Source organism: Bufo bufo, chromosome 9 (assembly GCF_905171765.1).
Source record: "Bufo bufo chromosome 9, aBufBuf1.1, whole genome shotgun sequence".
Classification (NCBI taxonomy): Eukaryota; Metazoa; Chordata; class Amphibia; order Anura; family Bufonidae; genus Bufo; species Bufo bufo.
Window position 1 is genome coordinate 217,222,659 of NC_053397.1, and position 137,695 is coordinate 217,360,353.

General features: G+C 43.5%; 1 protein-coding gene across 7 annotated transcripts; it reads right to left on the reverse strand.

Moving 5' to 3' along the window:
- Nucleotides 1-1,395: 1,395 nt before the first annotated feature.
- LEPR (leptin receptor) lies at nt 1,396-81,130 on the reverse strand. 7 transcript variants are annotated; one of them, XM_040407798.1, is made up of 19 exons: nt 81,053-81,130; nt 50,852-50,909; nt 42,467-42,778; nt 40,445-40,568; nt 36,705-36,880; nt 31,840-31,988; nt 30,782-30,926; nt 28,075-28,368; nt 27,494-27,611; nt 20,709-20,908; nt 19,620-19,780; nt 18,301-18,454; nt 18,127-18,209; nt 11,876-12,092; nt 9,628-9,807; nt 7,720-7,815; nt 4,961-5,066; nt 3,580-3,655; nt 1,396-3,375 (listed from the first exon to the last, which is right to left on the reverse strand). In XM_040407798.1, exons 1-19 carry the CDS (start codon nt 81,080-81,082, stop codon nt 2,581-2,583), a joined length of 3,474 nt encoding a protein of 1,157 aa, XP_040263732.1. In that variant the 5' UTR covers nt 81,083-81,130; the 3' UTR covers nt 1,396-2,580. The 7 variants fall into 7 exon arrangements, with proteins under 7 accessions (XP_040263732.1, XP_040263734.1, XP_040263736.1 ...); XM_040407800.1 differs by lacking the exon at nt 81,053-81,130 and adding an exon at nt 65,859-65,928; XM_040407802.1 differs by lacking the exon at nt 81,053-81,130 and adding an exon at nt 65,353-65,426.
- Nucleotides 81,131-137,695: the final 56,565 nt, after the last annotated feature.

A 137,695-nucleotide genomic window follows, 5' to 3' on the forward strand; every position in this document is an offset into this window, starting at 1 on the left:
GGTTGGGCAAAACTATAAAGCGTATAATAACTAGAGCAGCAAGGAAACTGGTGTAGATTTATAATATATTTGCCAGCTATGATTGGTCCCATACCACCCACTTCACCCCGCTCCTCCCACTTTTGCAAAAAGCCCCCCAAAAAGTCTCACAATTTTGCACAAGCAGGGTGTGTGCACCAAACCTGTGACTTTCTGACGTACAGGGGAAGATAAATATCCCCCTATGTGTATCCGTTGTTTTAATATGATTGTTATCCTTTTCTTCATAGTGCCGCCAATTTTCTGGCATTTGGTAATTAGCACATGAGGCCCATTGCACATTAATGTGTTACTGGTTCCTACTACATAGATTGGCCTTAGTTTTATGCTTGCTCTGGGGTTGCCATAGTAACAAAACAGACTCTGCATGGACATCCTGTCATGTGATCTCCATTCCCAAGAAAGCATTCAAGAGTGAAGATCACCTGACAGGAAGTCCAGAATATTAGTTTGCTTATTGATGTTGCCATGGCAGCAGTTGTAACCAGTGAAGGTTTACTGGGACTGTAATACCCATCAGTATCTGATCATAGGGGGCTGACTTCCCTCAGTCCACCTCAGCTGAATGAAGTGAGTGCTCCATCCTCATTGTATACCCCAGGTACAGCGCTATATATATGGTTGTGGCTGAGGCTGGTACTGCAGCTCAGCTCCATTCATTTAAATGAGACTGAGTTATTGGCGCTGTGCAAGGGGTAAACAATGAAGGGGATGCAGCACAATCTGGGGCTCAGCGACCCCTTTATTTAGCTGATCATCAGGGGTGCTGGGAATCAGATACTGATGGCCTATTTTAAGGATAGGTCATGGATATTACAGTCCAACACCCCTTTTTATATCATTGCTTAAGCTTCACACCCAGAGCTGCAATCATAATTCTTGCTTTCCCTAGAAACAAACGTTGTGCTATCCGCACTCCATGGTCAGGTGTGTGACCTTACAGCGTCGATGTTTGTAACGGTCATCTCCCACAATGCACTGCACAATGGTAACAGGAAGTCAGCAGAATTTTGAATGCAGCTCTTGATGCGAATAGAAGGTAATGTCTAATGAAATATCAGAAAAGATTTAAAGGGGTTCTTTAAACAATAGCTCACATTTTAAAGAGGTTCTGTTATTTTTTCTTTTAAATGTAGCTTAATGATTCACACGTTTCTCTCCACCTCTGCTGCAGTATGGTACAGACTACCTATCCTGTGTATGGACTTCCTGTCACATGTCTCACTCTTATAAATCTGTTGATATGAATGGAGGTCACATGACAGGAAGTCCAAGCACTGAAGTCTGTTAAAGGGGTTGTCACATCTAAAACATTGGTGGTATATCTAGGATATGCTACCAATGTCAAATCGGTGTGGGCCCCACCTGTCTCTAGAATGTGGCCCCAAAGTGAACAAGAGCAAACTGTGCAAGCGAAGCCACCCTCTATTCACTTTTATAAGAGTTCTGAAAATAGTCAAGCGCTGGTTCGGCTATTTCTGTGAATCCCATAGCCGGGCATGTGCGGTGCGCTTTCCATTCACTTCCATGGAGCTTCTGAAAATAGCTGAGCATGCTCTCTTGGCTATTTTAGGAACTCCCATAGAAGTGATTGGAGAGCAGCCATGCATGCGCGGTGTGCTCTCGTTCACTTTAGGGACCCAATTCTAGAGTGGTGAGACCCACACCTATCTGACATTGGTGGTATATCCTAGAGGTATGCCACCAATGCCTAAGATAACACAACCCTTTTAATATTACCATGGCAATGCCAGAGCAAGCAGAACAACATTACCATGGCAATGTCAGAGCAAGCAGAATAACATTACCATAGTAATCCCCAGAGCAAGCAGAATAACATTACCATGGCAATGTCAGAGCAAGCAGAATAACATTACCATAGTAATCCCCAGAGGAAGCAGAATAACATTACCATAGTAATCCCCAGAGGAAGCAGAATAACATTACCATAGTAATCCCCAGAGGAAGCACAGTATTCCTATCACTGCAGCAGAGGCTAAGTGCTGATGAAAAGGAAAAAGGTTATGTTCAATATAAAATCTATTGTGCTAAATTTTTTAAAGGAACATAACCCTTTTAAGCTGTAAGCTACCGTTAAAAACGTGGTGTGTGTTTTAATGTATTTCAAGCACGGTTTGGAAACCCGAGATAAGGTACATTGAGACCCCTACGATGCACGGAACATGCAATTTGTTCCATGTAGAATATGCTTCATAACAGAATAATGTCTCTGCTTCCCACAAATGCATCACATGTCCTGTACTGGCTGCAGCTGGACCCCCAGGCAAGGATTGGTGATGTCACAACCAAGATGCAGTGACATCACATTCAACCAATTGGCCAACTGTAAGTAACGTACATAGTAATCTGCTCCTCTAAAAATTATGGATCCACCACTAGGTTTCACCACCCAAGTGAAGCTCGAGGGAAGGCCAATCGGGCTTATGCTCCTCTGGGGCGTAACCCAAGCACTTACTCCACCCCTATTAAATGGTCATTTTTTCACATTCTGATTGTGTTCAATGGATTATAGACAATGTATCACGTACACATATCAAACACTTCTGTGTCATCTGAAGACTGGATCTGAAACTGTGGCACATAGGGACGCAACGTTCTCTTCAGAAAACCTGGATGCCCATAGTCATTTTCTATGAGCTTGGAAGACTTCTCTCTCCTAAAGTCCAGCTCCTGATAGGATATGTTTTCCTGGATGTGGTAGGTCACCAAGGGATTTTTTGAGAAATAATTGTCCCGTTCGTTATTTTGGTTGGAATCCAGACCCAAGTAATAGAGATTTCTCTCAGGGCTGTCAACTTCAAAACTTTCCTCCTGGTCAGTAGGCTCGGAAAATCCTTCAGATGATACGGTAGAGTTTGAAGACGTCATGTTGGGCTCCTTTATATGTAATCCGGCCATGATGAGCAATGCCTGTTTCTTGTCTTCTAGATTCCCGATAACGATAGAATTGTTTCTCAAGATACATCCATCTCCGGAGCTGAGGCTAATTTTCCTGTCATTGGTGCATTGCTTGCTTTGTTGAGGGTTGCCGATTATGGTTGCATATTTTACACTGGATTGGCACGAGCTGTCTCCGTAGATGGAAATATCAGGTTCAACCGCATATGTGAAGCTGCTGCCGCAATGGCTGGTGGTGCAGGCAGAATCGTGGTCGTCCGTCAGCCGGTCAACTATCAAGACATTGTCAATGTTTCCTTTCTCCCATCCTTTATCGATATTCAGGTTTTCAAAAATAGCCTCTGGTTCTAAGATAAATGAGAAATTGTGCGCCAGGTGTTGTCGATGCTTCATGAAAAGGTTTTCTAATGTATCTGGCTGGACAAAAACGCAATGACTTATTCTTAGTAAAGCTTGCACTTGCCAGGAAACACAAATAAATGCTGTACAGTAACTAGATTAGGGGAAGGCCCATGTCACTGATGGATGATTTATGTTCAGTACCCTAATATGATTTTTCGGAAGACTTTCAATTTGTAAAGGCTCCGACAAAAGCAACTCAACTGATGCAGACAAACTAACCTTTTGAAAATTGACTCCTTGAGCCCAGGAGCAGTACTTGGGGTTGGGCACCTCCTTCCAGAACAATCGCTTCATTCTGAAATACAACAGATAGAAGTTGTATTAAAAATAACATATAGTGATACATAAGGAGTCATCGTTTTCTATTTAAAGGGGTTACCCATCATTTAATGGGATCAGAAAATCAGACATATAGCAGATCATTTACTAATCTGAAATATGCCTAAATTAGGCGTATTTCAGGTACAGACGGCGGGCAAAGGTTAGTTGTGCCGCTATCTGCGACTTTGCCCCACTCACGCCAGGTCTAAAATTGTGGTTGTGGTATGGGCGGGGAAGTGGACCGGTCGGCCGCCTGTTTTAGGCGTAGAAAATGGTCTAAATGTAAGACAGCAAGGAAGCCGTACATTGTATGGTGGCCGTGCGTGGTGTCGCAGCTCAGCCCCATTCACTCCAATAGGGCTGAGCTGCGCCTAGTCCATGTGGCCGATGAATGTGACATCACATCGCCTAGGGAAGCTGCGAGAAGGCTGCGGTGGTACTGCGAGCGTTAGTGCCTTCTCAAACAGCTGATTGCGTGGTCTCCTGCTCAAGAGGTTCCTGGGTGTCGGACCTCCACTGCTCAGACGATAGGTCCTCAGTGAAAAGATCTCAGAAAACCTCAGGAGCCTGCAGGAGCTCTCTGGATCTGGCATTGATGGATGTTACTGCAATGACCGCTGGCCTCATTTTTCTCAGCAATGCAGGCACATATAAATATGGGACCAACACAGATGCCTTCAGCTGCCAAGTGCACATGTAACAGGTCAGCCAGTGTCATAGGTACAAAACTGCTGACAGATGCACTTTAAATGCACCAATAATAACACTAAATATACTGTCTCTCTTTGGACTTACTATTATATAATATTGTAGGCTTAAGTGAGTCCAAAGAGAGGCAGTATATTTAGTGTTAGGGACCCATCTGCGGAAGCCACCTTGACGCCTGGTAGATGGGCCCTACACTTGTTTGAGCAAATATGTGCGCTAAGAGCTTCCATTAACTCATTTATAGTCGGTATTGTACCACTTTTATCTAGAATGACCCCCATTTCTAAGCTCTATTGTTTGTATGTATAATGGTGTGCAGCCATTTAGTTTTTTATAATTATGTTTGCTTCATGGATATGCACCTGTGATTCTGAAGGTTCTAGTCTAAATTCTCTTGCGGTATATATATATATATATATCGCTTGAGGAAGGCTCTAGCACTGAGCCGAAACTTGCATTGCCTTATGGGTGAATACATTTTCTTTTTACTTTATTTTCTGGAGTGCTGCCCGCTTTTTTGTTTTTATATATAGTACATGAAATATTTGCTTTTTAATTATTAGAAAAATACCTTTGATGTGATATTGCAAAAGTTATCACCAGCAGAAAAGATGTTGCGGTAATCACGGGTAAAATAATGTAGAAGCCTGTATTATTCTTCATTTCATCAATGTCCTCTGGAATGAATAGAAAGTAGGTCAAATCTGCAACAATCTAAACATCTCCAAACAGCATAATTTATTATAATTTGTTTGGTAAAACATCAGGAGAAAATCAGAAACAACAGTAGACTGATTCTCAGAGGAAGAATTATTGTAGTTATATTCTTGTACATAGGAGGCAGTATTATAGTAGTTATATTCTTGTACATAGGAGCAGTATTATAGTAGTTATATTCTTGTACATAGGAGCAGTATTATAGTAGTTATATTCTTGTACATAGGAGGCAGTATTATAGTAGTTATATTCTTGTACATAGAAGGCAGTATTATAGTAGTTATATTCTTGTACATAGGAGCAGTATTATAGTAGTTATATTCTTGTACATAGGAGGCAGTATTATAGTAGTTATAGTCTTGTACATAGGAGCAGTATTATAGTAGTTATATTGTACATAGGAGCAGTATTATAGTAGTTATATTGTTGTACATAGGAGCAGTATTATAGTAGTTATATACTTGTACATAGGAGGCAGTATTATAGTAGTTATATTCTTGTATATAGGAGGCAGTATTATAGTAGTTATATTCTTGTACATAGGAGCAGTATTATAGTAGATATATTCTTGTACATAGGAGCAGTATTATAGTAGTTATATTCCTGTACATAGGAGGCAGTATTATAGTAGTTATATTCTTGTACATAGGAGCAGTATTATAGTAGGTGTATTCTTGTACATAGGAGCAGTATTATAGTAGTTATATTCTAGTACACAGGAGCAGTATTATAGTAGGTGTATTCTTGTACATAGGAGCAGTATTATAGTAGTTATATTCTTGTACATAGGAGCAGTATTATAGTAGTTGTATTCTTGTACATAGGAGCAGTATTATAGTAGTTATATTCCTGTACATAGGAGGCAGTATTATAGTAGTTATATCCTTGTACATAGGAGGCAGTATTATAGTAGTTATATTCCTGTACATAGGAGCAGTATTATAGTAGTTATATTCTTGTATATAGGAGGCAGTATTATAGTAGTTATAATCTTGTACATAGGAGCAGTATTATAGTAGTTATATTCTTGTATATAGGAGGCAGTATTATAGTAGTTGTATTCTTGTACATAGGAGCAGTATTATAGTAGTTATATTCTTGTACATAGGAGGTAGTATTATGGTAGTTATATTCTTGTACATAGGAGGCAGTATTATAGTAGTTCTATTCTTGTACATAGGAGCAGTATTATAGTAGTTATATTCCTGTACATAGGAGCAGTATTATAGTAGTTATATTCTTGTACATAGGAGGCAGTATTATAGTAGCTATATTCTTGTACATAGGAGGCAGTATTATAGTAGTTATATTCTTGTACATAGGAGCAGTATTATAGTAGTTATATTCTTGTACATAGGAGCAGTATTATGGTAGTTATATTCTTGTACATAGGAGGCAGTATTATAGTAGTTACAGTATATTGTATATAGGAGGCAGTATTATAGTAGTTATATTCTTGTACATAGGAGCTGTATTATAGTAGTTATATTCTTGTACATAGGGGCATTATTATAGTAGTTATATTCTTGTACATAGGAGCAGTATTATAGTAGTTATATTCTTGTACATAGGAGCAGTATTATAGTAGTTATATTCTTGTACATAGGAGGCAGTATTATAGTAGTTAGATTCTTGTACATAGGAGGCAGTATTATAGTAGTTATATTCTTGTACATAGGAGCAGTATTATAGTAGTTCTATTCTTGTACATAGGAGCAGTATTATAGTAGTTCTATTCTTGTACATAGGAGCAGTATTATAGTAGTTATATTCTTGTACATAGGAGCAGTATTATAGTAGTTATATTCTTGTACATAGGAGCAGTATTATAGTAGTTATATTCTTGTACATAGGAGGCAGTATTATAGTAGTTATATTCTTGTACATTGGAGCAGGGGCGTAGCTATAGGGGGTGCAGAGGTAGCAGTCGCTACCGGGCCCAGGAGCCTGAGGGGGGCCAAAGACCCTTGTGGTGCATAAGAAGACACCAGTATTATAGAAAGTCCATGCTGGTCAAGTTACACCTCTGGCTGCAGGGAAGGGGGTTAAATCAAGAATTTGGCATGGGGGCGGGGGTGCCGTTTCAATTTTAGCCTCGGGCAGCACGAAGGCTATGCGCTTCCTGCCCCTGGCCACAAAGCACTGAGAGAAGGGGGGCCCCCAAGCTGAACTCTTGCACCAGGGCCCATGAGCCATTAGCTACGCCCCTGCATAGGAGACAGTATTATAGTCGTTATATTCTTGTACATAGGAGGCAGTATTATAGTAGTTATATTCTTGTACATAGGAGCAGTATTATAGTCGTTATATTCTTATATATAGGAGGCAGTATTATGGTAAATCTATTCTTGTACTGTACATAGGGTGCAGTGTCATATTAAAGTGTCCTTTTGAGAAATCCTGTCCAAAAAGAATACTAACACAAAACTTGCTACTAGCACTTTAATTTTTTTTTTCACTTGAGGAGGGTTATATTTGCCTGTCTTTGTTCAGTTTCTGTCTTGTGTTGACAGCCTATCAGAAATTCTTGATCTGTGATTGAATTACCTGCATGTTACTGTACTTTGTGGTTTAGCAGAAATTATGCATCAGTTTGTACAAAAACAAATTTACCTTTGGAAAATTCATATGTGATGTGAGGGCTGCCGACACCTTCTGAAAAGACTGGAGTCAGGATAAACTGGTATTTCTCTATAGTATAGAATTGGTCTGTAAAACACAAATAACAGCATGATCCAATTTCACTAAATTACTGCATATACAGTTTCTTGCAAAAGTATTCACCCCCTTGACTTTTTTTGTGTTTTGTTACATTACAGCTTTAAGTTCAATGTTTTATTAATCTGAGTTTTACGTGATGGATCAGAACACAATAGTCTAAGTTGGTGAAGTGAAATGCTAAAAATATATAAATAAAACTATTGTTTAGAAATAGAAAATTGGCATGTACGTGTGAATTCACCGCCTTTGTTAGGAAGCCTATAAAAAACTCTGATGCAACCAATTACTTTCAGAAGTCACATAATTAGTGAAATGATGTCCACCTGTGTGCAATCTAAGTGTCACATCATCTGTCATTACACATACACACCTTTTTTGCAAGAGGCATCACTAACCAAACACTGCCATGAAGACCAAGGAACTCTCCAAACAAGTAAGGGACTATGTTGTTAAGTACAAGTCAGGGTTAGGTTATAAAAAAATATCCCAATTTTTGATGATTCCCCAGGAGCACCATCAAATCTATCATGACCAAATGGAAAGAACATGGCACAACAGCAAACCTGCCAAGAGACGGCCGCCCACCAAAACTCACGGACCGGGAAAGGAGGGCATTATTTACAGAGACCTAAGGTAACCCTGGAGGAGCTGCAGAGTTCCACAGCAGAGACTGGAGGATCTGTCCATAGGACGACAATAAGCCGTACGCTCCATAGAGTTGGGCTTTATGGCAGAGTGGCCGGAAGAAAGCCATTACTTTCAGCTAAAAACAAAAAGGCGCGTTTGTGAGTTTGCAAAAAGGCCTGTGGGAGACTCCCAAAATGTATGGAGAAAGGCGCTCCGGTCTGATGAGACGGAAATTTAACTTTTCGGCCATCAAAGAAAACGTTATGTCTGGTGCAAACCCAACACATCACATCACCCAAAGAACGCCATCCCCACAGTGAGACATGGTGGTGGCAGCATCATGCTGGGGGAATGGAACTGGGGAAACTGGTCAGGGTGGAGGTGAAGATGGATGGTGCTAAATACAGGGATATTCTTGAGCAAAACCTGCCCCACTCTGTGCGTGATCTGAGGCTAGGACGGAGGTTCACCCTACAGCAGGACAATGACCCCAAACACACGGCTAAAGCAACACTTGAGGGGTTTACGGGGAAACATGTAAATGTGTTGGAATGGCCGAGTCACAGCCCAGATCTCAATCCAATAGGAAATCTGTGGTCAGATGTAAATATTGCTGTTCACAAGCGCAAACATCCAACCTGAAGGAGCTGGAGCAGTTCTACAAGGTGGAACGGGCAGAAATCCCAGTGGTAAGATGTGGCAACTGCTCATAGTAGAGACTTATCCCAAGCGACTTGGAGCTGTAATTGTATTGACTCTAGGGGGGTGAATATTTATGCATATTGAAGTTTTCTGTTATTTTGTCCCATTTGTTGTTTGCTTCACAATAAAAATAAAAAAAAAACATCTTCAAAGTTGTCGGCATGTTCTGTAAATTACACGATGCAAATCCTCAAACAATCCATGTTAATTCCAGGTTGTGAGGCAGCAAAACACAAAAAAAAGTCAAGAGGGTGAATACTTTTGCAAGGCACTGTATGGCTGTGGATTAATATATAAAGCGTTTTAGTTAATTGGTATGGTTTTCTAAGACATTCCGTTTTGGCTGACTTTCCCCTGCTGACACAGCTGATGGTTTGCTACAATGTGTCAAGCTAGGTAATCCCATATTACACATAGCAGTACAGATGTCTGGTCTACAGAGATTGTCTAAAACGTTATGCTTCCACATACCATCGATGTAATATCTGCTGGCATTGGGAGGAATGTAAGTCCAGCGCATTGGTGATCTTCCTCGGAGGTTCCTCCATTCCAGAACAAACCCTAGAAGATCATACGACACTGGAGACATTTTCCACACTGCAAGTACAGTGCTGTTCAGGGCGTACATGTTCAATGACTGCACTGCCTTCACTTAAAGGGGAAAAAGACATGTAATGAAAGTATAACATACCCAATAGACTTATAATATCAGATTAATAATATATATGTGGTAGACTGATAATAGGCATAAAAAGCTGACTAATTATGTAATACCCTAATAATAAGAGACTGATAACACATACCATATGACATTCTAAGAATATACATATAAATAAACAGTAATAATCAGACTAATAATACACATAATAAGAGACTGAGTATAAGCATATAATAACAGATCAATAATATCTATCTCTCTATCATATATTTATCAACTTAAAATAACATACTAATAATACACATACAATAACTGAAATACGGTACATCTATCTATTATCTATCTATCTAATTATCTATCTAATAAATGTATTAGAAACTAATAGTATACATATTACATAGTCATGTATTATTTACAGTTGAAAAGAAAGTTAAATATCCATCAGGTCAACCACGGAATAGGAGAGGACGTGGATGAAGACACAATGTGTGGGGAACAAGAAAAATCTGTATTTTCACAATCACTAATGTTATTTTTTCTTAAAGGATCTGAGCCTATATCACTAATAATAAACACACTGATAATATATATATAATAGACTTACAATAGCAAACTAATCATATACATATAGGCGTATGTTCACAAGGTGGATTTTTACCTAACCCTCAGATTTGCGCCACGGACTTTCAGTTGCACTTGCTGCAGATCTACCCACGGATTTCGCCCCATTCAGCGTGGAAAGGACAATAAAGGACGCGCTTATTCTTTTGTTTCCATAACATGGATTTCAAATCTGTGCAAGGAAACATCTGTGGCCTTTAATCTACAGCAGGGATCAGCAACCTCCGGCGCTCCAGCTGTTCAGAAAAGACAACTCTGAGTTTTGCACCCGCGTGAGAAAAATCGGCATGTTTGGTACCCAAACCGGAACTTCTTCACAGAAGTTCGGGTTTGGATCAGGTGTTCTGTACATTGTATTATTTTCCCTTATAACATGGTTATAAGGGAAAATAATAGCATAGAACAGAAGGACTGGAGGAGTTACATTTAAAAAAATATATATTTAACTCACCTTAATCCACTTGATTGCGCAGCCCGGCTTCTCTTCTGTCTTCATCTTTGAGGAATAGGACCTTTTATGACGTCACGGCGCTCATCACATGGTCCATCACATGATCTTTTACCATGGTGATGGATCATGTGGCGGACCATGTGATGAGCGCAGTGACGTCATCACAGGTCCTTTTCCTGTGCACAGCAAAAATGAAGACAGAAGAGATGCCGGCTGCGCGAGCAAGTGGATTAAGGTGAGTTAAATTTATATATATTTTTTTTAACCCCTCCAGCCCTATTGTACTATGCATTCTGTATTAAGAATGCTATTATTTTCCCTTATAAGCATGTTATAAGGGAAAATAATGATCGGGTCCCATCCCGATCGTCTCCTAGCAACCGTGCGTGAAAATCGCACCGCATCCGCACTTGCTTGCGGATGCTTGCGATTTTCACGCAGCCCCATTCACTTCAATGGGTCCTGCGTTGCGTGGAAAACGCACAAAGAGGAGCATGCTGCGATTTTCACGCAACGCACAAGTGATGCGTGAAAATCACAGCTCATGTGCACAGCCCTATAGAAATGAATGGGTCCGGATTCAGTGCGGGTGCAATGCGTTCAACTCAGGCATTGCACCCGCGCGGAAATCTCGCCCGTGTGAAAGGGGCCTTAGAATAACAGCCGAGCGTGCTTGCATGCTGGGAGTTGTAGTTTCACAGCAGCTGGAGGAGTGCCGAAGGTTGCTGGTCTTTCTCTAATCTACAGCATGGGTTCCCTTTGGACCATGGTTTCTGAGTGTCATACGCTCTAAATCCACATGGAAAATGCGCTGTGTGAAACACACCCTTAAACACTAATAATGATTAACATGTAACTTTTCATGTGTTTCGTTAGACACTTTTTACTCCTTCTATATTTAAAAAAAAAAAAATAGACATTCGCCGTTTTCACCCAATTACAAACGTCTCCCTCCCGCAGCAGTATGACTGAAGTGTCACGCGGGTTACCTGTGCTCACGTCCTCTGACAGCGTTAAGTTGTGGTTCTTTTTCGATGGCCCGATAGAGTTGAGCGCCCGGATGGACAGAGTGACCGCGCTGTGCTGCAGGATCAGGGTGTAGTTTGTCACATCGCCCATATACGTGGTGCAGCTGATGACACTGGACACCTGTTGTACAAGTTCGTACCCCCGGACGCTGCACAGGGACTCCTTCTTTTGTAATGGCTGCAGAGAAAGAAGACAAAAGAAAGGCAAACCGTGCTCCTCTGCTCAGTGTCTGGCGGTATTAATAAAGCTTGTAACTCTCCACATTTAAAGGGAGGCTCCTTGTAAAACTGATGCCTAGTGCAGGGTATGAGGGGTTGGGGCATGAGAAATGATTCCCTTTGTCATGCTCCTCCCCTGCACCAAGCAGAACACAGTGTATCAGCTTTGCCCAGAGTGTTACTTTAACCCCTTAAGGACACAGCCTTTTTACACCTTAGGACCAGGCCATTTTTTGAAAATCTGACCAGAGTCCCTTTAAGTGCTGATAACTTTAAAACGCTTTGACTTATCCAGGCCGTTCTGAGATTGTTTTTTCGTCACATATTGTACTTCATGACACTGGTAAAATGAAGTCAAAAAAATTATTTTTTTTGCACCAAAAAATACCTAATTTAACAAAAAATTTGGAAAAATTTGCAAATTTCAAAGTTTCAGTTTCTCTACTTCTGTAATACATAGTAATACCCCAAAAAATTGTGATGACTTTACATTCCCCATATGTCTACTTCTTGTTAGAATTGATTTGGGAATGATATTTTATTTTTTGGGGATGTTATAAGGCTTAGAAGTTTAGAAGCAAATCTTGAAATTTTTCAGAAATTTACAAAAACTCAATTTTTAGGGACCAGTTCAGGTCTCAAGTCACTTTGCGAGGCTTACATTATAGAAACCACCCAAAAATGACCCCATCTAAGAAACTACACCCCTCAAGGTATTCAAAACAGATTTTGCATACGTTGTTAACCCTTTAGGTGTTGCACAAGAGTTATTGGCAAATGGGGAGGAAATTTGAGAATTTCATTTTTTTGTCTAATTTTTCATTTTAACCCATTTTTTCCACTAACAAATCAAGGGTTAACAGCCAAACAAGACTGTATCTTTATTGCCCTGACTCTGCCGTTTACAGAAACACCCAATATGTGGCCGTAAACTACTGTACGGCCACACAGCGGGGTGTAGAGTGAAAGGTGCGCCGTATGGTTTTTGGAGGGCTGATTTTTATGGACTGGTTTATTTACACCATGTCCCATTTGAAGCCCCCTGATGCACCCCTAGAGGAGAAACTCCCTAAAAGTGACCCCATCTAAGAAACTACACCCCTCAAGCTATTCAAAACTGATTTTACATACATCGTTAACCCTTTAGGTGTTGCACAGGAGTTATTGGCAAATGGCGATGAAATTTGAGAATTTCATTTTTTTGCCTAATTTTCCATTTTAACCCATTTTTTCCACTAACAAAGCAAGGGTTAACAGCCAAACAAGACTGTATCTTTATTGCCCTGACTCTGCTGTTTACAGAAACACCCCATATGTGGCCGTAAACTACTGTACGGGCACACAGCGGGGCGTAGAGTGAAAGGTGCGCCGTTTGGTTTTTGGAGGGCTGATTTTGCTGGACTGTTTTTTTGGCACCATGTCCCATTTGAAGCCCCCCTGATGCACCCCTGGAGTAGAAACTCCATAAAAGTGACCCCATCTAAGAAACTACACCCCTCAAGGTATTCAAAACTGATTTTACAAACTTTGTTAACCCTTTAGGTGTTGCACAAGATTTAATGGAAAATAGAGATACAATTTCAAAATTTCACTTTTTTGGCAGATTTTCCATTTTAATATTTTTTTTCCAGTTACAAAGCAAGGGTTAACAGCCAAACAAAACTCATTATTTATGGCCCTGATTCTGTAGTTTACAGAAACACCCCATATGTGGTCGTAAACTGCTGTACGGGCACACGGCAGGGCGCAGAAGGAAAGGAACGCCATGCGGTTTTTGGAAGGCAGATTTTGCTGCACAGTTTTTTTTTACACCATGTCCCATTTGAAGCCCCCCTGATGCACCCCTAGAGTAGAAACTCCAAAAAAGTGACCCCATTTTAGAAACTACGGGATAGGGTGGCAGTTTTGTTGGTACTAGTTTAGGGTACATATGATTTTTGGTTGCTCTATATTACACTTTTTGTGCGGCAAGGTAACAAGAAATAGATTTTTTGGCACGTTTTTATTTTTTGTTATTGACAACATTCATCTGACAGGTTAGATCATGTGGTAATTTTATAGAGCAGGTTGTCACGGACGTGGCGATACCTAATATGTATACTATTTTTTTTATTTATGTAAGTTTTACACAATGATTTCATTTTTAAAACAAAAAAAATGTTTTAGTGTCTCCATAGTCTAAGAGCCATAGTTTTTTCAGTTTTTGGGCGATTATCTTAAGTAGGGTCTCATTTTTTGCGGGATGAAATGACGGTTTGATTGGCATCTATTTTGGGGTGCATATGACTTTTTGATTGCTTGCTATTACACTTTTTGTGACGTAAGATGACAAAAAATGGCTTTTTTTACACCGTTTTTATTTTAATTTTTTTACGGTGGTCATCTGAGGGGTTAGATCATGTGATATTTTTATAGAGCCGGTCGATACGGACGCGGCGATACCTAATATGTATACTTTTTTTTTATTTATGTAAGTTTTACACAATGATTTCATTTTTGAAACAAAAAAAATCATGTTTTAGTGTTTCCATAGTCTAAGAGCCATAGTTTTTTCAGTTTTTGGGCGATTATCTTGGGTAGGGTATGATTTTTGCGGGATGAGATGACGGTTTGATTGGTACTATTTTGGCGTACATGCGACTTTTTTGATCACTTTTATTACCTTTTTTGGGAAGTAAGGTGGGCAAAATTTCAATTTCATCCTAGTTTTTTATTTTTTATTTTTATGGCGTTCACCGTTCGGGTAAAGTAACATAACCGTTTTATAGATCAGGTCGTTACGGACGCGGCGATACCAAACATGTGTAGGGAATTTTATTTTTTTCATTTTTAATCAGTGATAAATGTGTTTTTTGATTTTAACTTTTTTTTCACTTTTTTTCACTTTTTTTTTGACCCAGACCCACTTGGTTCTTGAAGATCCAGTGGGTCTGATGTCTGTATAATACAGTACAGTACAATATATATTGTTCTGTACTGTATTTTACTTACACTGAACAGATCTATGCTTTTTAGCACAGATCTGTTCAGCACCATGGACAGCAGGACGCCTGAGAGGCGTCCTGTTGCCATGGGAACCTTCCCCGTCTGCTCAGAACTGCGCAGACGGGGAAGGGTAAGCACAGGGCTGAGGGGGGCTCTCTGGGGGCTCTCTCCCTCTCCCATCGGGGGGCTGCAAAGGCACAGCAGCCCCCCGATGGGAGAGGGAGGGAGCTCCCTGCGCTGTTAACCTTTTCCATACAGCGGTCCGTACGGACCGCTGTATGGAAAGGGTTAACGGCTGACATCGCATCGCAGATGTCAGCCGTTTATACCAGGGTGCCAGCAATGTGCTGGCACCCTGGTATCCCCACTAGAAACCAACGATCATTCAAGGGGAGGCGGGCGGGGGATCGCGATCCCGCCTGCCGCACCGCCCGCCTCCCGCACCGCCCACACCGCCCGCAACCCTCCCCCTGCACCTCCCACCGGGCTAAAATCACTCGGGGGGTGCAGGGGGAGGGATACAGATCTATTTTAGGAATACTAAAGTTTCTGATCCCCGCGGTCAGGGACCGCAGGGATCAGAAACTGCAGAAATCGCAGCAAACCGCAGGTCTGAATTGACCTGCGGTTTGCCGCGATCGCCGACATGGGGGGGTCACGGGACCCCCCCGCGCATTTAGCCTAGGTGCCTGCTCGATGATTTGAGCAGGCACCGGGTTCCGATCACTGCCGGCCGGGCGGCAGTGATCGGAACAACACATGACGTACCGGTACGTCATGTGTCCTTAAGTACCAGGACATCATGACGTACCGGTACGTCATGTGTCCTTAAGAGGTTAAAGCAGGGTTCCAATTAATAAGGCTCAGTTGCCTTAGGCGAGTCCAATGCTTCTGATGATTATTTGCCTGTAGTTTATAATTGTTTCACCCTTTATGTGCTGACTTCGTGCAGAGCTTATGTGTCACGGCGGACAGGATATCAAATACATAGAAAAATAAACAAACAAGTTTCTAGGCGAGAAGCTGGGGATCAAGGTCACCTCCTGACAAAATCCCTACCAGCTCTCCCTATACTGCTATGTTCAGACCCTTAAGGTGGGAATAACGTGTCCTCGTACCGGAGCTGAAAATACCCTAAAATCCCTGAGAGGGTGAAAGGGGAATAGAGGCAGCCTGCTCCCTCAGAACCTGGAGGGGCAGGCGTCTCTCTAACAGCCTAGACAGCAAAACCACAAGAGAACAGAAAAACCACTTATCTTTTCTGAGCAGGAAAAGCCAATCCTTCCTTCCTTACTTCCACAGAGCCAGACAGAAGCTATAACCCGCAAGGAACACTGGGAGTGGGTGTGATTTAAACTGAAACCAACGACCCCACCCAGTGCACCTGAAGGAAGGCGGATCTAACTTGACTCCAAAACAAAAGACTAGACACTAGGGCTGCACGATATGGGAATTTTGTGCGATTGCGATTAGGGCCCTAAAAATTGCGATAACGATATGCAATGCGATATTTTAAGAGAATTGTGCTAGAGGTCTATTTGCTTGGATTTTCCCATATGAGCCGCTGACGCGGCTGGGTATGACATAGTTATAGGGGATCTGTGGATGGCACTGTTATGGGGGATCTGTGGAGGACGCTGTTATGGGGGATCTGTGGAGGACGCTGTTATGGGGGATCTGTGGAGGACGCTGTTATGGGGGATCTGTGGAGGACGCTGTTATGGGGGATCTGTGGAGGACGCTGTTATGGGGGATCTGTGGAGGATGCTGTTATGGGGGATCTGTGGAGGACGCTGTTATGGGGTGGATCTGTAGAGGACGCTGTTATGGGGCATCTGTGGAGGACGCTGTTATGGGGATCTGTGGAGGACGCTGTTACGGTGGATCTGTGGAGGACGCTGTTATGTGTAGGATCTGTGGAGGATGCTGTTATGTGGGGGATCTGTGGAGGATGCTGTTATGTGGGGGATCTGTGGAGGACGCTGTTATGGTGGATCTGTGGAGGACGCTGTTATGTGTAGGATCTGTGGAGGATGCTGTTATGTGGGGGATCTGTGGAGGATGCTGTTATGGGGGATCTGTGGAGGACGCTGTTATGGGGGATCTGTGGAGGACGCTGTTATGGGGGATCTGTGGATGACGCTGTTATAAGGGGATGTGTGCTATGACACATAGGGCCATGAGGGGGGGCAGCATAAGACATATAGCATCTTATGCTGGTCCCCCTCATGGCCCTATGTGTCCCCTCATGTGTCCTAAACTGCGCACATAACTGGCTTTGTGTGTAAAGTTTTTTACTAGTGTGTAAAACAATCTCTCTCCTATTGATAACAGGTCCGGCCTCTGTACTCACTGTCACTATGAATGCACTACAGCGAGCTGGAGCGAGCAGGAAGCAGGAGCGTTACTAAGTGACGTCAGTCACGCGCCGGCCGGCCCGCTCGCTGCCGTTCGCTGCAGTGCATTCATCGTGAAAGTGATTACAGAGGCTGCCATGTTATCAATAGGAGAGAGATTGTTTCACACACTAGTAAAATACTTTACACACAAAGCCAGCTATGTGCGCGGGGCCCCTTCATATATAATCGCGGCATTTTTGGGTCGGCCAAATCGCCATATCGTATTTGCCGATTATCGCGATTCGATTATTTTTTCGATTTATCGTGCAGCCCTACTAGACACGTGCTGCTAATCTGGCAGACCTCCGCACATAGCCTGAGCAGGGCATGACATTATGCTAATGCACAGCAGCCAATCTGAACAAGCAGTGTTTTAACAAGAGGGAACAGTCAGAGCTACATCCTGAGCCTCTGATGAGACAGGAGGTGGATTTCGGACTACCACAGACGACCAATAGACAATGCAGTGAGTCACCGATCCCTACTACAGCTATAATTCACACCGACTACCTGTGATATCTCAACAAGGTTCCTGAAAGACAAACTCGGCTTTGCTACATCTGCAATAAAATGCATTTTTTAGACACATGTCGCTCATATGTTACATACCTTCCAAACCAGTGTAATTTTGTCTCCTTTCTGGATGTTATTTTTGGTCATAATTCTCCAGAACTCTGGTCCTCTCAAAGGTTCTAGAAAATATATAAGAATGAGATCTGACATCGCCGTTCATTCCCCGGGCATTTGGCTGTCATCAAGGAAATATCAAGGAAATATTCCAACCTTTGACGTCTTTGAGGACAGTGTGAATGGCATTGGTCCAGTCACTCCAGATGTCTGAAAAGTTCACCAGTTGGCATCGGACTTGGATGGTATAAACTTGACAGACGTCCACATTGAAGAATTTTGCTGACTTATTCTTGTAAAGGTCTACAACCTGAGAGGGGTGCAAGGGTTAGAGACAAGACTGGTTATTATACACCGCTCCTAAAATATTATTCAATACATATAAATATGTATAAATTGTCAGTTATAACAAGAACCTTAACCCCTTAAAGGATGTGTCCTATGAATAATATTCTACAGTTTGCAAACCAGCACCTGAATTGGAATACCTTTGTAACTGCATGTAATTATCTGTATAGCGCCACCTGCTGTTTGCTCTTTTACTAATTTCTCTGTCCTGCTCACTGAGATGGAAGCACAAGCTCATCTCCATCCTTCAACTGCCGCTAGCTGCAGCAGACAGGGAACGCCCTCTAAGAAAGGATACGCCCCCCGAGCTGCCAGCTTGAAATAAATCATGCAGAATAATTGGAGCAATGAATGTGGAGATCTCTGGATCCATGCGCAGTACAGGACTGGTTCTAGGGTTGTCATGTACTATATTATGTATGATTTTCATTTTTTACATAACAAGATTATGTAATCATGGGATTACCCCCTTTAAGGGCTAAATTTATGACCTTAAAGGGGTTGTCCATCTTTTAGATATTGATATCCTCCAGGTCAGCTGTTTGCAGTGGATAAAGCAAGGCCACATATACTACTGTATGCCTATACAGTGGCATATGTCAGAGCCTTCTGTTGACGGCATAAGTTGCGAAATCCTTCCATACACCTACAATGGAAGGGTTAGATTCAATTTGAGCAGAACCTTAGGAACTTACTGCATATACAGAGCACCCATTGAACTCAATAATAAATTTGTATGCTGGGAGCTCCCCCTAGTGGTGACTGCAGTCAGGCAGACTTTATATCATTTACACAGGGATTGGAGCTCCACAACATGTAAATATAAGTTATTATATCCATAGAGTACTCAAGAATATTCAGGCAATATTAGATGTTACATAAATAAACATATATGATATAAATACAAAATCATTATCTAGTTAAATTGAATTATTTACACAGGATGGTATCAGATTAAAAGGCCAGTCTACTGTAATTGCTGGGTTAATAAATTCTGAATTAAAATAATTTTCACAGATGTTAATATTTCTGCTTTTAGCTGATTTCTGACTCCAGTCCTGTACTTTTCATAAGAGCATGTCTATCATGAAGGTACAAGAGCTGCTTCTTTTTCATGGACTGAGTACCTGCCATTCCACCTCCTGTCCTTGTACCCGATAGCGGAGCTGGTAAAAGACGTCTTCCACAACAAATCTTGGCCGGTTCCAGGTCACGTTTAAATATTGCATGTCCTTTTTACTGTCCACCGTCATCTCAGCCTGTACCATCCCTGGAGCAAAGGGCTTCACTGTACACAGGAGAGATGAGACAAGCTATACAGGGCTATGTTCTGTAATGGAACATTTAGAGAAAAGTAATATGGTGGAGAAAAGTCAATAATCCTACAGTGTTGATCCAGAAGATGGGAAACAACCCTTATAAGATAAGCACCAACTACCAAAACTCTGCAAAGCTGAGGTGTGTATTATGACGTTCTGCAGCAGCTGAGGTGTGTATTGTGAGGTTCTGCAGCAGCTGAGGTGTGTATTATGAGGTTCTGCAGCAGCTGATGTGTGTATTATGAGGTTCAGCAGCAGTTGAGGATTGTATTATGAGGTTCTGCAGCAGCTGAGGTGTGTATTATGAGGTTCTGCAGCAGCTGATGCATGTATTATGAGGTTCTGCAGCAGCTGATGCATGTATTATGAGGTTCTGCAGCAGCTGAGGCATGTATTATGAGGTTCTGCAGCAGCTGAGGTGTGTATAAGGGCGTTATGCAGCAGCTGAGGTGTTATGAGTTTCTGCAGCAGATTATGGAACATCTCTTTGGCAGCACTCTTCCACCATTATTACACAATACATTCCTTTGATCTAGACTGACCAAAACCTCATTGGGTGAAATTCTGCCCTCTACCTGCAGGTGGCGACAAATGGTCATGAATACGTGGTTCTTATGGTTCAGGTGCACAGAGCATTATTAAAGTTCGCTATAGAGAACATGAAGAGCAATAAGTCGTCCTGTTCGTCTGAACGATGTCCTATGTGTAGGAAATAAGCTACACTTCCACATCACCTATGTAGGTACAGAGACCAGGTATATGACTTTGGATTCATGGCCTAAACCCACAATACTGAAATACCCATCTATTGTTCAGGGCGCTTTGAAACATAATATAATCTGAGGGTCTCTGCATTATACAGGTGAAGGTGACTATGTGATTGAGCATGCTTCTTACCAACGTCCCTGGGCCTCAGAGACACTGGCGGAGATCGCAGCGTGCCGGATGGGTGTTGTATTTCTACCCACATGTAGTAACTGGACATGGTCTTCAGCTGATTGAAAATGCATTGATAGGAGCCGCCCGGCTGGAGCTCACATTTCTTCTCTGTAGCAGCGTCGTATTTTATATTGGTTTCAAATGAATAGTTTATCTCCCTTGAAGAAATAACATAATGCAATTTAGAGTCAGGGAAGTAGTAGTATCAGCTGCAGCACAGATGTTAGGAGGAGTAGTAGTATCCGGGTTAGACCTCCTGTACACAAGCTTATTACACCCATTCAGAACTGTGATACAGAGGTGTTTTCCAGATAGGAAAAAAAGGTGTCTGAAATTGCACAGTTCGCCCCTGGAGTATCCAGACCAATGGGATGCGGGGGGCATCAGCCTCCTCGGGACCCCGGGCTCCTCCGTGGTGTTCGTGTCCCCGGTAGCAGTAGTGTCAGTGATACTAGAAGTAGTGGTCTAAGTATTAGTGCAGAAAGTATAAACTATAGTACTAGTAGTGGTATTATTATTATTATTATTAGTAGTAGTAGTAGTAGCAGCTGTGATAGTAATAGTGGTATTTTTAGTAGTAGCTATGGTAGTAGTAGTGGTATTAGTAGTAGCTGTAGTGTTAGTAGTGGTATTAGTAGTAGTAGCTGTGGTAGTAGTAGTAGTAGTAGTAGTATCTGTGGTAGTAGTAGTGGTACTAGTAGTAGAAGCTGTGGTAGTAGTAGTGTTAGTAGTGGTATTAGTAGTAGTAGCAGCTGTGGTAGTAGTAGCTGTGGTAGTAGTAGTAGCTGTGGTGGTAGTAGTAGTGGTATTAGTAGTAGTAGTAGTGGTATTAGTGGTATGGGTAGTAGTAGCTGTGGTAGTAGTAGTGGTATTAGTGGTATGAGCAGTAGTAATGGTAGTAGTAGTAGTAGCTGTGGTAGTAGTAGTTGTATTAGTAGTAGTAGTAGTAGTGGTATTAGTGGTATGAGTAGTAGTGGTAGTAGTAGCTGTGGTAGTAGTAGTGGTATTAGTAGTAGTAGTAGTAGTGGTATTAGTTGTATGAGCAGTAATAGTGGTAGTAGTAGCTGTGGTAGTATTAGTGGTATGAGCAGTAGTAGTAGTGGTATTAGTAGTATTAGTGGTATGAGCAGTAGTAGTGGTAGTAGTAGCTGTGGTAGTAGTATGGTATGAGCAGTAGTAGTAGTGGTGGTAGTAGTAGCTGTGGTAGTAGTAGTAGTAGTGGTATTAGTGGTATGAGCAGTGGTAGTAGTAGTAGTGGTATGAGCAGTAGTAGTGGTAGTAGTAGCTGTGGTGGTAGTAGTAGTGGTATTAGTAGTAGTGATATTAGTTGTATGAGCAGTAGTAGTGGTGGTATTAGTGGTATGAGCAGTAGTAGTGGTAGTAGTAGCTGTGGTAGTAGTGGTATTAGTGGTATGTGCAGTGGTGGTAGTAGTAGTAGCAGCTGTGGTAGTAGTAGTGGTATTAGTGGTATGAGCAGTAGTAGTAGTAGTAGCTGTGGTAGTATTAGTGGTATGAGCAGTAGTAGTGGTAGTAGTAGCTGTGGTAGTGGTATGAGCAGTAGTAGTGGTAGTAGTAGCTGTGGTAGTATTTGTGGTATGAGCAGTAGTAGTAGCTGTGGTAGTGGTAGTAGTAGTAGTAGCTGTGGTAGTAGTAGTGGTATTATTGGTATGAGCAGTAGTAGTGGTAGTAGTAGCTGTGGTAGTAGTAGTGGTATTATTGGTATGAGCAGTAGTAGTGGTAGTAGTAGCTGTGGCAGTAGTAGTGGTATTAGTGGTATGAACAGTAGTAGTAGTAGTAGTAGTAGCTGTGGTAGTAGTAGTTATATTAGTAGCAGTAGTAGTGGTATTAGTGCAATGAGTAGTAGTGGTAGTAGTAGCTGTGGTAGTAGTAGTGGTATTAGTAGTAGTAGTGGTATTAGTTGTATGAGCAGTAATAGTGGTAGTAGTAGCTGTGGTGGTAGTAGTAGTGGTATTAGTGGTATGAGCAGTAGTAGTAGTGGTGGTAGTAGTAGTAGCTGTGGTAGTAGTAGTAGTAGTGGTATTAGTGGTATGAGCAGTGGTAGTAGTAGTGGTAGTAGTAGTGGTATTAGTGGTATGAGCAGTAGTAGTGGTGGTATTAGTAGTAGTAGTAGTGATATTAGTTGTATGAGCAGTAGTAGTGGTATTAGTGGTATGAGCAGTAGTAGTGGTAGTAGTAGCTGTGGTAGTAGTAGTGGTATTAGTGGTATGAGCAGTAGTAGTGGTGGTAGTAGTAGTAGTAGCAGCAGCTGTGGTAGTAGTAGTGGTATTAGTGGTATGAGCAGTAGTAGTAGTAGCTGTGGTAGTAGTAGTGGTATTAGTGGTATGAGCAGTAGTAGTGGTAGTAGTAGCTCTGGTAGTGGTATGAGCAGTAGTAGTGGTAGTAGTAGCTGTGGCAGTAGTAGTGGTATTATTGGTATGAGCAGTAGTAGTGGTAGTAGTAGCTGTGGTAGTAGTAGTGGTATTATTGGTATGAGCAGTAGTAGTGGTAGTAGTAGCTGTGGCAGTAGTAGTGGTATTATTGGTATGAGCAGTAGTAGTGGTAGTAGTAGCTGTGGCAGTAGTAGTGGTATTATTGGTATGAGCAGTAGTAGTGGTAGTAGTAGCTGTGGTAGTAGTGGTATTATTGGTATGAGCAGTAGTAGTGGTAGTAGTAGCTGTGGTAGTGGTATGAGCAGTAGTAGTAGTAGTGGTATTATTGGTAGGAGCAGTAGTAGTGGTAGTAGTAGCTGTGGTAGTAGTAGTGGTATTATTGGTATGAGCAGTAGTAGTGGTAGTAGTAGTGGTAGTAGTAGCTGTGGTAGTAGTAGCTGTGGTAGTGGTATGAGCAGTAGTAGTAGTAGTGGTATTATTGGTAGGAGCAGTAGTAGTGGTAGTAGTAGCTGTGGTAGTAGTAGCTGTGGTAGTGGTATGAGCAGTAGTAGTAGTAGTGGTATTATTGGTATGAGCAGTAGCAGTGGTAGTAGTAGCTGTGGCAGTAATAGTGGTATTATTGGTATGAGCAGTAGCAGTGGAAGAACTTGAACAGTAACGCCTCATTCACACATCCGTGTCAGTGATGCCTCTGTGAAGATGCCCATGAAGGATCCGTGTTGGGTCCACGTGTCTGGGTTTTGCTGTCCGTGTCTCATCTATTTGACATTATGCAGCTGAAAAATAATTTTCAAAGCATCTCTTCTAGTGTTGAGCGAAGTGAGCTTCAGATGCTTCATCCAAAGTCGATTCGTTCAAAACTTCGGAATAATACTGTACGGAGATTCGTCTCCGTACAGTATTAGAATGTATGGGCTCCCATGAGATAAAGTTAGGCCCCTTTCACACGAGCGAGTTTTCCGCGCGGGTGCAATGCGTGACGTGAACGCATAGCACCCGCACTGAATCCTGACCCCTTCATTTCAAAGGGTCTGTGTACATGAGCGTTGTTTTTCACGCATCAGTTCTGCATTGCGTGAAAATCGCAGCATGTTCTATATTCTGCGTTTTTCACGCAGCCCTGGCTCCATAGAAGAGAATGGGGCTGCGTGAAAAACGCATTGCATCCGCAAGCAAGTGCGGGTGCGATGCGTTTTTTACTGATGGTTGCTAAGAGATGTTGTTTGTAAACCTTCAGTTTTTTATCACGCGCGTGAAAAACGCATCAAAACGCATTGCACCCGCGCAGAAAAAACTGAACAACTGAACGCAATCGCAGACAAAACTGACTGAACTTGCTTGCAAAATAGTGCGAGTTTCACTGAACGCACCCTGAGCGCATCTGGACCTAATCCGTCACGCTCGTGTGAAAGGGGCCTTAGTTATTCACAAAGTCGCGCGTGACTTTGTTGAATAACTTCGGTAGTTGATTTTTAAAGTGGAAAAACACTTTAAAACTTGAAACTGAACGCGGCTTCGGTTGCGACTAAGGCTGGTTTCAGACCTGAGCGTCTTTGATATGCGCGTTTAACGTGCGTTTTTGACGCGCGTTTTTGACGAGCGTTTTTTGCAATAGTAAACGCGCGTTTGACGCGCGTTTGTGTGATTGACTGCAATGTCCTATGGCCACAAACGCGCGTCAAAACGCCCCAAAGAAGCTCAAGTACTTGTTTGAGCGTAGGGCGTTTTACAGCGCATTTTTCAGCGCTGTAAAACGCTCAAGTGAGAACCAGGGCCATAGGGAGGCATTGGTTTTCATGTGTTGAGCGTTTTACAGCGCGTTTGAACGCGCTGTAAAACGCTCAAGTGTGAACCCAGCCTAATACCTCGGAACCGAAGCCGAGTTTGGTTTCAAGTTTTAAAGTAAAGCATCCGAAGCTCGCTTCGCTCAATACTAATCTCTTCCTAATGATCCGTGAAGAACAGATGAAATACGGATGGCATCTGTGGTTTTCATGGACCCAGAGACTATAATGGGCGTGCTGGATCAGTGAACAAGGACAAAAAAGAGCGTGCATCTGTGCTAAAGCCACGGACCGTGGTAAAAAAACGGATGTGTGAATACACACATTAAAATGAATGGAAACGTGCATTGTCCGTGGAGAACATGTACAGCACACGTATGTGGAACACTGACGTGTGAATGAGGCTTATTAGCTGTGGTAGTAATAGCAAAAATAGTAGTAGTAGTAGTTGTGGTAGCAGTAGTGGTATTAGTAGTAGTAGTGGAAGAATTAGAACAGTATAAAACAGTAAGTAGTAGCTGTGGTAGTAGTAGTGGTAATAATAGTAGCTGTGGTAGTAGTAGTGGTAATAATAGTAGCTGTGGTGTTAGTATTATAAGTAGTAGTAGCTGTGGTAATAATAGTAGCTGTGGCGTTAGTATTATAAGTAGTAGTAGCTGTGGCAGTAGTAGTGGTAATAATAGTAGCTGTGGTAGTAGTAGTGATAATAATAGTAGCTGTGGTAGTAGTAGTGGTAATAATAGTAGCTGTGGTAGTAGTAGTGGTAATAATAGTAGCTGTGGCGTTAGTATTATAAGTAGTAGTAGCTGTGGCAGTAGTAGTGGTAATAATAGTAGCTGTGGTAGTAGTAGTGGTAATAATAGTAGCTGTGGTAGTAGTAGTGGTAATAATAGTAGCTGTGGCATTAGTATTATAAGTAGTAGTAGCTGTGGCAGTAGTAGTGGTAATAATAGTAGCTGTGGCGTTAGTATTATAAGTAGTAGTAGCTGTGGCAGTAGTAGTGGTCATGGTAATAAATAATAGTAGCTGTGGTAGCTGTATTACCATTGTTAGTAGTAGTATTAGGGTGGGTTCACATCACGTTTTTGCCATCCATTTGACGTATATGTTGTAAAAAAAAAAATGGGATACAAAGCGTAACACACCACGCTTTTCCATCCTGCAGAGTCTGGAAAAAAACTAAAAACGCATACGTTAGCGTATACTTTTTTTTTTTTTTAACAATGGAACTCTATGGTGGACGGATGCCCCTGTACGGCATCAGTCTGAAGCATCCATTATGTATACCTTTTTTGTATACATTAAACGAATGGCAAAAACGTGATGTGAACCCATCCTTAGTGACATCAGTAGTTCTATTATTGGGTTGATGTTTGCTAAAACGGGAGGGCATATCTGAAACATGAACAGTTATGATGTCTAGCAGTTTATTAATTGTATCCCTGGTACCTGGCGGTTTAATGCTTGTATCCTACTGTCTACAGACTTGTATCCCTGGTGTCTATTGACTTACTGCTGGTATCCCTGGTGTCCAATGGTTTGATACTTGTATCCCTGGTGTCTAGCGGTTTAATGCTTGTATCCCTGATATCTGGTCGTTTAATACTTGTATCCCTGGTGTCTGGTGGTTTGATACTTGTATCCCCGATATCTGGTTGTTTAATACTTGTATCCCTGGTGTCTGCTGGTTTGATACTTGTATCCCTGGTGTCTGGTGGTTTGATACTTGTATCCCTGATATCTGGTCGTTTAATACTTGTATCCCTGGTGTCTTGTGGTTTAATACTTGTATCCCTGGTGTCTGGTCGTTTAATACTTGTATCCCTGATATCTGGTTGTTTAATACTTGTATCCCTGGTGTCTGGTCGTTTAATACTTGTATCCCTGGTGTCTGGTGGTTTGATACTTGTATCCCCGATATCTGGTTGTTTAATACTTGTATCCCTGGTGTCTGGTGGTTTGATACTTGTATCCCTGGTGTCTGGTGGTTTGATACTTGTATCCCTGATATCTGGTCGTTTAATACTTGTATCCCTGGTGTCTTGTGGTTTAATACTTGTATCCCTGGTGTCTGGTGGTTTAATACTTGTATCCCTGATATCTGGTCGTTTAATACTTGTATCCCTGGTGTCTGGTCGTTTAATACTTGTATCCCTGGTGTCTGGTGGTTTGATACTTGTATCCCTGATATCTGGTTGTTTAATACTTGTGTCCCTGGTGTCTAGAGGTTTAATACTTGTTTCCATGGTGTCTAATGGTGTAATGCTTGTATCCCTGCTGTCTAGTACATTATTATGTGTATGTCTAGTGTCTACTGACTCACTAGTGACAGCAGTGACCCCCCGAGTCAGCGATTGCCTGAGAGTAGAGGAGACCGGAGCATATTCAGAGTGTCACTAGCAAAAAATCGGTGAGGTGAGTAACGCTTATTTATTTTTATTTTTAACCCTTTCTGGAAAAACTGTATCCCCCTGGAAAACCCCTCTAAAATAGTTCTTTCTGATTTCTCCTCTTGCGGATTGATTTAGTGCCCGCTTCGTGTACCCATAGACTAACTGCTTGTACTCACTCATAATATCGGAAGGTTAGGGAGATGTCTTTAAGGGGAGGGATTTGTTTAGGGGTCCATCTGCAGGTCATAACCGTCAAATCGCCGTTGGTTTCACAGCAAATGTTGATATTAGTGTCTGAAATGAAGACAAGTAAAATAAATAAAATTACATTAATGGAGGTGCAGCAATAGGGGGTTGCAGGGGTAACAGCTGCATCCAGGTGCTCAATCTAACTGTGGGACGGTGGGTGCCTTTTGGCCATGGACCCTTGAGCAGTGCCCAGATGCTCAAATGGTCGGTCCAACCGAACTGGCATATAGTTTGTCACATTTGCAAGACTGGGAAAGGTCCCATGACAAACCTTCCTGGAGCCCCGATTATTTACCTAGGAATCCATAAGGGCTGGTTTTCGAGAGGTAGGTGGCTCACAGTTTCTGGCTCCGATGACCAATTTCACAGGGCGCCTTTTCTACCCCACCGTCATGTGCCATTTATAATACAGAAGGGTCCACTTTGACACTAGGCTCCTACCTCTGCTCCCCCCTATGACTATACCCCTGCTCATGGAGTACTCAAAAACGGCAAACAATATTCTTACCTATGACATAGATTTCTGCATATCGGGGCTGGCACTCAATGCCATGGATGCAGCAGTACAAAGCGTCAAACTGGAACTTTCCCTTCGGTGTTGTCGTATTCATATTGTCGATCGTGACTTTTCCTACGTAATCGCTCACTGCTGTATAGTGCTGGGAGGGGATCTGCTTGGCCAGGTCCAGACCCCAGGTTATGGCCTTGGATGGTATTTTCTTGTTTTTGTAACAAAATGTGCAAAAGACCGAAGCGCTGGATCCAGTACTGACCACAACTCTCTGGGGGAAATAATAACCATCTGTAGAGAGGCAAATAGTAATATTGTACATAGGAGCAGTATTATAGTAGTTATATTCTTGTAAATAGGAGCAGTATTATAGTAGTTATATTCTTGTACATAGGAGCAGTATTATAGTAGTTATATTCTTGTACATAGGAGCAGTATTATAGTAGTTATATTCTTGTATATAGAAGCAGTATTATAGTAGTTGTATTCTTGTACATAGGAGGCAGTATTATAGTAGTTATATTCTTGTACATAGGAGCAGTATTATAGTAGTTATATTCTTGTACATAGGAGGCAGTATTATAGTAGTTATATTCTTGTACATAGGAGCAGTATTATAGTAGTTATATTCTTGTACATAGGAGCAGTATTATAGTAGTTATATTCTTGTACATAGGAGCAGTATTATAGTAGTTATATTCTTGTACATAGGAGCAGTATTATAGTAGTTATATTCTTGTACATAAGAGCAGTATTATAGTAGTTATATTCTTGTACATAGGAGCAGTATTATAGTAGTTATATTCTTGTACATAGGAGCAGTATTATAGTAGTTATATTCCTGTACATAGGAGCAGTATTATAGTAGATATATTCTTGTACATAGGAGCAGTATTATAGTAGTAATAATCTTGTACATAGGAGCAGAATTATAGTAGTTATATTCTTGTACATAGGAGCAGTATTATAGTAGTTATATTCTTGTACATAGGAGGCAGTATTATAGTAGTTTTATTATTGTACATAGGAGCAGTATTATAGTAGGTATATTCTTGTACATAGGAGGCAGTATTATAGTAGTTATATTATTGTACATAGGAGCAGTATTATAGCAGTTATATACTTGTACATAGGAGCAGTATTATAGTAGTTATATTTTTGTACATAGGAGGCAGTATTATAGTAGTAATATTCTTGTACATAGGAGCTATATTATTGTACATAAGAGCAGTATTATAGTAGTTATATTCTTGTACATAGGAGCAGTATTATAGTAGTTATATTCTTGTACATAGGAGGCAGTATTATAGTAGTTATATTATTGTACATAGGAGCAGTATTATAGTAGGTATATTCTTGTACATAGGAGGCAGTATTATAGTAGTTATATTATTGTACATAGGAGCAGTATTATAGTACTTATATACTTGTACATAGGAGCAGTATTATAGTAGTTATATTTTTGTACATAGGAGGCAGTATTATAGTAGTTATCTTCTTGTACATAGGAGGCAGTATTATAGTAGTAATAATCTTGTACATAGGAGCTATATTATTGTACATAAGAGCAGTATTATAGTAGTTATATTCTTGTGCATAGGAGCAGTATTATAGTAGTTATATTATTGTAGATAGGAGCAGTATTATAGTAGGTATATTCTTGTACATAGGAGGCAGTATTATAGTAGTTATATTATTGTACATAGGAGCAGTATCATAGCAGTTATATACTTGTACATAGGAGCAGTATTATAGTAGTTATATTTTTGTACATAGGAGGCAGTATTATAGTAGTAATATTCTTGTACATAGGAGCAGTATTATAGTAGTTATATTCATGTACATAGGAGGCAGTATTATAGTAGTTATATTTTTGTACATAGGAGGCAGTATTATAGTAGTAATAATCTTGTACATAGGAGCAGTATTATAGTAGTTATATTCTTGTACATAGGAGGCAGTATTATAGTAGTTATATTCTTGTACATAGGAGCAGTATTATAGTAGTTATATTCTTGTAGATAGGAGCAGTATTATAGTAGTTATATTCTTGTACATAGGAGCAGTATTATAGTAGTTCTATTCTTGTATATAGGAGCAGTATTATAGTAGTTATATTCTTGTAGATAGGAGCAGTATTATAGTAGTTATATTCTTGTACATAGTCGGCAGTATTATAGTAGTTATATTCTTGTACATAGGAGCAGTATTATAGTAGTTATATTCTTGTACATAGGAGGCAGTATTATAGTAGTAATATTCTTGTACATAGGAGCAGTATTATAGTAGTTATATTCTTGTACATAGGAGACAGTATTATAGTAGTTATATTCTTGTACATAGGAGGCAGTATTATTGTATTTATATTCTTGTACATAGGAGCAGTATTATAGTAGTTATATTCTTGTACATAGGAGGTCATATATTAGTTATATTAGTTATAGTAGTATAGCATTTACATATATATGCTTGAATTTGGAGGGCACGGATCCACCTTAGTGTTTGCTAAAAATATCCAGATTTTAGTCTCAGAATAACAACCACTGTTCGGAGCCGCAAAATTGCCATGCCCCTTCTTCTTCTCCTCTTGGCAACTCCACCAGTAGCACAAAAGTATTAAAGGAGATCACTGTTTTGCTGTTGTAGAAGGCAAGTTAGATTCCTTACAGCCATTTCCTTCTGTTGATTTTATATACATAGCTACCTTGGGACTTAAGGACCATGGGAGGACTCCAGGTACTCCAAACACCAAGTGCAGGGAATCTTCTGCATCGCACTTGAAATACCAGTGGTGAGCAGGATTCTGGGACATCAAGGATGACATAGGTCTCCGTCACAATGATATAAGTCTGCAGGGAGACGGAGAGTTAGTTTCTGATAATGTCAAGAGATTTAGAGAGCCTCCTTGATCTGCTGATGAACATTGTAAAATGGCCTCATTATAGTAAATCAGAAGTTAGAGCTCAAATTTAGAATTCTGTGTTTTTTCTTACATAGTGCATCAAATCCCCAGCTTTATAGCTAAATGATATAATTCTGGCTGCTTGCAATAAACACCAGGGGGAGCTCACTGCATCCAGATTTCTACAGCTAACATTGATTTAAGAATCCATTTATAGAGAGCTCCCCCAAGTGGCGGTAGCAAGTAGTCTGAATTTTAGTGCAGTAAGTGCACAGTACCACCGCAATACACCGCAACAGTTTCACACTTTGTTGCCACATGTACCGTATGTACCCTTGATAGAAATAAGTTAAACCACCAACAGCATACAATAACTATATGGTGCCACATGCTACAATTAGGGTGACACTATCAACAAACTTACAGGGAGGAATCTAGTCAGCGCGGGTTCTCCTTCTTTTCTACTAGTCTGAATTTTACCATTTTGCTATGTAACTAATATAATTACTGAAAAAACTATCTGCTGCAACCACTAGGCAATGGTAAAATTTTACACCACCCTGGGGTCTAAAACTTGCCTAAAGACCCCTCAGCCACATAACAGAACAGCAGTACTATAGGTGCTCAGTGACAACTATGCGGTTGGGACCTGGGAGCTTCCTCCTACATTGTATAGTATGAAGTAGGCATATAATTTACGTTACCACATTATAAACCTCACAAGTCGCCTTTTCACGTCCTCCAGCTCATAACACTGAGGCTACTGATTGCCCATCGAGCACAGTCACTCAATTAAGTTCTGCAATAACATAATACCGGAGCCTCGCTGAAGCGTGAAATGCAGTTGTTGTTTTTTTTACCGGAGGTGAGGTTTTCTCTGTTGTGCTGAGATAATGTTTCACTTGACACTGAAGCCTGCGGGGTGTGGATGCAGCGCTGGACCATAGAACCTTCAACTTTCCATCACTGGTTATCTCTGCTCGCAAGTCACTCGGGGGGACCGGCTGTACTGTGGACAATAAGAATATCATCAATGACTTGCTGCAATACAGATAGGAAAGTTGTGATTATGATATATAAGACTCCCATCCCATCAATGCTCGCCCCAGTTTTAAGGTCTTAGGCTAGGACAAGGAGTACATGATGATGTTTGGACACCCTCAAGTAGTGGTAAATTCATTGCACTATGATGAGACCACATATGTTCCTATAATAAGCAGAGTAGTGGACAACCTCTGAAAACTGGATGCAAATCCGACCAGGTAGGACTTTTTGCAATAGTCGTTAGGTCTCCCAAGACTGATGGTAACACATGTTGACGCACAAAATCCACTGAGTTGCATGCAGTGGTGTATCTTGGTTTTGTGCTGCCCTAGGCGAGACTAAACTCGGGCACCCCCCTAATATACATTTGGCCCACCCCTTCCTGTCAAGGCCAAACCCCCTTTCTCTCTAAACCCCACCCCTTCCTGTCAAGGCCACACCCCTTTCTCTCTAAACCCCACCCCTTCCTATGTGCCATCCACAGATCCCCCTCCCCTAAACAGTGCCATCCACAGATCCCCCTCCCCTAAACAGTGCCATCCACAGATCCCCCTCCCCTAAACAGTGCCATCCACAGATCCCCCTCCCCTAAACAGTGCCATCCACAGATCCCCCTCCACTAAATAGTGCCATCCACAGATCCCCCTCCCCTAAATAGTGCCATCCACAGATCTCCCCCCTAAACAGTGCCATCCACAGATCCCCCTCCCCTAAACGGTGCCATCCACAGATCCCCCTCCCCTAAACAGTGCCATCCACAGATCCCCCTCCCCAACGCTCACAGGATAACATTTATAAACTAATCATTAACTTTAATCATTGCTGATCTCTTTACTCGATATTTTACTCTGTCTTGACTCTTAGCTCTGGTAACAGCAGGCAGTGCGGGCGGCGCTCACTCACTGACGTCACGTGCCAGCTCCTCCCACTAGGCGGCGCAGGCGCGTGACGTCAGTGAGTGAGCGCCGCCCCCCGTACTGCCTGCTGTTACCAGAGCTAAGAGTCAAGACAGAGTAATGATTAAAGTTAATGATTAGTTTATAAATGTTCTCCTGTGAGCGGCGTGGCCCTGTATATTCTAACCCCCAGGCAAGCGTCCCCGTCACCATGGGAACGCCTGGGGGTTAGAATATACCATCGGATCTTCTGAGTATACCGGCGGCAACATATAAGACGGATGGGACAGGGGCAAACAAGGCATTTTGCCGCCCCATTGGCAAGTGCCGCCCTAGGCAAATGCCTTGTTTGCCTCGTGATAGATACGCCACTGGTTGCATGAATCATTTGCTGCAGATATCGCCCTATGCATGAAATCCCTATGATCTGATTAAATCTCATTCCCTTTTGCAGCTATTGTAAAGTCATCTTCACATGGCAAATTTTTTCTGGGCTCAAATCCGGACAGAATCAGCTCTCAATCCACCTCAATCACCTAGAATGCTCATATGGGTGAGGTAAAAGAATCCAGGAAAGCTGGGTGGTTTCAACAAAATGTAGTTTAGGGTTTATGCCGTATTTTTGCCTGAGGCAACCCAGGTGTAGCTGCTAGGCTCATCACTGTGGGGATAAATACGGGGTTGAAAGCCTCATTCAGTGTCAGTTCCTGGAAGCTGCATGACCTGCAGGCTGAGGATAGCCTGATCCCCCGGTTTGTATTGAAATGCCTAGGTGAGGTGAACTCCTATATGGTTAGCATCCAGACGGGCAAGGTATTTTGTTTTGTTGTTTATGTATTATTTTGGTGCAGTGGAATCACTCAAAGAGACTGCTGAACTTTGATACCATTGTGTCAGTTTCGACCAAAATATAGCAAAGTTTGTTCAGACTTTTAGGGTCCTCTGCTGCCGCCCTGTTCTGCTATATACATGAAGAGAGCTTTAAATTCGGCATTGATCTGTGTCCAGTGGGCGAGATATAAGAAATATGTCCTCCGAGCGATAACTCATTACATGAAGCGCATCAGGATTCCAGAGAAGTGTCTTTCCAAGGGGTGAGACAGTCTGGAGAGACAGCCGGCAATTATCCCTAATGATAATATATAGCAAAGTCTGGAGGAGCGAACACCATGAATTGAAGACAACAACACAATTACCAGGAATGTAATTTCCAAACCACTCAGGGGGCGAAAAGGTGTGAATTTATGTATGGCTTAAGGTTGTGTTCCCATGTAGTTAATATTTTCTCATTAATAATAGGAACTTAAAGAGAACCGGCCACATTGTGCATTCAGTCTCATCTACTGGCAGCAGGTTAAAGAGCAGGAGGAGCTGAGCAGATTGATGTATAAGTAGTTCTGTGGGAAAAGTTACTCTCTTCAATAAAATCCCTGTAGAAGTCCAGTGGGCGGTCCTATCCTAGTATAAGTGTGCATATAGAGATAGCTGTCAATCACTAATAGGACCACCCACAGGACTCCTGAGAGGGAAATATATGGATCAATATGCAAGAGATAAATATATGATGCATTAGATAGATAGATAGATAGGTAAGATAGATAATAGATAGATAGTAGATAAATAGATATGGATATGTAAGATAGATAGTAGATACATTAGACAAATATATTGATGATAGTAGATACATAAGAGATAGATACATAGATAGATGGATACAACAAATAGAAGTAAGAACCAGCAATCCAGTTAAAGTGAAAAAAGTGGACTTCTTTATTCACCCATGTTTCTGCTCAACTTGACAAAGGCTCCATTTTGTTGAGCTGAAACGTTGCAAAAGCATGGGTGAATAAAGAAGTCCACTCTTTTCACTTTAACTGGATTGCTGGTTCTTACTTCTATTTGTTGAGTTGCCGGATCAAAGCCTGTGATCTCTAGAGGGATTACACCTGGTACCCTGTCTAAGTGCGCTGCTTATCTTTTTCCTAGATAGATAGTAGATAGATAGTAGATATGTAATTGTATAGACAGATAGTGGATATGTTAAGATAGATACAAAAATAGCAAAAAAGCCAGAACTCTCCAGTAGAGTGCTGCCCTTTTTGCATTTCCGGGTTATTGTCTTGTCCCATTGGGCTTGCACTTCAATTTGTGCTTAGCCATCTTGTGCTGCCATTTTCCTCTCTTAGAGAGATAGATTAGATGGACACCGTATTTTTTGCCTTATAAGACGGAGGACAATAAGAAAAAAATATTTTCCATTACACCTCAGATCAGACCTCAGCTAACAGCCCCAATCAGACCCCCAATGTTAATAGGACCCCAACAAGTCATGTGAATGACCCCCAATCAGACCTCATATCAGCCCCCAGCAGCCCCTATTTGCTCATATCAGCCCTCTGTAGCCCCCCATTGCCTCTCATATTGCCCCCATTGCCTCTTATATTGTCCCCATTGGCTCTCATATTGCCCCCATTGCCTCTCATATTGCCCCCATTGCCTCTCATATTGCCCCCATTGCCTCTCATATTGCCCCCATTGGCTCTCATATTGCCCCCATTGGCTCTCATATTGCCCCCATTGGCTCTCATATTGCCCCATTGCCTCTCCTATTGCCCCCATTGCCTCTCATATTGCCCCCATTGCCTCTCATATTGCCCCCATTGCCTCTCATATTGCCCCCATTGCCTCTCATATTGCCCCCATTGCCTCTCATATTGCCCCCATTGCCTCTCATATTGCCCCCATTGGCTCTCATATTGCCCCCATTGGCTCTCATATTGCCCCCATTGCCTCTCATATTGCCCCCATTGGCTCTCATATTGCCCCCATTGGCTCTCATATTGCCCCCATTGCCTCTCATATTGCCCCCATTGCCTCTCATATTGCCCCCATTGGCTCTCATATTGCCCCCATTGGCTCTCATATTGCCCCCATTGGCTCTCATATTGCCCCCATTGGCTCTCATATTGCCCCATTGCCTCTCCTATTGCCCCCATTGCCTCTCCTATTGCCCCCATTGCCTCTCCTATTGCCCCCATTGCCTCTCATATTGCCCCCATTGCCTCTCATATTGCCCCCATTGCCTCTCCTATTGCCCCCATTGGCTCTCCTATTGCCCCCATTGCCTCTCATATTGCCCCCATTGCCTCTCATATTGCCCCCATTGGCTCTCATATTGCCCCCATTGGCTCTCATATTGCCCCCATTGCCTCTCATGTTGCCCCCATTGCCTCTTAAATTGCCCCCATTGCCTCTTATATTGCCCCCAGCGCCTCATGTTTAATAAAATAAATAAACCACGTACCTCTCCTGCTCCTGGACGCCGCCGCACCTCTCCTCCAGTGCGCTCTGTCTTCCAGCTGTCAGTCACGCTGTGCGCAGCCTTCACAGCCGACAGCCGAGGACCAGGATGCGATGAGTACAGAGCCTTCACAGCTTCCCGGTCCTCTGGTACTAATGAGCGCTTACATAATGGAAGTGCTCATTAGTATTCACCCCATAAGACGCAGGGGGGGTGGGGGAAATGCGTCTTATGGGGCGCAAAATATGGTAGATAGATAGAATGGGGGATATACACTTAGATGGAGTCAATTAATAGCTAATGTTTCCCTTTAAAAGAATTAGAATTTCTGGGTAATCTGCCATTAGTGACATGTATATAGTGATGTGTATATGGTTCCTATAATATGCTCTGGGATCATGTATCTGTCATTCTATACGTAACACTTAAATTCTGTACATTAAATCATTTCTGTTCAGATATAGCATTGAGAGGTGTCACTTACTGATGGCAGCAGCTCGGAGCAGCATTGGAGGGGAGCGCAGAGATGTGGCAGGGCCGACGATTTCCATCCACAGGATATAGGACTCATTGTATAGGGCAGGAGAGAAGTGGCACTCGCACCGCTCATGTCTGTGGCATCTGCAGTCAGCCTCGTTTATGTCTTCATCCTTGTCATTCCTACCAAAATGTAAAGGAAATTTGGGAATGTGCTATAAACGCAAGAAAGTTTGATTAGTGAGACATCACGGCCGCACTTAAATATGAGGCCCATTAACATAATTGACCTCTTCATGAGCCCCCTCCATGCTGAGCACTGGAAAGCTGGTGCCACTCATAAATCACAGATAAATTATGTCTTATACTCCATTCACATCCAAAGCTGCATTTAAAATTCTGCTGCATTCTCGTAAACACTCAGGTTGCAAGGCATTTGCGCAAACATTAAAATTTTGAGCCTGCACAGATCTTATAAGTTCCAAATAGGAAAAATATAGAAATTAGAGAATCCCCTTTTATACTCCAGTTTCAACCCAGGCTGCACTTAGAATTCAACTTTTTTTCTTTTCAGTTTTTGGGCTAATCTAGGACCCCTGAATAAAGAGGCTGCGGTGCTTCTAAGTTTTCTAAGTGCTCCTTGCTGTTCTAGGAATAAACATAAGTGAATTTTGTCTTCTACTCCAATCACAACCACAGCTGCATTTAAAGTTCTGCAAGATTATTGCTAGTGCTGCAGCAGTAATGTGTCACTCACTCAACATAACACAGAGAGAGGGCTAAGTATTTTGCCGAATACTTTTGCATATTTCCTTGCAGCTTTAGTTTTGCTTTTTGTGGCAGTTTTTGATGCAGTTTTTTGAGCCAAAGCTAGAAGTGGAGATGAGGAAAGCTACCTACTATTTCTCACACAGCTGAGGGTTTGTTACAATTGTATCCGGTCTAAACAATCCTCGGTGAGCTAAACACATCAGTGGTACAAATCTCTCTACTGCCCTCATCGTTTCTTACAATGTATCGGTGCAGGTTAAAAAAAATATTGCATCTAGTAAAATAATTGTATCCAGTGTAGAGCATTGTCTAGACTGGAAACAATAGTAGCAAATGCTGAGCTGCGACACATACTGTATAAGGTGTCTGTAGGTTATAGTGGTCACGCTCACTGACAGCAAGCAGAAATGTGTCCATGCATGTGTCCATCATTGTAGAATGAAAAGTGAACAGATCGAACTTGATCAACGTGCTTGTCTTTCTGTTAATCAACTAAACACGTCAGTAAGGGATGTGCAAATTTTTGCAACCAACTTGTTTTTGGCCTTTGAAATAAAATGGTTGCGAAAGTTGACAAGCCCTTTAAATTGCATTTAAGAAGAGAGGGGGGAAAAAGACTCAGTGCGGAGCTCTCAGGCAGAGATTCCCCTCTGCCGCACATATGGAACAGGACATCGTATTTTCTTAGAAATATTCTGGAATCTTGGCATGTTGAATATGAATCGTTTGCAGGCGAGCGCGTAAAATGGACAATGCTCTGTTTTAAATCTTTCTTAATCCCCCGCAAGGATACACGATGTTCCTTTTGGCTAGCCTCTAGTGTTTCTGTGTTCATGTGGCCAACAGATTGAATCTATTCTCCTCGCATCTCAGTAATTGTTTTCAAGTGCTCGCAATCAAAAATGACAAACAAAAACAAAATGGCAAAGGATTTAACAATTAGACGCCACATTGTTGCTATAAGGATCACACAAAAAGAATAAAGTCTAAAGTCTTTTATGTTTGCATTTTACTCATTTTGAGCTAAAATCTTTTTTTCAATTGGTCTTTATTAAGAAATTTCAGCAATTTTTGTTCTACAGGGTTAACTTCTTGTCACGGTACCTCCTGTGACAGAGGTTAGAAGATCTGAGAGACTGGCTGCACGCGGAGTTAACTGACAGTCTCTTGATTCTCAGTGTTGTTGCTTGGTAATGACCACACCTCTTGTCAGGTGCAGCCCGTGGTCATTACTGCATTCCCTATTTAGTTTGGTCTCACACTTCATACCATGTGGTTGATATTCTCTGCTTGGATTTGGAAGAGTTTGGTGTGTGGACCTTTCCTGTGTTCCTGCTCATCCATTTTCTTTAAGTTAAGTTGTACTGCTCTTTGTATTTGGTTGTTCCCTTGTTCTTGTTGTTACTAGGCCTCAGGGAGACGCTGGTTCGTTCACCTGGGAAGGAACCGGTTGTCTCATTCCCTTTCACTACCTCGAGGGCATTTCAGGGCTCCTAGGGTCTAGGTTACGGCGTATGTATTTTCCACCCTTCGGGGTCTATACATACTGACAGGAGTCAGGGCCAGGTTTAGGGGTTTCCTAGGAGGTGACCTTTCCCCTCTCCCTAGCCTTGAGGCCTAGTTCTGTGTCCCTCCCCTCCCCTTTATTCGTGACACTTTTAGCCTAGTTGCAGAGTATCTTAAAGTCAATTTTACACTGAGTCCCTTTGTGTTGCTGTTGTGACCGCTGCATGTAGAGCCCTTATCTCCTGATAGTTCCTAAACACTCATTTTATCAGTTTGATATCAATTTAGCTATAATGAGTGTTTATAAGCTGTCAGAAGTTCAGAGATAAGGGCTCTCCATCCAGCCGTCAGAACAGCAACATGTCGGGACTCAGTATGAAACTGGAAGTAAGATACTCTGCGGGAAGGCTAAAAGTTTACCCTGTAGGGCAAAAACTGCTGAAAATTATTAATAAAGACCAATTGTAAAAAATATTTTTTAGCCCAAAATGAGTAAAATTCAATCATAAAAAATTACCCCCAAAGGTGTTCTTAACCTTTTCGACTGGATACATTTAAACTGTTCAATTCTTAATTTCCGCAATTGCGGACAAGAATAGGACATGCTCTATCTTTTTTTGTGGGGCCGCGGAATGTAACTATGTGTGCTGTCCGTATCTTTTACAGCCCCATTAAAATGAATGGGTCTGCACCCGTTTCGCAAAATTGCGGAACCGATGTGGACCCAGAACAACGGACGTGTGAATGGACCCTAAACATTTTACAATGGCACTTGCTTCAATGCAAGCAATGTCAGGATAGAAGAAGGGACAACTGCCACCCCCCCCCCCCCCCCCCACCAAAAAAAGGGGGCATTTTAGGTGGTGGTGGGGTTAACACATATTATATGCTCATACACATCAGAATATAAACATGATTGAATAAGACCAGTTTTATAGAAAATGAGGCCCTGGTCCTCTACACTATACAGATACATAAGCACATCTACTGACATACCATACCAAATAATGCTGCCATACAATACTGACATTCAATGCCAAAATAATATCTCCATATAGTATATAAATAATACTACTATATATAGTGCCCATATAACATTACCATATATCTGCCATTTAGTGACCAAATAATTATCACCGCATACAATTCCTAAATAATGAAGGAGTTAATAGTGAAGACCCTGGTGGGCTAGGTAATGGAAGGGGTTCATTTTAAAGTCCCAGGTGGTTCAGGGCAGGGTTGACATGCTCTCAGGTTGCAGCTGGGTACCCAGTCTTTAGAAAACAGAGACCTTAGGCAACTGTCCAGTTTGCTTCTATCTACGACTGTTGAGCATACTGTATACTGCAAGGTTCAGCAGGGGTGTCCCTCCTTCAAAGGCATGTTGATAAATGAGTCTCAGTGCCCCCCATCCCCCATTAATCAGACGATTATAATATTACATAGTATACACTGTACATATACACTCACCTTTTGTAATATAGATGAGGCATAAACTCTGTGTTCATGGATGTCTCCTGCGTCACATATTGTATCGTGCAGGTAATCTGGGTCGTGTTTTCTCCCATAGCGCACTGCAACTGCCACGTGTGATCTGTCATGTGAAGAAATACACGTATGTACAGGCCAATTTGTATGAGCAGTACAGATCCCAGTGCACACTGGGCTCTCTGGTTCAGAACTCTCGCTTCATGCTCAGATTTGCAGACCGCCACCTACCATGGGCCTCTATGACACTGGTACCGTACGCACCTTCTCAGGCTCCAGGTCCGACTGCTACCCCTACATCCCCTATAGCTAGAACCATTATCAAGCACTGTGTTATGGATAGATGAGTTAGTTGAGAAGTCACTCGTTCGGGATCTTTATTAACCAGAGTGTATGTGATAAGGTCCTAACCTGTCTACACATTACATACATCTCGTCATGCTTCTTCTTCCCTGTGGTGGCCCTTCAGGAAGATTAAATACTTGCTGATCCCTAGAGGAACCGGCAGGGCAATGTGTCATCCTCACTTTATCATATTTGTTTTACAAGAACCTCCCAATATATTTACTAAAGAAATTCTGTAAATACATTATTAAGGGCCCATTCACACGACCGTATGTTTGAGTCCGCATCCGCTCCGCAGGAATGGATATGGACACATTCATTCCAATGGGGCCGCAAAAAATGAGGACACCCCACTGTGTGCTGTCCGCATCCGTACTTCTATTCCGCGGACACAGAACATGTCCTATTCTTGTCCGCAATTGCAGAAAAGAATAGGCATTGCTAACATAGGGCTGGCGGTTCCGATCCCCAAATGTGGAATGCATACGACCGGTATCTGTCTTTTGTGTATCCGCAATTTATCAGAATGAGCCCTTATCCTGTACTGATCCCGAGCTACATAGTGTATTATACTCCAGAGCTGCACTCACTATTCTGCTGGTGGAGTCACTGTGTACATACATTTCTTATCCTGTACTGATCCTGAGTTACATCCTGTATTATACTCCAGAGCTGCACTCACTATTCTGCTGGTGCAGTCACTGTGTACATACATTACATTACTTATCCTGTACTGATCCTGAGTTACATCCTGTATTATACTCCAGAGCTGCACTCACTATTCTGCTGGTGCAGTCACTGTGTACATACATTACTTATCCTGTACTGATCCTGAGTTACATCCTGTATTATACTCCAGAGCTGCACTCACTATTCTGATGGTGGAGTCACTTTATACATACATTACATTACTTATCCTGTACTGATCCTGAGTTACATCCTGGAGTATAATACAGGATGTAACTCAGGATCAGTACAGGATAAGTAATGTATGTACACAGTGACTCCACCAGCAGAATAGTGAGTGCAGCTCTGGAGTATAATACAGGATGTAACTCAGGATCAGTACAGGATAAGTAATGTATGTACACAGTGACTGCACCATCAGAATAGTGAGTGCAGCTCTGGGGTATAATACAGGATGTAACTCAGGATCAGTACAGGATAAGTAATGTATGTACACAGTGACTGCACCAGCAGAATAGTGAGTGCAGCTCTGGAGTATAATACAGGATGTAACTCAGGATCAGTACAGGATAAGTAATGTATGTACACAGTGACTGCACCAGCAGAATAGTGAGTGCAGCTCTGGAGTATAATACAGGATGTAACTCAGGATCAGTACAGGATAAGTAATGTATGTACACAGTGACTCCACCAGCAGAATAGTGAGTGCAGCTCTGGAGTATAATACAGATGTAACTCAGGATCAGTACAGGATAAGTAATGTAATGTATGTACACAGTGACTGTACCAGCAGAATAGTGAGTGCAGCTCTGGAGTATAATACAGGATGTAACTCAGGATCAGTACAGGATAAGTAATGTATGTACACAGTGACTCCACCTGCAGACTAGTGAGTGCAGCTCTGGAGTATAATACAGGATGTAACTCAGGATCATATAATGTGCATTGCTCTGCTGTACATTACCCACATACCTACTAGATGTGAATCTGAAGGGAACATAATCCTCTTGAGTTCCACATAGTCCTCAGCAGTAATTTCAGCATCATGTCCTGTCCCATTCCAGAGGCAGAAGACACCATAGTCTGCGGTTCTGCTGTATTCTACACCGATACATGAGACATCTTTCTGCTGTAAAGCTTCCTGCTGCACTGTGACCACTTCTGGTACCATACCTTCCAGCGGTGGAAAATATAAAGATGTATTGGTGAACAGGTAGGAGAGATAGACTCCTGGAGAAGGAAGTATGTGCACCTCAGGTGATACTATGGATGTTGTGAGACATTCTAGAAAACAAAAAGCATTAGCATTACCATCAGATGAATCTATGGCAGAGGCCTCTAACCTGTGGCTCTCCAGCTGCTGCAAAACTACAACTGCCAGCATTCTCTGACAGCCTCAGGCAATGCTGAGAGTTGTAGCCTTGCAATTGCAAAATATTCCCCTTTCATACTGTGTAGCGCTACCTTGCTGTGCAAAAGTATTCAACCCCTTCTACTACTGGTTTTGCAACCATGTTTCCATTGATCCAATGTATCTACCATAAAAAATGAAGCAACTTTACAAACAGTCTTCATTAAAAATCCCCCACTGTTTTGGGTACAGATTAAGTAATGTATGGTTTATTTATGGGTAAGTTTGCATTGAGCCTGTGTCTGAATCTGCGGCATCTTCTATATGTCCCTTCTTCTGCTTGCAGGGGACAGAGGCAGCAGTAATGGTTGACTGCTGGATCAGGATTCTTTCTAGTCTGTAACCATCAAGATACATAGGTTTGAATAGGAGCTGTATACACAGAACAGTAGGAGATTTTTCGAGACTATTAACAATGATGCTTTAATTTTTATTTAGTTTTGTGCTGAATGTGACCTATATTGTATACTCCATTCACATCCAAAGCTGCATCTAGAATTCTGGCTGAGAGATCTACCAGTGGAGCAGTCGTCTCCAAACTAACAAAGCAATGTACTTTGGTAACAGGAAAATAACAGCTTTGGATGGGATCAGAGTAGAAAATAGACTAAATTAGACTCAAAGCTCCAGCGTCTTCTCCCCATGTAGAAAGGGGACTATGGTGCATGACTCTCCTAACAATCACCATACATTAGAACATGAAGGTCTACTGATTACATGATCAGCATCAGACAAGTTTCTTATGGATTTCTGATGGACAGTGAGAATGTGAAATATGTGATTGAGAAATCCTCTTCTCTTCTGCATCCTGACACACTGTGACGCCCCCACCCCCCATGAGATATCCCTGGACAATCAATATATAGATAAAAGAGATTTAGGAGTGTGATGTATGGAGAGCGGATACTGTTTATATGACATGATTATTACATAATAGCTTCGCAAATCACACACGTTACACAAAATGATGGCTGACAATCTACGGCCGCGCCAATAGATCAGCACCAATTCATCCATTAGGAACAGGTCAGATCACAATGGCGTCAATATCATGACCTGCTGTCAGTAATAACTGCTGTCAGTAATAGCCACTGTCAGTAATAGCCACTGTCAGTAATATCTGCTGTCAGTAATATCTGTTGTCAGTAATAGCCGCTGTCAGTAATAGCCGCTGTCAGTAATAGCCGCTGTCAGTAATATCTGCTGTCAGTAATATCTGCTGTCAGTAATATCTGCTGTCAATAATAGCCGCTGTCAGTAATATCTGCTGTCAGTAATATCTGCTGTCAATAATAGCCGCTGTCAGTAATATCTGCTGTCAGTAATATCTGCTGTCAGTAATATCTGCTGTCAGTAATAGCCGCTGTCAGTAATATCTGCTGTCAGTGATAGCCGCTGTCAGTGATAGCCGCTGTCAGTAATATCTGCTGTCAGTAATATCTGCTGTCAGTGATAGCCGCTGTCAGTAATATCTGCTGTCAGTAATATCCGCTGTCAGTAATATCCGCTGTCAGTAATATCCGCTGTCAGTAATACCGGCTGTCAGTAATACCGGCTGTCAGTAATACCGGCTGTCAGTAATACCGGCTGTCAGTAATACCGGCTGTCAGTAATACCGGCCGTCAGTAATATCTGCTGTCAGTAATATCTGCTGTCAGTGATACCCGCTGTCAGTAAAACCCACTGTCAGTAACACATGCTGTCAGTAACACCTGCCATCAGTAGTACCCGCTGTCAGTAATACCCACTGTCAGTAGTATTCAAGTCTTGGGGTATATCTTTTAACATCTTTTTAAGTTAAAAGATATACTATAACTCATTACTACTTGACTTCCCCACCACCAGACTCTCCCCTATCCAATCTAAACTGAATGCACATGCCAAGCTCATCTATCTGTCTAACCACTACTCCGATACCTCCACCCTGTACCAGTCATTACTCCGATACCTCCACCCTGTGCCAGTCACTACTCCGATACCTCCACCCTGTGCCAGTCACTACTCCGATCAGGGCTGCATCGCCAATAAGGCGAGGTGAGGCGATCGCCTCAGGCGGCACGGCCCTGGTGACTAGTGGATGGCTGCAGGGCACAGGGAGATGAGAGCTTCCATTGTGGAAGCGCTCATCTCTATAGTCATCTGTGTCGCCGTCCTCAGGACAGTGATGCAGATGGATGCTGTGGGGCAGGGGAGAGGCATCTCCCTTCCCCGTTCCTCTGATAGGCTGCAAGCACTAGGCTGGTGCAAGCGGTGTGATGACGTCATCACGCCTCCTGAGCCGTACAGCGCGGGACACAGGCCGGAAGAGGCCTGCATCGCATCGCTGACGCCTGATAGAGGTAAGTATGTGAGTTTATTTTTTATCTTTTTTGTACAATACAGGAGAGGTGCGCTGTGGGGGCACTTGTTACTGGCACATGATTGGGGGGGCATCTATGGGGGGGCACTTCTTACTGGCATATGATTGGGGGGGCATCTATGGGAGGGCACTTCTTACTGGCATATGATTGGGGGGGCATCTATGGGGGCACTTCTTACTGGCACATGATTGGGGGGCATCTATGTGGGTACTTCTTACTGGCACATGATTGGGGGGTCATCTATGGGGGCACTTCTTACTGGCACATTATTGGCGGGCACTGTGGGGGCATCTAAGGGGGCACTTCTTACTGGCACATTATTGTAGGGCACTATGGGGGCACTTCTTACTGGCACATTATTGGGTGGAACTATGGGGGCATCTACTGAGGCCAAAAGAAGGGGTATTTTATACAGGGGGCACTATGGAAGAAGGGGGGAGAGGAACACTATGGGGGCATCTACTGAGGCCACACAAAAAAGGGGTATTTTATATGGGGGGCTCTGTATAGGGGCATTTTATACTGGGACACATTATGGTGGGTACTATGGGAACGGGGGGAGAGGAGTACTATGGGGTCATCTACGGGAGGCACTAAGAATGGGTATTTTATACTTGCAAATTATGGGGGACACTGAGGGCATCTACTGGGGCATTTTATACTGGTACATTATGGGGGGCACTAGGAGGAAGAGGAGCACTATGGGGGCATTTACTAGGGGCACTATATAGGGGTATTTTATACTACCACATTATGGGGGCACTAGGGGCACATTAGCTCAACTGGGGGCATTATAAGGGGGTATTTTTTGTACTGTCACATTATAAGGTGAATTATTACTACTGGGGGAATTATGATGGGCTTTATTACTACTGGGGGTCTATGGGGAACATGATTACTAGTATGGGCACTATGAGAGCATTATTACTTCAGGGGCACTATTTGTGGGCACAGTTATTTTAGGACACTGTTTGCCAATAATTATTGAAGGGCACTATCTGCATGGTACTAGTATTTTCAGGGGGTTTATCTGTTTCTGCAGTATAGTATTGGGGAGCACAGCAGCACAGTGTTGGGGGTGGTAGGATGATTTGTCCAGAAGATGGGAGGATGATGGAAAAGTAGTAAACTAAGATTTTCTTTAAAATGGTGGTCTTGTCTGAAGGTCTGAAAGAAAGAGAACATCCACATCAAAGGAGACTGGATGTAAGAGGTATGGGGCGCTGTATTACCCTGTATGTTCTGTAGTGATATACGTAATGTTAGGAGGGAAGGGGTTAGGTTGAGAATTTGGTATGGGGGGCGCTTTTTTAATTTTTCACCTCAGGCAGCAGAAAGGCTAGGTGCTCCCCTGACTCCAATGCTTCTGCTCGGTGCCAGTTACTACTCCGATGCCTCCGCCCTGTGTCAGTCACTACTCCGATGCCTCCGCCCTGTGTCAGTCACTACTCCGATGCCTCCGCCCTGTGTCAGTCACTACTCCGATGCCTCCGCCCTGTGTCAGTCACTACTCCGATGCCTCCGCCCTGTGTCAGTCACTACTCCGATGCCTCCGCCCTGTGTCAGTCACTACTCCGATGCCTCCGCCCTGTGTCAGTCACTACTCCGATGCCTCCGCCCTGTGTCAGTCACTACTCCGATGCCTCCGCCCTGTGTCAGTCACTACTCCGATGCCTCTGCCCTGTGTCAGTCACTACTCCGATGCCTCTGTCCTGTGTCAGTCACTACTCCGATGCCTCCGCCCTGTGTCAGTCACTACTCCGATGCCTCCGCCCTGTGTCAGTCACTACTCCGATGCCTCCGCCCTGTGTCAGTCACTACTCCGATGCCTCCGCCCTGTGTCAGTCACTACTCCGATGCCTCCGCCCTGTGTCAGTCACTACTCCGATGCCTCCGCCCTGTGTCAGTCACTACTCCGATGCCTCCGCCCTGTGTCAGTCACTACTCCGATGCCTCCGCCCTGTGTCAGTCACTACTCCGATGCCTCCGCCCATAGGCGTGCGCACGGGGTGTGCCGGGTGTGCCTGGGCACACCCTAATAGTCACCTCTGTGCTCACTGCCCCCCGCTGATTCCCCTGTCTGTTATGCTGGCTGCCGCCGCCCGCCGCACTGTAATTTAATTTACAATACCTGGCTGTGGGGGGGGTGGCGGCGGCTAGTATTCACATAGGGGGAGGCAGAGAGGGAGCCGTACGGTGCGTGCTGTGCGGCGCAGGCGGAGTTGACGTGACGTAACGTCACGTCACCCTACATCTGTGTGTACCTAGCGCGCCTGCAAGTTAGTAAGGTGAGGTGGGGGTGAGGGCTGAGGGCATATAAAAAAAGTAGTATGTACCTTTGTAACCCCCTGTTCCACAGTGCTACGCCTCCTCTGTTGTCCCCTGTATTACCCTGATACCCCTCAGTTATATAATATATCTGAGGGGTATCAGGGTATATTATACAGGGGGTAATATAACTAGGGGTATCAGGGTACATCAGGGGTAATATAACTGAGGAGGGCTAGGCTACTATCAGACATTATACAGGGGTAATATAACTTATCTTACCCCTCACCCCTGTATTATGTCCCTGATGGCCCTCCTCAGTTATATTACCCCTGTATAATGTACCCTGATACCCCTCAGTTATATAATATAACTGAGGGGTTTCAGATTAAAAATTATACAGGGCGGCGTAATATGACTAAGGGGTATCAGTGTATATTATTATACAGGGTAATATAACTAAGGGGGTATCAAGGGACATTATTATACAGGGGTAATATAACTAAGGGGTATCAGGGGACATTATTATACAGGGGTAATATAACTAAGGGGTATTAGGGGACATTATTATACAGGGGTAACATAACTGAGGAGGGCTATCAGGGGACATTATACAGGGGTAATATAACTTATATCACCCGTGTATAATGTCCTTGATAGCCCTCCTCAGTTATATTACCCCTGTATAATGTACCCTGATACTCCTTGGTTATATTACCCCCTGTATAATATCCCCTGATAGCCCTTCCTCAGTCATATGTAATCCACAGGTCCCCTATAACAGTGTGTCATCCACAGATGCCCCCATAACAGTGTGTCATCCACAGGTGCCCCCATAACAGTGTGTCATCCACAGATGCCCCCATAACAGTGTGTCATCCACAGATGCCCTAATACCAGTGTGTCATCCACAGATGCCCCCATAACAGTGTGTCATCCACAGATGCCCCCATACCAGTGTGTCATCCACAGATGCCCCCATGACAGTGTGTCATCCACAGGTGCCCCCATAACAGTGTGTCATCCACAGGTGCCCCCATAACAGTGTGTCATCCACAGATGCCCCCATAACAGTGTGTCATCCACAGATGCCCCCATGACAGTGTGTCATCCACAGGTGCCCCCATAACAGTGTGTCATCCACAGGTGCCCCCATAACAGTGTGTCATCCACAGGTGCCCCCATAACAGTGTGTCATCCACAGGTGCCCCCATAACAGTGTGTCATCCACAGGTGCCCCCATAACAGTGTGTCATCCACAGGTGCCCCCATAACAGTGTGTCATCCACAGGTGCCCCCATAACAGTGTGTCATCCACAGGTGCCCCCATAACAGTGTGTCATCCACAGATGCCCCCATAACAGTGTGTCATCCACAGATGCCCCCATACCAGTGTGTCATCCACAGATGCCCCCATACCAGTGTGTCATCCACAGATGCCCCCATAACAGTGTGTCATCCACAGGTGCCCCCATGACAGTGTGTCATCCACAGGTGCCCCCATAACAGTGTGTCATCCACAGGTGCCCCCATAACAGTGTGTCATCCACAGGTGCCCCCATAACAGTGTGTCATCCACAGGTGCCCCCATAACAGTGTGTCATCCACAGGTGCCCCCATAACAGTGTGTCATCCACAGATGCCCCCATAACAGTGTGTCATCCACAGATGCCCCCATAACAGTGTGTCATCCACAGATCCTCCATAACAGTGCACCTGCGCACTGAGGAGAGACTGAAAGCAGAGGAAGATCCGCGGAAGCAAGCAGAGGACGTCACAGCAGACGACTGAATAGCTTCTTTTGTAAGTAAATTATTTTATTATAGTGCTGAAACTGCTTTAAACTCTAAAGAAAAGTTTTCGAGAGTGTTTCTTTCTTTCTCAGGTCTGAAGCAATACCGAGGAAGAAAGGAAAACTCTTGAAAGCTTGTCTTAAGTATTAGGATAGTACAATAAAAAGGTATCCCTGCGTACCGCAATACTCTCGTATTTTGTAATCTTATTTATATATACTTATTTTGTTTTTTTCAGTAGTATGATTAAGTGGTGAAAATTATTAGTGCCCCCCAATTTTTGACTGTGGTATCTTATGTGCACCCCCTATATATTGTTCCTAGGCGCAGAGGCGGAGTCACGCCAACGCTAGGGTGAGGCCCGGCCTGTGTGTATGTATATAATATATATATATATATATACATACACACGTGCGCGGGGCGTGTGTGTTTGTGCTTTAGGGTGCACACCCTAATGCAATAGGCTGCGCACGCCTATGCCTCCGCCCTGTGTCAGTCACTACTCCGATGCCTCTGTCCTGTGTCAGTCACTACTCCGATGCCTCCGCCCTGTGTCAGTCACTACTCCGATGCCTCCGCCCTGTGTCAGTCACTACTCCGATGCCTCCGCCCTGTGTCAGTCACTACTCCGATGCCTCCGCCCTGTGTCAGTCACTACTCCGATGCCTCCGCCCTGTGTCAGTCACTACTCCGATGCCTCCGCCCTGTGTCAGTCACTACTCCGATGCCTCCGCCCTGTGTCAGTCACTACTCCGATGCCTCCGCCCTGTGTCAGTCACTACTCCGATGCCTCCGTCCTGTGTCAGTCACTACTCCGATGCCTCCGTCCTGTGTCAGTCACTACTCCGATGCCTCCGTCCTGTGTCAGTCACTACTCCGATACCTCCACCCTGTGTCAGTCACTACTCCGATACCTCCGTCCTGTGTCAGTCACTACTCCGATGCCTCCGCCCTGTGTCAGTCACTACTCCGATACCTCCATCCTGTGTCAGTCACTACTCCGATGCCTCCGCCCTGTGTCAGTCACTACTCCGATGCCTCCGCCCTGTATCTATCCCCTATTGTGTTAAGATGGCCGAACCATTGTACAAATCAAGCACTTGTTACCTTTTGTCTCACCCCTATCTCCTCATAGATTGTAAGCTCTTGAGAGCAGCGCCCTCATTCCCCTAGTATTAATTGTTGACCTGTTTGCTGCTATGTTATTTATAACTCTGTTTGTACATAAAACCCCTGATTGTAAAGCGCTGCGGAATATGCTGGCGCTATATAAATATTATTATTATTATTATTATTATTATTATTATTATTATTATAATATTACGTTCTGTGATTGGTATGAGATAGATAGATAGGAGATATTAGATAGATACAAGATAGATAGATAGGAGATATTAGATAGATAGATAGATAGATAGGAGATATTAGATAGATAGATAGATAGATAGATAATAGATAGATAGGAGATATTAGATAGATAGATAGATAGATATGAGATAGATAGATAATAGATCTTTTTTCTTACCCTGCAGTAGTGCTGCCAGTATCCATCCCAGGACCATGTCTTCTACTTGAGGACAAACCTGAAATACAATTGTTTTCTCCTTATTACAGAAGAGCAGCGACTTCCTCCGCACAATCCATCAGCATTCCCCCCATCACACAAGGTTTATGGATTGATCTATTCCCTGTCAGAAAGATCCATATTAACCATTTGTGAATGACCCCTGCACCCCCGTCTAATTATCATTCTAATTCAGGTGAGTTATGTTTTCTGCAGGTTTCCTTTAGTTTTTTTGGGTTGGGGATGTTATTTGTATGCATTGAAAACATCTATGGTAAATGAGAAATGAAAATGCGAGGTCAGACACACTGCACACGATGACTGACGGGCGCCTACAGAGGCTTAATTGGAAAGAACCTTGTGACAATACAGGGCACAGGAGACGTATGCACAGAAATAAAGAAAAATCCCGTTTGCTGTCCCAGTGTGCACTACATAGCACGTGCATAAGAATTTCCTCTTTAAAAAGTCTATTTCGTCAAATCTGTCTATGGGAAAGCTGGGTGACATCTAATATTATCTACAAATAGATTCCAAAGAGATCAGACGATGAGGAGAAAGCATAACTGCAAGATCAGACTGCAGAGTGTTTGTTTGTAGTCTGTTACCATGGAGACACATACGTTTGCCTAGATGCTGTATACACAAAATGAAATTTGCTGTATTATAACGGAATATAATATAACACTTACTTCCAGAGTCGCTTCTATGATACAAAAACCACAGCGCTCAGGACTGTCTGCAAATTTACCAAGTTATTTAATTAACTCATCCAGAATCTCACAGTTTACCAGGCCGATGCTTTGGTCCAATCCTGGGACCTTGATCACAGCCTATAGTAGGGAGAGCTGTAGAAGAAACATGGCGACCGCGCTGCTGGATGGAGTCATACGCAGCAACTAACTCCATCCAACAGCGTGATCGTCAAGTTTCTTCTACAGCTCTCCCTACTATAGGCTGTGATAAAGGTCCCGGGATTGGACCGAAACGTTGGCCTGGTAAACTGTGAGATGCTGGATGAATTGATAAGATACATTTTCATACAATCCTGAGCGCTGCAGATATTGTATCATAAATCTAGAGGAACCTATCCAAGAACGTCAGAGTGCCAACCAGAAAATTTAGGGTCCAGTCATTTCCAGCTACGCGACTGTAGATATGAGATAAATATATAGACAGACATAGATAGATATAGATATGAGATAGATAGATAGATAGATAGATAGATAGATACAGGGGTCTTGTTAGGGTCTCAAAAGATCCGGAGCCCAAGCCCCAATGCATATGGCCCAATTCTCAACATTCAGTCCCATGTAACATAATATCATTCGCTCCCACAACCGCCTTCATATAGTCCCATGTAAATAACATCACCCCCTCAACTTTCAGTCCCATGTAAATAAAATCACTCCACCCCACTGTCCCATGTTATTAACCCCTTAGTGACCACCCATACGTGTTTTTACGGCAGTCACTAAGGGGCCTTAGGCTGGGCCGCCGCTTTTTTACGGAGGCGCAGTCTAAACGCTGCACGGGTCCCCCGTGCAGCGGGGACCCGGATCTAACAGCCTGGAATGGCAGGAGTGCCGATGCAGGCTGTTTAACACTTTACATGCCGCGGGCAATGGCGCCCGCCGCATGTAAAGTGCTGACAGAGGGAGCGGACTGCCTCTGTCTCCCATCGGCACCCCGCAAATGCGATCGCGGGGTGCCGATGTGTTTGAAAGCTGGAAGGGGTCTGTTGTAGGCCCCAGACGAGCCTTCAATAATTTCCAGCCGTCTGCACCTCTTTGGCGCAGCTTGCTGGTCAATGCTAGAATAGCATTGCTATTAAAATGCAATTCACTATAGGGATAGTGAATTGCATTTTGAAAACAATCAAAATACTGTCTCTTATAGTCCCTTTGGGAGACTATTAAGTGGTAAAAAAAACGGGAAAAAAAACCATTTATTAAATAAAAAAAATTATTTTTCCATTGAAAATACGCTTTTCCATTAAAAAAATTGCAACAAAAAAATCTCCCCCATCTGTTTGGTATTGCCACGTCCGTAACGACCCGGACTACATAAATATCACATAAATTATCCCCTACGGTGAACGCCTTTAAAAAAAAAAAAAAAAAGACAGAATTGCTAATTTATTCTTAGTTGCCACCAAAAAAACTTAATAACAAGCGATCAAAAAGGCCATTCACTCCAAAATACCAATGAAAAATAAGTCGTCCCGCAAAAATCAAGCCCTCACACAACTCCTTAGAAATAAAAAAAAAAAAGTTATGGGTCTTGAGAAGCGGCAATGAAAAATAAATTAATTCTTTAACCCCTTCAGGACACAGCCTTATTTCACCTTAAGGACCAGGCCATTTTTTGCAAATCTGACCAGTGTCACTGTAAGTGCTGATAACTTTAAAACGCTTTGACTTATCCAGGCCATTCTAAGATTGTTTTTTCATCACATATTGTACTTTATGACACTGTTAAAATGAAGTAAAAAAAATAAATAAATTTTTATTTATAAATAAAATACCAAATTTACTAAAAATTTGTAAAAAAATTGCAAATTTCCAAGTTTCAATTTCTCTACTTCTATAATACATAGTAATACCTCCAAAAATAGTTATTACTTTACATTCCCCATAGGTCTACTTCATATTTGGATCATTTTGGCAATGATATTTTATTTTTTGGGGCTGTTAGGCCTCTTTCACACGGGCGTTGCTGAAAAATGCGTGGGTGCGTTGCGGGAACACCCGCGATTTTTCCGCGCGAGTGCAATACATTGTAATGCGTTTTGCACTCGCGTGAGAAAAATCGTGCGTGTTTGGTACCCAAACCCGAACTTCTTCACAGAAGTTCGGGCTTGGGATCAGTGTTCTGTGGATTGTATTATTTTCCCTTATAACATGGTTATAAGGGAAAATAATAGCATTCTGAATACAGAATGAAAAGTAAAATAGCACTGGAGGGGTTAAAAAAAATAAAAAATAATTTAACTCACCTTAATCCACTTGATAGCGCAGCCGGCATCTCTTCTGTATTCTTTTCTTTAGGACCTGGCTAAAGGACCTTCGATGACGTCACTCCAGTCATCACATGGTACGTCACATGATCTTTTACCATGGTGAATCACCATGGTAAAAGATCATGTGACGTACCATGTGATGACCGGAGTGACGTCATCCCAGGTCCTTAAACTATAGTTAATGCTCTCCACAGGTCCTATACAGTAAATGAGTCAGACGGAGATGCCGGGCATCGCGAGCAAGTGGATTAAGGTGAGTTAAATGATTTTTTTTTTTTTTTAACCCCTCCAGCCCTATTGTACTATGCATTCTGTATTCAGAATGCTATTATTTTCCCTTATAACCATGTTATAAGGGAAAATAATAAGGTTCGGGTCTCCATCCCGATCGTCTCCTAGCAACCGTGCGTGAAAATCGCACCGCATCCGCACTTGCTTGCGGATGCTTGCGATTTTCACGCAACCCCATTCATTTCTATGGGGCCTGCGTTACGTGAAAAACGCACAAAGAGGAGCATGCTGCGATTTTCACGCAACGCAAAAGTGATGCGTGAAAATCACTGCTCGTGTGCACAGCCCCATAGAAATGAATGGGTCGGTATTCAGTGCGGGTGCAATGCGTTCGCCTCCCGCATCGCATCCGCGCGGAATACTCGCTCGTGTGAAAGGGGCCTTACAAGGCTTAGAAGTTTAGAAGCAAATCTTTAAATTTTTCATAAATCTTCAAAAACCCAATTTTTAGGGACCAGTTCAGGTCTGAAGTCACTTTGTTAGGCTTAGATAATAGAAACCACCCAAAAATGACCCCATTCTATAAACTACACCCCTCAAGGTATTCAAAACTGATTTTACAAACTTTGTTAACCCTTTAGGTGTTCCACAAGAATTAATGGAAAATAGAGATGCAATTTAAAAATGTCACTTTTTTGGCAGATTTTCCATTTTAATAATTTTTTTACAGTTACAAACAAGGGTTAACAGCCAAACCAAACTCAATATTTATGTCCCTGATTCTGTAGTTTACAGAAACACCCCATATGTGGTCATAACCGCTGTACGGGCACACGGCAGGGCGCAGAAGGAAAGGAATGCCATACGGTTTTTGGAAGGCAGGTTTTGCTGGACTGTTTTTTTTTACACCATGTCCCATTTGAAGCCCCCCTGATGCACCCCTAGAGTAGAAACTCCATAAAAATGACCCCATTCTAGAAACTACACCCCTTAAGGTATTCAAAAATGATTTTACAAACATCGTTAACCCTTTTAGGTGTTCCACAAGAATTAATAGAAAATATAGATACAATTTAAAAATTTCACTTTTATGGCAGATTTTCCATTTTAATAATTTTTTTCCAGTTACAAAGCAAGGGTTAACAGCCAAACCAAACTCAATATTTATGTCCCTGAATCTGTAGTTTACAGAAACACCCCATATGTGGTCATAAACTGCTGTACGGGCACACGGCAGGGCGCAGAAGGAAAAGAATGCCATACGGTTTTTGGAAGGCAGATTTTGCCGGACTGTTTTTTTTGACACCATGTCCCATTTGAAGCCCCCCTGATGCACCCCTAGAGTAGAAACTCCATAAAAGTGACCCCATCTAAGAAACTACACCCCTTAAGGTATTCAAAAATGATTTTACAAACATCGTTAACCCTTTAGGTGTTCCACAAGAATTAATGGAAAATATAGATACAATTTCAAAATTTCACTTTTATGGCAGATTTTCTATTTTAATAATTTTTTTCCAGTTACAAAGCAAGGGTTAACAGCCAAACCAAACTCAATATTTATGGCCCTGATTCTGTAGTTTACAGAAACACTCCATATGTGGTCGTAAACCGCTGTACGGGCACATGGCAGGGCGCTGAAGGAAAGGAATGCCATACGGTTTTTGGAAGGCAGGTTTTGCTGGACTGTTTTTTTTTACACCATGTCCCATTTGAAGCCCCCCTGATGCACCCCTAGAGTAGAAACTCCATAAAATTGACCCCATTTAAGAAACTGCACCCCTCAAAGGTATTCAAAACTGATTTTACAAACGTCGTTAACTCTTTAGGTGTTCCACAAGAGTTATTGGCAAAGGGAGATGAAATTTCAGAATTTCAATTTTTGGGCAAATTTTCCATTTTAATCAATTTTCCCCAGTAACAAAGCAAGGGTTAACAGCCAAACAAAACTCAATATTTATGGCCCTGATTCTGTAGTTTACAGAAACACCCCATATGTGGTTGTAAACTGCTGTACGGGCACACGGCAGGGCGCAGAAGTAAAGGAATGCCATACGGTTTTTGGAAGGCAGATTTTGCTGGACTGTTTTTTTTTACACCATGTCCCATTTGAAGCCCCCCTGATGCACCCCTAGAGTAGAAACTCCAAGATGTGACCCCATTTTAGAAACTACGGGACAGGGTGGCAGTATTGTTGGTACTAGTTTAGGGTACATATGATTTTTGATTGCTCTATATTACACTTTTTGTGAGGCAAGGTAACAAGAAATAGCTGTTTTGGCACCGTTTTTATTTTTTGTTATTTACAACATTCATCTGACAGGTTAGATCATGTAATATTTTTATAGACTAGGTTGTCACGGATGCGGCGATACCTAATATGTATACTTTTTTTTTATTTATGTAAGTTTTACACAATGATTTCTTTTTTAAAACAAAAAAAATCATGTTTTAGTGTTTCCATAGTCTGAGAGACATAATTTTTTCAGTTTTTGGGTGATTACCTTGGGTAGGGTATGATTTTTGCGGGATGAGATAACGGTTTTATTGGCACTATTTTGGGGTGCGTGTTACTTTTTGATCGCTTGCTATTACACTTTTTGTGATGTAAGGTGACAAAAAATTGCTTTTTTTACACCGTTTTTTTTTTTTTACGGTATTCACCTGAGGGGTTAGGTCATGTGATATTTTTATAGAGCAAGTTATTACGGACGCTGCGATACCTAATATGTATACTTTCTTTTTGCGGTATTTATGTAAGTTTTACACAATGATTTCTTTTTTAAAACAAAATAAATCATGTTTTAGTGTTTCCATAGTCTGAGAGCCATAATTTTTTCAGTTTTTGGGCGATTACCGTGGGTAGGGTTTGATTTTTGCGGGATGAGATATGACTTTTTGATCGCTTGCGATTACACTTTTTGTGATGTTAGGTGACAAAAAATGGTTTATTTAGCACAGTTTTTATTTTTTACGGTGTTCATCTGAGGGGTTAGGTCATGTGATATTTTTATAGAGCCGGTCGATGCGGACGCGGAGATACCTAATATGTATACTTTTTTTTATTTATGTAAGTTTTACACAATAACAGCTTTTTTAAAACAAAAAAAATGATGTTTTAGTGTCTCCATATTCTGAGCCATAGTTTTTTTTTTTTGGGGGATTGTCTCAGGTAGGGGCTCATTTTTTGCGGGATGAGGTGACGGTTAGATTGGTACTATTTTGGTGGGCAAACGCCTTTTTGATCGCTTGCTGTTGTACTTTTTGTGATGTAAGGTGACAAAAAAATTGTTTATTTAGCAGAGTTTTTATTTTTATTTTTTTACGGTGTTCATCTGACGGGTTAGGTCATGTGATATGTTTATAGAGCCGTCGATACGGATGCGGCGATACCTAATATGTATACTTTTTTTTTCCCTTTAAACTTTTCATTTTTTGGGGGGAAAACTTTATTTTTTCTACTTTTTTTTTTTTTACCCTTTTATTTTTTGTCCCACTTTGGGACTTGAACTTTTGGGGGTCTAATCCTTTACAATGCATTCCAATACTTCTGTATTGTAATGCATTGGCTGTATGAGTAATACTGTGTGTATTACTCATACAGCTTCCGGCCTGTGAGATCCAGGGGGCTGGATCTCACAGGCTCATCACCGGAAGGCAGTGCGATGCCTTCCTTAGGTATCACGCTGCCTTCCATGCCATCGGGTCCCCTCTATAGGAGGGACCCGATGGCACCGCCGATCGCCGCCGCAAAAAGCAGGTCTGAATTGACCTGCGGTTTTCGGTGATCGCCGACATAGGGGGGGTCACGGGACCCCCCCGCGCATTAAGCCAAGGTACCTGCTCAATGATTTGAGCAGGCACCAGGTTCCGATCACCGCCCGCCGGGCGGCGGTGATCGGAAATACACAGGACTTACCCGTACGCCCTGTGTCCTTAAGTACCAGGACATCAGGGCGTACCTGTACGCCCTGTGTCCTGAAGAGGTTAAAAAAAAATAAAGTTTAATTGCAAAAAAGTTGTAAAATGTAAAAAAAAAAAATATATCTATTTGGTATTACTGTTATCGTACTGTCCCAGAAAATAAAGATATTACGTTATTTATACCGAAAAATGAACGCCGTAAAATTTATCACGTAAAAACGTAGTGGCAGTATTGCTGTTTTTCCCATCTCCCTCCCAGAAAGAGTTAATAAAAGTTCATCAGAAAGTTATGTGTAGCCCAAAATGGTGCCACTACAACTTGTCCCGCAAAAAAACCCTCATAAAGCTATATAGACGGAAAAATAAAAAAGTTATAGCTCTTGGAACGCGAAGATGAAAAATGAAGAAAAATGCTTGGTCAGTAAGGCCCAAAACAGGCTGGTCACTAAGGGGTTAATTTCCCTCCCTTCAGCTCTAATATACAGTCCCAGTTAAATAACTACAACTCCCAACATTACTCTGCCTCTCACACAGAGTAATCTACCCCTTCACTTACCTCTCCTCATGTAGCAGACGTCACATCAGCTTCTTCTCACGACTTCTCTTCATTGCTGAGCCGTCCTCTCCTGCACTGGTCACATGATGGTGACATCATCACAGGTCCTTTTCAGCTACTGCATTTAGAACTGATCACATAGACTGTGAGGTCATCACAGGTCCTTCAGCTCTTGCAGGGCATTAGATTCAATTGCATTGCCGTCCTGAGGAGAGCGATACAGTTATATCTAACAGGCAGGAAGGACATTCCGGGCCTGGGACAAACCATCACGGGCCCAGGCCCCGAATGTTCTAACCTAGCATTGCCCCTGGATAGATAGATAGATAGATAGACTCTATGGGGCCTGTAGCATCTGCTATGGTTGCTTTTGATGCAGTTATGCCCCTGATCTAGACCCCTGTGGCCCTTGCCTCTGATGGTAAACATAACCTCGCAGCTCTCAAGGTTTGAGTCAGAGACACAGACACATTTATGTACAAATCTGGATCTATAAGCAACATCTGAGGATCTGCGTGATGGACAACTCAACCAATCCCTTCTTCCTGCTGTCCCCCCTCCCCTGGTGGTGACTTCTTCTCCCGACGGTTGACAAGTTCCGGAAACCTTCACGATGTATCCGTCCACATAACAGGAATGGATTTCATATTCTGAGGATTAGTTTGATGGAACCATCAAGCCGTAGCTCCCAAGTTGCAGACGTTCGATCTCCTCATCTGTGTCGTAATAATAAAGCTTTTCCGGATGGAACAATAATTCAATGTTTCGAGCTAAGTCTAATCTATACAAAATACAAAAAGCCAATTAAAGGGCCGGTGAACAGTTACTGATGTAATCATTGTCATCATCTCATTATACCCGTTCAGGCAAAATAAGAGACGCGATGTTCTGTCCTCGCCGAGCAGTGAAATGTGACGGGGACGACTTCTTGTTGTAGAATAGAGGTTCAATAAGGCAACAATAATAATACATGTAGCCTGCACTCCGGAGTGATGTAATGCTTCATTTCTCCTGTGGTGGCGCTGCAGGGATATTGAGCAGTTCCTGTCAGGATCCTCCACAGATTACAGTTTATTGTTGAAGGGGGAGGGGGTCCCACATCTTATGATCACTGAAGAACCCCTTCCACCAAAGAGGGATTGTCCACAGCGGAGATCTTCTTTAAAAGTACCAGTTATTTAAAAAGCATGCAGTCCAATCTGCAGGCATCATGTTATAGAGCAGGAGGAGCTGAGCAGATTGATATATAGTTTTATGGGAAAAGATTCAGTACAAGGGCTCATGCACACGGCCGTGTCTGTATTGTGGCCCGCAAACAGCAGGTCTGCCATATATACGGACACTGGCCATGTGTGCACCGTTTAGCGGATGAGGAGCCACTGAATGGGTCCACAATCCGGAAGATGTGGAGTGGAGGCACGGAGCGGAAGGCTACGGAAGCACTATGAAGCGCTTCCATGGCATTTCTGTCCGTGACTCCGCACTGCAAATAAAATAGAACATGCTCTATTTTTTTGTGGTGCGAACAGATCGCGACCCATTCAAGTTGAATGGGTCCGCATCCGTCAGCACCAGCCACACAGACGGTGCACGGCACGGGCGGCACACGTTCATGTGCATGAGCCCTAACGTAATTTATTCCATTAACTCATTGAGAGTCCAGTGGGTGGTCCTACTGCCCGTTGGACTCCTAAGACCTGCTTCACATTTGCGGTAAATAGATCTGGCACGCGTTTCCAGCCAGCAACGGCCTATCGGATCCATCCCTGCCGGACGCAGCCGGCATTCCGTCCGGCCCCATTCACTGGCGGAGATCCAGCCACAACCGGCAAATATGCCGACGAACGGCCGGACAAATATCACTGTGTGCAGCGGTATTGGTCTGGCCGATCCTTGGCACGTTGGCCGGGTTGCAGCCGTCTCTCCACCGGTTCCTGTTGTAGTGAAACAAGTCTAAGTCCAGAATCAGCAGATATGTAAATATATAAAATTCCAGTTATACTGAACCTTTTCCCACAAAACTATATAAATCGATCTGCTCAGCTCCTCCTGCTCTATAACAAGCTGCACTGCACCTTTAACGGCAACCTGTCCCCATGAGAATACAAAGTAATCTGCAGGCAACATGTTGTGGAGCAGGAGGAGCTGAGCAGATTGATATATAGTTTTATTGGAAAATATTCAGTATAACTTGTATTTCATTCATTTAAATTCATGCTAAGTCCTGGAGGCGGTCCTATCGGTGATTGACAGCTATCTGTGTATGCACAATCATAGAGGGAAGTCTGTCAATCACTAATAGGACCGCCTCCTGGACTTCAAAGCCCAGAATGAGCAGGAATTTAAATCAATAAATTACAAGATTTGCTGAATATTTTCCCATAAAATGATACATTAATCTGCTCAGCTCCTCCTGCTCTATGACGTACTGCCTTCAGCTCAGACACCACGTTCAATGTGACAGGTTTCCTTTAAATGCTGACATTTTTTTTCTGCCTGCTGCTGCCACTAGGGGGAGCTCTCAATCAGTGCAAAGAAAAATTGTGGTTCCACTTTAAAACAGAGACCAGATATACATCTTTTTAGACAGAGCATTACTGGGGAGTGATCCTGAGCCCTTACATCCAACTGTTCACTTTCCTCCTCTCGGGATAGTGCTGCTGCGCACCCAGCCGGTGTCTCCATGGAGGTAATGTGCAATGTTTTCGGGGATAGATTAATCTTCAGTGACAGACGGCCACCATGGTCACCCAATCTCACACCTCCAGATTATGTTCTGTGGGGAGCTATGGAAGGCGCCGGATCCAAAACAACTTATAACGACCTAGACTACTTCAAACATGTAAATGTGACGAAACGCGTGGGCCCGCTTCCGACTCCACCTCTAACAGGTCCACCTAGAGGTTTTGCATTTGTACTGTGATTTATTTTCTCATTTTGTGTACTGCGCTCATGCTGCCTTCCTATAAATGACTGGCTTGCAAGCCCTAATGCATGACTCCCAGAAGGGACTCCGGCGCCGCGCACATTGCGTCCTGTTCCAATTCCACTTTTTAAAGCCAGGTTGCTTGTACAGCAAAGTCATTATTTGGCACAAGTAGAATGTAGCGTTCACATCTATAATGAGAGAGTTCAGGCGTAAACAGGTAAGAGTCAAAATTACGCGGCGCTCATTACCGGTTGGTCCTGTCAACGCCACGCTGAGCCTCTCCTGCAGGTGAAGCAATTAACCCATTGTTAATAAATCTGTCCCAGCGTCTCCTAAAAGCTTTGTAATATTGAACCTGAGCAAATAGCAGACCTTTCCATGTCAATTAATATTCTACTGAGGGCGAGGTAAACAGGGGGAGTAAGAGTTCCGGGTCCTTTCTCCTGTCACTTTACAGAGTATCCATCGTGACAATGTTTTTCCCCGAGAAACGAGCTGCATGTAGGGTTTGGAGCATTTTTCTAATAAACTTGAAAAGGCTCTGTTGCCTCTTGTCGCCACTAGGGGGCAATTCTCCTGAGAATCCTATTTAAGTCGTGAAAGCCATTATAGCAATAAAGAGATCTGCCCCCTAGTGGTGACAATTAATAGAACATCAGAGCCTTATCTCATATATTAAGAAAAATTAAGTATTCCAGCACAAAAAAAAGAGCTTTCCCTAGGCTGCACATGCTGTAAAAATATATATATATTCCCCTACCCCATCCTCAACCGCTGTAGTTCCACCTCCATTCCTCCTCTATCGGCACGGCAGGAAATTGCTGAGATTGCTAATCACTAGCTGAGACGAATCATCATGTCAAGATGGGAGCGAGAAATGGAGCGCAGCAGGGACCTCGGGACTGTCCGGGGCGGGAGGGATGGGCGAAGGGAGTATAATTTCTGTTATTTTTATTTTATTTACACTTGCAATCTGGGAGTATTTTTTTTTTTTTTACACTTGCATTTGGACAACCTGCCACCACCATTAGGGGAGCATAGGAGTTTACTGCATACAGATTTATTATTGAGTTCAATGCACTGGTAGTATGCAGTACGCTCTTATGTTCCCCCTAGTGGTGACTGCATGGCAGTGACAAACCACTGACCTCTATGGAGGGAGCATTTTTGAGGACAGTGTTTCTTGAGTTTGCATTGCCATCATTTGCACCAAATCTATCAAACGACAGTTTTTAATAAATGTGGTGCATCTTAAGACATAACACTTTTGTCTAGAACTGTTACTCAAGTTTTTGTATGTCACCAAGAACTATTGAAGTCAGATTCTGCTTCTTTTTTGTTTTGCAACTTTTGAAAAAGTTGCAGTTGCTAAAGCAAAGGTGCACCAAATTAGCCTAGTTAACTGTGCCCACTTCCCCACCCATTTTTTTTTAAGTGCAGAGAGTGGCGTAAAATCAGAAAAAGTTGCAAAAATGTTGAAAATGTTAAAATTTTCAACTTTATTCCCACAGAAATTTGGTAGAATAGGAATTACTCAGCAAAGAGTTTTGTACTTAACAACAGTGATGGCCGGTTCGCATTGTTCGCCCGCGAACATATGCGAGCTGCCATCTTTTTTCACAAGTCCGGCGAGGCACAGGTAAGCCCTGTGCGCGAGCTGGTCTGAAAACAAGTTCGGTCAGCGGGAGCAGGCAGTTCCGAGAACAGCCATCGGGGGCCTTCATCGGGCTGTTCTCGGAACTGCCTGCTCCCGGTGACCGCATTTGTTTTCAGACCGGCTCCCGGCACAGGCACAGGTAAGGGCTTACCTGTGCCTCGCCGGACTTGTGAAAAAAGATGGCAGCCATCACTGCTTAACAATATGGTGCTCAAGGGAAGACATTGGGGCCCACTTGCAATTTATAATTTCTACCTGTGCAGCCCCTATGTACCTGACATGGTTAGCTAATCTTGGCGATTTCATCTTATTTTGTGTCATGATGATGTCATTGTCTATGAATACATAGTGATCTACTAATGACATCATCACATGCAAATGAAGAAACCCCTGGAAATCCTCCAAGTGGTTGTGCTGCCGTCTGGCTGAGCCATTGTGAAGAAATCACGGCGGGCTCGTAACCTGATTCTCCTTGTCTTCCAGGAAGCGTCAATATCCAGGCAAATCGCTGGATGAATACTCATTATTTCACATGCAGGTGCCGGTCCATAAAACTCTTCTCAGTTATCAGAGCTCATTAACATCTCCCTAACGAACCGTCATGTAAATGACTGGATCAAAGATGAGGAAGTCACCATGGCACACACAGGGACTCCGGATTTAAAGGGGAAATGCCAACATAAAGTGTCGAGTGCCGTATAGTCACCACATTTTATTGACCTCCTTGCTGACTGATTCCACTCAACAGGAACTTAAAGGAGTATCAGAAACTACAATTATCAACCACTAAATTTTGCGCAAGGTCTCAAATGTTTCTGATAATTGACAGACATTGCCATGAGCAAACACTGACAGTCAGCCCATGCACTTACACTGCACATACGGTCATGTTGTCAGTGGGAAAAAGATGGATACCATACAAGGCTGGCAGGTGACAGTCATCACATATACATTCACACTGATAGTTGACAGTGATTCATACTTTTATATTGACTATGGCCACAAGATATAAAAGTGCTTATACCGTAGTAGGATGCTGGCAGATGACAATGACGCGTGTACACTGTATATACAGGATATGTATATAGCATGGCACTGACAAATGACAATAACAATATGTAGGATAGTGGACAAGATATATGCCTATAGAATGACAGGTGACAATAATTCAATAATGATATATGCGTATATACTGACAGTAAAAGCTGATATTAGATAGATGAGACAGATGAGCAGTATGATATATGTCCGTAGCATGACTCTGAAAAATGACAATGACAATATGTAAGATAGTTGACAAGATGTATGCTTGTAGCATGACAGGTGACAATGATTCAATAATAAAAATATGCGTATATACTGACACCGATAGCTGATATTACATAGATGAGACAAATGAATAGAATGATACATGTCCATAGCATGAATCTGAGAGCTGACAATAGTGATATAAGCTACAACACTGTTAGTTGACAATTATGATATATGCATATACTGTATACTGACACTGAAAGCTATTACATAGGTGAGACGGATTAGTATAATTCTATGGCATGACTTTGACAGTTGACAATAATGCAATTTAATATATGCATCTATAATGACTGATAGCTATCACTTATATGAGACCGTTTAGTAAATGGTTATAGTATGACTCTGATAGTTGACGATTCGGATATAAGCTACTAAACTGATACTTGACAATAATCAACTGACATATCCATATATACTGACACGGACAGCTGATACAACATAGATGAGACGGTTGAATAAAATGATCTATGTCCATAGCATAACTCTGACGTTTGACAATAGTAATATAAACTATAATACTGATAGACATAGGCACATAAAATCAATCTGCTCTCTTTCAGATTTCCTTATCAACTCTTGCTAAAGTATTATTATTATAAGAAAGTCAAGGCACAAACAAATGCAGCAAAAGCTGTATTTGTCATTTCTCTCTTTAGGGCTGCAGATGGCATAGAAGGTTTACCTGCAAAACAACAGATAACACCTTAAAATATATCACCATGACTTGTGCCAAATCACAAACTCGACTCTGCCACATCCGACAAACTCATTTCTGTGTCAAATAAGAAGAGTAGAAAATAAGTGACAAGTAGCATAGGGTATACTGTACCTTACCAGTGCAGCAGCAGTGTTGTGTCAGTGGGAAGCACTTGCAGGCTCTTCTAGCTTTGTGTGCAGTTGCAGATCCTGATGTGGGTATGTGAGGTATCACACCCCCTACAAGAGCCAGCCCAGCTCCCACACATACACAGGGGAGGGTAGAGGGGTTGACATATGCTGAGGACTGCAAAGCTGAATCACAGAGATGCTCATTGATGGGTGAAGAGAGCGGGCAGAGATGCCATCGGGACACCAGGGACAACTGCATCCATCAGGATCTCTCATTCATCAGGAGGCCACATGGGAGCATGCAAGTACAAATCTTATCAAAGTAATTACCAGCCGCTGCAATGTGGCAATCACACACCGTGGAGGAGATAAAGCATGTCATAGGATGTGTATAGGCACCCTGTAAATGGCCCTATGTTATATATGAGATAACGCTTTCCTTAAATCCTGTATACAAGGAGTATGTAGTGGAAAGCAAACCAGACGGCAATGTACAGCACTACTTACCTTAGCAATTCTGTGAGTAGACTGCATATGACCCCTTCAGCACACCCAAAACCAATACAGATCCTAGACTCTGGCACAAACCCCCAAAATAAATTCAGACTCCAGACCAGACCCCTAATTGTATTCAGACCCCAAACTTGCTTATATGGACTTAGTTGTGAATGCTGTAGTTTATTAATATTGTAATCCATAGGGCAAAAAATATACATAGGGCAGAATATACAGCCCATGAAAGAGCACAAGAGACAGCAAAAAAAAGAACACAGGATATATCACAAAGATGCAGACTAAGGGGCAGGAGCAGCACAGGAAGCAATAGAAGGAGCAGCCAAGGAAACAGCATAAAGAGCAGCCCAGGAACAATACAAGGAGCAACAAAGGAAGCAATACAAGAAGCGGCACAAGAAACAACAGTAGAAGCAGCACAGGAAGCAACACAATGAGCAGCACATGAAACAACACAAGGAGCAGGAAAAGAAGAAACACAAGAAGCAGCACAAGAAACAGCACAATGAACAGAATAGGAAACAGCACAGAAACAACACAAGTAGCAGCACAGGAAGCAATACAATAAGCAGTGAGGGAAACAGCTTAAGGAGCAGTGCAGGAAACAATAAAAGGAGCAGCACAGGAAACAACACAAGGAGCAGCAAAGGAAGCAATACAAGGAGCAGCACAGGAAGCAGTACAATGAGCAGTGAGGGAAACAGCATAAGGAGCAGTGCAGGAAACAGTAAAAGGAGCAGCACAGGAAACAACACAAGGAGCAGCACAGGAAACAACACATGGAGCAGCAAAGGAAGCAATACAAGGAGCAAAAGAAACAGCATAAGGAGCTGCAAAGGAAGCAGTACAAGGAGCAGTCCAGTAAACGGCCCAAGTAGCAGCAGAGAAACAACACAATGAGCAGAACAGGAAACAGCACAGAAAGCAACAAAAGGAGCAGCCCAGGAAGCAACACAATGAGCAAAACAGGAAAAAGTTTAAGGAGCAGTACAGAAAGAAACACAAGGAGCGCCAAAGATCCCAGCATAAGGAGCAGCACAGAAAATAGTACAAGAAGGCAGAGCAGTACAGGAAGTAACACAAGGAGCACCAAAGAACCCAGCATAAGGAGCAGCACAGAAAACAGTAAAAGGAGCAACCCAGGAAACAACACAAGGAGCAGCAGAGAAACAACACAATGAGCAGAACAGGAAACAGCACAGGAAGCAACACAAGGAGCAGCAAAGGAAACAGCATAAGGAGCAGCACAGAAAACAGTGTAAGAAGCAGCACAGAAAACAGTACAAGGAGCAGCCCAGGAAACTGCACATGGAGCAGCACGGGAAACAACACAAGGAGCGACATAGGAAAAGGTACAAGAACCGGCACAGGAAAAAACACAAGATGCAGCATAGGAAACAAGACAAGGAGCAGAACATGAAAAGCAAAGGAAACACAAGGAGCAGCAAATGAACCAATGCAAGGAGCAGCACAGGGACAGCAAAGGAAAAAGCAAAATGAGTAGCAGGGGAGCAGCACAGGAAACAATACAAGTAGCAGCACAAGAAATAATGCAAGGAACAGCAAAGGAAACCCCACAAGGAGCTGCATAGGGACAGCACAAGGAGTAGCAAAGAAGACAACATAAGGAGCAGCATAGGAAAAAACAGGGAACAGTATAGGAAACCACAAGGAGCAGTACAGAAAACAATTCAAGGATCAGCACATGGAGCAGCATGGGAAACAGCACAAAGAGCAGCACAGGGCAAAGAACAAGGAACGGATCAAGGAGCAGCACAGGGAACAGAACAAGTAGCAGCATAGGAAACAGATCATGGAGCAGCACAGAGAACATATCATGGAGCAGCAAAGGGAACAGATCATGGAGCAGCACAGGGAACAGATTATGGAGCAGCACAGGGAACAGAATAAGGAGCAGCACAGGGAACAGAATAAGGAGCAGCACAGGGAACAGAATAAGAAGCAGCACAGGGAACAAAACAAGAAGCAGTACAGGGAACAGAACAAGGAGCGGTACACGGAACAGAACAAGGAGCGGTACACGGAACAGAACAAGGAGCGGGACACGGAACAGAACAAGGAGCGGGACACGGAACAGAACAAGGAGCAGTACAGGAAAGTACAGAGGAAACAACAGAAGAAGTAGTCCAAGAAGCAGTACAGGACACAGCATACAGATCAGTGCTTGTTGTCATTATTGCTCATTTATAGCTAAATCTATAAAATCAACATCCTCAGTAGACAATGCATCCTGCCCCCATAATGACCCAGTAATGAAGTGGGAGATCCTTCTCTACGTAAAGTCCACTTCAGGCCTGAGCGCCATCATCGCTGGAGTATTATAAGAATCGATAGCTATTCATTAAAGAGGCTGCAATGCTAGTAATTGAATGCACTTATTTCAGCTCTCTCAAAAGAATGGATTACACTGTAGGTAGGGAACAGAAGCTTCGGTCCCTCTAATATTTTTATCTCCGAATAAATGATGGATCATTGAAGAGTCTGGAAGATTCTGAGGTACTGTATCTATTGGAGCAATTGGTTCCTGGGTTCTATCCCCATTCCAGAGCTGCTCTCTTGGAGTTCATTTTACTTTTCGCAGTGACTTAAAGGAAAAAAAGGAGTCTACATGATCTGTCTTGGATACCACCACCGAATTCTAGAATGGAGAGTGTAATATTGATTAATGCAACCCTTTGGGCACACATCAGAAATTTATGTTACTGGTTATTTGAAAGCATTTTCAAACCAGAGGTCCATTTATATCAGTCCTCCTCCTTCACAAGTGGTGGCATGGCTGTAGCCCAAAAAGTGATTGTTTCACATCCTTCAACTGAAAAGTAGTTGATCCTGCTGAAGTGGGACCAGCCAAAGCCTCCTACCATTCCCAGTGGCTACAGAAATGGAGGAGCTCTCCTCATGGAAAACTAGGACACACTGAAAGCTGGAGTATGTGGTTCACCTTCCGATGGAATTTCTACATTTTACTAACTGATCTTCCAGATAATAAACTTTATTTTATAAGATGTGTCTTCTTTCCCTATCTGATTTTTACCTCATGAACATGTATAGCATTTATCTGGTTTATTTTTACTTCCCATTCCCCACCCCTACTGTATTTTTCGCCCCATAAGACACACTTATTTTCCCCCAAAAGTGGCAGTGCGTCTTATGGGGCGAATGCTGCCATTTTAACATCGCTAACACTGATACATCACCGGCTGCGATGCTGCACAGTGCAGCGATGTATCAGCGAGGAGGGAGGAGGGGCTAGAGTCCGGCAACTCGCGGCGGGGCCCCGCCGCTCACAGCAGTATTTATATCTAAACAGCAATCCTTAACCTCTTAATAAGTTTAACTAAAGTAGTTGCGCTCTCCCATGTATCACTACTTACTAACATAGCAGGCAGAGCGGCCGGCAACGTAACGTCACTTGCTTTGAAATACCATAATAAAGGAGATCGTTGGAGATGCTGCTGTAACACATATATAACAGTGCCATCCACAGATCCCCTCCCCATAACAGTGCCATCCACAGATCCCCCTCCCCATAACAGTGCCATCCACAGATCCCCTCCCCATAACAGTGCCATCCACAGATCCCCCTCCCCATAACAGTGCCATCCACAAATCCCCCTCCCCATAACAATGCCATCCACAGATCCCCCATAACAGTGCCATCCACAGATCCCCCCATAACAGTGCCATCCACAGATCCCCCACATGACAGTGCGTCATCCTCAGATCCTCCCATAATAGTGTCATGCACAGACTACCATTATTTCAAAACCCACCAAAAGCACACCATTTGATTAAAAATTATATTTTTTCTCATATTCTTCCTCAAAAACCTAGGTGCGTCTTATGGGCAGGTGCGTCTTATAGGGCGAAAAATATGGTAGTTTTATTTATACCATCAGTTTTGTATACATTATGTTTTGGTCTTTATAATTAGGACTTGTTGTACCCAGTATTTGATGTACGCTTAGATGCACTCTACTGTTCACATTCATGGTTATGCTTAATCTTTAATAAAAAAAAATAAAAAAGAGTATTAAAAGGATTCTATGAAATTCATTCCTTCGTTCCTCCTTCCATTCCCACCCTTCTTCTGTTTTATCATTTTCCAGTCCCTCCCTCTCTCCCTACCTTGCTTTCTCGTCTCACTTCCCTCTGCCCTTCCTTTTTTCCCTCCATCCCACCCTTTATCTGCCCCTTGGTCCTTTCCTTTGCAAGCTTCCTTCCTTTATTCTTTTTCTTCCTAGATTCCCTCCTCCCTTCCTTCCTCTCCCTTCCTTCTACCCTTATTTCCCTCTCTCCCTTTCTTCTTCCATTCCTTTTTTTGTCTGTTACTTCCCTCTCTCTGCTTCTTCCCTCCCTTCATCTTTCTCATTCCTTTCTTTCTTTCTTCCTTTGTTCCTTCTTTCCCTCCATTCCTTCCTTGTTTCCTTCCTTCACTCCCTCCTTACCTTCCTTTCTTTCTTCATTCCTTGATTCCTTCCTTCTCTCCTTCCCTCCCTTTTGTCCTTCTTGTTTCCTTCATTCTTTCCTTCCCTCCCTCTTTCCTTTCTTCCTTTTGTCCTTCCCTGTTTCCTTCCCTCCTTCCTTGTTTCCTTCCCTCCCTCCTTCCTTTTTTATTTCCTTCCGTTTGTCCTTTCTTCTCTCCTTCCCTCCGTCTTTCCTTTCTTCCTTCCTTTTGTCCTTCTTGTTTCCTTCCTTCTCTCATTCCCTCCCTATTTACTTTCTTCCTTCTGTCCTTCCTTGTTTCCTTCCCTCCCTCCTTTCTTCCTTGTTTCCTTCCTTCTCTCCTCCCTTTCTTCTTTCCTTCTCTCCTTCCCTCCCTCCTCCCATTCTTCTTTCCTTCTCTCCTTCCTTCCTTTTGTCCTTCCTTGTTTCCTTCCCTCCCTCCTTCCTTTTGTCCTTCATCGTTTCCTTCCTTCTCTCCTTCCCTTCCTCTTTCCTTTCTTTTTTTTGTCCTTTCTTTTCTCCCTCCCCTTCCTTCCTTGTTTCCTTCCCTCTCTCCTTCGCTCCCTGGAGGTGGTGCTATACATTCAGCTTCCTGTCTCCATTTAGCAAATAACATAATAAAGCTCCTTTCCATCTGATACTGAACGTCCTAATCATGTAAATGGGAGCATTAAGCAGCCTGCACATCATTGCTCTTACCAACTTTGAGAGGTGCAGAATAACAGTTAACAGCCGGTATAAATATTCAATATTTATCATGTTCTCTTACCTGGAACATTACGTACGGAGCAGCATTATACAAAACATTGGTTGTTGCTGGACCTTAATGGTGATGAAATAATAATAATTTGCTCTGAGCTGCATCAGTCCTGGAGCCAGGCCGTATATGCCCATTCATTCTGGCAAAATGACATCATTATACTGTATGCGCACTACAGTTGTGATATGTACATGGTAGATACACATCTATCGAGGTTCAGATTGCACACTTGTGTGGAGCTTTAAGTTTTGAGCTCAGTAGGTGTTGCCTGTGAAGCTGCAGCTTCTCGCCATCCGTCGCCTCATGCTTAAGCCTCATAAGACCGAGTCTCACTAGATTTTGTGGCTTATTTGGCTCAGTCTCTTAGGCCTTGTTCACATCTGCACTGCATGCTCTTTTAGTACCTCTGTTGAAGACTTTATCACATTAAATGGGAAAAAAGCATAGCATGCATCTCATTTTTCAGTGCATTCCCAAAATAGGAGGCAGCATTATTATCGAAAATATATTTTTGTACACAGGAGCAGTATTATAGTAGTTATATTCTTGTACATAGGAGGCAGTATTATAGTAGTTATATTCTTGTACATAGGAGCAGTATTATAGTAGTTATATTCTTATACATAGGAGCAGTATTATAGTAGTTATATTCTTGTACATAGGAGCAGTATTATAGTAGTTATATTCTTGTATATAGGAGCAGTATTATAGTAGTTATATTCTTGTACATAGGAGGCAGTATTATAGTAGTTATATTCTTGTACACAGGAGCAGTATTATAGTAGTCATTTATTCTTGTACATAGGAGCAGTATTATAGTAGTTATATTCTTGTACATAGGAGCAGTATTATAGTAGTTATATTCTTGTACATAGGAGCAGTATTATAGTAGTTATATTCTTGTACATAGGAGCAGTATTATAGTAGTTATATTCTTGTATATAGGAGCAGTATTATAGTAGTTATATTCTTGTACATAGGAGGCAGTATTATAGTAGTTATATTCTTGTACACAGGAGCAGTATTATAGTAGTCATTTATTCTTGTACATAGGAGCAGTATTATAGTAGTTATCTTCTTGTACATAGGAGGCAGTATTATAGTAGTTATATTCTTGTACATAGGAGGCAGTATTATAGTTGTTATATTGTTGTACATAGGAGCAGTATTATAGTAGTTATATTCTTGTACATAGGAGGCAGTATTTGTCACGGATGAAGTTGCAGATAGCTGGAATGTATAAATAAACGACTGGCTTGATTCCAAACTAAGGAGCATATAGGCGAGCCCTTTAAACCCTAAGAGCTCTCCCTGACTGCTATGCACATGCAAGGGTCTCAATGGTACACGATTGCATGCCCACGTACCTAAGACTGTGTGACACCTGAAAACCCTATAATAGTGAGGGGACACGACCACCGGCTCCCTGCACTTAATACGGACGGAGTCAGGGTCACCTAGAATCAAGCCAGCAAGGAAACACAATAAAGGAAAAGACTTATCTGAGCAAACAGCAGCAGCAGCCTCCAGCAGTGAACACTTCATCCAGGAAGTAGTATAAACCGCAAAGTGAGGCAGTATGGGAGGGAATATAAAGGAAGACGATTAGTCTAAATAAGTGACACCTTGCAGAAGGAAAGGAGATGACAAAGTTAAACCAAAACAAAGAACGTCATACAAGAGGTAGAGAAGAACGTCTGCCAGACCTTCTCACAGAACTGGCAGTGACAGTATTATAGTAGTTATATTCTTGTACATAGGAAGCAGTATTATATATAGCAGAAAGCCTATTTAGATCTCAGTCGTGAGGACGCCCAGGACTATGAGAAACTTAAAGGTGAGGTCTTGGCTCGGATGGGGGTAAACACGTATGTGCGCGCACAAAGGGTGTACCAGTGGGCTTTTTCAGAGACCCGGCTAGCCAGGTCTCAGGCATATGACTTGCTGCACCTGGTGAAGAATTCCCTCACAAATGATTGAGCCGGTGGTAATGGACCGTTTTGTGCGCACGCTGCCAAAGGCCATACAGCGCTGGGTGGGCCAAGGAGACCCAGGCAACCTTGATCAGTTGGTTAACCTGGTCGAGTGGTATATGGCGACCCAGGACTTGATGCAGGACTCTGCTCAGTTGAGAGAGACATGCCAGCCCACCTCCCAGCCTAGGGAGCCTGGAGCAAGGGCACGGCCTTCTTTGGGGGGGGGGGGACGCTACCAAAACTCCTGTGAGGCGAGACCCGGGGACCCGCGAGGCCACTGTGATTCGGTGCTGGCGCTGTCAAGGCCCGGGACATGTTGCGGCTAGCTGCCCTATGACTTCTGAACCCATGGACTGTGGGTTCGCTCGCCGGTCCTCGTTCTATGCATGGCCTGTGTGTATTGCTGACCCCCTGATGCTGGGGTACCACTACAGATATAGAGTGTAATCCCGATAGGTTTCCCCTAGAGGTGTTGGCTGGTGAGACGGTAGAGACCCCATCCATCCCGGACCTGGAGGTGTCCTGAGAAACGTTTGGACAGCCCAGCTCCAGGATCCTACATTGATGCGGGCGAAAGATAGGGTAACCGTAATCAATGGTGTGGCTCAGCACCCAGGAACAGAATCTGTGTTTCCCCACCTGGCTTTTAACCAAGACCTATTGTACAGGGTGGACAAGGTGCAAAAAGAGGTAATAGAGCAGCTGGTGGTACCCCAGCCTTTCCGCTGGATGGTGTTAGACTTGGCCCACACGCATGTACTGGGAGGTCATCTGGGGGTTAAAAAGACCCAAGAGCCAATATTGCAGCGTTTTTTTTGGCCCGGGATATATGAGGAGGTTAGGAGGTTCTGTCCGTCCTGTCCAGTGTGTCAGATAACCTGCCCCCAGCCCCATTACCGTAGTCCATTGGTACCTATGCCAATCATAGAGGTACCGTTTGAAAGGATAGCCATGGATTTGGTAGGCCCTATAAATAAGTCAGCCAGAGGTCACCAGCATATCTTGGTGGTCTTAGATTACGCTACCAGATATCCTGAGGCAATTCCACTGTGCCATACATCGGGCTAAGCTTATAGCCAAAGAATTACTAGGCATGTTCTCTCGAGTAGGGATACCTAAGGAGATCTTGACAGACCAGGGGACTCCCTTCATGTCTAAGGTCATGAAGGAACTCTGCCGGTTGTTAAGTGTTAAACACTTACACACGTCTGTTTACCATCCCCAAACAGACGGACTTGTGGAAAGGTTTAACAAAACTTTAAAGACCATGCTCAAGAGAGCCGTGTCCAAAGATGGGAAGGACTGTTATATTTTGCTTCCGTATGTATTATTCGCTGTACGAGAAGTGCCCCAGGCCTCCACTGGGTTCTCACCCTTTGAATTATTGTATGGCAGACATCCACGGGGGTTGCTTGACGTAGCTAAAGAAGCATGGGAGCAACAGCCCACCCCACACAAGAGTGTTATCGAACACAGAGAAAATGCAAGAAAGAATAAGGACAGTTCTGCCGATTGTCCGGGAGCATATGGAGGTGGCACAACTGGCCCAGAGCCGGGTATACAACTGGGCTGCCCAGGTAAGGACTTTTAACCCTGGTGACCGGGTACTGGTACTTGTGCCCAAGGTCGACAGTAAATTCCTTGTTAGGTGGCAGGCACCCTATGAAGTGATGGAGAAAGTAGGACCAGTGAACTACAAGGTATACCAGCCGGATCAGCGAAAGCCAGAGCAGGTATACCATGTTAACTTACTAAAGCCCTGGAGAGATAGGGAGAGTATGTTTGGGGACCACCCACTCTCTGTCTTGACTGCGGGGAAGGCTCTGGTGCCACCAGTGATCCCGGAGAAAGCCTCCTCTGCGGTGAAGATAGCCGATGGCCTGTCTACTAAACAGGTTCAGGAGGTCAGAGAGTTTGTGAGTCGGTATAGGGATGTATTCTCTGAACTTCCTGGATGCACCCCCATAGTCCGCCATGACATTGTCACCGAGCCCCAGGTCAAAGTTCGCTTAAAGCCATATCAGGTGCCCGAGGCTCGCTGACAAACCATCTCTGAGGAAGTGAAGTCGATGTTGCGACTAGGGGTCATTGAAGAGTCTCGAAGTGAGTGGGCTAGTCCAATAGTCCTTATACCAAAACCAGACAGAACGTTACGATTCTGTAACGACTTCCGAAAGCTCAATGAAGTATCAAAGTTACCTACCCCATGCCTCGGGTCGATGAATTGATAGAATGGTTAGGGCAAGCACGATACTTTTCGGTCTTGGACCTCACAAAAGGGTACTGGCAGGTGCCCTTAACGGAGGCTGCAAAGGAGAAAACTGCCTTTGTCACCGCTGAAGGGCTGTTTCAGTATAAGGTGTTGTCCTTTGGCTTACATGGCGCTCCGGCCACCTTCCAACGGTTAATGGATATCATCCTCCGGCCCCATCGTCAGTATGCTTCGGCCTATCTCGATGATATTGTAGTGTTTAGCACGGACTGGGAGAGTCACTTACCCAAGTTGCAGGCGGTGGTAGACTCTCTTCGGAAAGCGGGGTTGACCACCAACCTGAAGAAATGTACAATAGGGTTGGAAGAAGCTCGGTACCTGGGGCATGTAATTGGACGGGGAGTCATTAAACCTCAGGTAAATAAGAAAGAAGCCATACAGAACTGGCCCAGACCCCTTACGACAAGGCAGGTAAAAGCTTTTTTTAGGGTTAGTGGGATATTACCGGAGGTTTATTCCCAATTTTGCCACGTTGTCTTCACCATTAAAGGGAACCTGTCACCGGGATTTTGTGTATAGAGTTGAGGACATGGGTTCCTAGATGGCCGCTAGCACATCCGCAATACCCAGTCCCCATAGCTCTGTGTGCTTTTATTGTGTAAAAAAAATGATTTGATAGATATGCAAATTAACCTGAGATGAGTCAGAGCTTAAAAATATGACTCTTTTTTGGTCACACAAGTAAGATATGACTCTTATGTTAATTTGCATATGTATCAAATCGGTTTTTTTTACACAATAAAAGCACAGAGAGCTATGGGGACTGGGTATTGCGGATGTGCTAGCGGCCATCTAGCAGCCCATGTCCTCAGCTCTATAACCAAAATCCAGGTGACAGGTTCCCTTTAACGGACCTCCTGAAAGGACGGAAGTCTGTAATGGTCCGCTGGATTGTTCAGACAGAGGAGGCCTTCAGGTCACTGAAGTCGGTGTTGTGTGGGACCACGGTCCTAGTTACACCCAACTTCAATAAAGAGTTTATTGTACAGACAGACGCCTCTGAAGTAGGTCTAGGTACTGTACTGTCTCAGGAGGTTAACGGGGGAGGAGCATCCAGTTCGTTTCCTGAGCCGCAAACTAACGCCAGCCGAATCTAGGTATAGTGTAGTGGAGAGGGAGTGTCTCGCCATCAAATGGGCACTTGAATCGCTACGCTATTATCTGCTGGGGAGGACGTTCCGCCTGGTGACCGATCACTCACCTCTCACGTTGATGAGTAAGGCGAAGGTGAGGAATGCTCGGGTCACCAGATGGTTCCTCTCCATTCAAAATTTAAAGTTTACAGTGGAACACAGGTCGGGGACGCTGCAGGAGAATGCGGACGCCCTGTCCAGAGTCCACTGTATGGCATGTGTTCACCCCCACAGGTTTGAACAAAGGGGGGGGGGGGTATGTAAGGCGGTGACAGGAGTCATCTATGAGGGGAGATATGCGTCACCCAGAATCTTTCAGGAAGCCTTCTAAAGCGGCTTGCTTACCAGGAATGTGCCACCAAGGTGCCCGGCCTTGGTGGAGTAAAAGCCCTAGCCTAGGTGTCCACTAAGTTAGCTGGTGGACACAAAAAATAGATAGTGTAGCTGGTTCAGCTAGTTCAGGGTGGGCTTATACTGGGAACAGGCAATGTGTTGGGTGGGTGCCTGTTCCCCAGGTTCCAGTCCGGGACTTGAGGCATGCTCATGTCCAGGGATCCTATTTAATCCTGCTGCTGGATCTTAGGTATGTCTCAGTCTGGAGGGAAGGCAGACAGTGTGAAGTAACACTGTCAGAGCGTGCTACAACTGTTTGACCCGGCTGCGATCCTGGCTGTACTGGCTGTACTTTTGATGAAAAAGCCAAAATAAAGAGGACTTTTGTTGAATGTTTTGGTGTCCCTGCCTCTGTACACTGGTCAAGTGAGTACGGTTCCCCACAATAGGAACACTATTATAGTAGTTATATTCTTGTACATAGGAGGCAGTATTATAGTAGTTATATTCTTCTACATAGGAGCAGTATTATAGTAGTTATATTCTTCTACATAGGAGCAGTATTATAGTAGTTATATTCTTCTACATAGGAGCAGTATTATAGTAGTTATATTCTTAACCAAATCTCTTTTTATTGGTTATGTCACAAAAAATAACAAGTAGAATGATACATGATACATTTTTCAGCATAAAGAATACATTATGAAAAACTTAATGTATGAAGGATCATAATAATCATATAAAACAGTATGCATAGCAAAATGTCAAGCGAAGGTATCATCTCTAACCAGGCAAATAGTTAGCATCATAATCAACAAAAGAGAGACTAAGCAACATTACAATATTGTTGAATAGAAGTTATATTCTTGTACATAGGAGGCAGTATTATAGTAGTTACAGTGGGATGCGAAAGTTTGGGCAACCTTGTTAATCGTCATGATTTTCCTGTATAAATCGTTGGTTGTTACGATAAAAAATGTCAGTTAAATATATCATATAGGAGACACACACAGTGATATTTGAGAAGTGAAATGAAGTTTATTGGATTTACAGAAAGTGTGCTATAATTGTTTAAACAAAATTCGTCAGGTGCATAAATTTGGGCACTGTTGTCATTTTATTGATTCCAAAACCTTTAGAACTAATTATTGGAACTCAAATTGGCTTGGTAAGCTCAGTGACCCCTGACCTACATACACAGGTGAATCCAATTATGAGAAAGAGTATTTAAGGGGGTCAATTGTAAGTTTCCTTCCTCTTTAAATTTTCTCTGAAGAGTATCAACATGGGGGTCTCAAAACAACTCTCAAATGACCTGATGACAAAGATTGTTCACCATCATGGTTTAGGGGAAGGATACAGAAAGCTGTCTCAGAGATTTCAGCCGTCTGTTTCCACAGTTAGGAACATATTGAGGAAATGGAAGACCACGGGATCAGTTCAAGTTAAGGCTCGAAGTGGCAGACCAAGAAAAATCTCGGATAGACAGAAGCGACGAATAGTGAGAACAGTCAGAGTCAACCCACAGACCAGCACCAAAGACCTACAACATCATCTTGCTGCAGATGGAGTCACTGTGCATCGTTCAACCATTCGGCGCACTTTACACAAGGAGATGCTGTATGCGAGAGTGATGCAGAGGAAGCCTTTTCTTCGCTCACAGCACAAAAAGTGCCGCTTGAGGTGGGCTAAAGCACATTTGGACAAGCCAGCTTCATTTTGGAATAAGGTGCTGTGGACTGATGAAACTAAAATTGAGTTATTTGGCCATAACAAGGGGCGTTATACATGGAGGAAAAAGAACACAGCATTCCAAGAAAAACACCTGCTACCTACAGTAAAATATGATGGTGGTTCCATCATGCTGTGGGGCTGTGTGGCCAGTGCAGGGACTGGGAATCTTGTCAAAGTTGAGGGATGCATGGATTCCACTCAGTATCAGCAGATTCTGGAGACCAATGTCCAGGAATCAGTGACAAAGCTGAAGCTGCGCCGGGGCTGGATCTTTCAACAAGACAACGACCCTAAACACTGCTCAAAATCCACTTAGGCATTTATGCAGAGGAACAAGTACAACGTTCTGGAATGGCCATCTCAGTCCCCAGACCTGAATATAATTGAAAATCTGTGGTGTGACTTAAAGAGAGCTGTCCATGCTCGGAAGCCATCAAACCTGAATGAACTAAAGATGTTTTGTAAAGAGGAATGGTCCAAAATACCTTCAACCAGAATCCAGACTCTCATTGGAACCTACAGGAAGCATTTAGAGGATGTCATTTCTGCAAAAGGAGGATCTACTAAATATTGATTTCATTTCTTTTTTGTGTTGCCCAAATTTATGCACCTGCCTAATTTTGTTTAAACAATTATAGCACACTTTCTGTAAATCCAATAAACTTCATTTCACTTCTCAAATATCACTGTGTGTGTCTCCTATATGATATATTTAACTGACATTTTTTATCGTAACAACCAACGATTTATACAGGAAAATCATGACGATTAACAAGGTTGCCCAAACTTTCGCATCCCACTGTATATTCTTGTACATAGGAGGCAGTATTATAGTAGTTATATTCTTGTACATAGGAGCAGTATTATAGTAGTTATATTCTTGTACATAGGAGCAGTATTATAGTAGTTATATTCTTGTACATAGGAGGCAGTATTATAGTAGTTATATTCTTGTACATAGGAGGCAGTATTATAGTAGTTATATTCTTGTATATAGGGGGCAGTATTATAGTAGTTATATTCTTGTACATAGGAGCAGTATTATAGTAGTTCTATTCTTGTACCTAGGAGCAGTATTATAGTAGTTCTATTCTTGTACATAGGAGCAGTATTATAGTAGTTATATTCTTGTACATAGGAGGCAGTATTATAGTAGTTATATTCTTGTACATAGAAGCAGTATTATAGTAGTTATATTCTTGTACATAGGAGCAGTATTATAGTACTTATATTCTTGTACATAGGAGCAGTATTATAGTAGTTATATTCCTGTACATAGGAGCAGTATTATAGTAGTTATATTCTTGTACATAGGAGCAGTATTATAGCAGTTATATTCTTTCCCACAAGGGAGCAGTCATTTCTAGAATTTTCCTTGGTCACATTCTAATATAAGTTTTTTTCTTATTTACGGATAATGATAATAAAAGAGTAAGCCTGAATTTTCTATTCCTCTGAGAGCTGGAGAACAATGGTTATTAATGCACACGGTGGGGGATTATCCGGACTTCTTCTCCAGAATTTGCCCATCCTCCGCCTCTCATGTTGCACCCTGGGTATTCTGACAAATACTCTTTTTCATATGATGTTTCCTCTGCTTGTTACCAAAAATTTACAAACATAACAATTTCCTGCCAAATATGAAAACTTCTAAATATTGAGTCCCGCTGCTCCAGAACCGGATATGGGATTTGGCTGGAATGGAATTCAGTTATTCCAGTAACTTTGTGTAAAAGAACAATAAATATAAATATAAAAATATGAAACTATGATGACCGACAATAACAATCAATGGACTTTCACTATTGTTATGAAACATGAACTTGATTTTTGCAAAAGACCACTGAACCTCATGCATTTTTAGAGGCTAATGACATCACAGAGCATTCTGGGCTGGTTGTGATGTCACAAAACAATCCTTGTGGATGAGGATGTCATGGAACGCTCTTGGTTGACAATGATGTCACACAATGAAGTCACAGAACATTCTTGGTTCACAATTTTGTCAGCAGACATTCAGTGGAAAGTATGTCACAGATAATTCTGGGTTGATAATGATGTCACAGAACATCAAGTAGATAATGATGTCACAGAACGCCCTGAATAGATAATGATGTCACAGAACGCCCTGAATAGATAATGATGTCACAGAACACCCTGAATAGATAATGATGTCACAGAACGCCCTGAATAGATAATGATGTCACAGAACACCCTGAATAGATAATGATGTCATAAAGCATTCTGGGTTGATAATGATGTCACAGAACATCCTAAGTAAACAATGATGTCTTAAAGGATTCTGTGAGGCTCGAATTGATTGAGAAGTCTGATCAGGGGTCTGAATTAATTTAGGGGGTCTGGTCTGGGGCTTCAAATTATTTAAAGATCTAAATGTATTTGGGGGTCTTGTCCGAGGTAGGTATTTAAGTCTCAGGTCTGGGGTCTGATGTCTATTGCTAGTACTTTTTGGGAGAACCACTAAAACTTATGGGAAGTAAAGGGGCACTTACCAAAACTCTGACTTCTGCTGTGGCTGGCATTGGTGGTCTCGTTTTGGCCACTTACAAAGATGTGAACATTCTGCCCCTGGAGCAGTCTGTCTTTCTGTCTGCTGTGTATATGATATCTATGGGCACAGGAAGGCTCAGACTGTCCCTGCTTATAGCATAGGTTCCACCTTCTGCACACTCCACAGTCATTCTTAATTTGATTTATTTAGCAATAAGTAATGTGCTACCCCCTAGAGGCCATCAGTATAATACACTAAATATTTTAAATTGACCCCGCTGGAGACATTTTTAGGAGTCAGTATTTTGCAGTCATATTGTATAGGGAGTCACTTAAGAATGCAGGATACGTTTCTTGTGTCCGCTGGGATTTTTTCTAGTTTTCTGACAAGAATCATTCTGCAGCTGCAAACAGTCAGCAAGTTTATCATGTTTAATGCAGAGTTACACGTCCATCTTATGTAGCATCTCACACGAAGGAGTGGACAAAAACCTTCTCTTTAGATTCATTTTAATGGAATTGAAGGGGTTTTCTGAGATTTTGATATTGATGGCCTATCCTCGGGCACCCCCTGCGATTGGGTGAGCACTGTGGCCAGTCACATTCATCGGTCATACGGCCAAGGCGCCGCTGGGTCCCATTCAAGTGAATAGGGCTGAACTGTTATACCAAGCACAGCCGCTATACACTGGACGGCACTGTGCTTGGTAAGCTGCGAGGAGGCCACGGCGCCCACAGGTGTGCCACTTAATACAGCTGATCGATAGGGGTGCCAGGAGCTGACCCCGAAGAACTGATATTAATGACCTATCCCTAGGGTAGGTCATCAATATTAAGCACCTGGATACCCCTTTAACATCATTTTCCTGATGTTTGATGCATTGCTGCCAGATAAGTCACTTGGTCTGTTAGGGAATACTTTACATTCCTGCATAATCGTTTTAGTCCATTGCCAGATTTGTATTTCAGGGTCGACTTTTTTTTGCTTGCGAAATTTGCAGAATTGTGACTATATATACACAATATATATACTTTATTGGAGAATTTTAGGCCTGCATTTACACAGCTGATGGGCTTGTTACAGTGTATCAGTGTTAGGGCTGATTCACATGACCATGATCTGTCACATTGTCCATTTGTCGACCGCAGCTCCCCTCACCCAAACTGACTGTATCATAGTAATGAATGATTATGCTCTATTGTACATGATGATGTGAGTACAGTACATTATTACTATGATCAGACAGAGACTGACTGTTATCATAAACTACTATGATATAGTCAGTTCAGGACAGGGGAGCCGTGGTCGGCCTGGACGATGCGGCCGACGCACGGACCGTGTCTCCTGGGCCGATCACGGTCGTGTGAATCAGCCCTACAGGAGATGGTGGGCAAGAAATCCCACCTGGCTCCGTGCTGCATGTGTCATTTTATGGTTCTCCAGGCAGTGCTGAGATATTCACCACTTCAAAGAATGCTTCTGGGGCGACATCTTTAAATGTTGTATTCGTTGGAACATAGGAAAATCCTCCTTCAGTCCGGGACAGGACAGAGATTTCTGCTACTGTTGTGTTACTCACACTGATACATTGTAGCAAACAGTAGTGGTATAAGGAAGACTAGGCCAGGATGAGTTTTCAGCCTCTGCATGTAAACAAGGATATTGAAAAGGAAGGAGAATAAAAACTGTAACTTTTTGTTACATGGAGATTGTCAGGTTCTACAAGTTGCTGATGATGAATTGTTTGCTTTGATGAGGTGTATATTCACTGTAACATTGTTCTTCCCATTCAGAACATCCTAACAAAGTCCCTGACACTTCCTCGCATTGTTCTTATAAACTTACCGAAACGTACCTGGGAGGCAGCAAGCAATAAAACATACACAGAATGTAGGAATGTGTGCCCGCGATGGGTGAGAAACTCAGGGTTAGTGAGATAGGAACATGAATACTGGGGTGATTACATACATGAATAGAGGGTGCTTACATGGTGCATATGTAAGTAGTTGGGTGCTTACATAACGATATATGAGTAATGGGGTACTTACTGTACATAACGATATATATGAGTAATGGGCTACTTACTGTACATGATGGCTACATAAGTCATTGGGTTCTTACACGGTGCATATATCAGTAATGGGGTGCTTACATGGGGTGACACTGAGTAATGGGATGTTTACAAGATGGATAAATAAAAAATGGGGTGCTTACATGGTGTATATATCAGTAATGGGGGGCTAACATGGAGTGACACTCAGTAATGGGGTGCTAACATGCAGTTCTGACATGTAGAATGCTTACAATGGGCATACATGAGTAAAGATCTACTTACATGATGGATACATGAGTAATGGGGTGCATATATCAGTGATGGGGTGCTGACATGGTGCATATATCAGTGATGGGGTGCTGACATGGGGCATATATCAGTGATGGGGCGCTGACATGGTGCATATATCAGTGATGGGGCGCTGACATGGTGCATATATCAGTGATGGGTGCTGACATGGTGCATATATCAGTGATGGGGTGCTGACATGGGGCATATATCAGTGATGGGGCGCTGACATGGTGCATATATCAGTGATGGGGCGCTGACATGGGGCATATATCAGTGATGGGGTGCTGACATGGGGCATATATCAGTGATGGGGTGCTGACATGGGGCATATATCAGTGATGGGGTGCTGACATGGTGCATATATCAGTGATGGGGTGCTGACATGGTGCATATATCAGTGATGGGGTGCTGACATGGTGCATATATCAGTGATGGGGTGCTGACATGGTGCATATATCAGTGATGGGGTGCTGACATGGTGCATATATCAGTGATGGGGTGCTGACATGGTGCATATATCAGTGATGGGGTGCTGACATGGTGCATATATCAGTGATGGGGTGCTGACATGGTGCATATATCAGTGATGGGGTGCTGACATGGTGCATATATCAGTGATGGGGTGCTGACATGGTGCATATATCAGTGATGGGGTGCTGACATGGTGCATATATCAGTGATGGGGTGCTGACATGGTGCATATATCAGTGATGGGGTGCTGACATGGAGCATATATCAGTGATGGGGTGCTGACATGGTGCATATATCAGTGATGGGGTGCTGACATGGTGCATATATCAGTGATGGGGTGCTGACATGGAGTGACACTGAGTAATGGGGTGCTAACATGCAGTTCTGACATGTAGAATGCTTACAACGGGCATACATGAGTAATAGGGTGCTTACATATGAGGTTCTTATATGGGGTGTATGAGTAATATGGTGACTACATGACATATATGTGGGTAACTTGATCCTGTCAGATTATAAAAAAAATAAAAATAAAAAAATGGAAATCATTGAAACTGAGCAACTGCACATCCTCCGATCCTTCATAAAGTTTTGGGGACTCGTAATAGGGTCAAGTGATTTACATAATAAAGGTCAGCAGCAGAGGTTTTGTCTAGAAGTTGACAGGTTTACATTTAGTAAAGGAATGGGGGTGAATCACAAGCGGCAGATGGTGGGGGTTGTGCTCTGACTCATCCCCGTAGTGACGGTACCTGCAGTGGATGAGCGGCATTGTCTGTCCGCAGCAGCATTGTCTGTCTCTTCTATTCATCTGCTCCATTATGTCTCCAGTCTCGCTCCTCCTCATGGTCGCCCTCACTCCTTCTAAGGACTGAACAGAACGTTTTGTGAATTACATTTCATCATCTTCAAACTTCAGTCAGTGGAACTTTTCGTCCTTGTCCAGATTTTGACGACCGTTAATGTAGAGAATGAACGACAATGGGCGACCACTGGGGCTTGAGATGGAAATGTCAATACTGAAGTAGATCTATGAAGCCCTTTCCCTCCAGTCTACTATGAGTCAGGCTTTACTGTGTCTAAGTCCCTTATTGCATAGGAACTTGTAAGAATCGTGTTTAGAAAATGTAACGACGTGCGTCAGGTCTCGGTGACACAGCCGCCGCGGCCATCTTCTGGCTCCTTCCTCGGGCGGGCTGTCTCTGTGTCTTCAATGTGAGCAGCTTTAGAATCACAGCTGGAGTGTCGCGTCTGCCAAGAATACAGCAGGAGCAAGTCCTGCGCATGTTACACTCATCCATCAGCCATTTATTCAGGCAAAATGCTAATAAAACCCAGAAGTGAAGCTCAGTCCTCATCAATACTGAGAACTGGGAGGGCGAGCGATGTCACCGCCGATATGGAAGCAGCTGCTAATTCCATGGTGTAATCGCGCTGCCCTGATAACCAGTGGTTTCATGGCCCAGTCCCTGGTGTACAATAGATTAGTGACACAGTCCTTTGTGTTTGTGGTTTAGTGACCCAGTCCCTGCTCTTCAGTGGTTTAGTGCCACATTCTGGTGTTTCATCTCCTAGAACCTGTATGTATTTCCCTAGTCTCAGCCGACCAGTTAGTATACCAATTCCATGTGTCCCATGGACCTGTTCCCCAGTCCCTGCTGTTCTGTGGTTCAGTGACCCAGTCCCTGCTGTCCAGGGATTTAGTGACCCAGTCCCTGCTGTTCTGTGGTTCAGTGGCCCAGTCCCTGCTGTTCTGTGGTTCAGTGGCCCAGTCCCTGCTGTTCTGTGGTTCAGTGGCCCAGTCCCTGCTGTTCTTTGGTTTAGTGGCCCAGCCCCTACTGTCCAGTGATTTAGTGACCCAGTCCCTGTGGTTCAGTGGCCCAGTCCCTGCTGTTCTTTGGTTTAGTGGCCCAGCCCCTGCTGTTCTGTGGTTTAGTGACCCAGTCCCTACTGTCCAGTGATTTAGTGACCCAGTCCCTACTGTCCAATGATTTAGTGACCCAGTCCCTGTGGTTCAGTGGCCCAGTCCCTGCTGTTCTGTGGTTTAGTGGCCCAGTCCCTGCTGTTCTGTGGTTCAATGGCCCAGTCCCTGCTGTTCTGTGGTTCAATGGCCCAGTCCCTGCTGTTCTGTGGTTCAGTGGCCCAGTCCCTGGTGGATACTGTTTTAACAAATGAATTGTCTGGCCAGGATAAGTAAGTGAGTGTACACTTCTTCCTGGATACTGCTCAAGGATAGTCAAAAAAAGTCAAAGGAAGGGGAGCAGTTACATAGTAAAACGTAACTTTTAATGTATTCAAAAATACTCCCGTGACCGGAAGTTAAAATACCCCTTACAAACAAATATAGACAAACAGGTGCAGGACCTAAATTAGTGTGCCACCTAGAACACAGCGACACACCGAGCTAGGTGCATACCACCCAGGGCCTGAACACACACCAGGCTAGGTGCAAACCACCCAGGGCCTGAACACACACCAGGCTAGGTGCAAACCACCCAGGGCCTGAACACACACCAGGCTAGGTGCAAACCACCCAGGGCCTGAACACACACCAGGCTAGGTGCAAACCACCCAGGGCCTGAACACACACCAGGCTAGGTGCATACCACCCAGGGCCTGAACACACACCAGGCTAGGTGCAAACCACCCAGGGCCTGAACACACACCAGGCTAGGTGCAAACCACCCAGGGCCTGAACACACACCAGGCTAGGTGCATACCACCCAGGGCCTGAACACACACCAGGCTAGGTGCAAACCACCCAGGGCCTGAACACACACCAGGCTAGGTGCATACCACCCAGGGCCTGAACACACACCAGGCTAGGTGCAAACCACCCAGGGCCTGAACACACACCAGGCTAGGTGCAAACCACCCAGGGCCTGAACACACACCAGGCTAGGTGCATACCACCCAGGGCCTGAACACACACCAGGCTAGGTGCAAACCACCCAGGGCCTGAACACACACCAGGCTAGGTGCATACCACCCAGGGCCTGAACACACACCGAGCTAGGTGCATACCACCCAGGGCCTGAACACACACCAGGCTAGGTGCATACCACCCAGGGCCTGAACACACACCAGGCTAGGTGCAAACCACCCAGGGCCTGAACACACACCAGGCTAGGTGCATACCACCCAGGGAATGGGGTCCCTGAATCCAAGTCCCATGAAAAGATGCCGGGACGGTAGGGACACTATGTACAAAACACGGAATGGTCTTACCGGTTTAGTTGAGAACCTCACTATTCACAAGGTATGAAATGTCGGTAGAAAAAATGGTCACACCCTATGGGCTTCTCGGTACCAGACGTCCAGACAGTGGTGCAGGCATCCGGTTCTTGGGTCAATCGTAGCAGTGGGGAGGCCTCAAATAAGAGATAAAATGTCCCTATTACACCCTACTTGACCTATTCAGCCCTAGTGACCTAACACGGGCTCTGTGCCCCACAAGGGGTGGCCCCGTCCGGAACCTCACCCTGATCAAGGATCCCTATCCAGCCCTCCACAAAGTGTCCAGAGGCTAAACTGGGTGTCCGATCAGGGTAATAGAATGGTACATGAAAATAAAATGGCCACAATATGTTTGCGTTCCCAACGCGTTTCATCAAATGAACATATCAAAAGGCTGCTGTATATACTAGAAAGGCCCCATGAATCGTCAGGGGACACGGGTCCCTGGGTGGTTTGCACCTAGCCTGGTGTGTGTTCAGGCCCTGGGTGGTTTGCACCTAGCCTGGTGTGTGTTCAGGCCCTGGGTGGTATGCACCTAGCCTGGTGTGTGTTCAGGCCCTGGGTGGTTTGCACCTAGCCTGGTGTGTGTTCAGGCCCTGGGTGGTATGCACCTAGCCTGGTGTGTGTTCAGGCCCTGGGTGGTATGCACCTAGCCTGGTGTGTCGCTGTGTTCTAGGTGGCACACTAATTTAGGTCCTGCACCTGTTTGTCTATATTTGTTTGTAAGGGGTATTTTAACTCCCGGCCACGGGAGTATTTTTGAATACATTTAGGCTGCGTCTACACGACGACAATAAGTCGACCGACAGATAGAGCACAACTACACTGAAACATTTGTAGCGCAACATTTTGTTGCACTAATGTCGTGCGACAATTTTTATAATGGCAGTCTATGGTGTCGCAGTCGCAGTCGCAGCATGTTGCATGTTGCAGTGCGACACCATAGACTGCCATTATAAAAATTGTTGCGCGACATTAGTGCAACAAAATGTCGCGCGACAAATGTCGTCGTGTAGACCTAGCCTAAAAGTTAAGTTTTACTATGTAACTGCTCCCCTTCCTTTGACTTTTTTGGATACTGTTTTAGCGACAGTTCCTGCTGTCCAGTAGTTAGTGACCCAGTCTCTGCTGTCCAGTGGTTTATGGTTTAGTGACCCAGTCCCTGCTGTCCAGTGGTTTATGGTTTAGTGACCCAGTCTCTGCTGTCCAGTGGTTTAATGACCCAGTCCCTGCTGTCCAGTGGTTTATGGTTTAGTGACCCAGTCCTTGGTGGCTGTTGTTTTAGTGACCCATTCCCTGGTGACCAGTGGTTTAGTGACCCAGTCCCTGGTGACCAGTGGTTTAGTGACCCATTCCTTGGTGGCTGTTTTAGTGACCCAGTTCCTGCTGTCCAGTAGTTAGTGACCCAGTCTCTGCTGCCTAGTGGTTTATAGTTTAGTGACCCAGTCCCCAGTCCCTGCTGTCCAATGGTTTATGGTTTAATGACCCAGTCCCTGGTGACCAGTGTTTTAGTGACCCATTCCCTGCTGTCCAGTGTTTTAGTGTCGGATCGCTAAGTGAATGGTATCATTACAATTAGAGATGAGCGAATTTCAGGTTATGAAATTCGTTCACACTTCGTTTACTGATAAAGGTGACTTGCGTTATGGATTTTGTTACCACGGACCATAACGCAGTTCTATGACGGAATGCATAATGTCATTCATTCCATCATAATAGAAGTCTATGGGCTTGAAAACGGATCCGTCCCGTTTCCGTTATTCAGGAGAGGACGCCGCTGCATAACGGAAACAGGACGGATCCGTTTTGCAGCCCATAGACTTCTTTTATGACGGAATGAATAACGGAATGGCTCTAAAGGCGTTCCGTTATGCATTCAGTCATTGAATTGCGTTATGGATTCCGTTACCACGGACCACAACGCAATTCACCTTTTATCAGTAAACGAAGCGGGAACAAATTTCAAAATATGAAATTTGCTCATCTCTAATTACCGTCAGCGGAGCGAACCCTACAAGGCATTGTGCCTGATGTAACTGAATCTCATGGTGGCTGCTGACTCCCTTTGATGAGCAGCATGTTGTAATGCATCATTTGTCCTGTGGTGGCGCTGCAGGAAAACTGAACACTTGCAGCTGGGGTTTTCTAGTTGATCATTTGGGGTTTAGCAGCCGGATGCCCTGAGATCGGCTTCCATAGCAAACAACCCCTTTATTAATCAGCTTTGGCACCAAGGTGGCATCAGGCAGCCCGGGGTTAGACGCTGTTCACATTCATTAGTCGTATTGAAACAACATCTGTTATTTAGTTATTTTGCTGGGAAGAAGCGCAGGAATATAAGGTAATTCAATCTAGTGATTAAATTCACAGAAAGACGGAGTGAATGTGTTATTAATGCAGCGCTCCCCGCAGACAGGCGGCCGGTGTCACCGCTTATGAAAGAAGGAGGCGAAACGCTCCTTGAGTGAAATTCTCCCCGGTTTATTGCATCAGGCTTAGTCATTACTAATTAAAACCTCATAGGATACTACACGGCCACGCTGCAGATGTTCTGCAGGCCATTACCATGAAATAGTGCATGAGGTAATATGGATACTATGGACATGGGGTAATATGGATACTATGGTAATATGGACATGGGGCAATATGGATACTATGGACATGGGGTAATATGGATACTATGGACATGGGGTAATATGGTAATATGGATATGGGGCAATATGGATAATATGGACATGGGGCAATATGGATACTATGGACATGGGGCAATATGGATACTATGGACATGGGGCAATATGGATACTATGGACATGGGGCAATATGGATACTATGGACATGGGGTAATATGGATACTATGGACATGGGGTAATATGGATACTATGGTAATATGGACATGGGGCAATATGGATACTATGGACATGGGGTAATATGGATAATATGGTAATATGGATATGGATAATATGGTAATATGGATATGGGGCAATATGGATAATATGGACATGGGGTAATATGGATACTATGGACATGGGGTAATATGGATACTATGGACATGGGGTAATATGGATAATATGGACATGGGGTAATATGGATACTATGGACATGGGGTAATATGGATACTATGGACATGGGGTAATATGGATACTATGGACATGGGGTAATATAATATGGATAATATGGACATGGGGTAATATGGATACTATGGTAATATGGATACTATGGTAATATGGACATGGGGTAATATGGATACTATGGTAATATGGACATGGGGTAATATGGATACTATGGTAATATGGACATGGGGTAATATAATATGGATAATATGGACATGGGGTAATATAATATGGATACTATGGTAATATGGACATGGGGTAATATGGATAATATGGACATGGAGTAATATAGATACTATGGTAATATGGACATGGGGTAATATGGATACTATGGACATGGGGTAATATAATATGGATAATATGGACATGGGGTAATATAATATGGATAATATGGACATGGGGTAACATGGATAATATGGTAATATGGACATGGGGTAATATAATATGGATAATATGGTGACATGGACATGGGGTAATATAATATGGATAATATGGACATGGGGTAATATGGATAATATAGTAATATGGACATGGGGTAATATGGATAATATGGTGACATGGCTATGGGGTAATATAATATGAATAATATGGCGACATGGATATGGGGCAATATAATATGGATAATATGGACATGGGGTAATATGGATAATATGGACATGGGGTAATATGGATAATATGGACATGGGGTAATATGGATTATATGGACATGGGGTAACATGTATACAGACTCGTCCTACCTCCTGCATATTGTAGTAAATCGTTCTTCAGTGTTAATGGACAGAATCTTTGTCCTGAGTTGTGCCGCGCAGTGTAATGTAATATGTATTGACCACCTGGGTCAATGGTTCACACTGGTGGAGGAACAGCGGATATTAGACCCTCGGACGTTTGGCTGTAAATATGTCATTACTGCAGAGAACCGGACGACCTGAGGCTGAGTGGTAGCATACTCCCGATCAGACTCCTCAGCAATAAACTGATACCAAAGGCTCGTTCACACGAACGTTTTTTGCGTTCCGTATACGGGCCGTTTTTTGCGTTCCGTATACGGTCCATATACGGAACCATTACGTTTCCATATTTCCGTTTTTCTGTTCCGTTCAAAGATAGAAAATGTCCTATTATTGCCCGCAAATCACGTTCCGTGGCTCCATTCAAATCAATGGGTCCGCAAAAAAAACGGAACACATACGGAATGTTCTCCGTATGTTTTTCCATATCTGTTCCGTTTTTGCGGAACCATCTATTGAAAACTTTATGCCCAGACCAATTTTTTCCATGTACAGTGGATGTAAAAAGTCTACACGCCCCTGTTAAAATGTCAGGTTTCTGTGATGTAAAAAAATGAGACAAAGATAAATCATTTCAGAACTTTTTGCACCTTTAGGCCTCATGCACACGGCAGTGTTCCGCGGCCGAGAGCGGTCCGTGGTATCCCGGCCTGGATTCCTGCTGACAGCAGGAGCGCACGGCGTCTCTGGTTGGTATGGCGCCATGCGCTTCATGCTGCCGCTGCACTACAGTAATACACTCGTATAGATCATATGATTGTATTACTGTAGTGCAGCTGCGGCATAAAGCGCACGGCGTCATAGCAACCAATGACGCCGTGCGCTCCTGCCGTCAGCAGGAATCCAGGCCGGGATACCACGGACCGCTCTCGGCCGCGGAACACGGCCATGTGCATGAGGCCTTAACGTGACCTATAAACTGTACAACTCAATTGAAAAACAAACTGAAATCTTTTAGGTAGAGGGAAGAAAAATATAAAAATAAAATAATGTGGTTGCCTAAGTGTGCACACCCTTCAACTAATACTTTGTTGACGCACCTTTTGATGTTATTCCAGCACTCAGTCTTTTTGGGTATGAGTCTATCAGCATGGCACATTTTGACTCGGCGAGATTTGCCCACTCTTCTTTGCAAAAACACTCCAAATCTGTCAGATTGCGAGGGCATCTCCTGGGCACAGCCCTCTTCAGATCACCCCACAGATTTTCAATCGGATTCAGGTCTGGGCTCTGGCTGGGCCATTCCAAAACTTTTATCTTCTTCTGGTGAAGCCATTCCTTGGTTGATTTGGATGTATGCTTTGGGTCGTTGTCATGCTGAAAGATGAAGTTCCTCTTCATGTTCAGTAGCAGAAGCCGGAAGGTTTTGTGCCATAATTGACTGGTATTTGGAACTGGTCAGAATTCCCTCTAGCTTAACTAAGGCCCCAGTTCCAGCTGAAGAAGAACAGCCCCTTGGCATGATGCTGCCCCCGCCATGCTTCACTGTGTGGATGGGGTTCTTTTGGTGATGTGCAGTGTTGTTTTTGCACCAAACATATCTTTTGGAATTATGGCCAAAAAGTTCAACCTTGGTTCCATCGGACCATAACACCTTTTCCCACATGCTTTTGGGAGACTTCAGATGTGTTTTTGCAGAATGTAGCCTGGCTTGGATGTTTTTCTTGGTAAGAAAAGGCTTTCGTCTTGCCCCTCTACCCCATAGCCCAGACATATGAAGAATACGGGAGATTGTTGTCACATGCACCACACGGCCAGGACTTGCCAGATATTCCTGCAGCTCCTTTAATGTCGCTGTCGGCCTCTTGGTCGCCTCTCAGACCAGTTTTCTTCTCGTCTTTTCATCAATTTTAGAGGGACGTCCAGTTCTTGGTGATGTCACTGTTGTGCCATATTTTCTCCACTTGATGATGACGGTCTCCACTGTGTTCCATGGTATATCTAATGCCTTGGAAAGTCTTTTGTCCCCTTCTCCTGACCGATACCTTCTAACAATGAGACCCCTCTGATGCTTTGGAAGCTCTCTGTGGACCACGGCTTCTGCTGTGGGATGCGACTAAGAAAATTTCAGGAAAGACCAACTAGAGCAGCTGAACTTTATTTGGGGTTAATCAGAGGCACTTTACATGATGGCCGGTGTATGCCGACTCCTATGTAACAGGATTCTGAATGTGATTGCTGAATTCTGAATACTGCTACAGGCCTCTTTCACACGACAGTATGTCTTTTTCAGTGTTTTGCGGTCCGTTTTAAACGGATCTGTTGTTCCGTTTTTTGTTTCCATTGTGTTTCCGTTTCCGTTCCGTTTTTCCGTATGGCAAATACAGTATACAGTAATTTCATAGGAAAAATTGGGCTGGGCATAACATTTTCAATAGATGGATCCGCAAAAAACGGAACGGATACGGAAGACATACGGATGCACTTCCGTATGCATTCCATTTTTTTGCGGACCCATAGACTTTAATGGAGCCACGGAACGTGATTTGCGGCCAAATATAGGATATGTTCTATGTTAAAACGGAACGGAAATACGGAAATACGGAAACAGAATGCATACGGAGTACATTCCGTTTTTTTTGCGGAACCATTGAAATCAATGGTTCCGTATACGGACCGTATACGGACCGCAAAAAACGGCCCGCAAAACGGAAAAAAAAACGGCCGTGTGAAAGAGGCCACATCCCCAGTTATAAGAGGGTGTGCACACTTATGCAACCACATTATTTTAGTTTTTTTTTGTTTTCATCCCTCCACCGAAAAGATTTCAGTTTGTTTTTCAGTTGTACAGTTTATAGGTCACATTAAAGGTGGAAAAAGTTCTGAAATTATTTATCTTTGTCTCATTTTTTTACATCACAGAAACCTGACATTTTAACAGGGGTGTGTAGACTTTATATATCCACTGTATATATAGAGGACACATACAGGGGTGTGTAGACTTTATATATCCACTGTAATTACTGTATATGCCATACGGAAAAACGAAACGGAACCGGAAACACTACTGAAAAAAAAACCCTGAGAAATGGATCCGGGAAAAACGGCCCGCAAAACACTGAAAAAGACATACGGCCGTGTGAATGAGCCCTAATATAATACTTTATGTGGAGGCGTAATACAAGTATGCAGGGCCAGATAATAGGCAAAAGGGGCATTGCACAGGGACATCCACCCCATAAGGGATCCAGTTCTCTCCATTCAATCCAGCTCTTCCCCGCAGTAATTGTATGTGGCAGTGACTATGTATGCGTCTGTTACTATTCTCCAGCCTCCATTGCTAACTAGATGAAAAGGGGATAAATGGCTGCCAGGTGCATCTAGGAACGCTTATCTCCCGCTTGACGAAAGCATTACGTACTGTATGTTAAACTCCAGCATGCCAAACCCTGTTATCCTGTAGGGGGCATCATAGCAAAAATCAAAGGGGGTCATTTATTAAACAGAAATACGTCTAAATTAGGCATATTTCTGGTGCAGATTGTGGTGCAAAGGTGCCCCAAAATATTTAGGAAGAGACTGGCGCCTCTTCATAACTCCGGCGGATCCACCGCCAGCGCAGGTCCTTATTAAGACCGGCATTTTAGATGTGTTCCAAAATGTTTCCCTTTACTACTATCACACTAGCGTTTTTTGTTTTCCGGTATTGAGTTCCGTCACAGGAGCTCAATACCCGAAAAAAACTGATCAGTTTTATCCTAATGCATTCTGAATGGAGAGAAATCCGTTCAGGGTGCTTCACTTCAGTCCCTCTTACGTTTTTTTGGACGGAGAAAATACCGCAGCATGCTGCAGTTTTCTCTCCGGCCAAAAATACTGATCACTTGCCGGAATTACATTGAAGTGTATTAGTGCCGGATCCGACATGCGCAAACCTTTAAAAATGCAAAAAAAATTATACTGGATCCGTTTTTTCCGGATGACACTGGAGAGACGGATCCGGTATTTCAATGCATTTGTCAGATGGATCCTCATCTGGATCTGTCTGACAAATGCCATCAGTTTGCGTCCGGATTGCCGGGTCCGGCAGGCAGTTCCGGCGATGGAACTGCCTGCCGGAATCCTCTGCCGCGAGTGTGAAAGTAGCCTTAGAACAATTCCCAAACCCCTTGTGAAGAGGGGGAACTATGAACATATCCTAACTTACAATATATGCAATAAACAGCTAGAAGAGGTGGGCGGTGCACACGATTCCTAAACAAAGTAATAAACAAATTACATCTAAAAATAACACCGTTTGCACGAACACCTCTCTACACTACCACCTGGTGGTCATCAGATGTGCTGCAATTAAAAATACACAATGGGGGGGTCCTGATGGCCACGCTCCACCACACCAGTAGGCGAGGGCAGTGTAGAAATGCCACGTGCGCCTAAATTTAGATGCGCAAAAGTCGTAAAACAGGGCTATGCAACTTGTTTGCACCAGGCCAGTTCACACAGCTGATTTTGAAATACATGCGAAGAAAATCAGGGCAGAATACAGGTGTCTTCTCTCAGCGGAAAAAAAAAGTTTTTGAAGCAGATCTGTGCAAAAAATGCACGGAAAACACACAGAAAATGCACGGACCTTCATGGAGCAGTTTTTTTCTGCTTCCTATTGATTTCGATGGGAGATTTAGCGCTCATTCGGCCCCAAGATAGGACGCGCTGCTTCTCTTGTGCACGTGTGAAAAACAGAAGCAAGTGCTGCTTTCCATGGAAATGAATTGATTTGAAGCTGATTTTGAGGCAGAAACGTTTACAAAATTGGCGCCAAAAAACAGTATGAATTGAAAGTTGAAACAATGAAACAATTGTATGAAGCAAATTGAAACAATGAAACAATTTGGCTTTAGGATGAATTTCAATTTCCAAACGACTATTTCACAGCATTTTCTAATTTTGTAATGTCCTTCAGTTGCGGATATTTGTCTTAAAGGCACATGCGCTACGTATCTCCTCGTGCCATGATCTATACTCAGTGACCTGCGCTCTCAAGTGTTTATCTCTATATGTTTTATAATCTCTTCAGAATGAGAGGAAATTACCGCACACGCAAAGAACATTCTCCATTAGTGAATCTCTAAGTCTCTTATTTAGATGCATTATAATGACAAGAAAACTGTTTGCTCCCAAAAGCGAATATCTGCACAATGGATGAATGTGTCACAGATAATAACTCCAGAATATTACAGCTCAGAACATTCCCAGGATAGCATACTATTCATTGCCTCTCAATGTGTACCTGTGTTCTCCTTGTCACATCATGACATTGTCCCTGCCCCATGCAGACCGTCAGTGCCACCTACAAGATCACTAGTGCTGAAGTACTCTGTGCTGCTGGAGGCCCTTCTTCTCCCTCTCTCAGACTGTGACCTTCTGCTTGTCTCCATTGCCATCCTTATATCATGACCCAGCCCTCCTCACATTCAGCCCTGTCCTCAAATCGCTGCCCCGACAAGATCAGCACAGCTCTCTGCTGAAATACTATGTGCTGCTGTAAGGACCCTGTTTCTTCTGCTCTGTATGTTTCAGTATTACCTACCGCCAGTCTCTATGCCCATACTATCTCAATGACACTGCACCTCACAGATAAGTGACAGGTTACTGCATTCCCTAAAATTTACATCATAATATCTATAAATACTCTGTGCTGCTGTAATACACAGTTTCTTCAATCACATATTTCCCAACTTACATCATGAGCTCCCGTTGCTCTAATCATAAATGTAGAGGTCATTGCCTCCCACAAAATCAGTAGACTTTTCTCCTTAAAGGCTATGGACACCTTCGGGGCAAATGAGTCTGTTTGCAGAGTATTGCTTCTCAGTCCCATCAGCGGGCGGCTCATGTGTAGCTCTTATCTCTGATCTCCTGATCTCATAAACACTCATTATAGCTAAACTCTTATCTTAAATGCATAAGAATATGGCTTAAATTAGTGTTATGAGGTCAGCAGATCAGAGATAAGGCTTCACATGAGCCGTCAGCTGATGGGACTGTGAAGTGATACTTTGCTAACAGACTGACTTTTAACCCTTGTATCTCAAAAATGGCTTAAGATTTTAAGTAAAGACCAAATGAAAAAATTATTTTTAGCCCGAAATGAGCAAAATGCAATGATAAGAAATGCCTCGAAGGTGTCCATAGCCTTTAAATACTCTGTGCTTCTGTAGACCCTGCTCCTTATGTCAGGATGATCTCTCTCATCATGACACTAACCCTGTCACACACAGCACTATCCTCAACAAGGTCATCACATGAATGGACAGGTCACTGCACCCCACAAGATCATCACACTCCGTCCTATCCTGCTGCTTTCATCATTTCCATTATCTGTCTGGACTGCAATTTTACATTTAATAATATCTATGGAAAGGAAACACCTTTGTTCCAGCCCCCAGTCTATCTATTCCTTCCACTTGAAATGTATCTAAACTTTTATGCTATCCAGCTCGAAATTCCATGCTTCCCTTTACACAGCCATAATGCTAAATGTAAAAATTCAGGCTGCCATCAATTGCCACTAGGGGGAGCTCACTACATGCAGCTTTCTACATCTTCTGCTGAGTAAGTATCAAAGCTCCCCCTAGTGGCTGATGCAAAACTTTAATAATTTAGCTCTATCAGCAGCAACCTTACAGAATACAGGTTTGTCTGCTTGCCGGAAATACGTGAAAACAGAGAGCAATAGCTGGCCTCTAGACTCTGCGCACTTTGAAATAAAATATCAGGGATTTCACTTGTTGTATATGTATTTTATCAGCGTTACTATGGAAGGCTTAGTTACCCATTTCTTTAAGAAACTCCAATTTTGCCCTTGCCCCATTTAGACCAATTAGTACCAAACATTGATGTTTGTTGTAGGATAAAAAGCCTTGAGTGGCTTGTTGAAGGGCCTATTGCCGTAGAGTACCCGGCGGTAATGGACGAGAGGTAAAGGAACAAAACAGCAAAAAGCCTCGCTGATAAGTATGTTCTCCAGATCCTAATTGTTGGCATCGGCCATTATGCTGAATGTTTCCGTTACTAATGAATGATGTCATGGTCTGTACCCACCAAGCCACATTACCAACCATCAAAGCAATGGACACGAAGCTTTATCCACTTGACGGTAAATGACGGACTTCTTTTGACTGAGATATCTTCATCCAGACCACAGATGGCTTCCCGGTGGCAGTGCGGCTCATTATTGTGGAGTTGCAAGTCCCATATTAATGCCCTAATGCAAAATGCCCTTTATAGTACTAGTGCACCGGAGCCCAGGTGCAACTGCTACCTCTGCACCCCCTATAGAAATGCCTAGAATACATGATGCATAGGATGACTCAACTTGGCCATAAGTTTTCCTCCCACTTAAATTATTATTTTTTTTTAACAGCATTAGGGATGAGCGAATCGACTTCGGATGAAACATCCGAAGTCGATTTGCATTTAAACCTTGTTAGAATATTGTACGGAGCGAGCGCTCCGTACAGTATTAGAATGTATAGGCTCCTATGAGCGGAAGTTATTACCTTGGAACCAAACCCGAGTTCGGTAAAAGTTTTTTTTTTTACAGTAGAAATTCATTTCTGAAGTTATTACCCGAAGTCCCGCTCATAGGAGCCAATACATTCTAATACTTTACGGAGCGCTCGCTCCGTACAGTATTCTAACAAAGTTTTACGCAAATCGACTTCGGATGTTTTAATACGAAGTCGATTCTCTCATCCCTAAACAGCGTGTTCAGTAGCTGCACCAAAAATCCATCTTAAAAAAGTGGCACAAAATTACCAAAATTGGCACAATTTGGAGCATCCAGGGTTTCTACACTTTTGTCCAATATGTTTAACAAGGAGATGGGGCTTAGTGAAGAGGTAATGGGGTGGCGCTTCGCAGAAAGTGGGTGTGGCCCAAGATGCACCATCTTGCGCCAAAATTTTGGTGCAATTCTGCCATGAAAATCTGTGTGAAACTAAGCCAACCAATAGTTGATATAGAGTCAAAGAAAGGCCTCATGCACACGGCCCTTGTTGCCCGGTGCCCGTATTGCAGCCCGCAAACAGCCATTTGTGCACCGATGCGGACCTATTCACTACAACGGAGATGCCGAACTGCACGGAAGCACTACGGAATGTTTCCGTGAGTTTTCTGTCCATACCTCGTTTTTTGCTGTGCGAACCGTTGGATGTAGATTGCGGACTCCATTCAAGTCAATGGGTCCGCGTCCACATGGCCGGTGCATTGTGGACCACAGTCTGGGCACAGGCCAACAATGGCCGTGTGCACGAGGTGAAAAATGTCTGTTTCTGCACCAGATTTTTTTATCCAGCCTGAGCCCCTGTGATACATCTGGGGCAGGTGTAGACAGTCAGTCTAGGCTTTACGCCATCTTTTCCATTAGTAAATCTGAGCCAGTCTGTCTTACCACTAGCCTTTTCTTCATGGCTAAAGTTTCTTCCCTTATAGAGAAGGTGATCTTAAAATGCCTGAAAAAAAAAAATACCAAGAGCTCCAGCATGCTGCGTTTGGAAAAGAAGCCGGGAAGTCAAAAACAGCAGTAGCAAAACTGGTCTTTTTTGCAAAAAAAGGCCACTAAAAAAAATCCAAAAGTGCAGAAAAACACCAGCAAAAACCTACATGTAAAACTCCCCGGTCCCCTTTCACACGGGCGAGTATTCCGCGTGGATGCGATGCGTGAGTTGAACGCATTGCACCCGCACTGAATACTGACCCATTCATTTCTATGGGGGTGTTCACATGAGCGGTGATTTTCACGCATCAGTTGTGTGTTGCGTGAAAATCGCAGCATGCTCCTCTTTGTGCGTTTTTCACGTAACGCAGGCCCCATAGAAATGAATGGGGTTGGGTGAAAATTGCAAGCATCCGCAAGCAAGTGCGGATGCGGTGCGATTTTCACGCACGGTTGCCAGGAGACGATCGGGATGGAGACCCGATCATTATTATTTCCCCTTATAACATAATTATAAGGGAAAATAATAGCATTCTGAATACAGAATGCATAGTAAAATAAGGCTGGAGGGGTTAAAAAAAAAATATATATTTAAACTCACCTTAATCCACTTGCTCGCGCAGCCGGCATCTCTTCTGTCTTCTTCTGTGCTGTGAGCAATAGGACCTTTGATGACGCCACTAAGCTCATCACATGATCCATCACCATGGTGATGGATCATGTGATGATGAACACAGTGACGTCATCAAAGGTCCTATTGCTCACAGCACAGAAGAAGACAGAAGAGATGCCGGCTGCGCGAGCAAGTGGATTAAGGTGAGTTTAAATATATATATTTTTTTTAACCCCTCCAGCCTTATTTTACTATGCATTCTGTATTCAGAATGCTATTATTTTCCCTTATAACCAAAATAATACAATCTACAGAACACCGATCCCAAGCCCGAACTTCTGTGAAGAAGTTCGGGTTTGGGTACCAAACATGCGCGATTTTTCTCACGCGAGTGCAAAACGCATTACAATGTTTTGCACTCGCGCGGAAAAATCGCGTATGTTCCCGCAACGCACCCGCACCTTTTCCCGCAACGCCCGTGTGAAAGAGGCCTAAGGCTGCTAGTACACTTGTGGCTGAGCTATGGTAACGAATGCAGATTACCAACTGAATGTAGGGCTGCACCTGTAGCGGCTGTGGTTTCAGGTTTCAAGTACAGATGGAGCCCGATAATTAGCAGTAATCTGCTGGATGTACGGCCATGCGGTCAGGTTTCCTGATGCAGTTTCGGAAGCCAAAACCAGGCGTGGATAGATAAAAAAAGAGGAGAAGAAGTTCCTGTCTTTTATACTTTCTCTGCTTTTATGATCCACTCTTGATTTTGGCTTTCAAATCTGCACCAGAAAACCTGACCGTGTGGACGTACTGTAAAAGTTACCCTGGCTCGGCAGCACATGTCATAGCACCCTAAGAGCTCATGCACATGTGCGGACCACAATGCTCAGGCACCGGCCAGGCGCCTGCCGTTTGCAGATCCAGATCCATTCACTTCAGTGGAGGCACGGACTGATATCTCATGGAAGCACACTGTAGTGCAGGGATGCTCAACCTGCGGCCCTCCAGCTGTTGTAAAACTACAACTCCCACCATGCCCTGCTGTAGGCCGATAGCTGTAGGGCGGCTGTTGTAGTTTTGCAACAGCTGGAGGGCCGCAGGTTGAGCATGCCTGCTGTTGTGCCATGGACTTCTGCTCCCCACCGCTCCGTATTCATATTGAGGACCCATTTAAGTGAATGTCTGTGGTCAGCATTACGGGTATGGTCCGCACACGTTCATGTGCATGAGCCCTAAGGCTGGGTTCACACATGACTGATTATCTGCGGATTTTCTGCAGCAGAAAAACTTCAGCATTTCTGCTTCTAATCTGCGGCAAAAAAAATGCACAAAAGGGTGCATACACACACTGCAGATGTTGTTGCAGAAAAGGTGCAGATTAGACACAGTTTCATTCTTTGCATTGGAAAGGGAGGCATCTGCAATGAAGTCCGCAGTATAAATTGACGCTGGAGAATTGAAAACCACAATACCGCAGTTTTTTTTTTTTATGCAGCATGTGGATAAGCATTCTGAAATTCTCACCCACTTTGGTGACGTAATCGCGCTCACCGCGTGGTGAGCGCAGTGACGTCAGCGCAGGTCATGCTGAATGAAGATAGAAGAACCTTCTATCTTCATTCAGCAGGACCTGTGCTGACGTCACCGAAGGTCCTTTTCCAGCCAGGTCCTGCAAGAAGAAGAAGAAAAAAGACGAGCCCGGCTGTGCGATCAAGTGGATGAGGTGAGTTACATTTTTTTTTATTTTTAACCCCACAATGGACATTTGACTTTGCATTCTTAATTAAAGAATGCTATTATTTTCCATTATAACCATGTTATAATGAAAAATAATAAAGTAAATGGGGTCCCGGGTAACTCATCCCTCGTCTCGTTAGCAACCATGCGTGAAAATCGCATTGCAACCGCACTTGCTTGAGGATGATTGCGATTTTCACGCAGCCCCATTCGTTTCCATGGGGTCTGAGTTGCGTGAAAAACGCAGAATATAGAACACACTGCGATTTTCACGCAACGCACAAGTGATGCGTGAAAATTACCGCTCATCTGAACAGACCCATTGAAGTGAATGGGTCCGGATTCAGTGCGGGTGCAATGCGTTCACCTCACACATTGCACCCGCGCGGAAATCTCGCCCGTGTCAAAGAGGCCTTAAAGACGTTGTCTGGGCTTTTTAATATCGATCACCTATCCTCAGGATAGGTCACCAATATCAGATCCGACACCCGACCCCTCCCCTTGCAGATCAGCTGTACCGGGAGACAGCGCGCGCAGTGCGCATGTGCCGTCTCCCTTCTCTCTTCCTGTCTGCTGTTGCTTTGCCATAGACATACAGCAACGGACAGGAAGACAGAAGTGCGCACTGCGCGCACCGTCTCCCTGTACACCCGGCACCCCCGCTGATCTGATTTTGATAGGTCATCAATATTAAAACGCCTGCTTTAAGGGAACGGCTACACTGGTCGCGCGACAGCCGTCATGGTCAGGTTAGCTGAGTAGCGGTGACCCCATAGAAGTGAATGGGATCGCTGTTGTGCGTCCAGTGTCACCGTGTAGCCATAAGAGTTGATTCACAAGACCGCAACTCTGTTTTTTGGACTGAGGAACTGAGCGGTGACGTAAAGCTTTTGGGCCCCGCTATATGGATCTTGTACTAATGCGCTATTATACTCACACGCGCAAGCAGGTTAAGGCACATCAAATAGAGTCAGGATCTCTTTCCCTTCATATCCGCTCAGGCATTAAATGCTCCTAGGAAGAGTGTTGCTTCCATAGTGAAATACCGTCAGCAGATATATAAAAGGTCATTTATTATACTCACAAGAGTCTTGATAAAACAGGCAAATAGCAAAATGGTAAAAAGTCCCTCGTTCTCAAAACAGCCCCCCCCCCCCATGGCTTCATCAGGGGCGTACTCCACTTCCCTCCCCAAGACCTCTAAACACTGATTACCCCTCCCCCGTTGAGCGCAGAACTTCCCTAAAACTTTTCATATAAAACAATTGTAATACAACATAAAACCATGCGTCCACCATAAATCAACATCCTCCATTGACCTTACCTCAATATTTCCATTAACCTTCTATTTTCCTTTTCATAGGTCTACATCTCACAATACAAACCAATCACCTGACCTCCACCCTTCCATCCACCTTCGGTTTCTCTACTACCAAGTGGGGTATGTACGGTACATGCGACCTTTCACATCTCCTATTCCTTAAAACATGCTTTTAAATCCAACTCTACGTTTAAACCTCCAGGTTGCAAGGTGCTCATGTCATACATCCACCTCACTTCACATTCGTCTATTTTTGCGAGCGGATCTCCTCCTCTCCAGTTACCCCTAACATGCTCTACTCCAGCAAATTTTAACCCCTTCGGGTCTTTTTTATGAGCATTTTTGAAATGCAGTGAAACTCCATGGGTTTCCAATTCCAATCCATTACATTGTATTGTACAGTGACAATAAAGGCATCTTATCTTATCCTTTTTTTAATATTTCTAACGTGTTCCTGCAATCTGATTTTTAATTTCCTCGTGGTGCAGCCAATATACTGGAGGCCACACGGGCACTCCAGCATATAGACCAGCCCTATACTTTCATGGGAGATCTCCCCTTTAATCTCCAATTCCTTATAGTTCTTATTAGAGTGAATGGTGGTAATCCTTAGTTTTCTATCCTTTTGATCTCTGTTTCTACATGCCGCACCTTCTGTGAATTGATCTTTCAGATTTTTTTTAAAAAATTCTGTAATCGCACTGTGTACCAGACGCCCGCGGATATTTGGTGCTTTTTTTTAAATGATAGATGGATATTTTGGGAGCTCTTTCCTGAGTTCCGGGTTCTTTTCTTTGTGACTGTGCTGTGTATTGGGTCAGAAAAGCAAACCGAAAATCCTTACTCTCTTTTCCCTTGTAGATACTGCTCTCGTCTTTCGTTTTAGCAGCTTCTATCTCCTTTCTGCATTTTTCCAACTTCTCTTTTTTATATCCTTTCTCCACAAACCTACTTTCTATAATTCTACTTTGCTCTTTAAAAACCGCAGCGTCTGAACAGTTGCGGTGGATCCTCCCGATCTGCCCCTTTGGAATATTGGATAACCACGGGGCGCATCGACAGCTGTTAATATCAATGTATCCATTGATGTCTGTCGGCGTAAAAGAGACAATTCTCCATATATATTGTTAGATCAAGGAAGTTCACCGCAACATTACTAACGCTACTGGTAAATGTCAAGTTCCATGTGTTCGTCTTTAGACTCGCCATCAACAGTTCTACTCCTTCTTTTTCTCCTTCCTATATCAAGACACAATCGTCGATGTAGCGCTTCCAGGTAAGTAACTTACCCTGTACCTGCATTTCTCCTATTAGCGAGGTGATGTACTTATTTTCCCAGGCGGACATGAAAATATTCGCAAAACTGGGGGCGAATTTCCCGACCTTCTAAAGGAAAAAACAGCCCTCAAACCAAAAATCCAGTTGTGTTCTAAACAAAATGTAACACAGTCCACAATAAACTCTGCTTGGGCTTTTGTCATGTCACTATCATTATTCAACTCCTCTCTAATAGCAGCTAATCCAAGTTTTTTATATTTTGGTATATTGTGACATCACCACGTATTTTCTTGGAATTGACCCTGATTTTTGATTAGTTCTAGGACACTTTTAGTATCCCTAAGATATGATGGTGCTTTTACAACATAACTTTGCAAGAAACAATCGATATACTCCGTCACCCTGCTGGTAAGGGAATTAATACCAGACACGATGGGCCTCCCCGGGGGGTTAACCGGATCTTTGTGAATTTTCGGGAGTTGGTATATTACCGGGGTGACTGGTGCCTTTATCATCAGATAGTCGAACTCCTGTTTGTTAATGATCTTTCCGCTATAGCCCTTTTCTAGTATGTTACGTAATTGAGTTTTGTATTCTCTACAGGATTTTTCTTAACACATATACGTGTCTTTATCACCTAATTGTCTGTGTAATTCCGCCTTATATTTATCTACATTAAGTACAGCTCCCCCCCCCCATTTATCTGCAGGCTTCACCACTATATTGTGATTATTCTCTAGACCCCTGAGTGCCTCATTTTCTTCTTTGGTAAAATTATACCTCTTCGGCTTTGTGTCCATTTGTTCTACTTCATTCAAAAGAGCTCTACTGAACGCCTCAATACACTCACTCGCTCTATTTTTGGGATTAAAACATGATCTCTCTTTTAGGTTAGTGTGGATTATGGAAACTCCTTTCAGTTGACTATTTCTCATTGTTCCTGATTGTTAATTATTCCAATATTTAGCTAAATTTAGCTTCCTAATATATCCGTGTACATCTAAAAAGGCCTCAAACTTGTTAAGACCTTTTGTAGGCGCAAATTTGAGCCCCTTTCCCAGTACTTTTATTTCCAATTCCGTAAAAGCATGACTACTAAGGTTAAAAATCCCTAATTATAATTCCTCCTATTCTGATAGCGATTCTCCATGTGCCATTGGTAAGGCCTCTTTCACACGAACGTAAGGGCTCCGTGACCATGCTGCGGACCGCATACGGCGGTTCCGCAATACACGGGTCACCAGCCGTGTGCATTCCGCATCACGGATGCGAACCCATTCACTTGAATGGATCCGCAAATCCGGAGATGCGGTGCGGAACGGAACGGAAGCAGTACGGAGTGCTTCTGTGGCGTTTCATTCCGTGCTTCCGTTCCGCAAAAAGATAGAACTTGCTCTATCTTTTTGCGGAACAGACGGATCGCGGGACCCTATTCAAGTGAATGGGTCTGCGATCCGCATGCGGCTGCCCTACGGTAGGCGTCCGTGCATTCCGGACCGCAATTCGCAGTCCACAGCACGGGCACGGAACCCTTACATTCGTGGGCAAGAGGCCTAAATACAGGTGTTTTCTCATGCAATTGAAGAGTCCTTTGGGCCCCCGTAGGCACCAGGGCCCAGCTGCTATTTCTACCTCTGTACTGACCCCATAGCTATGCCCCTGCTGGGGAGAGAATGCATGTCGCTAGAACTACCAAAAATCAGCCACTCTGTGGTGTTAATGGGTTAAAATACTGGCAAGAATGCAACGTTATACATTTAACCCCTTAAGTACCTGACATTTAAAAGCTATCAAGTGTCGTCCAATTATTTTTCATATTGTCAAGTCAACGCTCGTCAGAGAAAACTCATTAACAGATATATTTTTCATTACATTTCATAAACCTGACCCCAACAGATAAGTTCGATGTCGTTAGAGCAGTGCGCTAATTAAAACCATTAAAAAAAAACAGCTTATGGCGTAGATATATGCCCCCGATAACAGCGGCATTTGTAAAAGTTATTATCAGCGATCAGCACCGCCCTATACGCCACCTCCGCTAATCCCTCAGTATGTTACAGCGCGCTGCCGCCTTCTTCTCTGCTCATATTTACATTTATACAGTATGGGGAGCCATCAAAACCTCTGGAGAAATGGTTAAAGGGGGATTCTAGGCATTTGATATTGATGGCGTATCCTCAAGATAGGTCATCAATAACTAATAGGTGGGGGGGTCCGACGCAAAGAGGTTGCGGCATCTTCCTAGACCAGTCACATCAGTTCCATTCGAAGGAGTGAGCTGCAATACCAAGTACACGTGCCGATTGGTGGGGGTGCTGGGTGTCGGACCCCCACCAATAAGATACTGATGACCTCCTCAGGATAGGCTGTCAATATCAAACTCCTGGAAAACCCCTTTAAGATGGTGGCTTTACAAGCCGATGATGCAGAGATCCTTACACTTGTAACCAGGCTCGGACTGGAGCATAGGAGTACAGGTGAATCCCCCGGAGGGCCCCTGAGCAAGGTGGGCCCCTAGTCTCTCACCCAGCGCACAAGTGGCACATAACACAGTAGACTTACTGCACTACATACATATATTCAATATGCAGCACCTCAACCAGAAACTCCCCAGTTTATTATTATAGACACGACTTCTAGGTACAGAGGAAAGCCACCAGTGTCCTCGTCTCCCCAGGACCTACCTTCTCAACGTTGCTGCAGGAACCCCCATATTCAATCATCTGGTAGCATTTTGCTGCTGTGTGAGCAGGTAATATTTGAATGTATCCGTACGGTGGGTCCCCAAAATAAATTTTACTGGTGGGCCCTAGGCACCCCAGTCCGACACTGCTTGTAACCATAACCAGAGGATGTCCTCTACGTCTAGAGAGAAGAAGGCTTCACCATCATCATAGATCAGTTTCTTTACTGTAAGAGCAGTGGGACTGTGGAGCTGAGGAGGTTGTGATGGACTCCTTTTTTAAAGGTAATATAACAAGTTATAGTAGATATCTGGAGATGAGACATTCATGCGGGGATTGATTCAGATTTGGAATTGGGAGGGAAATTTTCCCCCATAATATGAGGTCATTGGTATCCACCTCATGATGGTTTTTTTTTTTTCCTTCTTCTGGATCAACACAATTATAGGTTGGACTTGATGGATCTGTCTCAGCTATATAACTATGTACTCCAGGGTCATACACAGAAGAGAGGGAGTCCTATCACAAAAATCTCCTGTGGAATCACACTACTGCACAACCTCATCCGGAAAAGGACTACCTACCCAAGAGACTGGAGACGGGGGACCTGATTCTCCGACATTGTAGGGTTTGTGGAGAAGGAAAGCTCTGCATACACTCGAACCAACCATGGCAAAGGGAAGGCCACCCAACAAATGCTGGGGCTCCATCTCCAAGGGTTGGTACAAGGAGTCCTTCTATGCCCTGCGGACATTCGGTAAGTCTAAACGTACACCGCAATTATGGTTAGAAATCCAGGTCCTCCTTATAGATGTCTCCTCTGCAAATAAGTCACATGTGGATGGTAGATAGAAGCTGGTCTCGCTCTGCACGTCTCTTGGGTTGAATACATTTGGCTGTTTTCATATCATTGTGGATTTACAGAAGAATCCATTTAATCCATTAACGCATGAAAGCCTAGCACAAGCCTCTCCGCATGGAGGGCCTACATCAAACATCCAAGATGTAACATGGCTGAGAGGAAAGATGCAAGATGCCTTTTACAACCCTGCACTTCAACGCCTGGAGTCCATCTCCTTTGCTAAGAATCTTGATGTCATATATTGACATATTGCTTATAGTATATCTTAGGATGCGTTAGTGCAACTCAGAGCCATCACGAAGAGAGCGGATTTCTGTCCATCTTCCCTGTTGTTTTAAAGTAGAGTCCTCAAATACAGATACAGCTATGTTCTTCCTTCCCTTGGCTTTTGGCTCGTGATATCTTGAGAGGAGTGGACCGAATGTAAAGAAGGACAATTCTTTAGTACATATAGCTCCGGTGTCGCTAAATAGTGCCTGTATGAATAATCCAATGTGGTGTCCATGTAAATAGTGCCATACAGTGTCCATATAAATACTGTCATACAGTGCCCCAATATAAATAGTGCCATACAGTGCCCCAATATAAATAGTGCCATACAGTGCCCCAATATAAATAATGTCATACGGTGTCCATATAAATACTGTCATGCAGAGCCAATATAAATAATGCCATACAGTACCCCAATATAAATAATGCCATACAGTGCCCCAATATAAATAGTGCCATACGGTGTCCATATAAATAGTGCCATATGGTGTCGATATAAATAATGCCATACAGTGTCCATATAAATAATGCCATACAGTGCCCCAATATAAATGATGCCATACAGTACCCCAATATAAATAGTGCCATACAGTGCCCCAATATAAATAGTGCCATACGGTGTCCATATAAATACTGTCATGCAGAGCCAATATAAATAATGCCATACAGTACCCCAATATAAATAGTGCCATATGGTGTCCATATAAATAATGCCATACAGTGCCCCAATATAAATGATGCCATACAGTACCCCAATATAAATAGTGCCATACAGTGCCCTAATATAAATAGTGCCATATGGTGTCCATATAAATAATGCCATACAGTGCCCCAATATAAATGATGCCATACAGTACCCCAATATAAATAATGCCATACAATGCCCCAATATAAATAGTGCCATACAGTGCCCCAGTATAAATAGTGCCATACGGTGCCCATATGAATACTGTCATGCAGAGCCAATATATACAGTGCCATACAGTACCCCAATATAAATAATGCCATACAATGCCCCAATATAAATAGTGCCATACAGTGCCCCAATATAAATAGTGCCATACAGTGCCCCAGTATAAATAGTGCCATACGGTGCCCATATGAATACTGTCATGCAGAGCCAATATATACAGTGCCATACAGTACCCCAATATAAATAATGCCATACAATGCCCCAATATAAATAGTGCCATACAGTGCCCCAATATAAATAGTGCCATACAGTGCCCCAATATAAATTATGCCATACAGTACCCCAATATAAATAATGCCATACGGTGCCCATATAAATACTGTCATGCAGAGCCAATATAAATAGTGCCATATAGTGGCCCACTATAAATACTGTATGTCTGCCCTGAAAATGTGACTTTAATGGAGATAAGAACATGTGAGTAAAATGCATGCCGAAACATGAGGTCCGGTGGATGCAGGCACTGCTATAGGGGGGCCCCAGTCTTCATGCTTCAACCATTAGTGACCTTATCAGGTTGCCCCACTCTCAGACTTTTTGGCTGTCATGTCGTGACCACCAGATTACAACCTGTGGAAGATGGGATGTCCGATATCTTCATCAAATAATCATCTTGCACCGTCTGCCACTTATCAGTCTGAGGAGAACACAGGTGATTGAGACGCAGGGCGTCCTCCTGCAATCAAGAGTCCTAGAAAACTGCAAACAGCAGGATGGGAAATGGGGTTCTTCATAGGAGCCCATTATTGTGATGAACATTTCATGGTAGATGTGCTCATCAGACACCAGAAGACATTGCTGCAATTTAATCCTACATATGATACTGAGAGATTACATCATGACTTATGCTCCAGTCACATCCAAAGCTGACAAAATATAGAACTGTCAGTCATACTGAAGCCCCCCCCCCCCCCCCCCCCCCCCCCCACACACACACTTTGGGCTGCTCAGCAGTGTAAACATTGTGGTGAATAGAGCAGTAGCCAGTATGAGAGAACAATACTTTGCAAAGGAAAAGTGAATCATTTCATTTGGCATGAGCACTGCCATACATCTGGGTTGGTAAATTTGGAGCATTTAAACTGCAAACCCAACCCGGAACGTCCACTTCTGGGTGGGGATTGACTAAGCTCTGCCCAATTTTCAGGCCAGGACAAGCCAAATTGATTGTCTCTATTGTCTCTGCCAAATGTAGGACTTTTGGAAAGTGTGAACTGCACACCAACATGAAAAAAAACCTCATCCCAGCTGTAAACCATGGTGGGTGGGCACCCGGGTTTGAGGCTGGCGGAGGGGGCATCGTGGTTCAGGGCTGGTAGCGGGATTATCATGATTTGGGTCTGGAAAAGGGGGACATCATAGTTGGCGACTAATGGAGGGATCATCATGGTTTAGGGCTGGTGAAAGGTGGATCATGGTTTGAGACTGGTGGAAGGAGCATCATGGTTTGGGGACGGTGGAGGGATCAATGTGGTTTGGGTTTGGAGAAGGGGGCATCATGGTTCGGGACTGGTGGAGGCAGTATCATGGTTCAGGAATGGTAGAGGGGGCATTATGGTTTGGGAATAATGAAGGGATGATCATGGTTTGGGGCTGGTGGAAGGTGGATCATGATTTGGGACTGGTGGAAGGAGCAAAATAGTTCAGGACTGGTGGAGGTGACATCATAGTTCAGGGCTGGTGGAGGGGACATCATAGTTCAGGGCTGGTGGAGGGGACATCATAGTTCAGGGCTGGTGGAGGGGACATCATAGTTCAGGACTGGTGGAGGGGACATCATAGTTCAGGGCTGGTGGAGGGGACATCATAGTTCAGGGCTGGTGGAGGGGACATCATAGTTCAGGGCTGGTGGAGGGGACATCATAGTTCAGGACTGGTGGAGGGGACATCATAGTTCAGGGCTGGTGGAGGGGACATCATAGTTCAGGGCTGGTGGAGGGGACATCATTGTTCAGGGCTGGTGGAGGGGACATCATTGTTCAGGGCTGGTGGAGGGGACATCATAGTTCAGGGCTGGTGGAGGGGACATCATTGTTCAGGGCTGGTGGAGGGGACATCATAGTTCAGGGCTGGTGGAGAGGACATCATAGTTCAGGGCTGGTGGAGGGGACATCATAGTTCAGGGCTGGTGGAGGGGGCATTGTGGTTTGGGGACGGTGGCAGGATCATCATGGTTTGGGGCTGGTGGAGGGGACATCATAGTTCAGGGCTGGTGGAGGGGGCATTGTGGTTTGGGGACGGTGGCAGGATCATCATGGTTTGGGGCTGGTGGAGGGGACATCATAGTTCAGGGCTGGTGGAGGGGGCATTGTGGTTTGGGGACGGTGGCAGGATCATCATGGTTCAGGGCTGGTGGAGGGGACATCATTGTTCAGGGCTGGTGGAGGGGACATCATAGTTCAGGGCTGGTGGAGGGGACATCATAGTTCAGGGCTGGTGGAGGGGGCATTGTGGTTTGGGGACGGTGGCAGGATCATCATGGTTTGGGGCTGGTGGAGGGGGCATCATAGTTCAGGGCTGGTGGAGGGGGCATTGTGGTTTGGGGACGGTGGCAGGATCATCATGGTTTGGGGCTGGTGGAGGGGGCATTATGGTTTGGAGCTTCTTTGCTGCCTTGGGTCACCTTATGATCACTGAGGGAACAATGAATTCTAAGATGTATGAAAATATTTTACAGAAGAATGTAAGGGCAGCATCCATAACAAGCTGAAGAGACGGTGGATTATGCAACAAGACAGTGACCCAAAGCAAACAAGTAAATCAACTAAAGAATAGCTGAAATTAACTAAAGAATAGCTGAGACTTGTGTTTTGGAATGGCCGAGTCCTGACCTTAGCCCTATGGAGATGCTGCGGCAGGACCTGAAGCAGATGGCTGTGTACACAAGGCATCCCAGAAGTATTGATGAATAATGATGAACATTTACACGGAGGAATCATCCAAAATTCCTCAACGTTGCGTGAATCTTATTTGCAGCTACAGGAAATGTTTGATGGAGGAGATTGCTGCTAAAGGGGGATCTACAAGTTATTAAATGTAAGGGTTCACTTACTTCTACTCCCTGCACTGTGGACGTTTACTCAATGTAATTAATAAAAGACACGAACGCTGCAAGTGTCTGTGTGCTTTTAGTTTAGTTAGATTGTGTTTGTCTATAAGATCTCTTGCACCCCGTGGCCGTATTGCGGGCCGCATACGGTGGTTGTGCAATACACAGGGCACCAGCCGTGTGCATTCCGCATCATGGATTTGGACCCATTCACTTGAATGGGTCCGCAATAACGGAGATGCGGGACGGAAGCATGGAACGGAACCCCATGGAGTGGTTCCGGGGGGTTCCGGTCCTTGCTTCCGTTCCGCAAAAAAGTAGTGCATTCGCTACTTTTTTTCGGTGCAGACCGTCGGATGCGGATCGCGGACCCCATTCAAGTGAATGGGTCCGCGATCCGCATGGGGCTGCCCCGCGATCGTGCCCGTGCATTGCGGACCGCAATTTGCAGTCCGCAGCACGGTGCCGGCCGGCACACAGCCGTGGGCATGAGCCGCAATTGTGACTTAGAGAACAAGCAGCAACATCCTATTAGTGATCAATGCATAAATCCAAAGGGTTCACTTAGTTTTTCTTGCAACTGTATATAAGACTATGGGGGACATGTATCAACAGTGATGTAAAGTGGATCTGGATCTTTAATTACCCAAGAGATATCAGTAAGATAGATACTATACTCCAGGCTCGTTTGTTATGTGCTCGGTGTCTGGTAACAAGCGTTGCTGGTTCTGTGTAAATTGGCTGTTTCCAGTATAAATCCTGGCTGGAATATGCACTGTATTATATCAGTATGCATCAGTCATACTCAGCTAAGATCTTATCCTGTAAAACCTTTACTTTTCTATATTTTGAACTGAATTTCATTTTCTTCTCCATTCACATCCAAAGTAAAAGTCAAAATTCCCTTTTTTTATATGTCCTGAGAGGAAAGCACTTTTCTCTAGCTAACAGGAATCTAATAAATTTCTAAAATTTAGCTTTCGGTGTGAACAGAGAATAAAACCTCATATCATTGCAAATCAAGCTGCATTTTTGGTGGCTCGGGTGCGGACCCATTCACTTCAATGGGGCCGCAAACGATGTGGACAGCACTCCGTGTGCTGTCCGCATCCGTTGCTCCATTCCGTAGCCCCGCAAAAAAATAGAACATGTCCTATTCTTGTCCGTTTTGCGGACAAGGATAGGCATTGTTACAATGGATCCGCAAAAAAATTAAGGATGCCATTTGCGGACAAAACACAAACGTTCGTGTGCATGTAGGCTTAAACACGTTGCATAAAAGAGTTTTTGTCATATTTACCATTATGTAGTAGAGCAATGGTTGCTCCTGTACCGCCATCTTGAATACAACTTCACAGGGAGTTCTGTTTATCACGTACAGATATGGCTACTTTCACACTAGCGTTTTTTGCGGATCCGTCATGGATCTGCAAAAACTTTTTCGTTACAATAATACAACCGCATGCATCCGTCACGAATGGATCCGGTTGTATTATGTCTTATAAAGCCATGACAGATCCGTCATGAACACCATTGAAAGTCAATGGGGGACGGATCCGTTTTCTATTGTGTCAGAGAACATTACATTACATTGTGTGTCAGGACGGATCCGTCTTGCTCCGCACCACATCGCGGACAGAAAAACGCTGCTTTATTTTTGCTGCGTTGTCATTTTGTAGAGGAAATGGTGCAGAGTGCGGTCAAACACAATGTTCTATCTGCCCAGCAACGTTTTCTCCACACCGGATGCCAAATGTATCAGTGTATGTGGCAGCCTGGCGATGTGCATGCCCTGCGGTGAGGCAGGCGACTTACGTGATTGCGTTGTCCTGTAATTGAACTACCCACACTAATGTGATTTGCGGCAGCAGTAAATGCTGTCTTTTCATTCAGTCTGTACCGGTAATAATATTACGGTGATGGCCGCCACCGTCTATAAAAGGTTAGGCAGTCATATTATTGGCACAGCAGTGATATAGATTTCAGGAAGATAAAGTATGTGTTTATTCCTCTTTATAAACTCCTGTTCCGTTGTTTTGCAATTTAAATCTTTTGCCTGCACCCCTTCTACATCCCCCATGTCAGCTGGGCTGGTGTATCTAAGGCTATCCTGTAAGATACTGTTTTCTGAGCCAATGTGCAGTGGGTCAGGATATGGGTAGACAATAGTCTATAGTTTGTTCGTGCGCAGGGTACTATCACAGGGCCCTTCCAATGGTGTTATAATGCACGTCCCAGGTTAGGAATGCCAGAGCGGTGTAATGTCCTATAATGTCTCTGTAGGTGGTGATAATTGTGTCAACGGTGTCTCCTACCTGGGTACGGCTGGACTCCTGACTCCTGGCTCACTTGCAATAAATTGAGTGTAGTGATGCCTGCGCCGAAGACAGACGCGCACGGCGCAGGCGCGAGGATTCGTCCGCTGGCTCAGAGGGAGGATCGCATTCCAGAGGAGATGGGCGGGCTGGAGGGACGCGCTGGGCGGCATTTTGTGAAGGTAGACCGAGCCTCTAGGTACTGAAAAGACGCCCCCATAGCACCTAGAGGCTCATTAGCACATCGATAAAAGTTCTTTTTTATCGAAAACGGCTGCACAAAAAGCTATTATAATAGCATTGTTTGGTAGAGCAGACACTAGCTGATCGCTAGTGTCTGACAGCTAAATTTCTCAAAACGAGGTGGTAGAAACCCTTTAAACTAGTGTGTCTAAGCCTATCATGTGTGATACTGTCTGCTAAGCTAGTGTATCTAAGCTCATCACATGTGATACTGTCTGCTGACCCAGTGTAAGCCTATCAAGTATGAAGCAGTCTGCTGAGCGAGTATATCTAACCCATCATGTGTGATACTGTCTGCTCAGGGACGGGTATCTAAGCCTATCCTGTGAGATACTGTTTGCTGAGTTAGTGTATCTAAGACTATTCTATGTGATACTGTCTGCTAAGACATTTTTTTTTGCCTAACCCCCTTCCTCCTGCCTGCTGGGCTGGTGTATCTAAGCCAATCCTGTGAGATACTGTCTATTGAGCCAGTGTATCTTAGCCTATCACGTGTGTTAGGCCTCATGCACACGACCGTTGTGTGCATCCGCGTCCGTGGTTCCGTTTTCCATTTTTTTTCGCGGACCCATTGACTTTCAATGGGTCCATGGAAAAATCGGAAAATGCACCGTTTGGCAGCCGCATATGACCTGTCCTATTTTCTTCACGGTCAACTGTTCGCGGACCCATTCAAGTCAATGGGTCCGTGAAAAATCACGGATGCACACAAGATTGTCATCCGTGTCCGTGATCCGTGTCCGTTTTTTTCCTATCATTTCAATGGCAAACTTGACTTAGATTATTTTTTTCATTTTTTATGTCCGTGGATCCTCCAAAAATCAAGGAAGCCCTACGGAAGAAAAAACGGACACGGATCACGGAACAACGGAAACCGTTTTTGCGCACCGCATAAAAAAAAGGTCCTTGTGCATGAGACCTTACTGTGAGATTTTTTTGGTGTCAGTTGGGTTAATGCGGGGCCTAAAGATACACCAAAAGTTTCCCGGCACAAGTCAGACCGACAGTGTGAATTCAACCCATTATTATTTGCAGTTTGATTCAATTTAGAGCAAAAAATAAAAAATAAACACATTGGCTGTAGACAATATTCCGTACATGTCCTATTAGATGCCTGCAGAAAAGTACAGGGTCTTTCCAAGCCTGATGACTCCAACAGACTGGCAGAGCGTACACTGACAGTCACAAGAATGAAAATAATGATGTTCCATTATCCCTAATGAATGCAAATAAATGAGAAATTGAATAACAACAGTGTAATTTACTAATAGAAAAACATAAACAACACCTGCAACTGAAGACGGAACAAAGGGGTAAAATGTATCATTATGAGGAGGAAGCAACGCAAGTCAGATACCATGAAACTCATACCTACTGTAGTTCTTTTGCACAGTTTTATAGTATTTTCTTGAACATAGAGGGTAATATTATAGTATATTCTTGTACACAGGAGGCAGTATTATAGTAGTTATATTCTTGTATATAGAGCAGTATTATAGTAGTTATATTCTTGTATATAGATCAGTATTATAGTAGTTATATTCTTGTACATAGGAGCAGTATTATAGTAGTTATATTCCTGTACATAGAAGCAGTATTATAGTAGTTATATTCTTGTACATAGGAGCAGTATTATAGTAGTTCTATTCTTGTACATAGGAGGCAGTATTATAGTAGGTATATTCTTGTACATAGGAGCAGTATTATAGTAGTTATATTCTTGTACATAGGAGGCAGTATTATAGTAGTTATATCCCTGTACATAGGAGGCAGTATTATAGTAGTTATATTCTTGTACATAGGAGCAGTATTATAGTAGTTATATCCCTGTACATAGGAGCAGTATTATAGTAGTTATAGTCTTGTACATAGGAGCAGTATTATAGTAGTTATATTCTTGTACATAGAAGCAGTATTATAGTAGTTATATTCTTGTACATAGGAGCAGTATTATAGTAGTTATATTCTTGTACATAGGAGCAGTATTATAGTAGTTATATTCCTATACACAGGAGCAGTATTATAGTAGTTATATTCTTGTACACAGGAGCAGTATTATAGTAGTTATATTCTTGTACATAGGAGCAGTATTATAGTAGTTATATTCTTGTACATAGGAGGCAGTATTATAGGAGTTATATTCTTGTACATAGGAGCAGTATTATAGTAGTTATATTCTTGTACATAGGAGTAGTATTATAGTAGTTATATTCCTGTACATAGGAGGCAGTATTATAGTAGTTATATTCTTGTACATAGGAGGCAGTATTATAGTAGTTATAATCTTGTACATAGGAGCAGTATTATAGTAGTTATATTCTTGTACACAGGAGCAGTATTATAGTAGTTATATTCTTGTACACAGGAGTAGTATTATAGTAGTTATATTTTGTATATAGGAGGCAGTATTATAGTAGTTATATTCTTGTACATAGGAGCAGTATTATAGTAGTTATATTCTTGTACATAGGAGCAGTATTGTAGTAGTTATATTCTTGTACATAGGAGCAGTATTACAGTAGTTATATTTTTGTACATAGGAGACAGTATTATAGTAGTTATATTCTTGTACATAGGAGACAGTATTATAGTAGTTATATTCTTGTACATAGGAGCAGTATTATAGTAGTTATATTCTTGTACATAGGAGCAGTATTATAGTAGTTATATTCTTGTACATAGGAGCAGTATTATAGTAGTTATATTCTTGTACATAGGAGCAGTATTATAGTAGTTATATTCTTGTACATAGGAGCAGTATTATAGTAGTTATATTCCTATACACAGGAGCAGTATTATAGTAGTTATATTCTTGTACACAGGAGCAGTATTATAGTAGTTATATTCTTGTACATAGGAGCAGTATTATAGTAGTTATATTCTTGTACATAGGAGGCAGTATTATAGGAGTTATATTCTTGTACATAGGAGCAGTATTATAGTAGTTATATTCTTGTACATAGGAGTAGTATTATAGTAGTTATATTCCTGTACATAGGAGGCAGTATTATAGTAGTTATATTCTTGTACATAGGAGGCAGTATTATAGTAGTTATAATCTTGTACATAGGAGCAGTATTATAGTAGTTATATTCTTGTACACAGGAGCAGTATTATAGTAGTTATATTCTTGTACACAGGAGTAGTATTATAGTAGTTATATTTTGTATATAGGAGGCAGTATTATAGTAGTTATATTCTTGTACATAGGAGCAGTATTATAGTAGTTATATTCTTGTACATAGGAGCAGTATTGTAGTAGTTATATTCTTGTACATAGGAGCAGTATTACAGTAGTTATATTTTTGTACATAGGAGACAGTATTATAGTAGTTATATTCTTGTACATAGGAGCAGTATTATAGTAGTTATATTCTTGTACATAGGAGCAGTATTATAGTAGTTATATTCTTGTACATAGGGGCAGTATTATAGTAGTTATATTCTTGTACATAGGAGCAGTATTATAGTAGTTATATTCTTGTACATAGGAGGCAGTATTATAGTAGTTATATTCTTGTATATAGGAGCAGTATTATAGTAGTTATATTCTTGTACATAGGAGCAGTATTATAGTAGTTATATTCTTGTACATAGGAGCAGTATTATAGTAGTTATATTATTGTACATAGGAGGCAGTATTATTGTAGTTATATTCTTGTACATAGGAGGCAGTATTATAGTAGTTATATTCTTGTATATAGGAGCAGTATTATAGTAGTTATATTCTTGTACATAGGAGGCAGTATTATAGTAGTTATATTCTTGTATATAGGAGCAGTATTATAGTAGTTATATTCTTGTACATAGGAGCAGTATTATAGTAGTTATATTCTTGTACATAGGAGCAGTATTATAGTAGTTATATTCTTGTACATGGGAGCAGTATTATAGTAGTTATATTCTTGTACATAGGAGCAGTATTATAGTAGTTATATTCTTGTACATAGGAGGCAGTATTATAGTAGTTATATTCTTGTACAGGGGTACCATTTTTTGTTTGGTATAAATAATTATTGCAGGAATATATATAGATTAGAGGGGCTGACTTAAAAAGGAGCAAAAACGGTATCAGATCACTGTGCAGAAGACAGTGGACTGAAACGCGTGTGGATGCAGTGGCCAGAAATAGCACAATATAATTGTAGTTTTTTTTAAATGTTCAAGGACTCGGACAAAGTACATATACTATATAATTATAGACAATTGCCAGCTTTTCCCTTCTTCATACAGCCTTTAGCTCCAGCCTGTGACTTCCATTATTCCTCTCACAAACATCAGCTAAAACATGGCGATAGCATAGCGCCATTGTGCTTCCACAGAGAACGCAGACAACTCTAGTCAGTAGTAATCTGAAATCTGTATTGTGATCACCATCGGTCATGATCCTCTGTTAATTAATATTTGCCATGAATATTCATTACTTCATATTGAAGAAGTTAGAAAAATACTTCCTCCAGAGAACAATGCTACATCTGTCCACAGGTTCTGTGCTGTATTGCAACTCAATGGTCCAGTATCAATGATGGAAAAAAATGGATGATATGAGATCCGTCATATCATGGATCGTGTATGTTTGGAGGCATACCTCCCAGAATATGAATTCCCATTCCCACCATATTTGAACCCTGCCCCATCCAGGAACGCTCACAAGGTGTAAAACGTCTAAGTCATCCAGTGACTATGCTGTTTTCACGACATTTTTTTTCATATTTACACTTAGGCCTAGTTCACACGAACGTTTTTTTTTTTGCGGGTGTACGGGCCGTTTTTTTGAGTTCCGTATACGGTCCGTATACGGAACCATTCATTTCACTGGTTCTGCATTGAAAACAAAATGTGTTCCGTATGCATTCCGTTTCCGTATTTCCGTTTTTCCGTTCCTTTGAAAGATAGAACATGTCCTATATTTGGCTGCAAATCACGTTCCGTGGCTCCATTCAAGTCAATGGGTCTGCAAAAAAAACGGAACACATACGGAAATGCATCCGTATGTCTTCCCTATCCGTTCCGTTTTTGCTGCACCATCTATTGAAAATGTTATGCCCAGCCCAATTTTTTCTATGTAATTACTGTATACTGTACATGGCATACGGAAAAACGGAATGGAAACGGAAACACAACGGAACTAAAAAACGGAACAACGGATCTGTGAAAAACTTGCGGGTCCGCAACACACCAGCCCGGCACCCCCATTGAAATGCCTATTCTTGTCCGCAAGCTGCGGACAAGAATAGGACATGCTCTATCTTTTTGCGGAGCTGCGGACCCAAAATCGGGGCCGCGCACCGCAAATGCGGATGCGGACAGCACACTGTGTGCTGTCCGCATCCCTTCCGTCCCCATAGAGAATGAATGGGTCCGCACCCGTTCCGCAAAATTGCGGAACGGATGCGGACCCATTTTGCGGACGTGTGAATGGAGCCTTAATTGGTAAACAGCAAGATTACCAGATTATAGGAACAATGTTAGGGTCCATTCAATGTTAGGGTCCATGTTAGGATCCGCAAGACACGGACACCTGCAATGTGCGATCCGCAATTTGCGGACCGCACATCACAGACACTATAATAGAAAATGCCTTTTCTAGTCCGCAATTGCGGACAAGAATAGGACATGTTCTATTTTTTTCAGGAACGGAATTGCGGATCCCGAAAAAACAGATGTGGATCCAGCAAAAATGCAGATGCGGATCCCGGAAATGCGGATTCGCATCCGTTCCAGCCCCATTGAAAGTGAATGCGGACCCAAATTACGGACGTGTGAATGGACCCTTTTAATAGAGTTTTTTTGTGTGCACTTTTTTCATTAAAAAAGGACCTGCCCCATCTACTGACATGTCTGTTTTAGTAATTATTTGCATTCCCCGTGTTATATTAATTCTGGAGCATCTATTCTCATGACTTATTGCTGTGCCATTCCTTTCTTATTCCTTCTAGAATGTATGAATGAATTGCTAGCAGATTGCAATGAAGGTCCAGCTGGATGTTACCAGATTGGGGTGTTTTCCTGTACAGTCTGGCAGCACTGATTCGATAGTGACAGACTGCGCAGGGACAATTACAGTATCTCATCCATCAGAGGCATCCGTTTACCATATACTTTTTTGATATACTGTGCATTTTTTTACACAGCTCTGGCTCCATAGAAGAGAATGGGGCTTGTGTGAAAAACGGGTGGCATCCAAATGCAATGTATTTTCCACTGACGGTCGCAAGGAGATGAAAAACTAACCACTAGAGGGAGCTAAATGCGAAGAGACTATTTCAGTTCATATTCCAGTCATTGGTAACTATGCATTGAGCTCCCCCTAGTGGTGACTGCAGGCGGACAGCTTTGTAATAGAATAGAAGCAGATGTATCAATGTATTTATGGTAGTTTTCTTTGTCGAGATTCATTGAGAAACGTGGTGTTCAGGATGAAGTAAGATAAAGCGGGAGATTTTTTCTTTTTATAGTATATATTTTTTTAAATTACATTTATTTTTCTTAATAAAAAATAAGAACATAAATTTGTTTAAAAAAAATGGGGTGTTGTGCTGTACTGGGAAACTGGGTGAGAGAGGGGGGCCATACTAAGTTTTTTTTATAGGGCCCTATTAGATCTGTGTATTCATTCTTTATGACAGATCATCACCTTCCTTATATGAATTAAAAAAAAAATAAACCTACAAATAGCATTTGCCTGGAGATCCTCAATGAAAAATGATTAGTTAGTGAAGACTTTGGGGGGTCATTTATCAAAGACCAGTGTTTTACGCCAGTCCTTGATAGCCCCTGCGCTGCCAGAGGATGCACCTAATTTATGACGAAGCGCAGTCCTCATCACAAATTAGGCTTGTGCTCTGCCAGTCTGTGCGCCTGGAGTGAAATCTACTGAAGTGGATCTCAAGCGTCATTTACTCCAGTTTCCTCTGGTAAGTGCTTGTGAATTTGCTGGAGTTGATGCCCCGGCTCCTACAAATCCCCAGTCTCGAGGGTTTTAAAAAGTTGCAAAATTGGGTATTTTTTTACACCTAAAACTGGCGTGAGGACTGTTAGTAAATAACCCCCAGTGACCATTCCCAACATCCGGTATCCGGCATAATGCTGTATAAAGAAACACTAAACCTCCAGAACATCTCAGCTGCATTCCCTGGGCCATGGAAAGCAATGCATCGATCCCTGTTGTCAGGATGACTGTAGTGTTCATCAATGGGATGAATGACAGGGAGTCTATAAAACGTGCTGGATTTTCGGAGCCTATCGACCCCTATCTGGACTATACATCCTGTAGGTGTTCTATAGCTTTCAGGCAGCACCGATCAATACTATAGTGGGAGTGAAAGATTTATGCTTTATCTCTTCTCATTCGCCCTCACCCCAGGTTTCCATCATCTTCTAAGACCTTTACAAGATCAGAAAATGATTTTCATCTCTTGCAGGCATTCCCCGGGTCAACTAATCTGCAGGAAGAGTCTTTACAAGAGATGTGACGCTCACAGAAAGTTGACTTCCAAGTTACAGATGTTTCGGGAATAGGTTTTATCTTACCATTGATATTCAGCTTTGCCTCGTCTTTCTGTTCCATGAATGGAATGCAAGGTGTACAGTTAGGACTGACACATTGACAGTGAAAAAGGAGAGAGGAGTCCACTCTTTTTACCTATGAAAAGCCTTCAAATAAAAGGGCCGTGTCGATTATATAGCCGCTTCAGTCATCACTTTTAATACCTGTAAGGCCTCATGCACACGACCGCTGTGTGTTTTGTGGTCCGCAAAACACGGACGGCATCCGTGTGCGTTCCGCAATTTGCGGAACGGCACGGACAGCCTTTAATATAAATGCCTATTCTTGTCTGCAAAGCGCGGACGAGAATAGGACAGGTTATTTATTTTTTTGCAGGGCCACGGAACGGAGCAACAGATGCGGACGGCCCACGGAGTGCTGTCCACATCATTTGCAGCCCCATTAAAGCGAACGGGTCCGCATCCGAGCCGCCAAAACTGCCGTGTGCATGAGGCCTAACTTAAAGGAGTTGTTCGAGTTATCTAAAAAGTAAAGGCCGATGCCAGGAAATTGCCTAAAACAAAAAATAATCCCGCACAGGTAACGGTTTAGTCCGGCCCAAAACCTGGCACTCATGCCAGAAAGCAACCAGATTCCAGCCAGATCCCATTATAGTCAATGGGGTCCAGCGGTATCCGGCTAGGTGGGATGCGGTGAACTTCGGCAAGCTGCTCTCTGCCGGATCTGCCTGCTGGATCAGTTACATGGAGGTGTGAACCTTCCCAAAAGGCACACATACATGGAGGACCTTTTGTTAGGCCCCAGTTACCTAGAGGGACCCCAGAAGTGAGATGTGGGGGCCTGATTCCTGTCTAGGTGCTATGGTCCCTGTGGTCAGTGTCTCCTGGTAAAAACACAGGCTCCAGGTAAATATCAGGCAGCTGTGGCCTAATTGGTCCCGCGGTTCTTGACCGCAGCTGCCCACGACCCGATCACGACTGCGCTGTGTGGTCATGCCCTTATAACCATGAGGCAGAGAAGGGTCATCCAAAAAACCTTGTGATGTTTCGACCCTACAGACGACATGTCATTATTGGGTGTGTAGAAATGTAAGTAAACCTCCTCAAGTTCTGGGCCCCGGACAATGCATTGTGTATATCAAGGTATATTCCATGGTTTATACATTTCATAGCTGCTGTTGATTCACTGCTTCCCAGAAATCTGATTTAATGCTACACATTCAGTAATGAGAATCATTCAGGGTGTTTATGTGGCATGAATCACAATTCCCGTCTTTACCTCTGCAGTAATGGAAAGTCCGAGCATGGGGGCGATAGATATTCATATGGCGTGCCTTTCCTTCCAAAGGTGGTCCTCCGCTGGTAGCTCTCTGCATGCCGGGAGTTCTGTTTTTGCAACAACTGCAAAGCAACACGATAGGTCATCAACATCTAATTTTTGGGGTCCGACTCCCAGCATCCCCACCGATCAGCTGTTTGGAGGGAGGGCGCTGCAGCTTCTTCTTTTGTATACCAAGCACAGCGCCGTACCTTGTGTAGTGGTTGCGCTTGGTATTGCAGCTCATTCACTTTATAAGAATGAACTTCAAAAAAAAAAAAGTTGTGTTCAAAATAATAGCAGTGTGTTTAAAAAAGTGAATAAAGCTCAAAATCCTTCTAATAGCTTTTATTTTCATACACACAAATGCATTGGGAACACTACACATTCTATTCCAAATCAAAACATGAAGAAAAATATATCAAATTTGTGTTATTCCTCTAAAAAAAATGAAAAAAGTGAATATTAGACTGTTCAAAAAATTCGCAGTGTTTGTATTCTTCTTTACAAACTCAAACACTCACTATATAAACTGAAAAATGTTTGAAGATTTTCTTTCCTCTGAATCCCTTCACTAATATTTAGTTGTATAACCGCTGTTTCTGAGAACTGCTGGACGTCTGTGCTGCTCGGAGTCATCTATTTCTTGGTTTTGCCTCAAACTGCACTTTTGATGTCACCCACAAGTTTTCTATTGGATTAAGATCCGGGGATTGGGCCGGCCGCTCCATAAGGTCAGTCTTGTTGGTCTGGAACCGAGATGTTGCCCGTTTACTGGAGTGTTTGGGTTCGTTGTCTTGTAGGAACACCCATTTCCAGGGCATTTCCTCTTCAGCATAAGGCAGCATGACCTCTTCCAGTATTCTGATGGATTCAGACTGATCCCTGGTCTGCGATAAATAGGCCCAACACCGTAGTATGAGACACATCCTTATATCCTGATGCTTGACCACCATACTTCACTGTCTTCACAGTGTCCTGGGGCTGAATTCAGTGTTTGGGGGTCGTCTGACAAACTGTCTCCGGCCACTAGACCCAAAAAGAACCATCTTACTTTCATCAGTCCACAGAATGTCTCTTTAGACCAGTCAATGTGCTCTTTGGCAGATTGTAACCTCTTCAGCACGTGTCTTTTTTCCAACAGTGGGACTTTGCAGGGACTTCTTGCAGATCGCTTGGCTTCACATCGGCGTCTTCTAATTGTAACAGTCCTCACAGGGAACCTTAGACCTTCTTTTATCTTCCTGGAGCTGATTGTTGGCTTAGTCCTCGCCATTTTGGCTATTCTTCCATCCATTCAAATGGTAGTTTTTCACTTTCTTCTACGTCTTTCAGGTTTTGGTTGCCATTTTAAAGCATTTGCGATCATTTTAGCTGAGCAACCTATAATTTTCTGCACTTCTTTATATGTTTTCCCCTCTCGAATCAACTTTTTAATCAAGGTACGCTGTTCTTCTGAACAATGTCTGGAACGACCCATTTTCCTCAGAATTTCAGAGAGAAATGCACTGTAACCGGCAGGTACAACATTTGCTGCCTTCCTTCCTTCCATAAATAAGGGCAATAATTGCCAACTATTTTTCAAAGAATGAATGACCTCACTCATTGAACTCCACACTCCTATTATTTTGAACATGCCCCTTTCAATAAGTGATTGAATTACAGAGAATCACCAGCATGCATGTCATGTCTGTTGGGTTTCTATTACTCCACTACACCTGCTAGTAAATTATTTGCCATGTAGAAATATAATTTCTACCAAAAACAGTGATTGATCATGTTAGTGATGTCTGACTGCTATCATTTTGAACACAACTGTATGTGGCCACAGAGCTCGCCCCCCTTCAGGCAGGGGGTCTTCTACCATTCTGATATGGATGACCTGTCCTAAGTATAGGTCATCTGTACTTAAGTCCTTGAAAATCCCTTTAACTGGGATACCTGACAGTGTCCAGGGGAGCATTAACCCCTTTGAAGCATAGGGTATTACAATATATAATGTGACGGACTGAACCAACACTGGGGCTGCTGGAGAAGCCTGAGGGCCAGCTTCCTTCCTACGGACTATGGACCCAGAACTATGGAGACCCCTTCAGACCTTTTGGGGTTACAAAGAACTATGAACTCTGATTTATGTGTGGAGTTTATATGCCACATATTTCCTAATGGGCAGACTAGATGGGCCAAATGGTTCTTATCTGCCGACACATTCTATGTTTCTATGTTTCTATTGATCACTAAAGGTGCAGGGTGTGAATCCAGCAACACAAAAAGGGTTAACTCTGCACTGAGACTCCCACTGATTGTGTTAGTGATGGGATTAAGATAGCTGACTCTAGGAGTAGCCGACTCCAGTGTAGATGAGTAGATCACCCTATGATACACTCAGGAGATAATCCCATCACATGTGTCTCCTCTCTGAGTTGTTCTTCAATAAAGTCAGTTCCTGTTTTACCTTCAACATAGAGCCTCGTCTCATGTGTGTGGGGATTGCTATACGCTGTATACTCCCCTGGCTATAACCCCTAGCTCTTGTAAGAGCTGTTCCTGTTTCTTGTTCCTGCATCGCTCTCTGAAGGAAGAGAGGTTCACCCACTGGAGCCTGGAGCCTTGTCGTAGGTCCAGGGTGGGTAGGAGACGCCGAGACCCCAACCAAGCTGCGGCGGTTTTGTGGGGTCTGCAGTGTTTACGGTGTCAAGTGGTGTGCTTGGAGCCCTCAGGAAGCACTAGGAGCATCCATCAATGGAGGTACCCAGTCGGGGTGCCAGGAGATCCGTTACAATGGTGGCAGCAGTGGGATTGCGTCCTAGTGCGAGGAGAAGCAGCTCGGAGACACCGGTAACGTGTGCAGTATATTGAGGGCAACGCTAGGATCCATACAGCGCCCCTGGCTACAGCAGGATGGAATTGGCTAGTCTTCGGACAGAGTTCTATGACGAGGAGGAGGAGGCGGCTGCGGACTACAGGGATGCAGACAGAAAGGAAGTCTGGTATGATGCCCTGGAAAATGCCCAGCGGCCGCGAGGTGAGAGTCTCCCCAGTTATGAGCAGCGGCTACAGAAGCGTATGGCGATGCGGATAGGTTTCTTGGGAGAGCAGCCCCTGGACGAGTGGGTAACAGAGCTCCAGAGCCTGGCATGTAAGGAGCTTTGGCTAGAGGACATTTACCCGGCCCTAAGGTGGCATGTCATTCAACATACCCCCTGGACGGCCGAGCACGACTTACCCGAAGGGAAGGATTACGATGGACCTGGTTTTGGGACATCTACGACTACCAGATGGGCATGCATGTTTATGCTGACAGATGGGAGGTGAGCAAAGACATGACCCACCTGGTAACAAGGGAGTGGATGCTGGATAAAATCGACCAACACCTGCTCAGCTCCGTTCAGCCCCAACCTACCCGACAAGCAGAGCCATATCTGCCATCCTACAACTGGGAAGACTGGGCGTCGATACCCCCTGCTCCCCTACTAGCTCCCAAAGTAGGGAACTTCATCGACTGGTTCTGGGAAGACCTCCTGACGGCAGGTAGAGATGGGACTGAAGTCTCTCCACCGGCCCTACAGGGATGCTGTGCAGCTGGGCCAGATACCCAACTAGAGTCAACGTCGGTCTGACTCCCCAGCGACAGCTTACCTTACAGGGAAAGATGACAACCGGTCTCTCTCCCCAGTGGCAGACAGGATTTCAAGGAGAGGAGATTGTCGGTCCCTCCTACCAGCAGCAGCAGGCGGTTAATCCCCAAGCAGCATTACCGGTCTTACTCCCCAGCGGCAGTGTTTTGTAAAGGGAGAAAAGAGACAACCGGTCTCTCTCCCCAGCGGCAGTGTGTCCTACAGGGAGTGGAGACTCCTGGTCCCATGCCCCAACGGCCGTGTACGTTACAGAGAGAGGGGACAACCGGTCTCCCTCTCCAGCGGCAGCCAGCATTACAGGGAGAGGAGGCAGTCAGTCTCTCTCCCCAGCGGCAGTGTGTCCCACAGGGAGTGGAGAATGCCGGTCCCATTCCCCAGCGGCCATGTACGTTACAGACAGAGGGGACAACCGGTCTCCCTCTCCAGCAGCAGCTTCTCAACCGAGTCCTGGGGGTAGTGGTGGAGACGTTAATACCCACTGACCCCCTTACAGCAGAAGAGCTGCCATCTGGGCAGAGCGCAGTTGGCCTCTGCCGTCCCCTATCCTCTTGTCCAGAGCGTGACTCCCCACAGGCTACCCCAGCGGAAGAGCTGGCATCTGGGCAGAGCGCAGTCGGCCTCTACCGTCCCCTATCCTCTTGTCCAGAGCGTGACTCCCCACAGGCTACCCCAGCGGAAGAGCTGGCATCTGGGCAGAGCACAGTCAGCCTCTGCCCTCCCCTATCCTCTTGTCCAGAGCGTGACTCCCCACAGGCTACCCCAGCGGAAGAGCTGGCATCTGGGCAGAGCACAGTCAGCCTCTGCCCTCCCCTATCCTCTTGTCTAGAGCCTGACTCCCTACAGGCTACCCCAGCGGAAGAGCTGGCATCTGGGCAGAGCGCAGTCGGCCTCTGCCCACCAAGTACCCACAGCTCCAAGCTAGATAGCAACAATGCAGCAATGAGTACCAGACACACACTCAACAGCTGGGGACATACAAAACAGAGCCAGGCCCCAGAGTTTGTTTATGGGTGGGCTACTCGACTAACTCAGGCACCGACCGACAGGAGGTCAGGTACCTGGTTAGTCTGCTGTTGGGAGGGGAGAAATGGGACGGACTGAACCGTCACTGGGGCTGCTGGAGAAGCCTGAGGGCCAGCCTCCTTCCTACGGACCCAGTACTATGGAGACCCCCTCAGACCTTTTGGGGTTACAAGGAACTAGGAACCCTGATTTATGTGTGGAATTTATATGCCACATATTTCCTATTGCCCATTAAAGGTGCAGGGTGTGAATTCAGCAACACAAAAAGGCGTTAACTCTGCACTGAGACTCCCACTGATTGTGTTAGTGATGGGATTAAGATAGCTGACTCTAGGAGTAGCCGACTCCAGTGTAGATGAGTAGATCACCCTATGATACATAGTGTAGATAATCCCATCACATGTGTCTCCTCTCTCCCTATTCATTCATTATGTGGGGGGGGGGGGGGGGGGGGAAGATGTCTGTTTGCATGTTGTTCATGGTTGATTGATTTATGTTGCTAGACTTCTTGAACTGTATATATGCTGAGTTGGTCTTCAATAAAGTCAGTTCCTGTTTTACCTTCAACATGGAGCCTTGTCTCATGTATGTGGGGGGGGGGTAACAGCTATATTTACTCTGGGGATTGCTATCGGTATTATACTCCCCTGGGATTACAACACAGTTCTACCCACTGGAAGCTGGATCCTGGTCTTGGGTCCAGGGTGGGTGGAAGACGGCGAGATCCCAATCAAGCTGTGGCGGTTTGTGGGGTCGGCAGTGATTACGGTGTCAAGTGGAGTGCTTGGAGTCCTCGGGAAGCACTAGGAGCATCCGTCAACGGAGGTACCCAGTCGGGGTGCCAGGAGATTCGTTACATATAACATATAATGTTGATCAAGTTACACAATGTGTTATCCGGCTGGATTCAGACCCTACAGCAGTGATGGCGAACCTATGGCACTGGTGCCAGAGGCGGCACTCTAGAGCCCTCTCTGTGGGCACCCGCACTGTGAAAAAAGTCTATGGTGTACCAATATGCCTTAGACTTTTCCTGCCATTCATCAGCGCAGGGCGCACTATGAACAGCACAGGCAGGGCACTGAATGTAGGCAGGCTTTAATAGCTAAATGATAAAGTACATGGAATATATACTATATTGAACTATAGTATTCAGGTTAAATTGCCGTGTTGGCACTTTACGATAAATAAGTGGGTTTTGGGTTGCAGTTTGGGCACTCGGCCTCTAAAAGGTTCGACATCACTGCCCTACAGCAAGGATCCGCAACCTCCAGAGGTTCTCAAACTACAACCCCCAGAATGCTCCATTCACTTCTATGGGAGTTACAAGAACATCTGAGTATGTTTGCATGCTGGGAGTTGTAGTTTCACAGCAGCTGGAGTGACAAAGGTTGCTAATCCCGGCTCTACAGTTTTCTTTCCACTGTCACCCCTTCTGGTTTAGCATCTGTATGGTGTCCAGCTGTAGTGCATTGTGGGAAACATAGTGTTTTTATACGCGGTATTGTACAGAATGTGTCCATAGGGGATCTCCAAGCGAGGGGCGTGTCTGTCAGCGCCGTCCCGACAGACGACAGGCAGGAAGCAGAAGAATTTTGCAGATGTGACTGGGGTGTTAGATGATGTAACTCAACATTACGTCGTCTGGGACATTATCTTCATGCGTGGAGCCAGCTTTCAGACCTCAGGGATTTCACTTTTATCATTTGACACTTGCAGGCTAATGACTAATTAATAGTCCAGACAATAAAATGATGAGTCAGTAATTTATTCTCTTTTGATACAAAACAGTGATGCAATATTTTATTCCAAATAGACAGAATTATTACAGTCTGCAAAGCAAAAAGCTTTCTGGGTCAAATCTGATGACATCAGTTGACGCAGAAACCTTTTACAATGGACGGATTTATCAAAAATACACGCGTCAGTCCAAACGGCCTAGCACTGCAACACACACACCGCGCTGATAATGTTCTGAGGGAACAGGTGTCATTCTTCAGAGTACCTGTCACATGAGGTACCCGTCATAATGAGGTACATTGTAGTGTCATCATTAGTATCTAACAAGCTATATGGATGTGAATATTGATTAAAATGGAGCTGTTTTTAGATCTTAATTTTTTCTATAAATCAGTAACATACGTCAATACATGGTGCTTTGTAATATATCTTAGTAAGGCCTCATGCACACGACTATTTTGCCTCCGCATTTTCTGTGGATGGCACACTGACCCTTTAATTTCTATAGGTGCGCAAAAAAAAAATACAGACAGCACACGGATGTCAACTGTGTGCTGTCTGTATCCGTGTGTCCATTCTGCAAATGTTATAATGTGTCCTATTCTTGTCCCTATTGCTTACAAGAATAGTCATTTCTAGTAACAGGAGTCAGAAAAATTAGTCATGCACACAGAAGGTGTCCATATTTTGCAGATTCATGGTTTGCGGACTGCAATACGGACACAGTCGTGTGCATGAGGCCTTAGGGGAATAAGTGTCTTCCTCACCTTCCAGCATCCTGCAGTTTCTCTGTAAGGCCTCATTCACACTTCCACGTTGACATCTGTGACAAGATGATCAGTGATTCAACTGTGAAGATGTCCGAGAAGGATCCGTGCTTGGTCCATGTGTTCACATTTTGCCCCCCGTGTTTGATCTGTAGTCCGCGGACAATGCTGAAAATTACTTTCCAGAACATCTCCTACCAACGGTCTGTGAAAATCACCGACAGAACATGGATGCCATCCGTGTTGTATCAGTGGTTTTCACACAGTGGTGCGTGTCTCCATGATTTTTACAATGACCATAAAATGCCGGCTGTGTAAATAAACACATTACTATCAATGGGTACGTGTGCTGCCCATTGAAAACACGGACGGCTCACATCCGTGATTCACAAGGCTGGGGCAACATGGCAACTCCGGCTGCGACACACGCGGCACAGCCATAAATCGCCATGTAGTGAGAAGCATTGCTAATAGTGAAGTGAATTACGTTGCACTGCGACTTACAAATTGCAGTCTCAAGTAATCCAACAAGTTTGGATTTCTTGTGATTATCAGGTCAAGACATCTTCCGGGTTAAAAATCCACCCTATTCACTGTGATACGTTGGGATGTAGGCAACTTTATAATGAAATATTGGGTTGTGCGACACGTGTCGTGGCCAAAGTCGCCACGTAGCCCCAGCCTGAATGTTCATAAACCTCCTCAGTCACAAAAATATCCATCTAACTAACGTAAAACAATAAATACTAGTCAGGGAGGGGAGGAGGGGTATGCAGCTGCAGGTTCTCACTAACAGCATGAGGAGAAACAGGAGCGAGATATCCAAGAGGCTCAGAGACACAGCACGGCCCTGACAGCAGCATAAAGAGAGATGGAGGTTTTATAGGCACAACATCAAGTCACATTTAAGCTCCTGAGGTGGCATTTTTGTCTTATTTCCAAGAAAAAAATAAAATAAAAATACTTCTCTTTTGTATTGCGTGGAACATAATCAATATTTTTCTACAGACTGGCATCTTAGATCATTAGTCCACTGAGATGGCGGTATAGTGCATATGAAATTCTCATCCTGTCAGAGGGAGCTCTTTAAAAAAAAAAAAAAAAAAAAAAAAAAGGATACAGGAAGGTACTTTAAATTAAAGGGAAGGTACACTTCAAGGTGCTGCTATCTGTCACCGAGAACTGAAGTTGTCTCCCAGGTCTCCTGAAGGATACATCTATCTAGATTAAGGGATTGTCCTTTATCTTGACAACCTGGCAATCAGCTGTTCTCTCAGACCCTCCTCTATGATGTGTGGTCACCTAATAAGCAATATGGAAAACCTTGACAATCCCTTTAAAGGAGTTTTCTGGGAGTAATATATAGATGACCAGGATAATATCTGATTGCTGCGGCTCTGTGTAGGCCACTGATGTCACGTCCAGCTGCCACATGGCCCAGGCGTAAAGCAGTTCCTTTCAAATGAACGAGCTGCAATACCATTCACAGCCACTATACAATGGGCGGCACTGTGCTTGACATGATATGAAGAGGCCGCAGCGCCACGGCCTCTTCAAACAGTTGATTAGCGGGGAGGGGGGGGGGGGGTTGTTGACGGGAGTTGGACCCCCCCACAGATCAGATATTGATGACCAATCCTGATGATAGGTCATTAATATTTTACCCCCTAGAAAACCCCTTTAAAGCAGCAAAATGGAAACAATGGCTGTATTACTGTGTAACTAGGCAGATTTGTCTTTCAGGAGTCTTGCCAAGCTTAAAGGGGTATTAAATCGGTGGGGATCCTACTGCTGGGACCCCCACCGATTGCAAGAAGCCCCCTGAAATGGACAGAGAGGCTGGTTAGAAAAGCCGCCGCTTCATTCATTTCTGTGGAAGTGCTGGAGATAACTGACCCTGAAAGTGAAGAGGTTGCAGCGCTGAGTTCCTGCACAGCAGCGCTCCTGGCCCCCGGCTTGCCTCCACTTGTATGCCATTACCTCATCAGGGTTACACCACCTTCAGCGCCTAAATGTTCATCCTTTTATAACGAAAAGTTCTACAGTTTTCCGATACACTTTCTGTCTCAATTCCTCACACTTTTTAACACCTCTGCTTGCTGTTTTTGAGGAGGACGTTTCAAAAACTAAAGGATTGCTCTAGACCAGACTGGGCCCAGAGCAGTAATTACACTACTACTCGGCCTGCGGACGGATATGCGGTCTCATTCCAAGGAAAGGCTTCAAAACAAACTGGAAACAGAAGCAATGGACTGTGGTCAGAGTTTTAAATGGAAATTGTAGTGCGAGGTAAATGTGTCGAAATGCTTGGATGCCGTGGAATGTGCGGTTACACCAGATGGGACATTTGAGGCAACCAGTTTATTTACGGCTTACGAAGAAGCAAAGAGAACATGAAAAACAGCAGCTAGTGGAGCTGCATCCTTAAAACGAGTTGGTACAGCTCCTCTTTTCCGATACATAGCTCCAAATCTCCTGCATAGACCCAATTACATAATTCCCACTACCTGCAGCCACCACTAGAGGGAGCTTACTGAATACAGGTTTATACAGCTTCCAGTAAAGGGAATCTTTTAGTATTGCATATTTCTTGTGGATCTTTTATCTGGAGTAGTGTGAATATGAACTTCTATTCAGCCAGATTCTACTCCTCCAAGTGCCACATTCTCTGAGCTTCTTCACACCCCCTCCCCTCTGAGCGACAGCTGTAGTGGTCTCCTGGTTACATAGAAACCTAGAATGTGTCGGCAGATAAGAACCATTTGGCCCATCTAGTCTGCCCAATATACTGAATACTATGGATAGCCCCTGGCCCTAGCTTATATGGAGGATGGCCTTATGCCTATCCCATGCATGCTTAAACTCCTCCACTGTATTTGCAGCTACCACTTCTGCAGGAAGGCTATTCCATGCATCCACTACTCTCTCAGTAAAGTAATACTTCCTGATATTACTTTTAAACCTTTGCCCCTCTAATTTAAAACTATGTCCACTTGTAGCAGTTTTTCTTCTTTTAAATATTCTCTCCTCTTTTACCTTGTTGATTCCCTTTATGTATTTAAAAGTTTCTATCATATCCCCTCTATCTCGTCTTTCTTCCAAGCTATACATGTTAAGGTCCTTTAATCTTTCCTGGTAAGTTTTATCCTGCAATCCATGGACCAGTTTAGTAGCTCTTCTCTGAACTCTCTCCAAAGTATCAGTATCCTTCTGGAGATATGGTCTCCAGTACTGAGCACAATACTCCAGATGAGGTCTCACTAGTGCTCTGTATAGCGGCATGAGCGCCCCCCTCTGTCTACTGGTAATGCCTCTCCCTATACACCCAAGCATTCTGCTAGCATCTCCTGCTGCTCTATGACATGGTCTGCCTACCTTTAAGTCTTCTGAAATAATGACCCCTAAATCCTTTTCCTCAGATACTGAGGTTAGGACTGTATCACTGATTCTATATTCTGCTCTTGGGTTTTTACGCCCCCCGGTCCATTATCTTGTACTTATCAACATTAAATTTTAGTTGCCATATTTTTGACCATTCCTCTAGTTTTCCTAAGTCCTTTTCCATTTGGTGTATCCCTCCAGGAACATCAACCCTGTTACAAATCTTTGTGTCATCAGCAAAAAGACACACCTTACCATCGAGGCCTTCTGCAATTTCGCTGATAAAGATATTAAACAATATGGGTCCCAGTACAGATCCCTGAGGTACCCCACTGGTAACAAGACCATGGTCTGAATATACTCCATTGACTACAACCCTCTGTTGCCTGTCCCTCAGCCACTGCCTAATCCATTCATCAATATGGGAGTCCAAGCCCAAAGACTTCACTTTATTGATAAGCTTTCTATGTGGGACAGTGTCAAAAGCCTTACTAAAATCTAGATATGCGATGTCTACTGCACCTCCACCGTCTATTATTTTAGTCACCCAATCGAAAAAATCAATAAGATTAGTTTGACATGATCTCCCTGAAGTAAACCCATGCTGTTTTTCATCTTTCAATCCATGGGATTTTAGATGTTCCACAATCCTCTCCTTAAGTATGGTTTCCATTAATTTCCCCACTATTGATGTCAGGCTTACTGGCCTATAGTTGCCCGATTCCTCCCTACTACCTTTCTTGTGAATGGGCACAACATTTGCTAATTTCCAATCTTCTGGGACGACTCCTGTTGCCAGCGATTGGTTAAATAAATCTGTTAATGGTTTTGCTAGTTCAACGCTGAGCTCTTTTAATAGCTTTGGGTGTATCCCATCAGGCCCCTGTGACTTATTTGTATTAATTTTAGAACCTCTTCCTCTGTAAAGACACATGCATCAAAAGATTCATTAGTCTTCTTTCCTAACTGAGGTCCTTCTCCTTCTTTTTCCTTTGTAAAAACTGAACAGAAGTATTCATTGAGGCAGTCAGCTAGTTCTTTATCTTCTTCTATATACCTTCCTTCTTTTGTTTTTAATTTGGTAATTCCTTGTTTTAGTTTCCTTTTTTCATTTATGTATCTGAAGAATGCCTTCTGGCCTTTTTTCCCTGACTGAGCTAATTTCTCTTCTGCCTGTGCTTTGGAAGCTCTTATAGCTTGTTTGGCCTCTCTCTGCCTAATCTTATAAATTTGTCTGTCATCCTCGTTTTTTTTTTTTTTTTATAATTCCTAAATGCTATCTTTTTGTTTTTAATGATTTTGGCCACTTCTGCTGAGTACCACAGTGGTCTCTTCCTTTTTTTGCTTTTACTGACAAGCCTATGGTTGGATGCTACATCTGTCCCTCATACCAGAGAAAGGGGGCTGTGAAGCAGCTCAATGCAGAGAGCACTTCACAGTTAAGCCCAACCCTAGACACCTGCAGGATCAGAACATGGCAGAAGAAAAATGCATATTCACGCTAACCCTGGTTATAAAAGCTCCACAACATGTGTGTTTGGATTGCTCTCCCCAACCCCCAACCCCCAACTAAGGCTGTCAGCAGTTTACCATGGTCAAATGTGGTGCTGACATTCTCCCTTTAAGCTGAATAATAATGTTATCAGTGAGCTCCCCCTAGTGGCGGTTACAGGCTACTTGATTCTGCATACAACTGGTATCCTGTTGTCAGCCATGATTGGCCAGCATGGGAATATCCCTTTAAGAAGCAAGCAATTTTTTTTCACTTTTTAACTGGCACCTTTCCACAACCCATACTTTTTTTATTTCTCCGTTGATATAGCTGTGTGAGGACTTTTTTTTTTGTAGGGACGAGATATCATTTTTCAATGGCAGCATTTTGAAGGAAAGGTCGATGAACTGACAGAGGGAGCCCCCTCCCTCTGTCAAGCACTTTAGATGCTGTGACGGCAGAATATAAGGGGTTACAACGAGCAGAGATGGACTTTAATGGTCTCCGATCATTTCCCCCTGATGCAACAGCCCGGACATCAGGACTTGCAGAGTGCGTAGCATTGCCTCTGTAAAAGGTTGGTGCATCTGAAGAAGTCCCTTGAAAGGCTGCCGTAAAAACACTAAGTGGCAGCCATTAAGGGGTTAAGAAGGATGCAGACACATTCAAAAACAGATTGGATTTCGTTATGTTCTGTTCACTGGTCAGCAGGTGCAGTAGAAGGCTCTGACTCTGTATGTAAGAAGCAGGAAAGACCAGCAGGATCAGATGAGCTATGGTAGTCTTAATGCATAATATATGAAGGGACAGATGGGGGGAGTAGTAGTTTCTATAGCTTCAGATCAAAGGAAGGAAAACGGTACATAATCAGACATCTACCATGCGGGTACAACCAGTAGTACATGGTACATGGGGTCTCCGTCTAAATTTACTGTTAGAAGAGATAGAAAAGAGGCAGCTGAAGTCCTCCCGAATCTTATTGCCCCTTCCCTGCGCTCCTTTCAGTATTTTGCCTTCAGATGAAGATTTCAGTAACCTCAGATTGTTGCTATAGCACAGATGTGTCTCCGGTCAGTGCTACAAAAAAAAAAATAATAATTTGACCATGGTATCTGAGGGGTTAAACGTCTGCGATAGTCATCATCACCGATTGCAGACGTTGCCTCCTGGTGTCTGCTGTTTAAAACCGCAAAAACCCGGCAGCTATGGCACCCGCTCCAGAGCAGGCGCCATATTTAAAGACCCTACCGCCGATGTATATAGTCGTATGCAGTTAGGGAAGTGGTTAATTACTGTTTTAAAGTAATTTGCAATGTTAAGATAAAATAGCTTTTTACATTAAGTTTTACTTCCATTTTACACTCCTGTGGCAGGCTCTGTTCTCCATTCATTACTATGGGAGCTGTGAAATATCTGGGCGGCGCGCTTGGCTATTTTCGGCAGTCCCATTGAAATTTATGGAAAACGCAGTGCGTAAGCGCTGCCACTGCTCCATTCACTTCTATGGGGCTGACAGAAATAGCCACCCATTTTCGGGGCTCCCATAGAAATGAATGGAGGGTGGCTGCACATGAGGGGTGCGCCCTTCTTCAATTTGTGGGCTCCGTTCTAGAGGATGCACACCTATCCTAGCGATATGCCCCCAACCCCCAATGAGGTGAGACAACCCCTCTAATTCCCCTGTACAAAGAGTCTTCTCAGCTATACCGCCATGCTCCTGCAGAGGCTCCGCTCCTTTCCTGATGGACAGGACAGGAAGCTATTACTATAGGCAGCTGTGCAGTGAACAGAGGATCACTATGCAAAGACCTGGATATGAGGAGACCGAGCACGTGTGTCCACCGGCACTTAGCTCATTAAGGATTAAGGCTACTTTCACACTGGCGTTTTGGCTTTCCGTTTGTGAGATCCTTCCAGGGCTCTCACAATCGGTCCAAAACGGATCAGTTTTGCCTTTATGCATTCTGAATGGAAAAGGATCCGCTCAGAATGCATCAGTTCCGCCTCCGTTCCGCTTTGGAGGCGGACACCAGTGTCCGTCTGACGA

Bases quoted from the DNA above. Each gene is read 5' to 3' on its own strand.
- LEPR (XM_040407797.1), bottom strand. From the start codon at position 65,244: ATGGTGATATATTTTAAGGTGTTATCTGTTGTTTTGCAG. The intron at 7,816-9,627 runs GTATGTGGAAGC...TGTGTTTTACAG, and splicing joins CAGCAGATATTACATCGATG to ACCAATTCTATACTATAGAG. The intron at 5,067-7,719 runs GTAAATTTGTTT...TATTCATTCCAG, and splicing joins CACATATGAATTTTCCAAAG to AGGACATTGATGAAATGAAG.